Raw genomic sequence first — 144,179 nt, 5'->3', positions numbered from 1 at the left:
CTATTGAGAAAATGCTATTTCGGGGCTTTTATTTTGAAAGGACAAAGTGGTGCAGGAGACTCTTGGCGACCTTGTTCAAGAATCTAGACTTTATTTTGAATATTCCTTAAAATTTACAAAAATGTAATAACTTACTATAAATAACTGTAGACTTTTATTGTGAAAGTCTCACCATGTCAGAAACCATGGCTGACATGGAAAATGGCCTCACTTGGTACCTGAAGCTGTATGCCAATAGGTAACGTCCATTTTAATATTGAGTTGCTGTTTCAGGGCTATTCTGTTGAGAAAATGCTATTTCGGGGCTTTTATTTTGAAAGGACAAGGTGCTGGAGGAGACTCTTGGGACCTTGTACAAGAACCTAAACTTTATTTTGAATATTCCTTATAATTTACAAAAATGTAATATCTACGTTTTAATGACTAGACTTGTATTGTAGACTTGAGCTGTTGCTATGGTGTCCTAAACGCAGAGTGGGGGTGGGGGGGGGTCACCAAGTGTAACAGCAGTGGACATTTGGCAGCCCGTCATACTTAATTACCAACCACAGACAGCTTGCTATGCTTAAATTGCTTTGTGTTGAGCTGTTGCTATGGTGACCTATGCCCAGAGTGGGGGTGAAGGTGAGGGTGGGGGGGGGTGGTACTCAGTGGTCACCAAGTGTAACAGCAGTGGACATTTGGCAGCCAGTGATTCTTAATTACCAACTACAGACAGATGCTATGCTGCTATTGCATTGTATGTATTTGCTATGGTCACCTATGCCCAGAGTGGGGGTGAGGGTCGGGAGTGGCAGGGGGGTGGTACTGAGTGGTCACCAAGTGTAACAGCAGTGGACATTTGGCAGCCTTTCATTCTTAATTACCAACCACAGACAGATGCTATGCTGCTATTGCATTGTATGTATTTGTTATGGTCACCTATGCCCAGAGTGGGGGTGAGGGTGAGGGTGGGGGGGGGGGGGTGGGGGGGGTGGTATTGAGTTATCCCCATGTGTAACAGCAGTGGACAATATACAGCCAGTCATTCTTAATTACCAACCACAGACAGCTGCTATGTTGCTATTGCTTTTCCAGCTGTTGCTATGGTGACCTATGCCTAGAGTGGGGGTGGGGGTGGGGGTGGGGGGGGTGGTACAGAGTGGTCACCAAGTGAAACAGCAGTTGGCATTTGGCAGCCAGTCATTCTTAATTACTAACCACAGACAGATGCTATGCTGCTATTGCATTGTATGTATTTGCTATGGTCACCTATGCCCAGGGTGGGGGGGGGGGTGGTATTGAGTTATACACCATGTGTAAAAGCAGTGGACATTATACAGCCAGTCATTCTTAATTACCAATCAGGGACAGATGCTATGCTGCTATTGCTTTGTTTTGAGCTGTTGCTATGGTGACCTATGCCCAGAGTGGGGGTGAGGGTGGGGGGGGGGTGGTACTCAGTGGTCACCAAGTGTAACAGCAGTATAATAAAAATAATAATAAAGAGAAAAAACGAAGAACATATCTTGGGATTGCTGCTTTGCAAAGCAGCAATCCCAACAATAACTAGAAAATGCATTTCCTGCGGAAGATGCGTGTGAATGCTGAAAGCTGAATGAAGCTGCCCAACGATGCTGAAAATGGCTGAAACGCATTGCTGAACAAGCTGAAGGCTGAAATGCAATGCTGAAGAATCCTGGAAGCTGAAATGTAAAAGTGGAGTTGGAAGCTTAACCTGTTTAGCTAAAAAAACTTTTGAACATTGCTGAAAATGGCTGAAATGTATTGCTGAATAAGCTGAAGGCTGAAATGCAATGCTGAATAAGCTGAAGGCTGAAATGCAATGCTGAAGAATCCTGGAAGCTGAAATGTGAATGGATTTTGAAAATTAACTTGTTTAGCTAAAAAACTACTCAACATTGCTGAAAAGGCTGGAAAGAAAATCATATGATGTAGAAATTGCTAAAGAAAGAAGTTAAACTAACATGAAAGAAGACTGTAGTGAACGATGGAAGAACTAAAGGATTTGAATATAAGAGTTAAAAAAAGAAAATGAAACAGCAAAAAAGTGAACTTGTAGAAAGACTGTATAGACAGAAACAAATTATAGTTTAAAAACTAATAAATACTGCTGAAAAATAAGGAAGGTAAAGGCTGTGTAAGCGAATCACAAATATTTGAAGGACAGTTTTCTTAGAGAAAGAAGAGAAGATGGAAGGAAAGACTGAAAATGGGAAGATATGAAGCAATATGAAGTGGATAGTGTGGATAGTCTGGAAGTGTGCAGCGGAGGTGTGGGAGAGAGCATGGGAGAGCAGCTAGCCTTCAGAGGGAAGCTGTGGGCTCCAGAGGGTCCTGGAAGAGTAGAGTTGGGCCTGGGGCAGTGAGCTGCGGGCCTCCGGGGGGAAGCAGTGGGCCCTGGAGGGTCCTGGAAGTGTGCTCTGGGAGGTGTGGGAGAGAGCAGGGGAGAGGGGCAGGCATCCAGGGGGAAGCAGGGCTCTCTGGAGGGTCCTGGAAGTGTGCATGAGGGGGAGAGGGGCAGGGGAGAGGGGCAGGCATCCAGGGGGGAATGGTTCAGTTAACACTAGTTAACAGTGTGAGCATCCCTGGTTTGTGTGAAGATAACATACCAGAAGGGATTGGAATTATCATTTGTCATTAACAGATAAAAGAAAATTCAGTTTTATGTTTACATTAAAGATAGATTTTTTTTTTTTAAAGAAAACAACTAGGTTCAGGTGAGAAAGTGAGGTCAAAATGACACTACCTGACTGCATTACCCATAACAAGCCAGTTGTTTTCTTTTAAAAAAATAATGTATCTTTAATGTAAACATACAAACTGAATTTTCTTGTATCTGTTAATGACAAATGATAATTCCAATCCCTTCTGGTATGTTATCTTCACACAAACCAAAATAATAAGGTGCATATAGTCTAAATTTGTCCCTGCAGCAATCGCTAGCTCTCTCGCTCTCGGGCAGGAAGCAAGTGCTGCAAGCTAGCGCTGGCAATACGGGATGAGATTAAAGGAAATATAACGTTTCTTAATCGCCTAATGAAAATTCACAATACGCCAGTCAATGTGCTCCGATGTTCACGTCAAGTATCTGTGAACACACACACACACACACACACACACACACACACACACACGTAACGAGCTGCCAATGAAGCAATAAGAAGGGCTGTTCCTTGCTAGCAGATCGTCAACTATAACTTAACTGAAAACTGAGCAAAGCTCCTCACTTAACGTTACCATGATTGTTACACACATTTTGGTTAGTATTAAGGAATATACGTCATTTCATAGCCATGTGTATTCCAAATAAAATCAATACGAGTAATGTACGTCCACAGGTACGAAGCACAGACAGCCACTTTGTTTTGAGCTGTTACTATGGTGACCTAAGCCCAGAGTGGGAGGGGGACTGACGCAGCAGTTAGCACACGCTGAGTGAAGGAAAAGCTAACAAAACTTCACCTCACAAAACGGAGGAAGAAGTTAATCGCCGAAAAACGTACGGAAGAAGTCAGAATAATAATAAAGACACAGGATAACAATAGCATTCACACTAATAAAGAGAAAAAACGAAGAACATATCTTGGGATTGCTGCTTTGCACAGCAATCCCAACAATAAAAAAAAGAATAATAAAGAGAAAAAACGAAGAACATATCTTGGGATTGCTGCTTTGCACAGCAATCCCAACAATTATCCTCACATAACTTGCAGGTCCTTCCAGAGACAAAATGTGGTGAAGCATGTAGAGGACAGCATCATTAGAGGACAGCATCATTCACTTTTTTTTTTTTTTTTTGTAACAAAGCTTTCTCACTGAGGGTCACCTCAGAGGTAAGATTATATAGAAGTTTTACTTGCAAGGAGTAACAGTCACACAGCACCTTGATACAGCATGAGTCACTGGCTGATGCAGCCCAACACATTAGTTACTTTTAGTTTTAATGGTAACACAAAAGGGTCTTTCTGTGTCTTTCCCACAGAAAGACATCTGGGCCCTTATTAAATAGTCAAAGTTAGTGCAAACTGTTCTCAATGAGAGCAAAAATTATATTTCTACAATACACAATAAGCCCTATTCAGAAGTGTTTCAGTTATACTAAAGTAAGATGGATTAGGTTACTTGGGGGTAAACATTTTTAATTTCTCTAACAATCTGTAAGCAAACTGCAGAGGACCTACTGGGTCTTTAACCTTGAGTCTTAGTACGTGAAGAATCATCCTCTCCAGGACCTTCATAATATGGGATGTGAGAACCACCAGCCTGTAGTCATTTAGTTCAGCTGGACACTTTACTTTAGGTACTGGAACAATACAAGATGTTTTCCACAGAGCCGGGGCCCTTGCCAACTGTAGAATCCCTCTGTAGAGCTGTAGAGGCTCACACAGTTGGGCAACACAGTCCACACAGGCCACTTCTCTGATAGATGGTTTGAGAGAAGCATCAGACAAGCAATACATGTTCAATTAGAAAAACCCTCCCTTAACAGAGGTTGGGGGTTCAGACATAACTTATCTTCAATTTACCAGGCTGCCCTTTCATCTGTTACAAGGAACTTTTCCCAGGTCCTTCAGGGAGGACACATTCTACACCTAGATTGTGGACCAGAGGGGTCACAAGAGTCAACCATTAGATCCTAACAAGCCTCACTCCTGCTCTCTTCCATTGTTCAGCTAACAAACCTATTCAGGGTAGGGATGAAGTGAAACCAACCCAGAGGTGTTGGTCAAATGACTCTCACCCCATTTATATGCTCCATCTAACAAGCCTATTCAGGCTAAGGGTGGAGTGGAACCCACCCGGAGTTTCCTACCAGCTTTCCCTTAGACTAATGAAGTCACTTAGATTAGTGTTAAAATGTTTTGACCTAAAAACTAGAAGTCTCATTGCCATGGCTCAGCTTCTAGATAACTTCACCTGGACGACTGAAAATCTTCACTTGATGTCACTGGTGATCCAGGGTTTGTAATTAGGGAAACAGCACACAGTCTTTGTATGTATAATAGTGTCTCTACAGAAGTTAATGTAATCTGTGAAAGAGTCAACCTGTCTGTCAATGTTCCCTTCTGCTTCTAGCAATACGTTTCAGGTTGTGCATTCAAAGCAGTCCCTTAGAGAGTAAATTGTCTAAGGTGTCCATTTCCTGACTGTGATGGTGGTTGCAGGTTGCTTTAGTACACATGGTTTATAACAGGTGTGCAGTAAGATCAGGTTGTGATCTGACCTGCCGAGTGGTGGTAAGGCAGTAGAGGTATAGGCCTACTTGACGTTTACATACAACAGATCAAGTGTTTTACCTTCTCTGATAGGACGGTTGACAAACTGAAAAATCCAGTCAGGCGTGAGGTAACAGTCACATGGTTAAAATCTCCTGATATTATAATAAGGCTTCAGAATGTTGTGTTTGTATCCTGGCAACAGTCTCATGAATGACTTCACATGGAACATTAGCATTTGCTCTTGCTTGAACGTAAACAAGTATGTCAATGAGATGACTGAACGCCATCCATCTATCCATCCAATATCTATACTCGCTTATTCCTATTTAGGGCCAGAGGGATCTGCTGGAGCCTATCCCAGCTGTCTTCGGGCAAAAGGCATGGTACACCATGGACAGGTCGCCAGTGCATTGCAGGGGAAAATATATAGACAAACAACCACACATGTTTACACTCACTCCTGTGGCCAATTTAGAATCACCAATCAACCGGACATAGGGGGAGCTCTGTTGTTCCCTACGTACTTATTCCTAACCAGGGCCATGGGGATCTGCTACAGCCTATCCCAGCTTTCTTTGGGTGAAAGGCAGGGGTACACCCTGGAGAAGGTTACCAGTCTATTGCAGGGCCACACAAAGACGAACAACCACACACACTCACATTCACTCCTATGGGCAATTTAGATTCATCAGTCAACCTAACATGCATGTTTTTGGATGTGGGAGGCAACTGGAGTACCCGGAGTAAACCCACGCAAACACAAGGAGAATATGCAAACTCCACACAGAAAAGCCCTGATGGGTTGCGGGCCCTTCTTAATGTGAGGCAACAGTGCTAACCACTCATCCACCGTGCTGCCCCAACTAACCCCATAAAAATAACTAATATAGTAATGTTATAAACATAGCAGTAACACAGAATGAAAGGCAACAAAACAATCCCAGCAAACCTTGCTGATCCACTCTAGAGTTCTCAAATGATGGTTCAGTTGTGCTTCACTGCCACTAACCTAGGGCGAATGGACTGTCAATACCTTCTCTGTCTTTATTATTATTGGTGTTGGTGATGGTGATGGTAGTAGTAGTACTACTACTAGGAGTATTGTTCCATGAAGTTAAATATGCACTGTAGCAGTGAAGATGCAGAGCACAGTGCTGAAGTATGGTGTATGCATGCTGAATAAGCAGCAAACAGCTGGACCTGAAAAGCTTTTTGTCAGTAAGGGGAAACTGTACAAAGATGATATTTTTCAGTTTGAAACTTGCAGAAACAGTGAAGCTCATAAATAACATATATCATATATCATAAATCATGGCTTAATAAAATGTAAGTATGCCTGTGAGTAAATTGACCAAGTCATTTTATTAGCTCAGTCATTTAACTAACAATGAATTATAATGGGTACTTTGACTGATGGTTACATTGCCTATGAAAGACTGTTGTGCAAAGTATAATAAGTCTGTCCTGTCAACATACTCAGTGATTTATATAAAAAAAGACCACAAACTATCTTTATTTTTACACAGAGCTCTTGTTAATGATCCATTTGTACTTGCTGTGTTACAGAGTGAGGTTTGCTATATCAAAGCAGTCTTCCCACAAATCCTCGAACTTCTGAGCACACATTTCCGTTATGTCAGGAATTCAGACAACAGAAGATATGTCCACACCTTGGAAAAAGTTATCTTCCACCTCTATTCTCAAGGATGTGTAGCTGAAATAAATGAAGAGATTGAGGTGAGACACCTAATTCTGTCAAATTACACAATTTACACATTTTAGTTACAAAGAGTGGGGTCAACTTACGAAGGTACTTTGTTTTGACATAAAATGTATTATTTATTTTTCTTCATATTATTGTTGTTATTGCTGGTGCTGCCTATTTTTCATGTTCCAAAGCATATACAGTACTTTAAGGAAATATGTTGCTAATATTTACTGTCATGTTGTTTGTGTTGCAGGACAGCCCAGTAAGGTTCATAAGGATAGTAGAAAGCTCCCCAAAGGAGGCTTTGAAAAAGGTCAAAGGTGTGATGCAGAAATATATAGGCCTGATGACAGAGAGCACTGGTCCTGTGAACTGGAACTGTCAAGCAGACTATGCTCCTCAGGACAATTCAGAATATACAACTTCAACTGACAGCAGTACAGGTATAAATAGAAAGTGTTTACTAAACTGTTCAGATAAAAGTAGGAAATAATATACATTGGCTGGGATTTTAGCAAAAATGTTCATAATTACATTTATTTGACCTCAACTTTGCAGTTTGCAATGTTATGCTGACCGCAAGTCATGAAAGTGATATTTGCTGGACTTCTGCATAATAGATAGATACTTTATTCATCCCCCATTGGAGAAATTCAGATTGTCCTGTAGCTCTTAAAATAACTTTAACAGAGATTCCACTATAAAATATGAAATATAATTAACAGATAAAGGCACTCAAATCAGTAACATATAAATAGCATAAATAATATATCAATTACTAATAAGGGATCAATTACCACTAATAATTAATTACTATTAAACAGTCTAATGGCTGTGGGGACAAAGGATCTTCTCAACCTCTCAGTTCTGCAGCGCAGTGAGATGAGCCTCCTACTGCAGCTGCTACACTGTTTAGTCAGAATGTGGTGGAGGGGGTGTTTATTGTTCAATATAGAAAGCAGCTTCCTCCACATCTGCTGTTCCACCACAGTTCTGAGAGGGTCCAACCTCCTGCCTAGCACAGAACTGGCCTTTTTCACCAGTTTGTCCAGGCGCCTACAGTCTCTGTCCATAATGCCACACCCCCAACAGACAGCAGTATAGAACAGTGTACTTGCCATGACAGTGTGGTAGAACATGCATAGCATGTCACTGCAGACACTGTACGAACCAAGCCGTCTCAAGAAGAAGAGGCCCTGCCCTTTTCTGTACACTGCATAAAAAAAGGGCATGAAATAATGAATAACGTAAAGTAAAAAAAAAAAAAGAAACATTATGTGCCTGATATGTTTTCTTCTTTGCCATGAAAGTACCTTATACATTTATAAGTTATACATATACAAGTACCTTATATATTTAAATCCTGAGTTCAGTTTTTCCAATACAATTTTTTTTTTTTGCATATAGTGCAAAATCACAATAAAAACATCTCAAGGCACTTTATATAGAAATCCAACAAATCCCTTATGACCAAGCACTCGATGTCCAGCCGCTCGGATGGCCATCTGCCTCAACTATTTGGGTTGAGTGGATAGAGGAAAGAACAACAAAAACATTGTGCAGGTTGGTGGGGCCAGTAACTGCACATCAGGAATATACAGCTCCAGGACCAGGGATACCTGCATTAGGTACAGAGAGAGGAGCACAAACTACAGTAGAGAGAAGGCACAAAGTTAGTGACATTCAATCGTGGTATATACATGTGAGAGGAGAGCAGAGATCAGTGCACCGATTGGGAGTCCTCAGGCAGTCTAGGCCTATAGCAGCATAACTAAGGGATGTTCAGGGTCAAGCTATTACTTCTACTAGTACAACATGCGCTGCTATTAATTTAATATCATCTAAAAGATACAAACATAATTGTTACTAAAACACCAAATAACATGCATATGCAACTAAGGTCTGGGAGTCCAGTTAGTGTTGCTGTTGATCCATCAAATTATTGAGGCCATGAAATTCAGGAAGGGAAATGTAAATCCATTAGAACTGATCTGACAATTGGTATTTACTGTCAAGTGCTTCCTTTAATCATTGTTAGTCTTTGATTTGTAAAGTCTGGTTGGTTTTGCCAGAATTCCTCAGCTGTGTGTGATGTGTGTCGTGATTTGAGGGAAATGAGGACCAATAAATCAACACTGAAAACTCAAGTATAAAAAAAAAGTCTGATTTTATTCCTTCGTGACAGGAGGTTGAAAGCAATGAGTGAGTGACCAGTCAATGGGATGAAGCCGGGAAGTCTCTGGTAGAAAAAGTTACTGTTAAGGCCGGCACCTGGTAACACCGGGGTAGTCGTGACAGATGGGGGGGGCTTGTGGTCGGGAAGGTTTCCGCAGAGCAATATCTGGCAGTTTGGGTTTTCTTGGTCAGAGGATCCTGGATATCAGATTTGGCAATTCAGAGGAGACAGGGATTAGTAACAACAAAAAACTCTTCCACTAATAGCCAGTTACGTTAAGTGTCTTTGGAGGGAAACATGGTACAATCAGACCTTCTCACCCTGGCGTAATTGCAACTAGGGAAAACCCTAGCTGAGTGCTTAACCAAGGGTCTCAGGTCCTTAGCTGAATGTCAAACAAAATCCTTTTCTCTAATCATGAAACAAGAAACGAGGTACATAGCTTGGCATGGTATTCTTGGTCTCTTAACTTGGTGCTAACAAAAATTCTCTTGGACTAAACATTTCTCTTCGCCAATCATGAAACAAGAATCAGAGGTACAAAGCTTGGCATGGTATTCCTGGGCTCTTAACTTGGAACTAACAAAATCCTCTTAGGCAAAACAATTTTCCTCTTTCCAAAAACATAAGCAGGGAATGAGCAGACTGAACTTGACATGGATCCTCTGGTTGTCATGTGAGAGTCAAGACAGAAAGATCCTCTTGGGCAAAACATTCCTTCCATGAACAAATGGGTAATGTTACTTAGCTTAGCGAGGCAGAACAAGGCGAGGAGGTCTGTGATGAACCAGGTTGCGTGGAGCAGATCGATGCAGGCAAACCCAGTAAGTCATGGCCAAGATTAGTGAAGGTTTCACAGACAACCTGGCAGTTTGTCTGGTTGCTGACAGAGGGTATATCACTGTGAGCAGAGGAGCAAACACAGGTGAAATCAATTGCATAATCAGTTGAGAGTAAACCAGATCCTGTATGGTCCTTCAAAGTAAAAGCATGAGAACAGAAGTCAAGTTTCCAATCATCACAGTCTATCTTTTAGTGTTATGCAAAGCAGGAAGGAAGGATTTCACAATTTAATCTCAGGGTTTCCTTCAGGCACACTACCAACTTAGTTAAGGTTACATACACAAAGTACTTGGTTAGGTTTACAAAAAGATTGAGGTCCTTCCTCATTGCAATTTTTTTTCCTCTCGACTGTCGCCAAGTGTTTGCTCATAAGGGATTTGTTGGGTTTTTTCTTTTTTTTTAAGTGCCTTGAAATGACTGAATTGTGATTTAGTGCTATACAAATAAAGCTGAATTGAATTAAAACAATGAACATAAGCTTACAGTAGTGGAAAGTCATAGATAAAAAACATTTTCACACTAGAGTTGAACACTAGGTATGCTACTACAGTTACTAGATGTTCCCTAACTGCAATGTGAGTTACAATGTAAGTGTTGGTCATAATAACTTGCTGTCACATAAAACATACAGTATAGTAATTTCTCACAAGACAGTCTCATTAATACAGTTTAAAAATAAAGTATATTTATATTTTCCTTTTGTCATAGATTCTTCAACATTTGTTGCTGTTCCAAATTTATCTAGTCTTTTTGTTCACCCTGTGTCATTCTTTGCAGATTCTACAGACTGCCCCGAATGTAGCTGAGCTGGTGATTATTAGAGCTGCAGTCAAAACATCAACTGTCTTTTCTCATGCCTTCTTCTTCTAAGTCTGTCAGCAGTGTTTGATCCCTCTAAGAATATTTCACCCTTTTCATCCCTTGTGGAAGAGATAGATGTTTGTTTATAAATATATATTGTTTTTTTATATTGTATGATCTTGGATCATCACTACTTTGACAAACCATACCTTGGTTCTTATTTGTGCTTGTTTTTAATTTAATACTTTTTTTGTCTATGTCATTGGTTGTGTATTTTTTATTTTTAACATTAAGCACTTTTGGACCAAACAGTTCTAGGGACCCCACTGAGGAACAGACCTGAGAACTACAGAACATAGGGGCCTTTTTTCTATTTAGATTCCAGTAGGTATGGTATGGTAAGCCATGATGGTTGCTCTAGAGATGTCACTTTTGCACGACATTGAGCAACAACACTAGCAAATATTTTCCCGTTTTGTTTTGATCTCACAGAATTTTCTTCATTGTGTAGGCAGCCTAGACTTTGTGTGCATATGTTTTGTGCCAAAAACTGTTTACGCTACTAAAATTAACTTTTAAAAATGCCATTTGCTGGTGTTGCATTGTCTTAAATTAGTGTTTGATGAATCAACATAAACACGTCACTCATGGTTGTGATTGCAGATTGCAGAAAAGTACCTACTCTGATATAAAACCTAAAAAGTCTGAAAACATCATTCTAAGAACTATCATAGTTCATCCAGCATGGACAAAAAAAAGGGGAACTTCCTCCAAAGTCTCTAAGAACTACGAAAAGATTCCTCCAGTCCAAAAGTGCCTAATGTGAACAGAGAGAGCACTAGATCAGATCGCATATTTATGGTTGAAATGAACACACTCACTGTCTTATCTGAGTGAACCTACCCCAGATTCTCCAGACAAAGATAGTGGATATGCTGCTCAGCCGCTATGAACGATCTAATTTCCTGCAGCCATTGCTTTCTGTGGTATTGTCATCTGCTGAAAAAGCAGTAATGACATTTTGTTAAAATAACCTGTGTTTACATTTATATAGAAAGGTGTAGAGTCACAGTGTTATTCACATTATCAGGGTGTGTGTGACCCAAAATAGTTGTCTACAGCAGGCAATGTTACACTGTCAGCTGTGAGAGAATTAATGAAATGCAAAGGCTGTAGAGTCAAAATATACCCATAAAAATAATGACATCTAAATAATCACTCAATAAAAATGGAAAGTCATGGTTATGGTGATATGGTGAGCAGAATATTCATTTAGCATTATGTCTATTTTATTCTGATTGGTTCTCACTGATTTTAGGGAAAGGTAAATTAAAACATGTTTGCACAAGGTTAGTAATGTGATAGGTTAAAAAGTCTGTCTTTCCATTAAAGAGGGTGGCTACAATTTATCCAACGAACTAAATCTATGTTAATGACATGTTTTCTCTGGTGCATTGTTATACTGCTTCTTTATAGGTTTTACACAAGATGGCATGTAAAATATTTCTGGGTGGTTTAAATCCCAAATCCCACCACCTGGCTATGCCTCTGTCTCTGGAATGACATATTAATCTCCAGATTTTCAAATGGGCATGTTTCTCACATCTGAACCAGATGAAACCATGGGCCTCACACTCTCTAGTCTTCTACACACCTGTACTGACTGTCTCATTGTCCTGCCTCCTGGTTCATTGTCACTCAAGAAAACCTGGTCAGCTCTTGAGTTATATCTGGTAGGGCATCTGGTTGACATTACAGTAGGTCTTGTATACATTCAAATCTCTCTCAAATGTGTTTTTGCCTCTCAGCTTATCAACAAAAAAGTCTCACTACATCACCTTTAGCATGATTTTTCCATCACTGTTGTCACTCTGCAAAGTTATTCCAATTTTATGCCCTGTATTTGTACTCTCCTTGCACATGAATAAATAAAAAATATGTACATTATTTATTCAATTAATCAAAATGAAAGTAGTGTGTTTTACGACTGTCTGACATTTTTTTATGAATCTGCAGCAATAGCTACATACCCCTCAGCACGATAGTCTTACATGATAAATTAGGTGTAATGTAATTAATGTAATTAGGTGATAAATTATTCTTTCAGTCTAATTTTTCTGCAATTATTGAACTGAACTAACCACTAACTCTCACCCTTGTATTGATACATAGCAGTTTTCCTTTCAGATTTGTAGTAAAAATTAATTTAATATTGTTACACCATGTGAATTTTTAAACCCTTAAAAATCCTAACAATTACGAGTCTTAATAACTAAGCAGCATAACTGGTTATTATTTTGAATTAGTGAAGAAATTATATAAACTGCTAGAGTTAAACATAAAATCTTTAGTGGTTAGTGCTATGATATTCTATGATATTGCTAGAAGTGTTTGCTAGAAATTGTAACTGAGGTACAAGAAGATCCATGGTTTCCACATGGACAGTTAGATTAAATTTGTGTGTTTTATTCAAGTGTCTTAGTGCTTTTTCATTTCACAACTCAACATGATTTTTCTTCAGTTACACAAAAGTTACATGTCCCTGAAGAGTGTATTTTTAGTTTCTATTATGCAACATACTTAATTTACATTGTGTGCTTACCATCATGACCTCAAGTCCTCTGTTTTGACCACAAACCTCATTGCATGTCTATTATGGAAAGACCAAAGTACTAACTAAACCCTATCTACAGTAAGTGTACAGATGGGAATGAACATTGTGAAATTTCTGGAATCTGAAAGCTAAAAAGATGATGTGGATGAACAGGTAGGAAATAAGATGTTATAATTCAGTTTGTGTGCTGGTGTGTATATGGTACCGCACACCAACCAGTGACGATGACGCAGGAGGTGGTACCCTATAAAAGAAACCTCTGGCCTGGAAAGGTGGCAGGAGGTCTCAGTCAGCACTTGCCGTCAGCATACAGGTAAGGCCAAAACATCACATTTTATGCCTCATTTGTGTCTCTATTGTATCTCTATGTGTGTTTCTTTGATGATATGAGGAACTATTTACTGTTCTCTCACACTCCCAACATTATTATTTGTGTGTCTGTTCGAATCATAGAAAATCATTCTGTTAGTATTCTCATGCATATGACAAACAGTGATCACAACTACCTACCAAACAATAACAGTAACAACAATAATACAACAATAATACCAAACTTAGTGTCAATAGCACATTGTGGGATAGGAAGGATGAAAGCCATAATAGGAAATGCAACATTTGAAAACCACTGGAGTTTCATACAGCAGTACAATAGAGAGCTGCAACTGCATGCATGCGGACTGTGTCCAATAACATTTTCATCTGAAACTGATATTTGATGTTTGACCTGATATGATATTTTAGGGCACTCTATCCAGTGGACTGTGTAATGTGACTAAAACAGACCAAAGATTATACATTATGGGTAAACATTATTAAATAGTGTTAGGAAAGCTACTTTGAAACAGTGTTACTACAGTGAAGGGAAGTTAAGATAACTACTCATCAGAAGTAGCTCAGCTATTAAGTATCTTAGGTAAGGTAAATACCTTCAGGGATACAGTTACCCCCATAAACATGAATATAATGTTCTCTATTTTCCTAGGAACTGAATTCTTATAGTAAGTTGGTGGCAAATCAGTGTCCACTATTTCTCATACTGTCCTACGGTTTCCTGTGAATAACAGTAAACTTGTTGGTGCTAGTCAGTCAATCAATAAGAGTGTGCAGATAACAACAAGATAATAATAATAATTATTATTATTATCTTGGATCACAGATACACAGTCACACATGTACAGTACTTTGCAAACGTTTTAGACAGTTTAGTTTAGATGTTTTAGAGTCTTATCACACAACACAATCAGGTGTCTGATTGATCACAAATTCACAGTGGATCCAACTGTGCAGCACAACAAGCCCAGAAAGTACCCATTACAGTTCATGAAGAACTATTCTTAGAGGCAAGAAGAACAAGGAGTCCTACAGCAGATGGTCTGACCGCTACAGAACCTTAATCTGGGCAGTGTGGAGTTAGTCTGAGACCAAATGAAGAGACAGAAGACACTGGAACAGCCTGAATCTACAAAAAAACTGCAGCAGTTTCTCCAAGGTGCTGCAAAGTACCAGGAGAAACTGTGTGCAGGTCAAACCAGAGAACTGCTGCTGGTTTAAGGGGAGAGCTGCAAATACTGATTAGATTTAGGTTTAGTTCCCTTTACTGAACTTTGTATGAAAAACTATTTATGTCATTTATGTTAAAAGCATCATCTGTGTGTTTTTAGTGCTTAAAACTTTTGCACAGTGCTGTAGCTGTACATTCCATACATGAACTTGGTCATAAACTGAATTATTGATCAAAAAAATAGTGAACTTTTTCATCTCAGCAGGGTGTGTTGGAGCTGAGGTCAGAGTGACGCATTCTTCAGCAGCTGGAGCTCAGCTGGTTTCAATCAGCCTCTGTGTGAGGACTCTAGTGGTTCATTTGGGGAAAAAAAAGGAACAGGACATGGAGATGTGTCAATAATTAAATACTCACTGTTACTGGGCTCTGTTTTGTTGTTGATTAGTTGATTGTAACCATTAAAGGTCTGCTTTAAGTACTTTTTCATTAAGACTGTTTCCACAAAAACATTGCTGCAAAATATTTGAAAAAACTTGTTTGCATGTTTTCCTGACAACAATCTCTAGCAACTGGAAGGATCCAGGCAAATAACTGACGTGACAACCACATGAGCAAAATGACAGCCAAAGGCATTTGTAGGCTGACTTTTCAATGCCAGTCTGTCTACTTGTACTGTATATCTGCACATACTGTAAAGGCAGGTAAACTGTGAAGTGCATACAGCTGTCCTTTATAAATGAAGAAAATGTTTTTGATGCTTTTCTTGTTGGGAGGTGATCCACACAATTACAGACCTCTCAACACTGTTGTACTGTCTAATATTTGCTGATATACAATACCACACAAAGTAACAGTAAACAAAATACAGAGTGCTACATTTTCTTCTTTATGATTAATCACTCTTGTTACACCCTTTAGGCTACCAGAAATAAATGACATTTTATTCATTTGTGTGTGCCAACAGAGGAATTTCAGCAGCTCTAACATACTGACTGCCATGATGCCACTTGTAATTGTTGCTCTGATGATAGCTGCTTTGTCAGCAGAGGTCTGCACCACCAGCAGTTTCAAATCCACCTACCACAGTGAAGGTACAATCATAGATCTGGAGGCTTATGAAAGCATTCTATTAATACAGATCAGGGTATGACCTTGGAGGGTCTTGCATCAAACACCACAGTCAATGTACTGGCACATGTAGGTAGGAAAGTACAATAGATGTGAAGCCTAAAGAAAGAACCTGAAGATAGAGTTATGTGCATGAGGTCTGTGCTGTTACACAACTAGTGTAGACAACTCCTGTGGGTAAAACAGATTTGTTATACTGAAACAAGTATGTATGAAGTATACAGCGTTACTCTATAACGTGGCAATAGGTTTAAACAGGGGCATAAGGCACAAAATAAAAAGATTTTTTATTTTCCTATTTGTTAAATTTTTTATTACAATACAGAATTAAATTGTTAAATATTTTCTCAACTAAATGCCTTTTTTCAAAATAATAATTTAATATTTTTAATAATTTACATGAGTTATGTTATTTCATTGATATTTTATTTATTTTTTGTTTTTATTAGGTTTAGCTTATTAGCTTTACAACACTAATTAGCATTTATGAATAAATTGAAAGTGAAAAAATCTTTGTTTTGTGTGTCCCTCAGATCAGGCAATACTGAAAGCCATGAGAGATTTAAACCATGCATCAATACAGCCATCAGTGAAGAATTCTGGAAATCTACCTGCTGATAACGTCTTTTCAAATGATGTAAAGTTTCCCAGGACAGCATGGTGGATCCCAAAGGTGGTCCTCCCTCAGACTATTAAGAAACGTCAAGATGTATCCTCATACAACCTCAACTCCTTTGGTCTACGTTATGGAAAATGACACAAAGCAAGATGTCTGTTGTCATTTGGTATTACATCTGATATTTTCACTGATACTATCTTAATTAAATTTGTACATTCTGAGTGGAGAAAAAAAATAGCATTGTCACTGTCACTGCTTAATAAAAAATGGATGAATGAAGTTAATAATTAATAATTAATAAAAATATCTTTTGTTTGTGTGATTCTATCCAGAAAAAAATTGCAACTAAACTATATGCTCTACAAACACAATGAAAAAAATTTTTTTTTTAATAAGAAGAGCAATCTTTTAGTTTGTTCATTGACTGCAACATAGGCTTTCTTTGTCAGTCTACAGAGCACTGAGATAGCAAATAGTCAGGACCCCAAGAGACCTTACTAATGAATCTCAGACTTAAATGCAAAATAACTGACATCTCTTATACTAATGTAAATGAAAACATTTACTCCTCTACTAATCTTTACCCAAGCAATGAGCTTTTACTAACCTCATCCATGTATTTCTTGTGCCTAAACCCAGGAATTAGTTTTGTGCCACTAATAGATATTGTATCAAGTAGCTGTGGCGTTCCATGCTGACAAGAATGGGTTACACTGTTCTCCTTTCACCCGTTACAGATGTCAAAAAGTACTTAGGAAACAGTAGGAATCTGCTTATGATGCTCTGGGATGAGAATATCTTGCAATGGGAGTGTGGCAGTAGATCCTACAGAAAAGAAAGAGGGTGACCTTAACCTAAAAGTCTTTAATTCATTGTTTTTGTAAGTTATTTGTACAAGTTAAAGTGTAAGATAGGCCTATTGAAAATTTATATGATTCTGTTGATAAGGTCATCATATTAAAAACATTAACATCTGTTACTTATTTTGTCTTAAAAGGGAATATGTGCTGGTCCATGCTCTTCAGAACAACACATACACTACCAATCCCCATTGAATGTGAAATTGTGTCCAAACTCTTCAACCTATGAGTCAGTAAGTGTGTGACAACTCTTTCCACTCTGATGCCAGTGTGGTTAAGGGTTTGTTATGTTTAGACACTGGTCTTGTGTAATGGCATGATGTGGGTTTAATGAATCATTTCAGCAAAGGTTAGAAGTCTTTGATCAATTTTACATCATAATGCATTTCATGTATGTATTTTAATTTTCTTTGATCTTATGTACAAATCCACAACTTTACATTTAAGCAACAACATTCTATGGGTTTCCTGTAGTCTCTCACTGCTCAGCAAAGCCTGCTCTCCAAATGATGTAGAAAATACATGTGCAGTAAGTAGCAAAAATTGATCATCATTGTGAGTCTGGAGCTTGTGAGAGACAAAAATTAACACCTGTGTTTCAAAACTTTATTTCTGTTCCTCACAGTTGTAACAAATGCAGGCTGACTCAGAGGTAAGTGAAGTAACCCCAGCGTTTTATTGAGAACGGAAATGCAAAAGACTGGTACAAAAGGAACACGTAGAAAACAAAACTAGATGAAATGAAACTTAGCTTTAGCTCGCGGGAGTAAGGTCCACGTCGTGTTTACCAGATCGGACAATGCGGGGAATGAGGAGAGTGCTTATATCTGTGGCTGTGGTAATGAGGTGCAAGTGATCGCGATGAGGACTCAGGTGAAGCAGATTGAAGTAATTGTCTGAGGGGGGAGCCTTACTGAACCATGACAACAGTACATGGTAAGTCATTTAAAATCTTTACTTTTGATTAAAAGAAAGACATATGTGTAACTGTTGTTTTTATTAAGCTATCTGTGTAAAAAAAAAACATCCAATCTTATTCAGTTTGGTACACAAATGTGTGTATGCATTGTTTGGCTACTGTTTCCGGGTAAGTGAATCACTTCCTATTGCAAGCGTGTTGTGCTGTATAGTTCTACAGATTAGCAACAGACTAGCTTTAGTCTAACAAACCTAAAAACTAACTAAACTCTCTAAACTCACTAAACAACTCTCACTCTTGCTGTGTCACGGTGTGCCACATGTTTAGTTATTCTTCTGCATCCTTTAGTGATAATGATACCTGTGATAAGTGCAAGGTTCTGCTAGCTTTGGAGGCGAGGATCACTGATTTGGAAGTGCGGCTTCGCACCTTTGAACAAAAGCCAGCTAGCCTAGCCCCGTTAGCAGGTGTGGAGCCACCGAGCTCAGGCTCAGGGTCTGTTAGCGGTCCAAGGGCAGCTCCGGAGCAGCCCGGAGAATTAGCCTGGGTGACAGTCCGACGGAAACATATACTCCTAAGCAGAAGCCCATGGCTCATCACCTGTCTGTGCACGTTTCTCATAGATTTTCCCTGCTCAGCGACACACCCGCTGAGAAACGACTCTGATAATTGGCGATAGTCAGAAACGTGAAGCTAGAGACACCAGCGACCATAGTCCAATATATTCCTGGGGCCAGAGCGGGTGACATACAGTGGGTACGGAAAGTATTCAGACCTCTTTAAATTTTTCACTCTTTGTGTCATTGCAGCCATTTGCCAAAATCAAAAAAGTTCATTTTATTTCTCATTAATGTACACTCAGCACCCCATCTTGACAGAAAAAAACAGAAATGTAGAAATTTCTGCAAATTTATTAAAAAAGAAAAACTGAAATATCACATGGTCATAAGTATTCAGACCCTGTGCTCAGTATTGAGTAGAAGCACCCTTTTGAGCTAGTACAGCCATGAGTCTTCTTGGGAATGACGCAACAAGTTTTTCACACCTGGATTTGGGGATCCTCTGCCATTCTTCCTTGCAGATCCTCTCCAGTTCTGTCAGGTTGGATGGTGAACGCTGGTGGACAGCCATTTTCAGGTCTCTCCAGAGATGTTCAATTGGGTTAAGGTCAGGGCTCTGGCTGGGCCAGTCAAGAATGGTCACAGAGTTGTTCCGAAGCCACTCCTTTGTTATTTTAGCTGTGTGCTTAGGGTCATTGTCCTGTTGAAAGGTGAACCTTCGGCCCAGTCTGAGGTCCTGAGCACTCTGGAGGAGGTTTTCTTCCAGGATATCTCTGTACTTGCCCACAATCATCTTTCCTTCAATTGCAACCAGTCGTCCTGTCCCTGCAGCTGAAAAACACCCCCACAACATGATGCTCCCACCACCATGTTTCACTGTAGGGATTGTATTGGGCAGGCGATGAGCAGTGCCTGGTTTTCTCCACACATACCGCTTAGAATTAACGCCAAAAAGTTCAATCTTGGTCTCATCAGACCAGAGAATCTTATTTCTCATAGTCTAGGAGTCCTTCATGTGTTTTTTGGCAAACTTTATGTGGGCTTTCATGTGTCTTGCACTGAGGAGAGGCTTCCGTCGGGCCACTCTGCCATAAAGCCCCGACTGGTGGAGGGTTGCAGTGATAGTTGACTTTGTGGAACTTTCTCCCATCTCCCTACTGCATCTCTGGAGCTCAGCCACAGTGATCTTTGGGTTCTTCTTTACCTCTCTCACCAAGGCTCTTCTCCCATGATTGCTCAGTTTGGCTGGACGGCCAGGTCTAGGAAGAGTTCTGGTCGTCCCAAACTTTTTCCATTTGAGGATTATGGAGGCCACTGGGCTCTTAGGAACCTTGAGTGCTGCAGAAATTCTTTTGTAACCTTGGCCAGATCTGTGCCTTGCCACAATTCTGTCTCTGAGCTCCTTGGGCAGTTCCTTCGACCTCATGATTCTCATTTGCTCTGACATGCACTGTGAGCTGTAAGGTCTTATATAGACAGGTGTGTGCCTTTCCTAATCAAGTCCAATCAGTTTAATTAAACACAGCTGGACTTCAATGAAGGAGCAGAACCATCTCAAGGAGGATCAGAAGAAATGGACAGCATGTGAGTTAAATATGAGTGTCACTGCAAAGGGTCTGAACACTTATGACCATGTGATATTTCAGTTTTTTTTTTTTAATAAATTTGCAAAAATTTCTACATTTCTGTTTTTTTCTGTCAAGATGGGGTGCTGAGTGTACATTAATGAGAAATAAAATGAACTTTTTTGATTTTGGCAAATGGCTGCAATGACACAAAGAGTGAAAAATTTAAAGGGGTCTGAATACTTTCCGTACCCACTGTAGAGTCAAATCTGAAGTTGCTGGCTAAGGCCAATCGTAAATATGGAAAAATTGTTATTCACGTCGACAGCAATGACACCCGATTACGCCAATCACGAGTCAGTGTGTAACTTCGCCAAATTAATGTCGGACTAATTTTCTCTGGACCCCTCCCCAATCTTTCCATCGCTGGCTGTCTAGGTGGTGTCCAGCAAACGATGTGGGCTTCACAGACAACTGGGCCACTTTCTGGGGAAAACCTGGTCTGATAGTGAGGGACCACATTGAATGGTGCAAATTTGGCCCAGTTTATTAGCCAACCTAAAGTTTGACAATCCAGAAACTCAGAAACAGAAACTCTGACGGAGAAACTCAGTCTAAAACGCCTCTTTGCAGTTTCCTTAGTCTGATTGAATCAACCCCCCTCAGTCACAAAAATTATCATGTTCCTCAAAGCACAGGTCGAGGTGGAGGAGTAGCTGCAATCTTCCACTCAAACTTATTATTAAACTTTCATCCTCAGAACAGTTATAACTGATTTGAAAGCCTCACTCTTAGTCTCTCCCATCCAAACTGGAAAACACAAAAACCAGTCCACCTGTCCCTAACTCTGAGTTTTTAACTGAATTTCCAGACTTCCTGTCTGATTTAGTGCTTAGTACAGATAAAGTGTTGTTGTTAGTGGGTTATTTAACATTCATGTAGACATTGAAAATAATAGTCTCAGCACTGCATTTAATTCAATATTAGATTCAATTGGTTTCACTCAAAATGTTAATAAACCCACCGTTTCAATCACACCCTTGACCTTGTTCTGACATATGGCATCGAAATTGAACATTTAATAGTTTTTCCCCAAAATCCTATTTTGTCAGATCATTCTTTAATAACCTTTGAATTTAAGATAATGGATTATGCAGCATTTGGAAGAAAATTCTACTACAGCAAATGTTTTTCTGACAACGCTGTTAATAAATTTAAGAAAATGATTCCATCTTTATTTACATCTTTGCAATGTGCCAACACAGTGGAGGGCAGCTGCCTTAATCCCACTCCCTACCAAATTGATCATGTTGTTAATAGTGCTGTAGCCTCACTGCATGAAATGCTTGATACTGTGGCCTATCTGAAAAAGAAGTTAGTGAATCAGATGATTAGCCCCATGGTATAATTTACATATTCGTACGTTAAAGCAGGCATCATGAAGGATGGAAAGGAATTCCACAAATTTAGAGGAATTTTTTCTAGCCTGGCAAAACAGTCTATTAACATAAAAAAAAGCTCTCCATAAAGCCAGAATTGCATACTATTCATCACTAATAGAGGAAAATAAGAACAATCCCAGGTTTCTTTTCAGCACTGTAGCCTGCTGACAAAAAGTTACATCAACGTGTCTCTTAGACCCCATTCTGACTAGACTCCTTAAAGACACACTTCCATTAATTAATCTTCATTAGACTTAGTAAATTTATCTCTATTATTAGGCTACGTACCACAGCCCTTTAAGACTGCAGTAATCAAACCCCTACTCAAAAAGCCTAGTCTTGATCCAGGAGTCTTGGCTAATTATAGACCAATATCCAACCTACCATTTATTTCTAAAATTCTTGAAAAAGCTGTTGCTAAGCAGCTGTCAGACCACTTAAACAGGAATGAACTATTTGAAGATTTTCAATCAGGATTTAGAGCACATCATAGTACAGAAACAGCACTGTTAAAAGTCACCAATGATCTTCTCTTAGCCTCAGATAATGGACTTGTTTCTATACTTGTCCTCCTAGACCTTAGTGCTGCATGCGACACTATTGACTACAACATCTTATTACAGAGACTGGAGCATGTGACTGGTATCAGAAGAACAGCATTAAAATGGTTCCAATCCTATTTATCGGACAGATTCCAGTTTGTTCATGTTCATGATGAATCTTCCACACGCACAAAAGTTAGTTATGGAGTTCCACAAGGCTCTGTGCTAGGACTGGTTCTGTTCACCCTGTACATGCTTCCTTTAGGCAATGTTATTAGGAAGCACTCTATTAATTACCACTGCTATGCAGATGACACTCAGCTGTATCTATCTATGAAATCTGTTATCACAAACCATTTAACCAGACTTCAAGCCTGTCTAACTGACATAAAGGCCTGGATGACCAGTAACTTTCTACTTTTAAATTCAGAGAAAGCAGAAGTTAGTTTGTTTTGGCCTATATCCATCCATCTTCTACCGCTTATCCGGGGCCGGGTCGCGGGGGCAGTAGCCGAATCAGGGATACCCAGACTTCCTTCTCCCTGGACACTTCCTCCAGCTCTTCCGGGGGGACACCAAGGCGTTCCCAGGCCAGCCGGGAGACATAGTCCCTCCAGCGTGTTCTGGGTCTTCCCTGGGGCCTCCTCCCGGTGGGACATGCCCGGAACACCTCCCCAGGAAGGCGCCCAGGAGGCATCCGAAACAGATGCCCGAGCCACCTCAACTGACTCCTCTCAATGTGGAGGAGCAGCGGCTCTACTCCGAGCTCCTCCCGGGTGACCGAGCTCCTCACCCTATCTCTAAGGGAGCGCCCGGCCACCCTGCGGAGGAAGCTCATTTCAGCCGCTTGTATCCGCGATCTCGTTCTTTCGGTCATGACCCAGAGCTCATGACCATAGGTGAGAGTAGGAACGTAGATTGACCGGTAAATCGAGAGCTTCGTCTTCCAGCTCAGTCTCACGTTTCGTCCTTTCCTCACTCGTGAACAAGACCCCGAGATACTTAAACTCCTCCACTTGAGGCAGGGTCTCTCCTCTGGCCTGGAGATGGCAAACCACCTTTTTCCGGTTGAGTACCATGGCCTCGGACTTGGAGGTGCTAATTCTCATCCCAGCCGCTTCACACTCGGTTGCAAACCGCCCCAGCGCATGCTGGAGATCCTGGCTCGATGGAGCCAACAGGACAACATCATCTGCAAAAAGTAGAGATGAAATCCTGTGGTCCCCGAACTGGACTCCCTCCGGCCCCTGGCTGCGCCTAGAAATTCTGTCCATGAAAGTAATGAACAGAACCGGTGACAAAGGGCAGCCCTGCCGGAGTCCAACGTGTACTGGGAACAGGTCTGACTTACTACCGGCAATGCGAACCAAGCTCCTGCTCCATTTGTACAGAGACCGGATAGCCCCCAGCAAAGGGCCCCGGACCCCATCCTCCTGGAGCACCTCCAACAGGATGTCATGGGGGACCTGGTCGAATGCCTTCTCCAAGTCCACAAAACAATTCAATTCAATTCAATTCAATTTTATTTGTATAGCGCCAAATCACAATACAAATCATCTCAAGGCACTTTACAAAAACTAAAACTAAAAACCCAACAATTCCCTTATGAGCAAGCACTTGGCGACAGTGGAGAGGAAAAAACTCCCTTTAACGGAAGAAAAAAACCTCCAGCAGAACCGGGCTCAGTTTGGGCGGCCATCTGCCTCGACCGGTTGGGGTGAGTGGATAGAGCAGAGAGAAAAGAACAGCAACAATAAACAACAAATAGACACTGCAAGTTGGTGGGGCCAGTAACTGCACATCAGCGATAAACAGCTCCAATACCAGGGACACCTGCAGAAGGTACAGAGAGAGAGAGAGAGAGAGGGAGGGAGAGAGCACAAACTAGGGGAGAGAGAGAGCACAAGGTTAGTAACATTCAATTGTGGAATATACATGAGGTGGGAGAGAAGGGGGGGGGGGGGGGGGGGGAGGGTAGGGGAGCTCAGTGCACCGATGGTCCTCGGGCAGTCTAGGCCTATAGCAGCATAACTAACTAAGGGATGGTTCAGGGTTGCCTGAAGCCAGCCCTAACTATATGCTTTGTCAAAGAGGAAGGTTTTAAGTCTAGCCTTAAAAGTACAGAGAGTGTCTGCCTCCTGAACCCAGGCTGAGAGCTGGTTCCACAGGAGAGGAGCTTGATAGCTAAAGGCTCTGCCTCCCATTCTGCTTTTGAGAACTCTGGGAACCACAAGTAGGCCTGCACTCTGAGAGTGAAGTGGTCTATTGGGATAATATGGTACTATGAGGTCTTTAAGGTATGAAGGAGCTTGATTATGAAGGGATTTGTATGTGAGAAGAAGGATTTTAAATTCTATTCTATATTTTACAGGGAGCCAATGAAGAGAAGCCAATATAGGAGAAATATGATCTCTCTTGCTAGTTCCTGTCAGGACTCTGGCTGCGGCATTCTGGATTAATTGGAGGCTTTTTATTAAGATATTAGGACATCCAGATAGTAATGAGTTACAGTAATCTAGCCTTGAGGAAACAAACGCATGGACTAGTTTTTCTGCATCATTTTGAGACAGGATGTTCCTAATTTTGGAAATGTTGCGCAGGTGAAAGAATGCAGTTCTAGAAATTTGTTTTATGTGTGAGTTAAAGGACATGTCCTGGTCAAAAATAACTCCAAGGTTTTTTACAGTAGTGCTGGAGGCCAGGGCTATGCCATCTAGAGTAGCTATAATTTTAGAAAAGTTATTTCTGAGATTTTTTGGCCCAAATACACATGTGGACTGGTTGGGCAAACTCCCATGAAACCTCGAGCACCCTCGAGAGTGTGTAGAGCTGGTCCAGTGTTCCATGCCCAGGACGGAAACCGCATTGTTCCTCCTGGATCCGAGGTTCGACCACCGGCCAGATCCTCCTCTCCAGCACCCTGGCATAGACCTTTCCCGGGAGGCTGAGGAGTGTGATCCCTCTGTAGTTGGAACACACCCTCCGGTCCCCCTTCTTAAAAAGAGGAACCACCACCCCGGTCTGCCAATCCAGGGGTACTGTCCCCGAACGCCACGCGATGTTGCACAGGCGTGTCAGCCATGACAGCCCAACAACATCCAGAGACTTGAGGTACTCGGGACGGATCTCATCCACCCCCGGTGCTTTGCCACCGAGGAGCTGCCAAACTACCTCAGTGATTTCAGCTTGGGTGATGGATGGATCAGCCTCCGAATCCCCAGCCCCTGCTTCCCTTATGGAAGATGTGTTGACGGGATTGAGGAGATCCTCGAAGTATTCCTTCCACCGTCCGACAATATCCCTAGTCGAGGTCAGCAGCTCACCACTTCCACTGTAGACAGCGTTGGTAGAGCACTGCTTCCCCCTCCTGAGGTGCTGGACGGTTTGCCAGAATTTCTTCGGGGCCGACAGGTAGTCCTTCTCCATGGCCTCACCGAACTCCTCCCATACCTGAGTTTTTGCCTCCATCACCGCCTGGGCTGCAGCACGCTTGGCCCTGCGGTACCTGTCAGCTGCTTCGGAAGTCCCACAAGCCAACCAAACTCGGTAGGACTCCTTCTTCAGCTTGACGGCATCCCTTACCTCCGGTGTCCACCACCGGGTTCGGGGATTGCCGCCACGACAGGCACCCGAAGCCGCCGCGTCGACAATGGAGGTGGAAAACATGGTCCATTCGGACTCAATGTCCCCAGCCTCCCCCGGGATCTGGTAGAAGCTCTCTCGGAAGTGTGAGTTAAAGACCCCTCTGACAGTGGGTTCGGCCAAACATTCCCAACAGACCCTCACAATACGTTTGGGCCTGCCAAGTCTGTCCTGCTTCCTCCTCCGCCAGCGGATCCAACTCACTACCAGGTGGTGATCAGTTGACAGCTCTGCCCCTCTCTTCACTCGAGTGTCCAAGACGTACGGCCGAAGATAAGATGACACGACTACAAAGTGGATCATTGACCTCCGGCCTAGGGTGTCCTGGTGCCATGTGCACCGATGGACACCCTTATGCTTGAACATGGTGTTCGTTATGGACAAACTGTGACTAGCACAGATGTCCAACAACAGAACACCACTCGGGTTCGTATTGGGGAGGCCGTTCCTCCCAATCACGCCCCTCCAGGTTTCACTGTCGCTCCCCACGTGAGTGTTGAAGTCCCCCAACAGAATTATGGAGTCCCCGGTAGGAGCACCTTTCAGCACCCCCCCGAGAGACTCCAAAAAGGCCGGGTACTCTGCACTGTTGTTCGGCCCATAGGCTGAAACAACAGTGAGAGACCTATCCCCGACCCGAAGGCGCAGGGAAACGACCCTTTCACTCTGGGGGGAAAACTCCAACACATTGCGGCTGAGCTGGGGAGCTATGAGCAAGCCCACACCAGCTCGCCGCCGCTCACCGCGAGCAACTCCAGAGTAGAAGAGAGTCCAGCCCCTCTCAAGGAGCTGGGTTCCAGAGCCCAGGCTGTGCGTGGAGGTGAGCCCGACTATCTCTAGTCGGTACCGCTCGACCTCCCGCACAAGCTCAGGCTCCTTCCCCCCCAGTGAGGTGACATTCCATGTCCCTAGAGCCAGTTTCAGCATCCAGGGATCGGGTCGCCGAGGTCCCCGTCCTCGACCACTGCCCGATCTACTATGCACCGGCCCCTTATGGATCCTCCTGCGGGTGGTGGGTCCACAGAAGGGCAGCCCCATGTCGCTCTTTCGGGCTTTGCCCGACTGGGCCCCATGGGGGGAGACCCAGCCACCAGGCGCTCGCCTACGGGCCCGAACCCCAGGCCTGGCTCCAGGGTGGGGCCCCGGCCTCGCCAAGCCGGGCAACGTCACGGTCCTTGTTTGTCTTTCCATGAGAGGTCACTCTCAATTCACACTGATTTTTCTAAATCAAACAAAGGTCTGTGTAGTGGAACTGCAGGTTAAAGACACACCAATTTTTTTACAAATAAGTCCTGCACAGGTCACACCAAATCCAGGAGGGCACTTTGAGATAATTTCCCAGTATTCACAGGAATTGCAAGAATTTTCTAAATCATGGCTATGTGACACTTCAGAGTGTCCTGAGACGGTGCAGTGTATGGATATTAGATTTTAATCAGCCCTATTATTGAGTATGTGGCTTATGTATGTGTATGTATGTGTGAGTATGTGACCCTGCTCAAATATTATTCACCAGCCCATCAAAGGGCCACATAGAGACAAACAACTCTCACACTCACATTCAGTCCTTTGGGCAATTTAGAGTCACCAATTAGCCTAACATGCATGTTTTTGGGCTGTGGGAGTAAACCAGAGTAAACCAACGCAAGCACGGTGAGAACATGCAATTTCCACACAGAAAGGTACCTGACAAGTTGCGAACCCAGGACCTTCTTACTGTGAGGCAGTGCTAAACACTCAGCCCCTTCTGCCAGCAGTGGGGCAGAGATTATGTGCTCCACAGCATTGGAGTGATTCCACTCCACATGTATATGGCATATTTGCTGTAAATAAAGCTGAACTAACTATTGTTTTATGTTTTAAATCAAAGAGTCATGCACTATTACATTATCGTCATCAGACGCTCCCATTTGATAAACATATTCAAGATATAAATCATTTCTCTGTCTCACCACAATCAGTAATTTTCATATTTCCAAGGGACTGCATAATCACAAACTCTGAAATTCTCCTTTGCTATGTGGAGAAGCAAGCAGCTGTTTTACTGAACATTAGATGATGTCACTGTGCACAACCTGCTCAGTACCAAAACGCATATAGATGGATAGTTACTAGCTTGGTGAGCATAGTGCAGCATTTAGCACCAAAATAGGCAAATGTTGTTTTCAAGAGTTGGTGGAGACCAAATTAAAGCTAAAGGTAGAGAAAATATAGGACTTATCATATGCCATCAGGTGGATACACCGCTAGGATGATGATGTTTCACACTACACACAGATGTACTTTATTGACAATGTGGCTATATCTCAGCTATACAGCAACTTATTTGATCCTGAGATGTAAAATGCCATCTGTCTGTTTAGGTAATAATGCAGAGACCTCAAGTAGACGATGAGCAGTATAATAACACTGCTCATCCAAGCAGCTGCTGAGTTATTAGTAATATGTAACATAAAGTAGCAAAAAAGGCAGATAAACAGTCAGAAAAACCAACAAACAAAGCTGAACCAGGAATAGGCGCTGTAAACTGTGGTAACTCATTGCAATAGATAGTTTTGAGTAATTTTGTCTTTGCCTGGGGTTCTCAAGTAGCCTAACTGATTGGACCTATTTTTCATTTGCATTGGTGATGTGTTTTAAGATCACAGCAATTGCTATGATGACTACAAGAGATCAAGGTTAATTGTTTGTTGGACCTATGAAATAAAATAAATAATAAAAAAAATAAATGACAATTCCAACCAACAGAAGAACATATTCCTTTGTTCAGTATACATATTGTCATGAGTCCCCTTTTGGGACTTCTGGCCGGGGACCTTTAGACTGGAAAGACTTCCTGTTTCCGTCTGCATGGGTCCCTGGCAGCTTCACAGGGTAATGACTGAGAGTTTTCACCTGTGCCCAATTGCCTGTCACTTTCCCCCTATTTATACCACCTGTACCCGTTTGTGTTTGCCGAAGCATTAGTCTATTGTCAAGTGTCACCAGACCGTAGTCCGTATTACCGGAGCTAGTGTGTGTTTTTGTATGATGACCGTCCCACCCGGTCTTTCCTTGTTTTCTACCGTCTCATCTGGTACCTAGTGTTGTGTTTTGAGTTTGTCCTGGAGATCCCAGGTCTAATAAAGTCACTTTGTCCTGCATTTGGGTCCTGCTCCTCCTCCTTCCACCCAGCGTCTCAACGCAACTCCTGACACATATGTTCAATTATACTGTACTGTATTGGCAGTTCCATGACCTGTACATGTTTTTCCTGTTTAGTGATTCTGTGCTATGGCTATTTTTCACTTTATTCCCTACTTTCAGGAGTTTCCAATTTACCCAAGGGATGAGCTCCTCATTCTCATGATTATGGCAACAATTTGCTAAGGGGCATTGGAAGGTTTGGCCAAGGTGGGCTTGTGTCGTGTTTGAGCGAAGATGAGGATATAAATATATAAACGGGATATAAAGCAAAGAAACAAAGTGGTGACAAAACAGCATAAGCACTCTGCTCAGGGTAGCACAGGGTGCTGTACAACAAAGATGATGGTGATGATGATGACAACAATAATGATGATGATGCTGTCACCTACACTCATGTGATCATCAAATCCAAAAGCAGGTGATGATAATGAGCTAAGTGAATTATTCTTAGATTTTAATTTCAAGCTGTACACTTTTTATGGGTTTTGTTTCACCAAAAACTTAAGAGAACATCTGCGATATTTGAAAGATGGACTCAAGACATACATCCACCAGATTGCATTGTAATCATTTATTCAATGGCCTGTTAACACTTCTTATCAGAGAGGTCTCAAAATTCATTCAGACATTCTAATTTTATTCAACTCATGCATCTCACCTCTTCCATGTCAGCTTGTTTGAGGATGAGTGATGACATTCATATAAATATTTTTTTGAAACATTTTTATATTTCAATTTTTCATGCATCATCTGCCATTTTTTGTTTTTGTAAGAATAAATTTCATATGCTTCCGACAGGGCAGCACGGTGGATGAGTGGTTAGCAGTGTTGCCTCACAGCAAGAAGTTCCCGGGTTCACAAGTGTACAAGTCTGTCAGGTTAATTGGTAACTCTAAATTGCCCATAGGAGTGAATGTGAGAGTTGTTTGTCTCTATGTGGCTCTTTGATGGACTGGTGACCTGTCCAGGGTGTACCTCTGCCTTTCACCCAAAGAGAGCTGGGATAGGCACCAGCCTATCCCCCTGACCCTGGTTAGGAATAAGCGGGTATAGATAATGGATGGATGTTTCCAACAATTTTCTTTTCTGTTTGGTATATAAAAAGGTATGTTGACATTGCTGCAAAAAGGATTTTTGTGCATGACTCATCAATATTTCATATGTGGCGTACCAAGCATAGCAGGGGTGTTATTTCCAAATTTGTTGAACTTTGACCACTGCTTGTACAAACAAAAAACAAATCAGCTTGCGTTTCTGGATTTCCTGAATGAGTCACTCCATTTGCTCTGTGAAATATCAGCTATATATAACTACCAAGGCTGTTAAAAAACACAGTTTGATTTCCTGAGCAACAATAGCAATGTAATGATGTTGGCACCATTTAGTACAGCTCCCCCAGAGGTAAATATTCCAACTGAAACTAGGGCTGCTCAATCAATCAATCAAAAAAATTCATAATCACAATTATTTTAGACGATTACTGATTGACTTTGGAAATATGTTGCATTTATGAAACAAAACAATAAATTCTCCTTAAAACAAATAATATAAAATATATTCAAATGTATAAATAGCATAAAAAAGGCAAATAAGATCAACAGTGTAGTGTACTTCCACAATCTCTTAAAAACAAGTAATAAATAAAATACAAAAATATCAGCTGAAATATGTACCTTAACAAACTAATTGATGACTGTGTAATGAAGGATGTTGTGGGGGTTGTTCATTGTTCTTACCATTTCTTTTTTATTAGTTAGTCATATGTCGGTCTGTGTTTAAATTTTAGATGGTTAAAAAGATTTGTGGTGTTACCAAGCGGTGTGCACACCACCGCTTAGCATATCTTGCACATAGTATGTTGTAGCAGACCTAAAGCATCAGAATATGTTCACATTTCTGACTGAGGCAGGAGTGATATCCCTCTGACTATGAAACTCTTTGTGATGCACTAAGGTAAACAACCGGGGATGGTACAGGTACAACAAGTACTGCAATGTCAGGACTTCATTTGATAAAGAGCAGATCACTGGCTCTTCACAAAGAAACCCCTTTTTGGTGATTTACATCCTGCTGTAAATACCTTGAAATGACTCCCTTTTCAGGCAAAACCTGAAACCTATACAATGACTTATGAACTGGTCTTTATATCCTGTTCTTGTTATATTTGTGCTTTGGTTGATAAACATGTAACATTTGTGACCAGACCTCCAGAGCATCATTGTCAGAATACAGTGTGATATAGAGAAGGTGTACTATTGTTTATCTGTTATTCATGCTTATAGTTAATCCATATAACTATGGGAAATTTTATTGATTTTCTTTTATGTTGTTGATGAACTATTGACTCTGATTTGTTACTAAGTTTGTTATATGTTTAAACCTTGCTGAGTGGAAAAATAAATTATGACACACTTAAGGAATAAGGTAATCTCTTGATTCACAGAGATTAGTGAGATTGCCCATCACAGTCAGGGGACTGAGCCAAATATGGAGCACTTCCTGGACCAATCACATTGTGCCAAGCACAGTCATGGGACGAACCAGATGGATTCCCACACCCAGCACGGCGAGACACAAAAGAGTACACAGACTGGAAGCAGGTTTGAAAGAGGACTCTAAAGAATGAAGAGGACTTGAGAACACACCCTGAACCCTAAACTCTGAAAGAGAAGAACTCTCTGAAGAGAACTCTGAAAGAATGAACATTTGGAACTGAGCTCTGGGGAACTGAACACCCCGAAGAGAACAGAAATGGACAGAGTTCCAGACAGATTCAAAGAAAGTTAAGTGATTTCCAGACTCATTGAGACCCTCTCTCTCCCTGAGGAGAGGATGAGGTAAAGACTGTTTTACTGCCCAGCAGAGGAGAAATAAAGGCATTCTCCCTGTGTGTGGCTGTCCTCCAGCTGACCATGTCACATCAACCAACTCCATGATGACCCTGCAGCGTTCAGATGGAGAGCAAGAAAAGGCAACGAACAGACCCAGGCCCAACGCCCAAGACTCTGGGGAACGTCTACTCTCTCCTACTCGCGCCAGCAGACTGCAGTTGGACCAGCCCACAGACAAATGGACCGAGTCTCAGTAAACCTGAGGACAAGCAAGTAACCTGTGGCTGTGCTCGCTGTCTCACACAGTTGGTCTCCATAGTTACTAGAGCTTCCTCCTAAACTGTGTTTAGACCTCAGACTCAAACACAGAACATAAATTAATTTCAAGATTTCTTTTCCACCACTGCAAACAACCTACTGTTAGACTGTTACAGTGTTTTGTTAATTCAGCTCATTTTTCTGACCAATTCTACCTCCATTTACCCCTATATAAATAGCATGTAAATATATTGTAAATAGCTGAATAAATCTTAAAAAGACAACTGTGACTGGCATCATTAATGTTATTTCACACAGAATATACGTCACCGTATCGGGAGAACTCTCCCTAAGATTGTAGACTCATATCCTGTATTAACTCATTGACTGGTTGATCCGCCGTTTAAAGTATCTGGTGCCCCAAATTATTAAGATGGTTTATGATATTTACTTGTCAGCATGCCTCTGTTTGAGGTACTGCAGTAAATTGGTCGCACTGCTACCTTTGCTAGCAACAGACTTCAAAGACACTTTGCAGTGGGGTGTTGTTTGTTCCGTGTCTGACGCCACATAATTCCAAATACCAGATGACATTGTGCGTTTCTTGGGAACGAGTTCTTCCCTGCTCGCTGACATGTTCATGTATCGCTAATATGGAATATGTGCAAGGAGAGGGGTTGAGCTCAGTGGGGAACATTGGCGTATCTTAAAGAGAAACCCGATTTTCATTCAAACAAGTTGATGTAAACTACATATTCGAGTGAAATCGATAAAATCAGTTTGTCGCTCAGCCCTATTGTTGAGACCAGAAATCAAAATCACACAGCCCTAACTGAAACAGCAATTTTCTTCCTCACAGAAAATATAAAATCATTGCTAAATAAGGGTGGTGTTGATGCTATTTTAAAAAGGCTTTTGACACTGCAAATCCATTCATCCATCCATCCATCCATTACCTATACTCGCTAATTCCTATTTAGGGTCACAGGGATCTGCTGGAGCCTAGTCCAGCTCTCTTTGGGCGAACGTCAGGGGTAGCCTGGACAGGTCACCAGTCCATCGCTGGGCCACATGTAGACGAACCAGGAACCTTCTTACTGTGAGGCAACTGCCACCAAGCCACCAAACCACTATGCTGCCAACACTGTAAATAATTAATTAAGTATTATTAAACAAATTATAGTTTCGAATTTTCATCTGGTGTTTTAAAATGCTTTGAATCATACCTACAATTCGATTACAAATAATCCTCGAAACAAATTCTTTGCCTCGAGTATTCGTTTAATTACTATCACGTGTTATCGGACCTGCTCTGCCTAGGGACTGTAATCACTGTCGCACAATGCATTTCAGATTCAAAAGTTGGCGCTGTGGCAGAGAGTGAAACCGTTCGTTCAAAAATGCAAATGTTTGGGATCATTTCAAACTTAAAACGATGAATGCAATGCATGTATTGTAAAGTGGAACTGGCATAACACAACAGCGCTTCGTCAATGCTTCAACATCTGAACAGCCGCAGCCATACTATTGGGATAATATGGTACATAACATTCAAAAACAGCAAAAAAATATTAAGATATACAACAGCAAGATTTTTTTTTTTTAATTGTCAGGTTTTACATTTGAATAGCTTTTAAGCAGCATATTATTGACTGTTTTATTGTTTATTATAACATTGCATGGTAAAAAAAAATACAGTACAGAGAAAAAAAATAATTATTCCTACTGGTCATCGGCAAAATAAATGACAACAGCTCAATTATTACGAAGTTACTTCGGTTTCCCCATTTGCACACCCAGTATATGATTACCAGTCAAAGGGCATCCAGCATTCCATGACTACAACATATAACATGTTCTTCTGTTCAGACCATGGAGGAGCTGCTGGACAAAAACTGACAGAAAAACAAAAGCAATTTATTAAGAGAATTAATCTGCCTTGTAGTACATCTATGATGTATATCATGATGACTTTAAAAAAGAAGAGAGAGAACAAAACATACTGTATTGAGAAAAGGGATATTCACAGCTGACAGCACAAATCCCAAGGCCATGGGGAAGAAGGACCTAGTTGGAAACAAAACAGTGTGAGGTTTCATGTCTTACATTAATGTTGAAATGCTATAACTGATTTGTTATAATGTGATACAGAGAAAATCCCACAGCTGGGATTAAGTGTTGCATGGTGTTTGGGACCTTCTTTCAGTTAAATGGTGCACTGAATATTTTTTCAACCTTAGACTCATTGCCTTTTATTCACTATAAAGAACATACTAAAAACACATTTTGATTGAGTTGGTCATTCAATAATTGGTCATGGAGGTCAATCAGAGGTTGCTGATGAATGGAACAGCTGGAAATGGATATAAAACTGACAGAGGCCAAACACACTTGTTCCCGGGGCTGGTCATCCGATGGGAGATACAGATACACAATAAATTCATCTTCATAGGTGAGCAGAACAAAATGGAGAGTGATCCTGTTGAAGCAATTGTTGGCACTTTAAGCAGACATTCAAATTCTTCCTTGGCTGCAGTACCCAGAAAACTGCTCTCCTTATCACTGGATCGCCTCAATCTGCACCACTCATCTGCTGCCTTTACGAAAACATTCACCACCTCATAAATAATAATAAAACGCCTGAGAACAACAAACTCATTGAACCCTTTATCACTATTACCATGTCTCGGATTAAGCATATTAGTTCAGTTATCTTCATCCAACTAACAATAATATATCTTACCTCTTCAACTACAACTCCATTATGGCCAAGACACCATACAAATTAGAGTACCAGTACCTCCTTCGTCCAGTGCAGAAAATGTATTGCTGCTTCAGACTACAACTGCAAATTAAACACACCCTCATGATGAGGATGTTGAGGTGATGCATGGAGCAAACAATTCAATTCAATTCAATTTTATTTCTATAGCGCCAAATCACAATACAAATCATCTCAAGGCACTTTACAAAAACTAAAACTAAAAACCCAACAATTCCCTTATGAGCAAGCACTTGGCGACAGTGGAGAGGAAAAACTCCCTTTAACGGAAGAAAAAACCTCCAGCAGAACCGGGCTCAGTTTGGGCGGCCATCTGCCTCGACCGGTTGGGGTGTGTGGATAGAGCAGAGAGAAAAGAACAGCAACAATAAACAACAAATAGACACTGCAGGTTGGTGGGACCAGTAACTGCACATCAGCGATATACAGCTCCAGGACCAGGGACACCTGCAGAAGGTACAGAGAGAACAGAGAGAGAGGGAGAGAGCACAAACTAGGGGAGAGAGAGAGCACAAGGTTAGTAACATTCAATGGTGGAATATACATGAGGTGGGAGGAGAGAAGAGAGGGGAGGGGAGGGGGGGGGGTTAAGGTAGGGGAGCTCAGTGCACCGATGGTCCTCGGGCAGTCTAGGCCTATAGCAGCATAACTAAGGGATGGTTCAGGGTTGCCTGAAGCCAGCCCTAACTATATGCTTTGTCAAAGAGGAAGGTTTTAAGTCTAGCCTTAAAAGTACAGAGAGTGTCTGCCTCCTGAACCCAGGCTGGGAGCTGGTTCCATAGGAGAGGAGCTTGATAACTAAAGGCTCGGCCTCCCATTCTGCTTTTGGAAACTCTGGGAACCACAAGTAGACCTGCACTCTGAGAGCGAAGTGGTCTATTGGGATAATATGGTACTATGAGGTCTTTGAGGTATGAAGGAGCTTGATTATGAAGGGATTTGTATGTGAGAAGAAGGATTTTAAATTCTATTCTATATTTTACAGGGAGCCAATGAAGAGAAGCCAATATAGGAGAAATATGATCTCTCTTGCTAGTTCCTGTCAGGACTCTGGCTGCGGCATTCTGGATTAATTGGAGGCTTTTGCAAACAACAATAAACCCAAGCATAAAAACAAAATATACATACCCAGAGAATACAAACATAAGTTGAAAAAAAGGCAAAGAATGACAGCATCACAAAAAAGCCTGTCTATAAAAATAGGGTATGAGAAGAGATTAAAAAGTAGATACTGATTGGGCAAGTCTAATCTCCTACAAATGCACGGTCACCCCTAGATTGCAGCTTTAACTTTGGGAGAATCAAAAAAGTCCCACCTGAGGATTTGAGGCTGTGGGGTGGCTTATATGGGATTAGGAGAGCTAATAAATAACTGGGGGCCAGGCCAGATGGATCTTAAAACTAATCAATAAAATCTTAAAATCAAGGGATGGAGTTCCAATAGTCCAATCTAGAGAAGATAAAGGCATAAATAAACTTTTCCAAACTCTGTTTTTTAAGAAAAGGTGTGATTTGGGTTATTCCAAGTAATTAAAGAAAACGGGACTGGACACCTTTGGATATACAGTATTGTTCAAAATAATAGCAGTACAATGTGACTAACCAGAATAATCCAGGTTTTTAGTATATTTTTTATTGCTACATGGCAAACAAGTTACCAGTAGATGCAGTAGATTCTCAGAAAACAAACAAGACCCAGCATTCATGATATGCACGCTCTTAAGGCTGTGCAATTGGGCAATTAGTTGAAAGGGGTGTGTTAAAGAAAAATTGCAGTGTCTGCCGTTGACTGTACAAACTCAAAACGTTTTTGTTTCTAGGATTTAGCAATCCTGTGAATCACTGAACTAATATTTAGTTGTATGACCACAGTTTTTTATAACTGCTTCACATCTGTGTGGCATGGAGTCAACCAACTTGTGGCACCTTTCAGCTGTTATTCCACTCCATGATTCTTTAACAACATTGCACAATTCATTTACATTTCTTGGTTTTGCTTCAGAAACAGCATTTTTGATATCACCCCACAAGTTCACTGTTAATAAATTTAAGAAAATGATTCCATCTTTATTTACATCTATGTCAAGTATAAACATAGTGGAGGGCAGCTGCTTCAATCCCACTCCCTACCAAATTGATCATGTTGTTGACAGCGCTGTAACCTCACTGCGTGAAACGCTTGATTTTGTAGCCCCTCTGAAAAAGAAGTTAGTGAATCAGAGAAGACTAGCCCCATGGTATAATTTACATATTCATACCTTAAAGCAGGCATCACGAAGGCTGGAAAGGAAGTGGCGTTCCACAAACTTAGAGGAAATTTTTCTAGCCTGGAAAAACAGTCTACCAACATATAAAAAAAGCTCTCCGTAAAGCCAGAACTGCATACTATTCATCACTAATAGAGGAAAATAAGAACAATCCCAGGTTTCTTTTCAGCACTGTAGCCAGGCTGACAAAAAGTCACAGCTCTGTTGAGCCCAGTGTTCCCTTAGCTCTCAGCAAAGCAATGATGAATTTATGAGTTTCTTTACAAATAAAATCACAACTATTAGAGAGAAAATTCAGCAGATGCTTCCTATACCTGCAATAAATGAATCTTCTACTACAGTAGCTCTTGAATCATCTGTAGGACCTCAGTTATGTTTAGACTGCTTCTCTCCCATAGATCTCTCTGAATTTACATCAGTAGTTGCTTCATCAAAATCATCAACGTGTCTCTTTGACCCTATCCCGACTAGACTACTTAAAGGCACCCTGCCATTGATGAACTCATCTTTATTGGACTTGGTAAATTTATCTCTACTATCAGGCTATGTACCACAGGCCTTTAAGACTGCAGTAATCAAACCTTTACTCAAAAAGCCTAGTCTTGATCCAGGAGTCTTGGCTAATTATAGACCAATATCCATTAATAACCTGCCATTTATTTCTAAAATCCTAGAAAAAGCTGTTGCTAAGCAGCTATCAGACCACTTACACAGGAATGAACTATTTGAAGATTTTCAATCAGGATTTAGAGCACATCATAGTACAGAAACAGCACTGTTGAAAGTTACCAACGATCTTCTCTTAGCCTAAGATAATGGACTTGTTTCAATACTTGTCCTCCTAGACCTTAGTGCAGCATTCGACACCATTGACCACAACATCTTATTACAGAGACTGGAGCATGTGATTGGTATCAGAGGAACAGCGTTAAAATGGTTCCAATCCTATTTATCGGACAGATTCCAGTTTGTTCATGTCCATGATGAACCTTCCACACAAACAAAAGTTAGTTATGGAGTTCCACAAGGCTCCGTGCTAGGACCAATTCTGTTCACCCTGTACATGCTTCCTTTAGGATATGTCATTAGGAAGCACTCTATTAATTACCACTGCTATGCAGATGACACTATATCTATCTATTAAACCTGTTAACACAAACCAGTTAACCAGACTTCAAGCCTGTCTAACTGACATAAAGGCCTGGATGACCAGTAACTTTTTACTTTTAAACTCAGAGAAAACAGAAGTCATTATATTTGGGCCAAAAAATCTCAGAAATAACTTTTCTAAAATTATAGCTACTCTAGATGGCATAACCCTGGCCTCCAGCACTACTGTAAAAAACCTTGGAGTTATTTTTGACCAGGACATGTCCTTTAACTCACACATAAAACAAATCTCTAGAACTGCATTCTTTCACCTGCGCAACATTTCCAAAATTAGGAACATCCTGTCTCAAAATGATGCAGAAAAACTAGTCCATGCATTTGTTACCTCAAGGCTAGATTACTGTAACTCATTACTATCTGGATGTCCCATTATCTCCATAAAAAGCCTCCAATTAATCCAGAATGCCGCAGCCAGAGTCCTGAAAGGAACTAGGAAGAGAGATCATATTTCTCCTATATTGGCTTCTCTTCATTGGCTCCCTGTAAAATATAGAATAGAATTTAAAATCCTTCTTCTCACATACAAATCCCTTCATAATCAAGCTCCTTCATACCTTAACCCTCTGGGGTCGACGCACACGCCGGCGCGTTTTGACGCATCTTTTTCTGATAAGGCCGAAACAAACTTAAATTACTCCGTCAATTCTGATCGTACAGATAAAAGAAGTATATCATTCAAATCTGTAAAGGGTCTAGTATTAGTGGTATACCATCATAATAACAACAAAACGTTGTGCTTTTTTTAAATAAAGAAAGCCGACAGGGTGCGCTGTCGGCCTTTTCTGTCGCTGTCATTTCTCTTCACAGACGCGTAAATAAAACAACCAGAATCTCAGCGAATACCTGCCTCATGAAAATAAGAATTATATGGCTAGAAAGCTTGAAATGTTTTCTTTTGAGTGAAACAATTCAAGTCAAAAACAAATCATCACTTTTGATTTAATCCATATGAACGTAAGGACAAGTCCGTTTTCTCCTGTCTCATCTCATTACAGGTAATGCGGTCCCGCCTTGTCCTCTGTTCACTGTTCACATGTAAATAATCTCAGGTGAACCAGGTAAATATGTGCACACCCCCGAGAAATGACACAAAATATCAAACATCATAGAATTTACTCACTTTTTCGGCGCGTTTGGATGATGGCGCGTTACGCACGTGAAGCGGCGCTCCTTACATTCCTCACAGAGACAAATAGTTTAGCTTGTCCTCAGAGTAAAAACACTGACTTTAACTCAAATGATGATCGTTAGGCTCCTCATTGTGTTCATTCATCCTCAGACTTTAGACATTAATATGTTTAAAAAACACTGAAAAAAGCACAAATGTCAGGACATGTCAAAATTTGTCCAGGCCCCAAAAACCCCCTCAGATCCCAGAGGGTTAAAGACCTCATAGTACCATATTATCCCAATAGACCACTTCGCTCTCAGTGTGCAGGTCTACTTGTGGTTCCCAGAGTTTCCAAAAGCAGAATGGGAGGCAGAGCCTATAGTTATCAAGATCCTCTCCTATGGAACCAGCTCCCAGCCTGGGTTCAGGAGGCAGACACTCTCTATACTTTTAAGGCTAGACTTAAAACCTTCCTCTTTGACAAAGCATATAGTTAGGGCTGGCTTCAGGCAACCCTGAACCATCCCTTAGTTATGCTGCTATAGGCCTAGACTGCCCGAGGACCATCGGTGCACTGAGCTCCCCTACCTTAACCCCCCCCCTCTCTTCTCTCCTCCCACCTCATGTATATTCCACCATTGAATGTTACTAACCTTGTGCTCTCTCTCTCCCCTAGTTTGTGCTCTCTCCCTCTCTCTCTGTTCTCTCTGTACCTTCTGCATGTGTCCCTGGTCCTGGAGCTGTATATCGCTGATGTGCAGTTACTGGTCCCACCAACCTGCAGTGTCTATTTGTTGTTTATTGTTGCTGTTCTTTTCTCTCTGCTCTATCCACACACCCCAACCGGTCGAGGCAGATGGCCGCCCAAACTGAGCCCGGTTCTGCTGGAGGTTTTTTCTTCCGTTAAAGGGAGTTTTTCCTCTCCACTGTCGCCAAGTGCTTGCTCATAAGGGAATTGTTGGGTTTTTAGTTTTAGTTTTTGTAAAGTGCCTTGAGATGATTTGTATTGTGATTTGGCGCTATAGAAATAAAATTGAAATTGAAATTGAAGTTCTCGATTGGATTAAGGTCCGGGGATTGGGCTGGCCACTCCATAACATGAATTTTGTTGGTTTGAAACCAAGACTTTGCTTGTTTACTAGTGTGTTTGGGGTCATTGTCTTGTTGAAACGACCATTTCAAGGGCATGTCCTCTTCAGCATAAGGTAACATGACCTCTTCAAGTATTTTGACATATGCAAACTGATCCATGATCCCTGGTATGCGATAAATAGACGATAGTAGGAGAAACATGCCCATATTATGATGCTTGCACCACCATGTTTCACTGTCTTCACTGTGTACTGTGGCTTGAATTCAGAGTTTGGATGTCGTCTCACAAACTATCTATGGCCCTTAGACCCAAAAAGAACTATTTTACTCTCATCAGTCCACAAAATGTTCCTCCATTTCTCTTTAGGCCAGTTGATGTGTTCTTTGGCAAATTATAACCTCTTCTGCACATGCCTTTTTTTTAACAGAGGGACTTTGCGGGGGATTCTTGAAAATAGATTAGCTTCACACAGACGTCTTCTAACTGTCACTGTACTTACAGGTAACTCCAGACTGTCTTTGATCATCCTGGAGCTGATCATTGGCTGAACCTTTGCCATTCTGGTTATTCTTCGATCCATTTTGATGGTTGTCTTCTGTTTTCTTCCACGTCTCTCTGGTTTTGTCCTCCATTTTAAGGCAATGGAGATCATTTTAGCTGAACAGCCTATAATTTTTTGCACCTCTTTATAGGTTTTCCCCTCTCCAATCAACGTTTTAATCAAAGTACGCTGTTCTTCTGAACAACGTCTTGAACGACCCATTTTCCTCAGGCTTTCAAATGCATGTTCAACAGGTGCTGGCTTCATCCTTAAATAGGGGCCACCTGATTCACACCTGTTTTTTCACAAAATTGATGACCTCACTGATTGAATGCCACACTGCTTTTTGAACACACCCCTTGCAACTAATTGCCCAATTGCATAGCCTTAAGAGCGTGCATATTATGAATGCCGGGTCTTTTTTTTTTTCTGAGAATCTACTGCACCTACTGGTAACTTGTTTTCCATGTAGCAATAAAAAATATACTAAAAACCTGGATTATTCTGGTTAGTCACATTATACTGCTATTATTTTGAACAATACTGTATGGGGAATAGAAGTCAGATTAGCAGCAAAAATAAGACCTAGATTTTTGATAGGTGAAAAATTGACCAAGACAAAAGGGGTTATGAGGTGATGGAGCGGTGAAATCAAGTTTTTGAATCAAGTTGAAGAAAATTTTGAGCCATTCAGCAGATGATATCATTGACACTATCAACACCAGCACCTAGGATACTAGGATCAGCACCTTAAGGGTAGGTATATCTGTGTCATCAGCATAGAAGTGAAAAGAAATATGTTTGAGGATAATATGACGTAAATGTATAAAACAGACTGAAATTTCAAAACAAGTCTGTTTTTGATGCATAAAAGCTCAAAGCTGGATAAAAAACAATTATTCTACAACTTTGGATGAGAAGGGAAGTTTGGAGATTAGTTGTTAGTTGTTAAGAGCAGGAGAGTCAAAATTGAGTTTCTTTAACAGGGGAAAACCACCACTGTTTAATGAATTATTTATATAATAAATAATAAATTAACACAACCAACAGAGCCAAAGACCTCTCTCAGCAAATCAGCAGGCATGACATCAAAGCTTCATGTAGTGGGTTTCATGTTTACAAAAGTCTCAGCTAAAATGATAGATAGGGTTAAAATATTTAAGATGGTAGTGAAGAACCTTGCTGGTGCATGAAGGACAATTGCAGGCTACTATATGCTGAAACATGGTCCATTTTGTTTTCATACTAATCATTCATCTATTATCTATACCTGTTTATTCCTATTTAAGGTCACAAGGATCTGTTAGAGCCTATCCCAGCTCTCTTTGGATGAAAGGCAAGGGTCTACTGTCTTATATTCTGTACTTTTTTGGTAAAGAATTATAAAACTTTATCACAAAGCTCCTGAGGGGCCTCAGTAAAAGGACAAAGAGAAGGAGTACTTACAGAATCTATAAATATTAAATAAGACTCAGAGATTGGAACCATTAGTTGAAATCAATTTACAGAAAAATTAGGTTCTCATTTTCAAATTCTAGAATTCATAGAATAATATATCTTTACCTCCTTTATATCATTTACGCTCCATTTTTCAACAGTCCCTTCCTAGGCCATGCAAAAACCTTTTGAGGGGAAAATAAAAAAAGGGGCATGTGGAACAAGATTTTTAAACACTGTGCACAGCATAACGTAACAATACAGTCCATCATAACAACAGAATTTACAGGTCATTTTCTATATTTACAATTAGCCTTAGCCAGCAACGTTTTTGACTATGGAATTGCCAATTATCAGAGTCAGTTTCTCAGCATGTGTGCCGCTGAGCGGGGAACGTGAACAGGTTCAAAGGTGCGGAGTCACGCTTCCAAATCATGGAGAAGCCATGTTACTAGCTAGTTAAGCTAACTGATAGGCTAAAAAGCGCTAAGTCAGGAAATACCAGTAAAAATAGAAAGGTACTTAACTAGTACCGGAATGTAGCGATTAATGAATTGTTTAGAGAGTTTTGTTAGTTTTTAAGTGTGTTAGACTAAAGCTAGTCTGTTGCTAATCTGTAGACGAACTATACAGCACACACAGCACGACACGCTTGCAATAGGAAGTGATTCACTTACCCGGAAACTGCCACTGGAAGAGACAGGTCAAATGTAAAGACATGACATTGAATGCAGCTAATGCTGCAGTTGTGACTCACAATTCTTTGTTAGAGGTGGTAAAGTCATTTGTTGCTGAACAGAGATCAGACAGCCACATTACAGCTGTTTCTCAGACCATCAAGTGTGATAAAAAGAAGTGTCATCTGATACATGACAGTTGTGAAGAACCTCAGGGTTATGTACAACAAGCACAGGGTATTGTCTGACTACACAATGCTGCCTTATTGATATTAAATTAGATCAAGAGTTTGACAGTCGGCATCCATTCAGTATGGTTGTTAGCAGACCCTCACACAGCAGCAAGATGTTTTTTTGTCAAAAGTATTATTGAAAATGCATCAAGGATTATTTCACACAGATTTGATAATGTTGTTTACATATACTCCTATTGGCAGCTCCTGTATAACCAGCTCCTAAGGATTAGAGAGAAATTTTGTCACCCCACTGCCAGAGTCTTTGTATGATGATACTCTGTTGCCAGCAGACAAGAACAATTAGTTGATCATAGATGATTTAATAAACTTTGCTAGTAATAATTTAGAAGTCCAAAATGTATTCACCAAGTATGTTCACCATAGGAAGTTGACCTGTATCTATTTAGTTCAGAATGTGTATATATGAGATAAGTTCATTCATACTACTAGTTTAAGTACAAACTATTTGGTTTTGTTTAATAACCCCAGAGATAAACATGAAATTACACTTTTAGCCAGACCAATGTTTCCAGGTAACACCTAATATTTTTATAAGCATTTAATGAAAAAAACAGTTTCCCATATGGGTACCTTCTTATTGATTATAAAGCCAAAACTCCTGATTATTTAACCTATTACCCACCATTTTTTTTGTATGTGTTTTTGACTAGAAATCTATAAATGCTAAAAGCTAAAATTGAACTTTATGCATTTATTTTTGTAAGACTATGTTTAGCCACACCTTGTTTGGAGACTCCAAAAATGTCCAAAAATATAACCAAATGACTTTCTGGATGTTTAGAAGTGTAACACACCATATTATATTTTATACAAATCAACAAAACTTGATAAACTCATAAAAAATAATTTTTATTCTCAAAATTAACAAAAATTTAAAAAAAACACCTAATGCAGGTGTATTATAGGATATAAATCTAAAACTTTAAAATTTCAAACAAAAGCATTCTTTTTTTCTAAACACAAAACTATTTACAATGTTACAAATAGGCACTGTTTACTAGTCCTTTTCTCACTGTGCCACTTGTTGAAACAGTCTATTTGGCACAAAGCAGAAAGCCACTTGACAGGAGACAGAAATCACAGGAGTCTTTTGTTGACAGCTTTTGTTAGGCCTTGGCAATGTTGACAGTGCAGGATGTATGAATTCACAATGGCAATGTCCATTATTAATGTACATGTCCAATTATAAAAAAGTTTTTTTTTCCTTGTTCTATGGATGGGATTGTAGTAGCTGATGAGCTTTCCTTGGTACTGTGTTTACCAGAGTACTTAGAAAACCAATCCTGTTGGGATTAATTGTGCTACATGCCAAGATCTTTCTTTGGCAGAGGTCCTTGAAGAGTGTGGGGTTGGTGTAAAAACAAATTGTCCACAAAGTTTGTAGCCAGTCCCCAACACCTTCAGCTCCAGCAGCTTCATCACTGACTTATAACTGAGTGTCACGATTTGTGGGTTTTATTTTAAAAGACCAAAAATACGCTCACTCTGGTACTCAGTGCAAGGATGGTTTTATTAACAGGAAACCAAAAACTCAGGGAACAAAGGCTCGGGTCAGAGGAGAACAAAAGTTGTGGTCACTCACACTCTCGGGGACACAGACTCACATGGGGAACACAGACTCGCACGGGGAATACAGAGACGGTCTGGTCACACACGCTCATGGGGACACAGACTCGCACGGGGAATACAGAGACGGTCTGGTCACACACGCTCACGGGGACACAGACTCACACGGGAAACACAGAGACGAACACAAGTAGTAATATACTGGTCCCTTTTGCTGATAAGATCTATAATTTGATATAAAGTTAATAATTAAGGGCCCCTCCCATGATAAAGGGTGTTTCCCTATTAAAAATATAGCCTACGCCCAATAAAAAGGCGTTACCCCTAATAAAAGTTGCCTCCCTTAATAAATAAATAAATAAAAGTAGCCTCCCATATTAATAAAGGGTGTAGTTTAAAATGAGTGTATTTAATACCCTATTAAATATAGCCTACGCCCAATAAAGGGTTTCAACCCTAATAAATGATGCTCCCTTAATAAATAAATAAATAAAAGTTGCCTCCCATAATAATAAAGGGTGTAGTTTAAAATGAGTGTATTTAATACCCTATTAAATATAGCCTACGCCCAATAAAGGGTATCAACCCTAATAATAAATAAATAAATAAAAGTAGCCTCCCATGATAATAATGGGTGTAGTTTTTATTTTAAAATAAAAAATATGAGGGAGGGCTGAAGGGTGTTACCTATAACGATGCAGTAATGCTAGTGTTTTTTAAAGATAAGTAAAAGTTCGTTTTGCTGTTGGGTGTGTATGTGTGTGACGTATAGGGCGTAAGGGGAGTGACCTGGGTCAGTACATAAGGGATATTGATGCTCTGGTCATAGTGTGAATCTCACTAGACGTGTCAACATCGACGACGATGGATGTGACAAGAGATACCTACAGCTACGATACGCCGAGGTCCGGGGATAGCGGTCCCACTAGCCCCAGCAGCAGCAGTACCAGCAGCAGCAGCAGTGGCGTGGGTAGCGGTTCGGGGGGTTATTCTTCCAGCTCAGGAGACAGCAGTGCCAGCGAGTTCACATTGTACTGCCGCGGTTCGGGTCGTGGAGGGAAGTTAGGTATGTCTTATGAAGGCCAGACGCCTCCAGCTCCGGCTGCATACAACGTTGAACATAGACGTGTGGTGGGGGAGCAAGCGCCCCCGTGTGAGCGTCTATACGAAGGGGGTGGGGGGTACAACTATAAGGTAAAATATAGTGGGGGGGTGGTGCAGATGTGGGCGATAGAGGTTGCAAGTGAGGAGGAATGGGGTCTCGGGCGTTCTCACAAGATGGGGGTTAGAGATTGGTGGCTGTTCCGTGATGTGGTGTGCAGGGACCTGAATTGTAAAGTGGCGGACGACTGTGTTTATGTGATGCAATGGTCGAGCATTGACGGTCCTGGCCTGTATAGGGTGTTAGCAGACCGATATGAGGCTCCACCTGATGAGTTTATATTTTTAAGAGTCTGCAGTGACCGTACACGCATCTCCGCTGAAGACCTGAACTCAGAACGTCCAGACCACCCGTACCCCGTGACTCACATCGCCTGTTCTCGGTATTTCACAGAGTGGATGTTCATTCAGTGGTGCGATTGGGTGGGCATGCAGGGGGTGTTTAGGGAGATTGACGATGCGATCATGCAGGACAATGTCGGTAGGGAATTTGAAGGTGTTAGAAGGCGTTTATCTTTTAATGATTCTGAAACTGGTGACAACAACAACATGGCTCCGAATCAAGCAGCAGCGGAACAGACGCTGTAATGCTCTACGGTATGTGACGATGTGTTTGTTTGCTTGTATGCATGCATGTATGTACGTATCTGGTATTTTTTTTTTTCAATCACCATTCTATGACTTGACAGAGTGTATTTTTGTCAAAAAACCAGAAATCGACGGACCGCTGACAGCATCAGAACGACTACAACTGTACAAAGCCACCTATGGTCAACCCGGAAGTACTGATGAAGACATGCCCACTCACCCCGGAAACACAACACCAGAAAAAATGGCCGATGAACCCGGAAACCCAGACGATGCCTTTGTGGAGCTGCTCCAAACTGCCATTCAACATCTGGCATCTCGAGCGCTTGGGCTGTGCTGGGAAGACCGTGAAGAATGGTGCTACGCGTGCGAGATTGATGCCCCGTCTCAGGATGGCCACGACTGTTTGTGGGAATTCCCCACGGGGTTCCTGGTGAGACGCTTCGGCCTACTGCTGAGGAGATTGTGGACGGAGCGCTTTATTCCTGCTCTTTCTGCATTCCTCAAGTCTGGTGGCATCGAGGCTGACGATGCTAGAATTCGAGGAGCAGCTGAAGTCATCTTGCACACCTTAAAATCTGAGAAAAACCGTGGCGCCATAGAGCCAATATGGATGGTCGACAAAACTAACCGGCAGAAACAGCTGGCTGTACTTGTCGATACATGGAGGCCCGGTCATGAGTGAGTGAGTGAGTGAGTGATAATACAGCATTCTTTGTCTGTTTTTAAAAAACACCATTATGACCATCATCATGATTAATTCATTCATTCTGTATCAATGATTGACCCACTTCAACAACAAGCTGCATGTTTTCATCATTCTGTATCAAGAGTTTTATAAACTTCAACAACAAGCTGCATGTTTTCATCATTCTGTATCAAGAGTTTTATAAACTTCATCAAACCTGTATGTTTTTTCATCATCATCATCATCATTAAATCATTCCGTATTAAAACTTCAACAAGTTGTATGTTTTCATTCTATATCAAGAATTTTATAAACAAGCTGAATGTTTTCGTCATTAAATCATTCTGAGTTTTTCCATATTCATATCATTGCACGACAGTATACCTAGTGTTTATATGAATAAAAATCAAGTACTGAGAAGAAAAGCATTATTGTTTTATCGACACCCACCATGGAACGATTGATGGATAAAATATATTATGATCCGGCCAATCCTGGAAGCTTAGCCGGTATTAACAAGCTTCGTGAAGCCGTGAAGGAGCAAACAGGAGTAAGTCCTGCATTATCTGATGTTAAAAAATTTCTAATTTCCCAAGACGCGTATACTCTACATGCCCCTGCATTTAAGAATTTTAGCAGAAGAAGAGTGTTGGTCCCCGGTATTGATAAACAGTTTCAAGCAGACATCGTCGACATGAGCGAATACTCATCTGCAAATGATAACATTAGATACCTTTTAACGTGTATCGACGTGTTTTCAAAGTATGCATGGGTCAGATGCCTTAAGACAAAATCGGGCCTTGCTGTCACCAAGGCATTCAGGGACATATTATCTGAAGGACGTGTACCTGTAAAGCTACAAACGGACTACGGGGGAGAATTTTATAATAAACACTTTAAGACGCTTGTGAAAGAATACAACATTAAACATTTCTCTACCATGAATGAGACTAAAGCCAGTGTGGTCGAACGTTTTAACCGCACGCTGAAGAGCAAAATGTGGCGTTATTTGACAGCCGTCAATTCACAGAGATACATTGACTGTATTGATGATATGGTCCTAGCATATAATAATTCATATCACAGGTCAATAAAAAGAACACCCGCTAGTGTGGATAAAAACAATGAGAGGCTGGTGCGTAAAACGCTGTACCAGCCACAGGTTGAAACAACCCGTGCTAGATTCAACGTGGGCGACACAGTTAGAATTTCAAAGCACAGAGGATTGTTTAGCAAAGGCTATAAGCAAACTTTCACGGATGAATATTTCACCATCAAAGAGCGACTGTCCACGGTGCCTACTGTATACAAATTGTGTGACCTGGCTGGGGAGGTTGTGAGAGGATCATTTTATCATAAAGAGTTGCAGCCTGTAATCATAAATAAAAACAAACCCTATAAAATAGAGAAAATATTAGCCAAACGTGGGAAAAAAATGCTGGTTAAATGGGTGGGCTGGCCTGAAAAATTTAATACATGGGTAGCTGCAAAAGACGTCGTGGATATATAATATAGTGAGAAAAGAGGGATTCAAAAAGCAGGGAGAAAGAGTTAAACTCTCAAAAGAGACATAACTAACTAAGGGTGAAGACGAGAGAGAGAGAGAGAATGAATAAGAGAAATAGTGGTTTTTATATAACGCTCCCCAGCAACGCATCGTCCCACATCTATCCAAACAATAAAATATGGAACTATAGAACAAAACTGGCCAAGACCATACATTTAGATGGACCTTACGAGGTAGGGATCAGCGAGGTGCAATATCCGGCTACATGGCTCCGCTTTCTCCAAGACGATGCAGAAGTATGGATAAAAGAGAGACAGAGTACCGAACATGTTAAAATATCAATACCTATGGCTCACTATGAGACCATAGATGCACTCGTCCATGAATTCAATACTGCATGTAGGACACAATTATCGCATGCGGTGGGCCTAAAAATGTGGTATAATAACCATACTGACAGAATTTCCGTAACAGGCACAGCGGGGACTGTTGTGAGATTTAAAGGACGCCTCGCTGAAATACTAGGATTTGAGGCGGACAAACAAGTGACTATTCCTAATAATAATAAGTCATTTATAGCCCCATACGCAGCAGACATACATATTATATGTACGTCCAGATACATTCCATCGTACGTGAGAGCAAGAGTATTGTAAGGCAGGAACAGCGTCTTAAACACACCCATACAGCTTGATGCCAGTGTAGTGAAAGCAAAAGGGTCTACCTGGGTGCACTGCATGTGGAAGAGCCCTCTAGGCGGCAAGACAGTACATTTAACAAGACCAAAATAATTCTCAATACTGTCGAAATTGCCCACAATCACCTCAGGGTGGCCTATTGGATAATCTTTCTTGGATTGAACGGTAGGATAAAGACTTGTGAAATCGTAGTAGTGGACTTTTTCCTCAGCTGCACAGTCTGTCACATGCAGGAGCTTCATAGCATTTGTCCTACCTCCAAAAAGGGCGTCCCTAGGATTCAGCCGTTCAGGTTTCTTGTAATTGGCTAGAAAGGCCTGAACAGCTGGATCTGATTGTATCAACTGCTTCCACTCACACTCCCACATCACAACCACACATAGACCGTGTCGCTTCCTCAGAGCATCCACCTTGTTGATAAACTGTGCATAAACACCAGTATTATCGGCAGAGGCCTGTGGATAGCACTTTATACATCTATGATAGTAACACCCTGCAAATTCAAAACACGTGTTTGAAGCCTCATCAAACCCATCCACACAGTAACTTCCTACCTTATGCTCACCGCCTCTGAGTGCGTGTCTAATGACTCGCTTTTCAGAATAAGCCACAAATTCCAGCCACTGGATAGATACATCTGAAAATGCTTTATTGCACTCCAGATACATTCCATCGTACGTGAGAGCAAGAGTATTGTAAGGCAGGAACAGCGTCTTAAACACACCCATACAGCTTGATGCCAGTGTAGTGAAAGCAAAAGGGTCTACCTGGGTGCACTGCATGAATGCATCGCGATAGATCTCGCAGGCCTTACGCAGCACATTAACATCATTGCGACAGTAACGAGCCATCTCAGCCTGCATGTCAAAGCGTGTGTCTTTAACAATATCGTACCAGCTCATGAATTTCACCTGTTCACTCTGGGACATTTGCTCATAACCATAGAATTTGGGCTCAGGGTAAGATCCTACATAAAACTCATTCTCTACAGTGTTGAATTTGTGTGGGAAGTAGCCCTTCCCTATTTCATTCTCAAAACCAAGAGCTGCAGGTGTTTTAGACAGACTCATAGGCAGGAAGCTGAAGGAATCAATCCACCGTTGACTATAGTCATTGTCATACATCAGAATTACTCTGCTCCCTTTCATAATCACAAATGGAGTTATGTGCTGCCGTACAAAATATTCAAGCACTAGATAGTTGTCAAAACCCGAGGCATTGTGTGCAATAAATGTATAACCTTTATATCTTTTACGGCGATAAGATCTGACAAACCCTTCCACACAATCAACACCTCTGAAACAAGACGGAAACGGATCCACCTCATCCATCACAGTGGCACATGCCATAACGGCTTCATGTTTACCATCCCTGTATCTAGTTTCAAAGTCGTACAGAATATATTTAGGAGGGAATGTCTCATCATCATCTTCTTTAGGCGGTGTAGGTTGTATGAAACACATGTGTACCCCGTCTCCTATGAGGGCTCTACAGTGATCACATCGAGGCTTTATACATTTGTGCTTTTCGGCTTTTTGACGGTTGCGTCTGTATATCATACCACACTCATCACAGTAACGCATAGTGTCACAAGGTATGATACCGTGAACTGGGTCTTGTAATTTGTGGTTATCAAAACACTGCTGGGATTTACAGATTCGTTTACAGTCATCACATTTAACAGTAGGGCCTGGATGCTGTATGCATAGTGTAAAGCAAACATTACACAGGTGTTTACAACAATGTTTTAGCGGGGTTTCATATGTCTTATAACAATACTCACAAACATACGATGCTCCAAAAAAACCCCTAGGATTTGTTATCAAATGATAATGCTCATTATAAAGATACAACCATATAGTCTCTGGATGATGCGCAATGTGTGTCTGAAAACAGTCTGGTTGTTTTCTACCCCCACTATGATGGAAAATTATAATTTTCACCCCTAATTCTCTCTCAAATTTAGCAACATGGCTAAACGATACCTGCTGTGTGTGGTGAAGCCCTACTGATTCGTGTAGTTCTTTAGCATTGTGTAAGATTTCAGCATCTACCATAGAGGGATTTTTTGAAAGAATAACACACATGCTGAAACATAAATTATTGTCTACGCCGTCATTATTTGGTGTGTACAAATGACTACCCTTTCTTGCCAAAATTTCATCATAGGGAACACTACCGAGCTTCAACCTAGTGCCGCCGCTACGTTGCTGCGCCACACTCACAACAAACTCGAGGCCATCATCAGTCAGCGACTCATCATTACTCTGTATCACCTGACTTACCTCATCTGTAAAATGGTCAATGTCATAACCATTTTCTGACCTCAAAATAACTTGCACATCGTTAATCAATGATGGACCCCTCAATACAATGTTTAAGACACTGCCCTCTCGCGATACATCAATAGCTCTATTTATCACTTCAACCAACCTCTCCCTGATTAAAGCTGGCACACCCTGTGGATTGTCGTCTATGTCAATATCGCTGAAATTAATCGGTTGTCTTAGCTCCAAGGCATCATACATAGGAATGTTCCTAACACTAATGGATCCTGCTCCACACTGTGAACTATCGACTGCTGACCCAGCACAACAACAACAACCACTAGATGAAGGGAGCTGTGAGCTTGCTGTACCGACCAAACCAACACAACCATCAGAGCTGCTGCTGCTGCTCTGATCAAGCACATCCACACTCTGTTCACTAGCTAATGATGCTGAGGCTAATGTTGTGACATCCACAGGTGTAGCTGTGGAAGCTGATGTTGTGGCTAATGTTGTGACATCCACAGGTGTAGCTGTGGAAGCTGATGTTGTGGCTAATGTTGTGACATCCACAGGTGTAGCTGTGGAAGCTGATGTTGTGGCTAATGTTGTGGCATCCACAGGTGGAGCTGTGGAAGCTGCTAAGACCCCCCGTTTAGCCAGAGAAGCCTGATGGTATTGTTTGATTTTTCTTTTGAGTTGCTCTGTTTTCATACGTGTATTTTCAGACCAATTGAGGAATTCAGATGGTGATAGTACAATGTTACGATATTCAGAGTGTGGTGGTGATGGTGGGATGTTCAATAGTTGTCTGAAATAAGCATCTTTCTCACGAATCTCTGCAGCCCTGTGTTGGAATCTAGCATGTAATATGGGCCAGTTAGGGTATTCACTATCTGCAGACATTTTCAAATTAGGGTGTTCACTATGTGCAGACATGGTGTTGTCGTTCTGATTGATGGCCCTGTCCATTTTAAGAAATTATTGTGTTTTGTCTAAAAAAGTAGTCATTACTTTATGTGTATTGTTCATGTATGATAGGCATAGTTCTGCACTGTTTACAAAATATAAGCCTAACTGTGCACCCTCTGAGCGAGTCTGCACTATCTCTCTATGTATACAATCAAGCTTTTTACCATTCTCTCTGAGAGTATCCCTGATGTCTGACAGCAGGTCTATACAGGGCTGGGCCAGAAAGAAAGTGTGTTCACCGGCACTAGTCTGTGATGCTATGTCTGTGTAAACACAAGCAGTATTTGTCTCAGATGAAGTAGAAGATTCTGTGATGGCAGCCCCACTGGTTGTAGCTGTATTTCGTAAGGAGGACAAATAATCATCTAGAATATCAAATAACTCTATACCAACTCCAAAACCACCACCATCGGCCGAGTCCTGAGTGTCTGCTGCTGCTGCTGTATGTACAAAGTTATGTCCTGACCCACTGTATAACAGACTTGAGGATATCAAATCCACATCACCTTGAGTTGCTCCTGATGATGATGATGAATAGATGTCCTGCAGTTCGTGAGCTTGTGCAGCGTTCAGATTCTCCAGGAGCTGTGTTGCTTGAAAGGTCTCAGAAGCAGGCTGTTTGTGCTCATCTGCGCCGGGTGTTGTAGAGTATCTCAGTCTTTTATAGCCCAGCAAATCTTCAAACACACACACACATATATATTTAAAAATACAGCATATAAATATATATACACATTGTATTTAGATAGCATTGAAATACATTATTTCATCCTACCTCCATCATCATTATGCTGGACACCTATGGATGTTGCACTGTTCCTGGGTACCTGTGGCTCCCTCTGCCGGCCACCCCTAGTTGTTGTACGGTTCCTGGGTACCTGTGGCTCCCTCTGCTGGACACCCTTGGATGGTGCACTGTTCCTGGGTACCTGTGGCTCCCTCTGCTGGATACCTATGGGTATAGCACTGTTCCTGGGTACCTGTGGCCTCCTCTGCTGGACACCCCTGGATGTTGCACGGTTCCTGGGTACCTTCAGCTCCCTCTGCTGACCTGGCGGTGCATGCGCTCCCTGTCGTGAGCTGACCGTTACAGCTGGGACGTGTCTTGTATGAACTCCACCCTCCTCTGTAGATTAACCCTCAAACGTTAAAAAACCAGTTAAACATCGAATGTTCTATATTAGCATTTTACCTACCTGCTAGCAGCTCTCTGGGTCTTTTTTTTAGACTTTTTCTGGGCCGCTGCCTCGTCGGTACATTTTCTGTAAAAATAAACACGTCATTAGGCGCCATTTTTAAAAGGACGATCTTGTATTTTGGCCTAAATGCCTCGTATAACATCACATACAACGTCTATATTCACCTTAAAACGTCCCCGTTTTTACAACACTCTAGACTCACGACTACATAAAAGAAACATTTACAAAAATAATCTCTCACCTTTATTAACGTCATCAACCACATGCTCATTTACCAAACCCGTCACTGCATTTTCATCACCTGGCGAAAACACGTATTTCGGTTTTTTCATTATCACTACATGTATTAATGTTAAGAACATTGCTAATGATTGAAAAGTAAAGAAAACTACACACCAGGTTTAGACAATGACTTGCTCTCGCACAGGCTGGTTGGTTCGTCACCTGTCAGATGTTACGCTTTTTTCCAATTATGCCAACATTAATTTTCGTTCAATAGAAAAGATACCACTCTCTCTCTATAATGCTAAAATGGTATATAGACAAGACTTACCTCTGTGAAAGATGAACATGATTCTCCGCTGTTTTACGCGATTCAGTGTAGCACAAACGGTGTGGACGACTCTGCGGTCTGAATGCTAATGCATTGCTAACGGTAGCGAGGCACGCTCATACCTACCGACGTCACTATGACGTGCACTAAAATGGCGTCTACGAGATTTTAAAAAAGGAGTAGCAGAAATTATTTTAATGGTTTTTAATGTAAATTAGTAGGAGAAATTAGTAGGAGAAATTATTTAATGGTCTATAATTCCAACGGCAAGGTCACTCCCCTTACGCCCTATACGTCACACACATACACACCCAACAGCAAAACGAACTTTTACTTATCTTTAAAAAACACTAGCATTACTGCATCGTTATAGGTAACACCCTTCAGCCCTCCCTCATATTTTTTATTTTAAAATAAAAACTACACCCATTATTATCATGGGAGGCTACTTTTATTTATTTATTTATTATTAGGGTTGATACCCTTTATTGGGCGTAGGCTATATTTAATAGGGTATTAAATACACTCATTTTAAACTACACCCTTTATTATTATGGGAGGCAACTTTTATTTATTTATTTATTAAGGGAGCATCATTTATTAGGGTTGAAACCCTTTATTGGGCGTAGGCTATATTTAATAGGGTATTAAATACACTCATTTTAAACTACACCCTTTATTAATATGGGAGGCTACTTTTATTTATTTATTTATTAAGGGAGGCAACTTTTATTAGGGGTAACGCCTTTTTATTGGGCGTAGGCTATATTTTTAATAGGGAAACACCCTTTATCATGGGAGGGGCCCTTAATTATTAACTTTATATCAAATTATAGATCTTATCAGCAAAAGGGACCAGTATATTACTACTAACACAGACTCGGAGGGAAAACTCAAAGAGACACGAAAAGGTTACTTAACACACAAGGGGTCCACAGACAAAAATCCAGACGGGAAAAAAAAGGCAGGGCTGGAAACAAGGCTGGGTGTTGTCTAAACGAATTATGAATTCCACAAATAACAATCGACAAACAACCTGGCAAAAACTGAGGGAGACAAAGGGGTATTTAACTAAGAGGGAGAAATGACACAGGTGAAAACAATCACTAATTAGATCAAAGTAAAATGGAACAAAAACAAACAAAACTAGATCCGGTCATGACCCGCAAAAATAAAAGTCCGACAGGAAGTCCCAAATGCGGATCATGACACTGAGTCCTTTTCCATGTTCCACCACTGCCTTCCCATGGTAAAAAAAGACGTTCCAGGTGTAGCCAGATGAAGAATCAAAGGCAAAGGCAAATTTATTTGTATAGAACCTTTCATACACTACGCAATATAAAAGTGCTTTACAAGGGATATAATTACATTAGAAGCATTGCAAAGAGCATTTAAAAATTAAGACATTTAACATAAAATAAATTTAAATCAAATAAAGTAAACTAAAATAAGACATAAAAGCACATTAAGAAAACAAGAATCAACAATTATTCGAAGGCAGCAGTAAACAACAGTGTTTTCAGTCCTGATTTGAATGAGCTGACAGTTTGAGCAGACCTCAGGTGTTCAGGAAGTTTGTTCCACAAGTGAGGAGCATAGTGACTGAATGCTGCTTCACTTTGTTTGGTTCTGGTTCTGGGAACACACAGTAGACCTGTCCCAGATGACCTGAGGGGTCTGGAAACCTCATAGGGAACTAATATATCTTGGATATATTTTGGTCCACAACCATTTAGTGCTTTATAAGCTAGCAATAAGATTTTAAAATCTATCCTTTGACTAATGGGAAGCCAGTGTAGTGATCTAAGAACTGGTGTGATATGGTCCAGTTTCTTGGTGTTTGTAAGAACTCTGGCAGCAGCATTCTGGATTAGCTGCAGCTGCCTGATTGACTTTTTGCTAAGACCTGTGAACAAGCCATTACAATAATCTAAGCTACTGAAAATAAATGCGTGAACAAGTTTTTCTGCATCTTGTTTAGACAGAAAACCTTTTATTCTAGCAATGTTTTTCAGGTGGTAATAGGAAGATTTAGTGATGGATTTTATGTGGTTGTTAAAATTCAGGTCTGAGTCAATGATTACACCGAGGTTTCTGGCTTGATTTGTAGCTTTCAATGGCATGGAGTCAAGGTGAACAATGACCTTTGACCTTTCATTTTTAGGGCCAAAAACAATCACTTCTGTCATGTCTGTATTGAGCTGGAGAAAATTCTGGCGCATCCATTCTTTGACTTGATTAATACACTCACATAATGAAATTAGAGGACTATAATCATGAGATGATACTGATATATAAAGTTGGGTGTCATCTGCATAAGTATGGTAGTCAATGTTGTAGTATTCCATAAACTGAGCAAGGGGCAGCATGTAGATATTGAATAAGAGAGGACCAAGAATAGACCCCTGAGGAACCCCACATTTCATTTTTGTTCGCTCAGACTCACCAGACTGAAGAGAACTAGACTTACCAAGTGAGACAAAATAGTCCCTATCTTGTAAGTAAGATTTTAGCCAATTTAACACTGAGCCAGTAACTCCCACCCACGCTTCTAGTCTATCAAGCAGCACATCATGATCAACTGTGTCAAATGCAGCACTGAGATCCAGTAGTACTAAAACAGAGGTTTTGGATTCATCATTATTTAAACGTAAATCATTTAAATTTAATTTAATTAAAGTGCAGTCTCAGTGCTGTGGTGTGCGCGAAATCCAGACTGAAGTGCATTAAAAAGATTGTTTTGCACCATAAATCTGTGAATTTGTTGAGAAACTTTTTCAATTACTTTTCCCAAAAATGGAAGATTTGATATTGGCCTGTAGTTACTTACTGCTGAAGCATCTAGATTAGGCTTTTTAAGAAGAGGTTTTATAACAGCAGTTTTTAAGGCCTGGGAAACTGCCCTGACTGAAGAGAACTATTAACAATCTGCAATACATCTGGAGCTAAGCTGTTAAAAACATTTTTTTAAAAATTTGTTGGTAAAATATCAAGGCAGCATGATGTAGATTTTAATTGCAGAAGCATTTCTGCCAGAGCTCTGTGATCAAGGAGATGCAAATATTCTAGACAAGGAGGCACAGGTGATTTTGTCATGTTCCTTGGACTGCAGCTAGATATAGTTTGTCTTATGTTTGATATTTTGTCTTTGAAAAAAGCTGCAAAATCATGGCATGACTTTTTGGACAGCAGTTCAGAAGGAAGAGAGGGTGCTGGGTTTGTGAGTCTGTCTACAACAGAAAACAATGTGCGAGCATTATTGCTGTTTCTATTGATAACCTCTGAGAAAAATGATTGCCTCACATTTTTTAGTTTTTGGTTATAGTTGTGAAGACTCTCTTTGTACAAGTCGAAATGAACCTGGAGTTTGGTTTTTCGCCACTTGCGTTCTGCTTGTCTGCATATTCTTTTCTGATTTTTAACCACTGTGGCTTTTCTCCAAGGTGACTTTGACTTTTTTCTTGCTGACAATACCTTGGTCCTAATTGGGGCAATGGAATCAATAACAGTCATAACTTTGGAACTGAAACTGCTTACAAGATCATCAACAGGGGCTGATGGCATGGTTGGTGATGGTGCAAAAACCTGAATAAATAATGCACAGCTCTTCTCATTAATATTCCGCTTTTTGACTACCTCTGTTTCACCTGTGTTCAAAACAGCAGGGGTGGTTGTTTTAAAAAAAACACAGTAATGATCAGAAAGGGCAACATCGGTCACCACCACCTCAGAAATATTAAGACCTTTAGAGATTATTAGATCCAGTATGTGTCCTTTGATGTGTGTTGGATCTGTTACATGCTGAGAAAGCCCAAAGTTGTCCAGGATGTTCATGTAAGAACCCGGGCTCTGTGACTTCCGGGAAAGCCCTTATTTTGGTGAAGCCAACAGGATCTCCCCGCCCCTCACATGCATCAGCTTTGTGTCATTCATTAATTGTTTTCACCTGTTCTGTGCCTACCTTCCAGATAAATACCATGCACCTGCCCAGAGACAATCGCCAGATTGTCTGCCGTCTCTCATGACCTCCAGACGTTCCGTTCCAGTCTAAACCTGCTTATTCTCAGTTTCCTTGGAAATCTTGAGCCCTGGCCTGCCCGCTGTTCCTTTTTGCCTCCTGGACACACGGCTCTCGGAGAACCACCTTTTTTCGTTCTGAGGACAAGGTACCCAGCGACTTTTGTTTTTTTTTTCCTGATGATTACTCCGCTACAAACAATGCCGGAGGGGAGTTATTGTTTTCCCCTTTTTTTTTGTTGGATCGCCTGAGTTTCTGAACCAAGAGGTTATTTCTGTTCTTTTTTTCAAAAGACTGATTTACTGAAACTGCCGAGGGAATTTTTGTTGTGCCTCTTTCTCTGACCCGGCAGAGAGTTTTTGTAGTTGTTCCCTGTTTTCCTCTACGCGCCCCCGAACTGGAGTTCCGGTACCACACCTCCGGCGTCCTCACCTCAGAAGAGTCACTCCAACCAACTCTGGATCCCTTGACCAGGGATAAACCATCTTCCGTCAGATTCTGCTCTGCGGGCCCCACTCAGCAAACCCCGCTCCACCAACCACGGCCGACACGGTGGAACCGTGTCCCGGCCTGGCGACGAACCTTTCTTTGGCCAAGAAGATCATTACCTGGTTCCCAGCTCCATCTACTGGTCACCACACCCACTCACCTGTTTCGAATAAAATAAGCAATCCTTTTGACTCTGTACTCTGTGTGTGTCTCAGTGTGCTCCTGACCCGTTACCTAAAGCATGACAGAACAATCTGGCCAGAAGACGGATCACACTGCGACCCCATCCGCATCATGGTGCTCAGGCATTGAGTCCGCCGTCCAACACCACGAGGACAAGTTAACCAAAGTCTCTCAGTGCATCGACCAGATGTCTGCCCAGCTCACTCAACTTATCCGAGCAGTGTCGACAGCGAACCCCGCCTTGGTCCCCTTACTAGCGTCTTCCCCACCTCCTGTGAAGATGGGACCTACGGAGCCCCGTCTCAAGCCCTCCGCTTGTTAACATGGGGAAGCAGGGTTCAGCCGCACTTTTCTTTCTCAGTGCGAGCTAAACTTTTCTCTACAACCGTCCTGTTTTCCCTCGGAGGAGTCACGAGTGGCCTACGCCCTTACCCGTCTGGGGGGGGACGCGGCAGTATGGGGAACGGCCGCCTGGAGAAGACGAGCAGGGTTTTGCCAGTCTTTCCAGAGTTTTGGAGAACAATTATCCAAGATCTTCGATCCTGTGCGTCCGGAGGTGCAGTCTTCGATGCACCTGGCTAAGCTAAAACAGGGAGACTGACCTCTTACCGAGTACATCATCCGGTTCCAGGCCCTAGCAGAGGATTGTACCTGGGGCTCATCGGCACTTTATGACCATTTTTATCTGGGTCGAAGTAGCCGATTAAAGGACGATCTAGCCCACCAACCAAGACCAAGAGACCTTGACACACTGATGGAAGTAGCGACCCGCCTGGACCAGCGTTTCTGGGAAAGATAGGCAGAACTGACAGGGACCCGGTCTCGAGCGGCCTCCCAGACATCTAAGCTCCCCTCTGCAGAGCGGGAGACACTGGCTTCAGAGTCCGAACCTAGCAGCTGGGGAGGAGGCGTATTACAGCCGCAGAGAAAGAACGGCGGAGGACGCACGGCCTCTGCTTTTACTGTGGGTCACCAGACCACCAGCTGGTTACCTGTCCGCTAAAAGAAAGGGCTCAGCGGGAGAAGAGGGCGTCCTGCTGAGCCACTCACGAACCGGCAACATCACACGATCCCTCACCATCACCACTCTGGGCTGCTCACCTAAACAACGGCAGGTTCCCTCCCTCATCAATTCGGGATCCGATGCCAACTTCATGTCCCGCTCCCTGATGCATCAGGTCGGCCTGGAAATGATTCCTCTGCCTCGACCCCTGCAGGTGAGGGCCCTCTGCAACACACTCCTGCACATAGTATCACACAGAACCAAACCTGTACCAATGTCCATAGGAAACCATCACGAAACCCTGTCTTTCCATGTCGTTGACACTCCCCAGCCGTCCCTAGTACTCGGCATTACCTGGTTGCAGGCGCATAATCCCCACATCAATTGGTTGTCCGGTAAAATATTGGGCTGGGGATCGTCCTGCCTCTCTACATATCTGACGTCTGCTTTAACCCCTGTGTCTTCGTCCGTCCAGACCACCATTACGCCTGATTACGCCTGCCATACCGGCAGTCTATCACGACCTCCATGAGGTTTTCAATAATATGCGGGCCACCCCTCTTCCCCCTCACAGACCCTATGATTGTGCCATCGACCTCCATCCTGGGGTGACCCCCCCCAGGGGTCGGCTGTTCTCGCTAACCGAACCTGAAAGGAAAGCCATGGATCACTACATTCAGGAATCCCTCGCCACAGGCATCATCCAGCCATCAAAGTCACCAGCAGGGGCAAAGGATGGAAAAAAAGGATGGCGGTCTACGCCCCTGCATCGACTACAGAGGCTTAAATGACTTAACTATTAAAAATCGCTACCCGCTTCCTCTATTAACATCAGCCTTTGAACTCTTGCAGCACGCCCACATCTTCACCAGATTGGATCTGAGAAATGCCTACCACCTCGTCCGGATTCGAGAGGGCGATGAATGGAAGACGGCGTTTAATACTCCCTCCGGCCACTATGAGTACCTGGTGATGCCTTTTGGGCTAACCAATGCCCCAGCCGTCTTCCAGAACTTGGTCAATGATGTGCTTGGAGACATGATCAATAAATTCGTCTTTGTTTACCTAGACGACATATTGATTTACTCCCGGACTGAGACCGAGCATGTGCAACACGTCCGTGCGGTTCTGCAATGTCTGCTGCAGAACTGCCTGTTTGTTAAGCTGGAGAAGTGTGAGTTTCACACCCAGGAAACCGCCTTCCTCGGATTCATAATCAGACCTGGGGAGATTGCCATGGACCCGGGAAAGGTTCAAGCTGTCCGCGACTGGCCGGTTCCTACCACACGGAAAAGACTCCAGAGTTTCTTAGGATTCGCTAATTTCTACAGACGTTTTATCCGGAATTACAGCAGTGTAGCAGCCCCTCTACACAGACTCACGTCCCCTAAAGAGGTGTTTACCTGGTCCCCGGAGGCACAGCGCTCTTTTTCCACACTGAAGACGCTATTCACGTCAGCCCCCATTCTACGATCCCCTGTCTCAGAGTTACCCTTCGTGGTGGAGGTGAATGCCTCAGACACCGGAGTAGGGGCCGTCCTGTCTCAGCGAGACCCCAAGTCCTCTAAACTACACCCCTGTGCTTTTTTTTCAAAGAAATTATCACCGGCGGAGAAAAACTACGATGTGGGGAATAAGGAACTCCTGGCAGTGAAATTAGCACTCGAGGAATGGCGTCATTGGCTAGAGGGGGCCAAGCACCCTTTCTCTGTTATTACCGACCACAAGAACCTTGAATATCTTCGCTCTGCCAAAAGACTGAATTCCCGACAGGCCCGCTGGGCCATATTTTTTTAAAGATTCTTATTTTCCCTGTCCTTCCGCCCTGGATCTCAGAACAGCAAGGCCGACGCTCTTTCCCAGCTTCACGCCGCCCCCGATGCCACAGACGAGCCCAAATACATCCTCCCCAGCACTGCCCGACTGGGCGCGGCATGCCTCGGACTGGAAGGAGAAATAGCTCACTATAACTCTGGGACCGCCACACCGTCATCCTGCCCACCTAAATGCCTGTTTGTTCCGAGTCAATTCCGATCCAAAGTGCTTCACCTCTGTCATGACTCCCGCCTGCACGTCCACCCGTGTCCCGGACACTCAAAGTCCTGCTGCAGCGATTTTGGTGGCCCACAATGAGAAAAGACGTTTCGCAATACATTGCAGCATGTCAGGTCTGTGCCCGGGCAAAGGTTCCCCATGCCGCTTTGAGGGGCTTCTGGGGGTGAAAATGACACTGGGGGAGGAGGTCAGTTTGGGCCCAGTAGTGATGTGCTTCATCAGGTTGGCGAGGTTCTTGGTGATGGGCAATGGGATGCCCTGGGAAGATGGTGAACTAGGTAGGGTTTGCGGGGTTGTGGGAAGTGAATCCTCACAGGCAGTGTCTGCTAGTGGAGGGGGTGTAGCCGCTCCATGTGCTAGGTTGCTGGAGCATAGGTATCGCTTCTCATTCGGCCCACTGTTTATCTTCTGTAGAGACGCGCATGGAGAAGCCGGGTTACCAGAAGTGTGTACTTTTTTTTGTTTTATTCGAACAGGTATGTGAGCTCCTTCGTTCTTTGGTTTACATTTGTTTTGCAATAATTACATTATTTATGCTGTAGTTCATTGTATGTGTTCAACATAAAACTGCCACCAGTGGGTAACCTTTCATTTTTAATGTGGAATTGTATTTATACAGACAATACTGTTTTATTTTAATTTATCAAAATTTGATTATATGGCACTCAATATAGCAGTTGGCCGTGGACTTTGCTGAGGAGAGATACGTGCATGGAGAAGCCGGGTTACCAGAAGTCTGTGTACTTTTTTTTGTTTTATTCGAACAGAAATAAATCCCTCCTGGTTGGCAGAACAGCAGCGGTCCTCTCTTTATTCCCCTTTGACTGAAACACAACGCAGAATTCCAGCTGGTTTGCCAGTAGTAGGACTGACCGGCTACATATACTTAATTTTGTTTTTGAGAAAACAGCATTTATGCATGGTTAGTGAAAAACTAAAATTTTTAAGTCACTGAAATAAGGCCACAAAACACATACAATAAATTGGTTCACAAGACTTTTGAGAACTGGATCTTGTAGCCTAGAGTGTTTGCTTCAAAATGATAGTGAAACGCCAGTGAAAATCATCTTGTTCACTCATTCACAAAAAACAATATACTGATTTAAATTTTCTAAGACACTTTTTGTTTAGAAAGGGAATATGCAAGAAGGCGTGCCTGATCATGAATAATCAGTCAGGAATGTGGCTGAGACGGAATTACAGCAATGCAGATACAAATGTTTGATATCTGAGTTGCTTTATTAGTAAACATCTTGAATACTAAGGTATTATTGTTAGCTATTGTTAAAAGAATTATTAAGGGCACAAATTTTCTGGGGGTTCGCAAAACTAAAAATAACTAACATAGACCCTTTATATTTACCAGATTAACACTGGTTGGGCATTTATTTCACTATCTCTTTGACAGTTTGGGAAATCTCCTAGACTATGTCAGATTTCCGCCTGTGATATTAAAATCTCTTGTGAAAAATTGTAACCATGTATTTTATTCTGGGAGGCGGGTTCAAAGTGAACTAACTACAACATGTGGACAACACTGTGTATGTAATGACCAGATCTTGTCTGAAGTGATGCCATGTCATTTTATTAATAACATTCTACCTATAATTGTATGTCATGAATATGACTTTACATGTGTACATGTACCTTGGATGCTCTGCCGTATGCATATCACCACTGAACCATAGCTCCCTTGTCGGAGATGAAACAGAACTGTCTCAACATCATAATGCTCACTAAACATCAGCTGTGAATCTTGATGGTTTTGTGTACAACTCGCATAAAGGCATGTTACTTATTACTCATACTGAACCTACCCCACAAGGAGTTAGGAGTAATTTATTACAACTTCAGTCTTGTTAACTTTGATCTTGTCAGGATCTAGTCTGATTCTTTCATGCACGTGATAATCATCAATGTATTTTTGCTGGTCTTCAGTTGTTTTCACATGATTGGAATAATTGGATGCCTCTTGTTTGTATTTCAGAAATGTCTTGACTTATTCCTTAGACAGTATCAGTCTTGTTTAAAAAATGCCACACTTCATCGATGCGGACAATCCTATATTCCCTCTCAATCGCCTTTTCAAGCTCAAAGGACACCCATGTGCCTGACAGTCTGTCATGGTCATCGTGTATGCAATCGCTGCTCTGATTCAACCTTTCAGGTCATGTGCAACACAGCAGAAATATGAGTTTAGAGTGACACCTGTGTGGCAATACAGGGTAGTACAGACCTCTATGGTGCTAGGTGGTAGCACTGTGCATTTGACAAGACCAATATAATTTTCAGTACTGTTAAAATCACTGTGAATGACTTGTGGATGACGTATTGCATAGCCTTTCTTGAATTGTACTGTTGGATAAAGAGTGGTAAATTCATACTACTGTATTTTTTTCCACCACCTTTTCATAGCATTTCTACATCAGCCAAAGAGGGTGTCTCTGGGGTTAACACACTCTGGTTTTCTGTAATCAGTGAGAAATAATTTGACAGCAGGGTCTGACTGTTTCCACGACTTCCACACACAGTCCCACATCGCCCCAACATTAACACCGTGCTGTGTCCTTAAGTCATACATTCTATTATTAAACTTCGGATAAAGCTCACTGTAGGGGACCTTTAAAGCCCTATTCTCAGCACTTTCTGCATGAAACACACGAAGCCACTTGACATACCCATGATAAAAACACCCAGCAAATTCATAGAATGTGTTTGTGTCTAGGTTGTAGCCGTCCCACCTTATGCTGAGCGCATAAAGTGCCTGCTTTATTACACATTTTTCAGTGTGCCACATATTCTAAACACTGAACAGAAACATCTGAACACACTTTATTTTGTTCGATGTAAGCACCACTGTATGTAATAGCCAGGGTGTCTCTAGGCAGAAACAATGTCTTAAACAGACCCATACAAATGGATGCCAGAGTGGTGTGGAGCCAAACGAATTCAACTATGTGCACTGCATGAGTGTAGAGTGGTATATTGTGCATGCTTTACACAGTACCTCCACATCGTTTATGCAGTAGCGTGCCATTTCTTTCTGAAAATGAAACACATCATCTTTCACTATGTCATATCATGCCATAAATTTAGCCTTCTCACTGTCATTCATAGACTCAATTCCATATTGTTCTGGTGCCGCATATTTACCGACATAATATTCATTTAGCACAGTGTTGAACTTGTGTGGGAAATGACCCTTTTCTAGGTCCTCAACACCTAAACAGTAGGTGCTCTGGACAAATGCGTAGTGATAATCATACATCAGTATGACACGACTACCTCTCATGGTATGATCTGCTGCTTGACAGTAGTACTCCAGTGTGTTTAATAGTTTTCAGATAACAATATAGGTCTACAGTCTAATATTCTTAAGAATGCTAGTGCCCCATCTGGCACAATTACTAATTCTAGAAGTAGGTTTTTGATGTTGCTGCATGTTCTGGGTTTCTCTCCAGTCTCATCCTGCTATAATACATGAGTGAGATGATTTTAAAATTCCTGAAACATTATCATCATTCTAGGTTGCAGAGCAGACAGTAGGAACAAGAAAAAGCACTCTGAGCTGCATGAACCCAACAAAGACACAAGAAGGCTGGCACCACTGGCACCATACTACAATTACTACATTTCCACAATGAATGAATGATTTCTTTGGAAATGTGAATGTACCTGAATAAAAGCACAAAACCATAACTCTCCGCCAGCATTCCAATGATTGGCCATCGGCACAGCACCAGAGAAACACCTCCCAGAAAAAAGAAAGAACCTCGAATCTTATGCCTTTGGAAGAAGAACTGGGCTGTCCTCTTGAAGCCGATGATAAACGTCAGACCAGTGAGAAACAAGATCTGCAAGGATGACCATCAAACAAAAAAAGAGAGGAGACATTAAAGAGATGAAATTTATTTTAGTGTTAATGAGTCTATTATAAATATTAATACCTTGTAAGACTTATTTCAATGACTGTAGGGACATGATAAACAATTATTCCTATTAAAGAAGTGGACAGAATTCTGATTCAGTGACTGTTATTAAGGGAGACATTAAAACTCACAAGTTCTGTACATTTTGGTTAGGATTATTTACACTATTTACAATAAGAAAAGGAAAGGGTAAAATGACTAAATTCAATGTAATGGGCTGATGGAGGTTAACATCAATCACAGTCAGTCACTCTGATATTGGAAAAGATGTGTAACTCATGTTATATTGATAACTTGAAGAGGAAAAGATTACTTAAATTTGGGAATTATGAGCTCTAAATGAGATTAAGACATCAATCAGCTAATGCCACAAGTGGAATACTTAACTCTCAACCATTACAGAATTCTGGAAGGAAGTTGTGTTTGAGGAGTTGAAGGAGGTCTGTTGGTCTATAAAGTTGGGTACAGAGTAGAGAACTTAACAGTCAGTTACCAGCACTTCTTTGGCTTCAGGATATAGTAACATCATTTGTCATCCAGCTGGTTTTCTCTCCTTTTGGTTCAATCCTTTCTGTCTATGACCATAGGTCTGGTTTGGCCTGAAGCACCTAGTTCAGTTTACATGGTTTGTCTGATGTTGTAGATGTCATCTATCTCCATCTCCATCTTCTTCCGCTTATCCGGGGCTGGGTCGCGGGGGCAGTAGCCTAAGCAGGGAGACCCAGACTTCCTTTTCCCTGGACACTCGTCCAGCTCTTCCGGGGGGACACCGAGGCGTTCCCAGGCCAGACGAGAGATATAGTCCCTCAGCGTGTCCTGGGTCTTCCCCGGAGCCTCCTCCCAGTGGGACATGCCCGGAACACCTCCCCAGGGAGACGCCCAGGAGGCATCCGGAACAGATGCTCGAGCCACCTCAGCCGACTCCTCTCAATGTGGAGGAGCAGCGGCTCTACTCCCGAGCTCCCTCCGGGTGACTGAGCTCCTCACCCTATCTCTAAGGGAGCGCCCGGCCACCCTGCGGAGGAAGCTCATTTCAGCCGCTTGTATCCGAGACCGTCCTTTCAGTCATGACCCAAAGCTCATGATCATAGATGAGAGTAGGAACGTAGATTGACCGGTAAATCGAGAGCTTCGCCTTTCGGCTCAGCTCCTTCTTCACCACGACAGACTGGTACACCGACCTCATTACTGCCCCGATCCGTCTTGCAATCTCGTGTTCCTTTCCTTCCCTCACTCATGAACAAGATCCCAAGATATTTAAACTCTGCGGGATCCTGAGGCAGGATCTCTCCCTTGGCCTGGAGATGGCAAGCCACCATTTTCCAGTTGAGAACCATGGCCTCGGACTTGGAGGTGCTGATTTTCACCCCAGCAAACCGCCCCAATGCACGCTGGAGGTCCTGGCTCGATGGAGCCAACAGGACATCATCATATGCAAAAAGCAGAGATGAGATCCTGTGGTCCCTGAACTGGATTCCCTCTAGCCCTTGGCTGCACCTAGAAATTCTGTCCATAAAAATAATGAACAGAACCGGTGACAAAGGGCAGCCCTGCCGGAGTCCAACATGCACTGGGAACAGGTCTGACTTACTGCCGGCAATGCGAAACACCGAGCACCCTCGAGAGGGTATAGAGCTGGTCCAGTGTCCCACGACCGGGACGAAAACCGCATTGTTCCTCCTGGATCGAGGTTCGACCACCGGCCGGATCCTCCTCTCCAGCACCCTGGCATAGACCTTCCCAGGGAGGCTGAGGATTGTGATCCCTCTGTAGTTGGAACACACTCTTTTTAAGAAGAGGGACCACTACCCCGGTTTGCCAATCCAGGGGTACTGTCACTGATTACCATGCGATGTTGCACAGGCGTGTCAGCCATGACAGCCCAACAACATCCAGAGACTTGAGGTACTCGGGGCGGATCTCATTCACCCCCAGTGCTTTGCCACCGAGGAGCTTCCAAACTACCTCAGCAACCTTGGCTTGGGTGATGGATGGATCAGCCTCCGAATCCCCAGCCCCTGCTTCCTTTATGGAAGATGTGTCAGCAGGGTTAAGGAGATCCTCGAAGTATTCCTCCCACCGTCTAGATCTCATCTAGTTTAATAAAATGTCACTATGTTGTTTTAATGACATTAATAAAATTTGAAATAGATATTATAAATTTGAAATAAAACATACTGCAGACTTTTCTACAAAACATTTGTTCCTTAGTTACACAACTTCTGGCTTGGAATTTGACGCACTTTCGATAGGCATACTGCTAGTTTAGTCACTGTCAAAAATAAAAAACTAAGAAAAACATCTTATAATTCTACAAGCATAAGTTAAAATACAAAATGCAAAAAAAATGATGATGAGATGAAAACACAACATATTTAGGAATCAATTCTCTCTTAGAAAGTGTAATGCAATGAATTCTCACGTCTTTTGTATACTTTATGACTTGAATGTGGTGGTTTGTCTGACCGGTTGAAGCTTTGCCAGCTGTGGTGCCTGATTAGTCAAGGCTTGGCAGGCTCTGAATGGGGATTCTGATTGACTTCCGAATTCATGTATAAAGGGAAAAAAATAGAATTTATTGCTATTCATAAAAGGCTATAGAGGGGTATTTATTTGGCATGCAAACAAAGAGAATAGATCAAATGTCCCATTTTTTCTCAGTCATTTCAAAGAAGGCTTGATCCTTAAGAGACAAGGTGTTTAAGTTTAGGTGATGCTAATCTTACCTCTAGGTTGAAGTGGTTGTGTGAACGTGCTAAACATAAAACAGTTTTTCCTGCCCTGTTTGAGAGATCCCTATGAGTTCTCCTTTCTCTACTTTGAAAATCAGAGTCAGTCATTAGTTATTAAATGCAAATGGAGATTGCAGTGATTTAAAACAGCCAATTTCACTTCCTTAAGAAGAGGTTGGTCATTAACTATGATTAAAAGTCCTGAAACATAGAAAGTCCAATCAAATAAATGTAAACACCAATGCCGCTTGGTCTTTTGTTGTTGAATGTCAGCATGATGATCTTCTGTTAACTAGATGTGTGTAGCATGAAAGATTACTCACATTCCCAAATCCCAGCAAGACAGAGTCAAAATACAGCAGCATGCCAAAGACCAGGAAAAATAAGCTGAATCCCATCAGACCAATACCAATCTCTGGAAGACAAATATTCACAAGGTAACTGACTGGTCAGTTCATGTGGTTAACATGACAAATGCGGACAACTCATAACAGTCATAAGCAAAAAAAAAAAAAACAATATGAACAATGCAGTTATTGTAAAGTAGTTAATTTGAGTATACAACATTTTGAGTATTCAAAATCAGTCCTCAGTGGGGAAAAATGTTGTAACTGTTTTTAATCTACAGCAACACATCCTGTTTTCCGCAAAGTCGTCTTAACCCAGACAAATCAATACAGTGTAGAACTGTGAGTTAAATGACTGGCATACCTCTGTGTTTTAGTTTTGTTGAGGGTGCGAGCCTCACACTTTAGACACTGTCACAAAACAACTGGACACTGCACAACCACACACCAGAATTTTATTTATGGATTTCCTTCTCTGCTTTTAATGATGTACATATAGACACCCTGCTGCAACACCTCTATGACCTACAGGTCCATCTCACACTGGTTTTATGGATAAAGAATTTCTTATGGGACAAACCACAACAGGTGTTTGCTTTTTTGCTGAATGCTTTTAAATCTAGCATACTGGTTTTAAATACAGGACTTCCTCAGGGCTGTGTACTGTCTCACATACTCTTCTCTGTCACTACTAATGACATCTCTTAAAGCACGGCAGGAATGAAACTCTTGAAGTATGCAGATGACATGGCCCTGGTGGCTCATGGGGCTGATACCGATGCTCTGTCCCAAAACCAGCAGGCCAGATCAATTTTCCCCTTTCAAATAATGCTCCCAGTAGAATTTCACTGCATATTTTACCACAATTCACTCCATCTGAACTGTAAGAATATCGGGAGCATATTTTGATACTCAATAAAATATTCAATTCTTAATAATGTCATGATCCGCATCTTGTGACTTCCTGTTGGTCTTTTACTTTGGTGGGTCATGACCAGAACTGGTTTTTGTTTTATTCTGTTCTCTTTACTTTGCCCCAATTAGTTAGTTGTTTTCACCTGTGTCTTGTTTTGTTCCTTTGGTTTATTAACTCCCTGCTTAGCCACAGTCTTTGCCGGGTTGTCTGCCCACAATTGCGCAGAACTGTCAAGAATTGTGCATCCATGATTAGTGGTTTCAGTTAAGTTAAGTAGTCCTGCTTGTTTCATGTCTCCTGTAGTCCTGTTTTGTTCATGTCTCCTGCAGTCCTGCTTTGTTCCTGTTCCCTGAAGTCCTGTTTTGCTCATGTTCCCTGTAGTCCTGTCCTGTTCATGTTCCCTGTGTGGTCTGGTGCGTCTCCCTGAGTGTGTGTGACCCAGACCCTCATGCCCTGTTAACCCTATATTCCTGTTCATGTTCCCTGTGTGGTCTGGTGAGTCTCTAGTGTGTGTGACCCAGACCCTCATGCCCTGTTCACCCTGTATTTCCATGTTCATGTTTCCCTGTGAGTCTGGTGCGTCTCCCTGAGTGTGTGTGACCCAGACCTTCCTGCCTTGTCCCCTGAGTTCATGTCCTGTCTCCCCTGTGTTCATGTTTATGTCCTGTCCCTGTATTTCATGTGCTTTGTTTAGATATTCGTGTCCTGATGTTCCCCAGTTTCCTGTGTTCCTGTTTTCTGCTTTTGAGTTTTGAATAAAGTCCCCGTTTTCACCTGAGTACCAGAGTGGGCGTATCATTGGTCCTGATTTAATTACAACCCCGACACATGACAGTACAACCCGGCCAGATAAACAGACGGACCACGCCCTAATTTTTTCACCGTCCTGGTACTCTACCCTGCCCAGTAGGTTTTGTTTTTTACCACGCCCAGATATACCCAGGAATTTTTTTTCTTGGCCACCATGCCTTCCCCACGCCACAGACAAGTCCCAGCAATAGACTGCCTGAGAGTGGGAACCTTTATCACGAACCCCATTTCCTCCTCTCCATGCACACCACAGCACCACGTTCCTGCCTCTGACAAAGTGGATATCCTTACCTGGTTCACCAACCAAGTCCGGAAGCACGACCCACGGTACTCCATGGGGTCTTTTTTTAGACGACCCACTCGACAGCGAGTACTCATCTGATGACTCCATGGATGACCCTGCTACATATGTTCCAATAATGCACTTTGGGGGTCACCTACTACAGCCCACATCACGCCCCAGGCGCCGAAATCGTCGCCGTTCCAGTCCCACAGTCTTCAGTCCCGGTCCCTATGACCTCGCCTGTTTCCCGGTACACCGTCGTGTCCGAACCCGCCTCCAGTGGTTTGGATTGGGAGACCCTCGATGAGGAATAAGACGAGGGGTCCTTCGACGAGGAAGACAGCCTCATCCGGAACCCACATCTAGGTCCTTACTGGGGAACCCGCCTGGCTATAAAACCGGTAGACCCTCGCTATGACATCCAGTCCCGCAGCAGTCTGGTCCACCGCAGCCAGTGAACCCAGTCCCGCAGCAGTCTGGTCCACCGCAGCCAGTGCGCCCAGTCCCGCAGCAGTCTGGTCCACCGCAGCCAGTGCGCCCAGTCCCACTGCAGGTGTAATTTGTCTTTTGAAACCTTGTGGCCGTTTTCTGCCAGAAAACTTAGTAGAGACACTGTGTCTGTTTGGCATGCTAGCTTTGTTGGGGAACATATTAACAAGTCATCAACATACTGAACTAGTGTGCTACCACATGGACTCTCCCAATGCGAGAGGTTTTCAGCCACTGCCACTGTAAACAGAGTCGGACTTGAAGAAAAACCTTGGGGCATGCGAGTCCGTGTAGCGTTTACCATTGAAAGTGAATGCAAACCAGAACTGTGAGTCAGGATGAACAGGAATTCTAAAATATGCATTTGCTAAATCAATAACAGAATACCAACGAGCATCCCCTGGAATTTGAGACACTAGTGTTATTACATTTGGAACTGTAGGAGCCACTTGGTGAACAGCTGCATTCACAACTCTGAGGTCCTGAACCGGCCTCCAGCTGCCATTTGGTTTTTTCACAGGCAAGATTGGGGTGTTGCAGGGTGACTGAGGACATTCCACAATAGCACCTTTATCTAATAGTGACTGAATGACAGGAGCAATGCCTTCAACAGCTTCATGACTTAGTGTATACTGTTTTTTACAAGGCCTAAAATTAGACTTTGGCTGTACAACAACAGGAGTTGCACCTTTTATTTCCCCAAAATCAAATTTACTTGTAGCCCACAATTTGCTAGGCACTGTTGAAAGTAATGCTCCCTCATCAGCCGTCAGAGGCATAAGGAGTAAGGTTTCTTTATGCTGTGAATACAACCTATCGTACAACGATTGTATAACTGGTACTCGGATATGTAAGGAGCAGGATGTAATGTTCAATGATCTGCAATATAATCTACCATCAGACTCTGTAACCTCTAGAGCTGTTTTAACCCACGAACCTATATCTTCCCAGGACTGATATGGTTGCTTTGTTAATGCAGTGTGGAACAAAACCCCTTTCTGTAAACACAGATAACTGTGACTTAAAGAGGCTCACTACAGCTGCTGCACAGTTGTGTCCAATTAATACTGAGGTTATTTCCAGTTTGTCTTTGTCAGTTGTAGTCCAAGCTTCTTCATATGTGATATCTCTGTGTTCTGCCGAAACATGAGAAATACATTGTAGGATTGCAGGTGCCTGTGTTATCTGTGGCATCATTGAATACAATTTATCTATGTCAGGGAACTGTATGAGATCCCATGAGTAATAACAGGCAGTTTGTAAGGGATATAGACCGGCTGTTGCACAAGTTATGTTAATGCCCGTGGGCTCACATTTAACATCAACCCTTAGTGCACACATGAGGTTTCGGCCCATTAAATTTACAGGACATACATCTGACAAAAGGAACACATGGTCACCTCTGTAATCACCAAAACACACTGTCAGTGGCTCTGATAGTGGTTCAAGACCAGGAATGCCTGATGCTCCTATTGAATGACAGAAATCTCTGCCCCTGAATCTACTAAGAATGTTACATTTATTCCTTGTATCTTAAGAGTTAATCTAGGTGGTGTTTTTGAGTCTGATGTGAGTTGTATGTATTGATGGTATGTAACAGCTGGTCTATTAGTGTGTGGCTGTAGAACTGTATGTGTGTCTCTGTGTAGTGCGATGTTCTGACCTGCCTCCCCTGTCTCCTATGCTTGAGGAACCTGGAACCCTGGTGAATGCACACCAAGTCCCTGGGGCGGAGCATGTAGCCAGGGTTTCTCTTGCACTTGTGTCTCCTGTGAAGTCCTCCTCCTGTTTGTAGGTCAGTTACGGGATATGTGTCCATATCCGTCACAAGTGTAACACCGTACTTCTGTGTTTGGCTGTCCTTTTTGACGCTGATCCTGCAGAAATCTTCGGTCTTTTGCAGTGTGTTGTCGTGACCTCAGGCCCCTTCTGAGGGTTTGCGTTCCCTGTTGGTAATACATCAACTGAGCAATTTGGAGAGTCTTTACCTGGTTCATGTTAGCCTCCACTCGGTTTCTCTCTGCGTGTAAGACATGTGTCCATACATTTGGCAAAGTCTCTGTTTCCCAGTTTACACATGATGTCATCACGCAGCTCCTTAAGCCAGGATAAAGACCATTTACTAATGCAGTTTTCAACAGGTGGGTGTATGCCGCATTACCTGGGTTGATCCCTGAGTGCGCAGCGAATACCATTTCCATGCGGGTGCGATAATCAGCTGCTGACTCCCCCTCTTTTTGTCTGGTATTGTGAATCTCAGGCCAGCAGACTCTCAAAGGAAACGCAGCTCGCACAGCGTCATACAGGGTGTCCATCATGGTGGTGAACTGTTGGGACCCCACTGTTGCCGTGGTTGACCATGTTGTGGGTCTGATGTTTGCCCACTGGAGTTTGAAGAACCTGTGGCACACAGCTTCTACTTCCTGTAACGTAGGGTTATACATACTGAGTAATTGCCAGTTTTTTGGGGGTCCGGTAGTTCATCCACAACCTCCTTCAGTTCATCTGGCTGCCATGGTCTGTAGACAAGCACTTCTGGATTCCAGTTGGCCTGTGCCTGTGCGTCTTGTGGCATCGACTGCGGATTAGGGAACGTCATCATGGGCATCTGGTGTATTTCCCCTTTGTTGGTCTGGCTCTTCAGCCAGTAGTCAAACGTAGCTGCTAGCAGAATCTGCTTCCTGCTTCTGTAGAGTGTAGACGCACTTCTGCTTGCTCCTGCCAGTTTTACTTTGCTTTTATTCCTTTTTACTTCATGCATTCTTACCCAATGATTTTATAATACACTTTTTAACATTATTTTACCCCTTTTTTACTGCATTTGGAATTTTAGTGAGGATTTTATTTTTACTTTTATTTTTGATCAACCTCCAATGACCATGCCTCCCTTCCCTGAGGACGATCACAGCAAACCCCTACAGAAAATCACTATGCTGGAAACTAAAGTGCAGAGATGAGACGTTGTACGTGATGTACGTGGAGATAAATGGACTATCTGGGAAAGAGGACACTACTCTACCACTCTACCATAGTAGCAGACAAGAGCATGCTAGTATACAGATAACTAGCACTAACAAGACCGAGCAATAGGAGGGTTGTGTCCGGGTAAATAAAACTACTGGTATCGGTCCTCCCTGGAACGCTCTCTGAGCAAAGCCAAAGACTAAATCAGGACAAGCAACAGGCAGAACTCAGCGCCCAGAAATCTATGATGTGACAGGCTGGCCAGCGTTACCATCCTCCTCAACTCCTATGCAGAGGAAAGCACAGCCATGGATAACAGCTAAAGGGAAAAGGAGCAACAAAACTCCTAAGAAACTAACTGTACAGCTACAAAATAGATTCTCTCCACTACTGCAGAACCCTGGATCTTCATCTGATCACTTGGACAATCCTCCACATCCACAGAGAGGGGTAAGGTCTGAAAACTCAACAGAAGACAGAAAACTAAGAGGAAAGCTAACAGGGCCTCAGACTCTGATTGTGGGCGACTTGGCCATAAAAGATGTGAGACAGATGTGCAGTAACAACACAAAAGTGCTGTATTTCCCAAAAGATATGGTCTCTGACACTACTGACAAAATCCTGAGCATTGTTGCAGAAAACCCAACTGTGAAAAACCTCGTACTACACACAGGGGCAAATGATATTGTGAAGCAGCAGTCCAAAATCATCAAAAAGGACTTTAATAATCTGCTAAACACAGCAAGGTCGCTAAATGCAGAAGTTTTTATCAGTGGACCTCTACCACCAGTCAGAGGAGGAACTGAGAAATTCAGCAGGTTACTAGCACTGAACACATGGCTTTCAACTGCATGTGATGTCCACTCAGTACATTTTATTGATAATTTTAACCATTTCTGGGATCACAGACATCTTTTTAAGGGAGATGGATTGTCTCTAAATAAATCAGGAGTAAAAGCTTTCACCTCCAACCTATTTTTCTTCCTGCACCACAATCTTCCCTCTGCCAAGGACAAGATACGACGGGAATCTGCCAAGGACAAGATACGACGGGAATATAAACAAAATGAAGAAACATCAAAACATCCAAAGCCAACACTCCCCCCCGAATGCTCTAACATGGAGAGAAGTCAGAGCAAAGATGAGGAGGCCACACCCCCTCCACTAGCAGACACTGCCTGTGAGGATTCACTTCCCACAACCCCGCAAACCCTACCTAGTTCACCATCTTCCCGGGGCATCCCATTCCCCATCACCATCAATATGCAAATAGCTGTTTCAATCCCAGTTTTGATAGGTAACAGAAAAAGTTTGGTAAATCTACAGAGAAATAAGACTTACCCAACGCACTCTGCAAATTTATGTATCCCTTGCCAACCAGAGTATGTCCCAGAACATGGGAAAAACAATGTTTTCCCCATGTTCACACACTAAATTTAGCTCTTTTAAATGTCAGGTCTTTGGTAGGCAAATCATTTTTAATCAATGATTTTATTATTAAGCACAAGCTTGATTTTATGTTTTTAACCGAAACATGGTTAGGACAAGATAATAATGCTACAGTTCTTATTGAATCAACCCCTCCAAATTTCAGTTTCATGAGTGAAACAAGAATACACAAGAAAGGAGGTGGAGTTGCTATTTTATTTAGTGATAGCCTCAAATGCAAAAACATATCATATGGAAAGTTTGACTCCTTTGAATATGTTGCTCTTCATACCAAATCCTCCTGTCGAGCAATATTTGTAACTATTTATAGACCCCCAAAGTACAATGCACATTTTTTTGACGAGTTTGCTAAATTACTATCTATTGTATGCATTGATTTTGATTGTATTGTTTTAGTGGGTGACTTTAACATTCATGTTGATAATCTCAACGATGCAAGTGCAAAAGAGCTCTTGAACATCCTGGACAACTTTGGGCTTTCTCAGCATGTAACATATCCAACACACATCAAGGGACACACACTGGATCTAATAATCTCTAAAGGTCTTAATATTTCTGAGGTGGTGGTGACCAATGTTGCTCTTTCTGATCATTACTGTGTTTTTTTTAAAACAACCACCCCTGCTGTTTTGAACACAGGTGAAACAGAGGTAGTCAAAAAGCGGAATATTAATGAGAAGAGCTGTGCATTATTTATTCGGGTTTTTGCACCATCACCAACCATGCCATCAGCCCCTGTTGATGATCTTGTAAGCAGTTTCAGTTCCAAAGTTATGACTGTTATTGATTCCATTGCCCCAATTAGGACCAAGGTATTGTCAGCAAGAAAAAAGTCAAAGTCACCTTGGAGAAAAGCCACAGTGGTTAAAAATCAGAAAAGAATATGCAGACAAGCAGAACGCAAGTGGCGAAAAACCAAACTCCAGGTTCATTTCGACTTGTACAAAGAGAGTCTTCACAACTATAACCAAAAACTAAAAAATGCAAGGCAATCATTTTTCTCAGAGGTTATCAATAGAAACAGCAATAATGCCCGCACATTATTTTCTGTTGTAGACAGACTCACAAACCCAGCACCCTCTCTTCCTTCTGAACTGCTGTCCAAAAAGTCATGCAATGATTTTGCAGCCTTTTTCAAAGACAAAATATCAAACATAAGACAAACTATCTCTAGCTGCAGTCCTAGGAACATGACAATATCACCTGTGCCTCCTTGTTCTCCAGTGAATCTAGAACATTTTGATCTCCTTGATCACAGAGCTCTGGCAGAAACGCTTCTACAATTAAAATCTACATCATGCTGCCTTGATATTTTACCAACAAATTTTTTTAAAAATGTTTTTAACAGCTTAGCTCCAGATGTATTGCAGATTGTCCATAGTTCTCTTCAGTCAGGGCAGTTTCCCCAGGCCTTAAAAACTGCTGTTATAAAACCTCTTCTTAAAAAGCCTAATCTAGATGCTTCAGCAGTAAGTAACTACAGGCCAATATCAAATCTTCCATTTTTGGGAAAAATAATTGAAAAAGTAGTTTCTCAACAAATTCACAGATTTATGGTGCAAAACAATCTTTTTAATGCACTTCACACTTGATTTCGCGCACACCACAGCACCGAGACTGCACTTATTAAAAATTTAAATGATTTACATTTAAATAATGATGAATCCAAAACCTCTGTTTTAGTACTACTGGATCTCAGTGCTGCATTTGACACAGTTGATCATGATGTGCTGCTTGATAGACTAGAAGCGTGGGTGGGAGTTACTGGCTCAGTGTTAAATTGGCTAAAATCTTACTTACAAGATAGAGACTATTTTGTTTCACTTGGTAACTATGAGTCTGAGTGAACAAAAATGAAATGTGGGGTTCCTCAGGGGTCTATTCTTGGTCCTCTCTTATTCAATATCTACATGCTGCCCCTTGCTCAGATTATGGAATACTACAACATTGACTACCATACCTATGCAGATGACACCCAACTTTATATATCAGTATCATCTCATGATTATAGTCCTCTAATTTCATTATGTGAGTGTATTAATCAAGTCAAAGAATGGATGCGCCAGAATTTTCTCCAGCTCAATACAGACAAGACAGAAGTGATTGTTTTTGGCCCTAAAAATGAAAGGTCAAAGGTCATTGCTCACCTTGACTCCATGTCATTGAAAGCTACAAATCAAGCCAGAAACCTTGGTGTAATCATTGACTCAGACCTGAATTTTAACAACCACATAAAATCCATCACTAAATCTTCCTATTACCACCTGAAAAACATTGCTAGAATAAAAGGTTTTCTGTCTAAACAAGATGCAGAAAAACTTGTTCATGCATTTATTTTCAGTAGGTTAGATTATTGTAGTCTGAATGAATCAACCCCCCTCAGTCATAAAAATTATCATGTTCCTGTTAGCGGTCCAAGGGCAGCTCCGGAGCAGCCCGGAGAATTAGCCTGGGCGACGGTCCGACGGAAACGTACTCCTAAGCAGAAGCCCACGGCTCATCACCTGCCGACTCTGATAATTGGCGATTCCATAGTCAGGAACGTGAAAATAGAGACACCAGCGACCATAGTCAAATGTATTCCTGGGGCCAGAGCGGGCAACATCGAGTCAAATCTGAAGCTGCTGGCTAAGGCTAATCGTAAATATGGGAAAATTATTATTCACGTCGGCAGCAATGACACCCGATTACGCCAATCGGAGGTCACTAAAATTAATGTTGAGTCGGTGTGTAACTTTGCTAAATTAATGTCAGACTCCGTAGTTTTCTCTGGACCCCTCCCCAATCTGACCAGCGATGACATGTTTAGCCGCATGTCGTCGTTCCGTCGCTGGCTGTCTAGGTGGTGTCCAGCAAACGATGTGGGCTTCATAGACAATTGGGCCACTTTCTGGGGAAAACCCGGTCTGGTAGCGAGAGACGGCATCCATCCCACTTTGAATGGTGCAGCTCTCATCTCTAGAAATTTGGCCGAGTTTATTAGCCGACCTAAAGCCTGACAATCCAGGGTGGGGACCGGGATGCAGAGACTCAGTCTAAAACGCCTCTCTGCAGTTTCCTTAGAGCCGCCGCCCCCCTTAAACCACATAGAGACTGTGTCTGCCCCTTGAACATATAAATCAAATAAATCAGAAGTTTACAGAAGAGGAGTTATTCATAAAAACTTAATAAAAATTAAGACCACTCGTCTTATTGAACAGGAAAACAGAACTGTCAAATGTGGATTATTAAATATCGGGTCTCTTTCATCTAAATCTTTGTTAGTAAATGATTTGATAACTGATCACCAAATTGACCTACTTTATCTTACTGAAACCTGGTTACAGCAGGATGAATATGTCAGTCTGAATGAATCAACCCCCCTCAGTCATAAAAATTATCATGTTCCTCGAAGCACAGGTCGAGGTGGAGGAGTAGCTGCAATCTTCCACTCAAACTTATTAAACTTTCATCCTCAGAACAGTTATAACTCATTTGAGAGCCTCACTCTTAGTCTCTCACATCCAAACTGGAAAACAGAAAAACCAGTTCTACTTGTCACTGTGTACCGTCCACCTGTCCCTTACTCAGAGTTTGTAACTGAATTCCCTGACTTCCTGTCTGATTTAGTGCTTAGATCAGATAAAGTTATTATAGTGGGAGATTTTAACATTCATGTAAATGTTGAAAATAACGGCCTCAGCATTGCATTTAATTCTATATTAGATTCAATTGGTTTCATTCAAAATGTTAATAAACCCACCCACTGTTTCAATCACACCCTTGATCTTGTTCTGACCTATGGCATCGAAATTGAACATCTAATAGTTTTTCCCCCAAATCCTGTTTTGTCAGATCATTCTTTAATAACTTTTGAATTTAAAATGATGGATCATGCAGCGTTTGGAAGAAAATTCCACTACAGCAGATGTTTATCCGACAACGCTGTTAATAAATTTAAGAAAATGATTCCATCTTTATTTACTTCTATGCCAAGTATAAACATAGTGGAGGGCAGCTGCTTCAATCCCACTCCCTACCAAATTGATCATGTTGTTGACAGCGCTGTAACCTCACTGCGTGAAATGCTTGATTCTGTAGCCCCTCTGAAAAAAAGTTAGTGAATCAGAGAAGACTAGCCCCATGGTATAATTTACATATTCGTACCTTAAAGCAGGCATCACGAAGGCTGGAAAGGAAGTGGCGTTCCACAAACTTAGAGGAAATTTTTCTAGCCTGGAAAAACAGTCTACTAACATATAAAAAAGCTCTCCGTAAAGCCAGAACTGCATACTATTCATCACTAATAGAGGAAAATAAGAACAATCCCAGGTTTCTTTTCAGCACTGTAGCCAGGCTGACAAAAAGTCACAGCTCTGTTGAGCCCAGTGTTCCCTTAGCTCTCAGCAGTCATGAATTTATGAGTTTCTTTACAAATAAAATCACAACTATTAGAGATAAAATTCAGCAGATGCTTCCTATACCTGCAATAAATGAATCTTCTACTACAGTAGCTCTTGAATCATCTGTAGGACCTCAGTTATGTTTAGACTGCTTCTCTCCCATAGATCCCTCTGAATTTACATCAGTAGTTGCTTCATCGCAATCATCAACGTGTCTCTTAGACCCCATCCCGACTAGACTGCTTAAAGGCACCCTGCCATTAATGAACTCATCTTTATTGGACTTGGTAAATTTATCTCTAGTATCGGGCTACGTACCACAGGCCTTTAAGACTGCAGTAATCAAACCTTTACTCAAAAAGCCTAGTCTTGATCCAGGAGTCTTGGCTAATTGTAGACCAATATCCAACCTGCCATTTATTTCTAAAATCCTAGAAAAAGCTGTTGCTAAGCAGCTATCAGACCACTTACACAGGAATGAACTATTTGAAGATTTTCAGAGCACATCATAGTACAGAAACAGCACTGTTGAAAGTTACCAACGATCTTCTCTTAGCCTCAGGTAATGGACTTGTTTCAATACTTGTCCTCCTAGACCTTAGTGCAGCATTCGACACCATTGACCACAACATCTTATTACAGAGACTGGAGCATGTGATTGGTATCAGAGGAACAGCGTTAAAGTGGTTCCAATCCTATTTATCGGACAGATTCCAGTTTGTTCATGTCCATGATGAACCTTCCACACGAACAAAAGTTAGTTAAGGAGTTCCACAAGGCTCCGTGCTAGGACCGATTCTGTTCACCCTGTACATGCTTCCTTTAGGATATGTCATTAGGAAGCACTGTATTAATTACCACTGCTATGCAGATGACACTCAGTTACATCTATCTATTAAACCTGTTACCACAAACCAGTTAACCAGACTTCAAGCCTGTCTAACTGACATCAAGGCCTGGATGACCAGTAACTTTTTACTTTTAAACTCGGAGAAAACAGAAGTCATTATATTTGGGCAGAAAAAATCTCAGAAATAACTTTTCTAAAATTATAGCTACTCTAGATGGCATAACCCTGGCCTCCAGCACTACTGTAAAAAACCTTGGAGTTATTTTTGACCAGGACATGTCCTTTAACTCACACATAAAACAAATCTCTAGAACTGCATTCTTTCACCTGCACAACATTTCCAAAATTAGGAACATCCTGTCTCAAAATGATGCAGAAAAACTAGTCCATGCATTTGTTACCTCAAGGCTAGATTACTGTAACTCATTACTATCTGGATGTCCCAATATCTCCATAAAAAGCCTCCAATTAATCCAGAATGCCGCAGCCAGAGTCCTGACAGGAACTAGCAAGAGAGATCATATTTCTCCTATATTGGCTTCTCTTCATTGGCTCCCTGTAAAATAGAATAGAATTTAAAATCCTTCTTCTCACATAAAAATCCCTTCATAATCAAGCTCCTTCATACCTTAAAGACCTCATAGTACCATATTATCCCAATAGACCACTTCGCTCTCAGAGTGCAGGTCTACTTGTGGTTCCCAGAGTTTCCAAAAGCAGAATGGGAGGCAGAGCCTTTAGTTATCAAGCTCCTCTCCTATGGAACCAGCTCCCAGCCTGGGTTCAGGAGGCAGACACTCTCTATACTTTTAAGGCTAGACTTAAAACCTTCCTCTTTGACAAAGCATATAGTTAGGGCTGGCTTCAGGCAACCCTGAACCATCCCTTAGTTATGCTGCTATAGGCCTAGACTGCCCGAGGACCATCGGTGCACTGAGCTCCCCTACCCTAACCCCCCCCCCCTTTCCCTTCCCCTCCCCTCTCTTCTCTCCTCCCACCTCATGTATATTCCACCATTGAATCTTACTAACGTTGTGTTCTCTCTCTCCCCTAGTTTGTGCTCTCTCCCTCTCTCTCTATTCTCTCTGTACCTTCTGCAGGTGTCCCTGGTCCTGGAGCTGTATATCGCTGATGTGCAGTTACTGGTCCCACCAACCTGCAGTGTCTATTTGTTGTTTATTGTTGCTGTTCTTTTCTCTCTGCTCTATCCACACACCCCAACCGGTCGAGGCAGATGGCCGCCCAAACTGAGCCCGGTTCTGCTGGAGGTTTTTTCTTCCGTTAAAGGGAGTTTTTCCTCTCCACTGTCGCCAAGTGCTTGCTCATAAGGGAATTTTGGGGTTTTTAGTTTTAGTTTTTGTAAAGTGCCTTGAGATGATTTGTATTGTGATTTGGCACTATACAAATAAAATTGAATTGAATTGAATTAATGGCTTGTTCACAGGTCTTAGCAAAAAGTCAATCAGGCAGCTGCAGCTAATCCAGAATGCTGCTGCCAGAGTCCTTACAAACACCAAGAAACTGGACCATATCACACCAGTTCTTAGATCACTACACTGGCTTCCCGTTAGTCAAAGGATAGATTTTAAAATCTTATTGGTAGTTTATAAAGCACTAAATGGTTGTGAACCAAAATATATCCAAGATATATTGGTTCCCTATGAGGTTTCCAGACCCCTCAGGTCATCTGGGACAGGTCTACTGTGTGTTCCCAGAACCAGAACCAAACAAAGTGAAGCAGCATTCAGTCACTATGCTCCTCACTTGTGGAACAAACTTCCTGAACACCTGAGGTCTGCTCAAACTGTCAGCTCATTCAAATCAGGACTGAAAACTCTGTTGTTTACTGCTGCCTTTGAATAATTGTTCATCCTTGTTTTCTTAATGTGCTTTTTTGTTTTATTTTAATTTACTTGATTTAAATTTCTTTTATGGTAAATGTCTTTATTTTTAAATGCTCTTTTCAATGCTTTTAATGTAATTATATGCCATGTAAAGCACTTTGAATTGCGTAGTGTATGAAAGGTGCTATACAAATAAATTTGCCTTTGCCTTTGCCTTGTTCTGCTCAAAGGATCAGGTGAATTTTGAGTTTTTTTCTCAGTCTGGGTTTTCGCTGATTTAGGGGTTATGTAAAGAGAAGACAGGTCAGGATAGAGTTGCTCAGATTCACTTTCTTGTTCTTCGTTTGAACTTCCCCATGACTGGGCACTTGCTGCTGCAGCAACATGGGCTCTGATAGGCTGCGCTGCTGCTGAACCCCCCATGGGCATAGAGACAGCATATGGAGGAGGCAGGTTACCATTCCTTACCCTACGTTTCTCATCGTCAGACTTTGCTATTTTACCATCAACCCTGCAGTTGATTTCTTTTCTTTCATCTCTGCCTTCCTTTCCCATTTCTGGAAAGAGTGCCAATTTATTTTCTTCCCTTTTCTTTTCTTTGTCACTTCCGCTTCTCTTTCTTCCAACAATATTCTACAATGCTTCAAACAGTCTGTGCTAAGTGTGTCTTGCAATGGAAACACCCCTTCAGTGATGGCGTGCCATAGTGGCATCTCCTTAACATTTAACCCCTTTTCTCTGCCATTATTTTAGCAGGGCCTGTCAGAGGGTCAGATTTCTAATTTCCCCGGATTATTCCCCATGTTCCTGGACTCACTGGGTCTGGTGCTTACACTTTCACTGGGCTTATAACATACACACACAAGTTCTCATCCTTCTCATCTCATCTTCCCATTTCATCGTATGGTCAGATCTTATCAGACAAACACTAACTTTAGGTAACTTTCTTCAGCCAGGTAGTTTGTATGCCACATTCGTTCCAAGCAACGTACCCTTATTGTATACACATTGTGCATACAAGACACTGAAGGAGTCAACACAAAGCTTATGAAATTATCATCACATTCCCACGCCCAATTTATTTTGTGGGATGATTTCTAAGACCAATCTAATAAACAATAATATCCTCACTCCTCATAATCAATAACAGCTTACTTCTCATTACTTACTTCTCATTAACAACATTAACAATAACAACTTACATCTCATAAACAACAATATCGAACTTCTCATTAACAATCAGAGCTTACTTCTTCAGTACTGTCTTAATTTTTTCATGTTTTCCATGTACGGGTCGTTTCCTTAATACCATAACCATATAGCTTCCCGAAAGAAGACTTACGTTTGTAATCCTCAGCCAGTGGAGTTTTCTCGTTGTTTCTTTTTTTTTCTTCTTTTTTGATTTTTGTTTTTTAGGATTATTTTTTCATCATCTGGTGTCTGTCCCTCAGACTCACTGGTCTCATTACCTGGAGGGATTACAAAGATCACGTGATTACCAAATACACACACCTAGGGTTTTTTCTTTTTTCGGGATCCATCGACGCCGCCCGCCAACCCTTTTGTTGATTCATTAATAAACTCTTGGTATCTGCATGTGGGTTCTCTGTGTTGCTTCAGAAACACACAAGCCATGACAGAACGAACTGGCCAAGGAATGGACCCAGCGGACGCCAAGCCAGAGTCGTCCCCTTCGGCCCCGGACCTGCAACAGGCACTCCTATGCCAGGGCTTGCTCCTCGGCGAACATGACCGGATACTACGAGCAGTCATGGAGACTGTTACAACCCTTTTTGTCTAGGGGATATTTTTAGGGAAGAACACAGTGACCAGGTGGTAAAAGGTCGGCTGATATTTATTTACAAACTAAAGCAAGGCCAAGGAACTTAAGTACAACAACGAAAAAACAGATTCTGGTATGGGCACAGCTAAGTACTTAAAAAAAAACGTTTAACAAAAACACTCAGGCTCAAAGGCTTTCTAAAAGTCACAACACCGAGGTGAACTGACCATGGGCAAGGCACAGCTCACCCCGAGTGACGGAAATCCTGGGCCTTAAATACATGAATTGTTGAGGTGTACTCAGCTGATTCTGATTGGAGGGAGGCTGGTGAAGGGGAGCCAACCAGGCGAGGATGCGCGGTCCATGGAGGTGTTTTGCAGCTGCTTTCCAGCATTTTCCTCTACGGTTAGTCACCCGTCTACAGCTCCACCCAGCGGACAGAGATTAGAAGGTGTGGATGAGGATATCCCAGGCATCCTTTCACTGGAGTTCTCAGTCAAACAGTGTCACAATAACACACATGGGGGGGAGGGCGAAAAGCCCAAACGGCCCATGGCCGTAACAGAGACCAATCACCAACTCCTTCAACAGGTAGCACAACTAACGGAAGAGATGCGTGTCTTCACCGCTCATCTGACCCCTCCAGCCCCCCAGCCAGAACCCTGCACCTCGGTTCCCAGCCAAGCCAGGGCCGCCGCCTCACCGGCACCCCCCCGAGACACGCCAGTTCCGGAACCCTCACCGCTCTCTGGAGAACCAGATAAGTGCCATAATTTTATTTTCCAGTGCACCAATGTTTTTAAGGCCCGTCCCACCAGTTTCACCACAGACCTGTCTAATCTACTTTTTTTTTATGGACCATTGAGGGATGAGGCACTTACGTGGGCCAAGGCTGAATTTGCAGTTCGCCCCATAGAGACTAAGACTTTTGATCAGTTTTTAACTTCCTTTTGCCACGTTTTTGACTATGCTGATCACGCAGGCACAGCGGTAAAAAGGCTGCTTGCTCTCCGCCAGGGGAACAGGCGGGTAGTTAAGTACGCCATAGAATTTAACACCCTGGCTATGGCCGTGAACTGGGAAAATAGGGAGCTGATGGGGATTTATATTCAAGGACTGAATAGTGATATTAAAGACCTGTTGGTGGGACGAAGTGAGGAGTCGTCCGTCAGTTCTCTTGTGTCACTCACAGTTTCCTTGGACAACCAGCTGCGGGAGCGACAGAGAGAAAAAGAGGCGGAGCTGGGGGAGAGACGTGGACGTGCCGTCGTGCGCAGCACCGAGGTCACAGCAGCAACCAGCCCATGCAGCTGGGTTGCGCCAGGTTGAGCCACGTCGAGCGACAGCGGTGCTTCCGTCAGGGTTGCTGCCTTTACTGTGGCATAGAGGGTCACTTCATCGCTGCCTGCCCTAGTCGCCCGAGCTCCCCAAAAGCTCAGGCTCGCCAGTAAGTGTGGGGATATTTGTGAGCCCGCTTAAGACCCACATTCAAAGCCTCCGTTTACTGTTACCAGCGGTTATCACAATTGGAACCCAGACTCACTCCCTCTCTCTGACTGACTCCGGGGCCGATGACAATTTTCTAGACACGGACCTAGCAAACCAATTCGGTATAACACCGCAGCCCCTCTCGGTCTCTATCCGGGAAGAGGCGCTGGATGGGCGACAATTGGCACAAATAACACACTCCACCACGCCCCTCTCCCTGCTCCTCTCTGGAAACCACCGGGAGGAGATTAGTTTTAAGTTTATTTCCTCCCCAGCCTCCCCGCTAGTTTTAGGCCACCCCTGGTTAATACAGCATATCCCCCACATTGATTGGAAACAAAATAAAGTTATGGGGTGGAGTACCTTTTGTCACGCCTTTTGCCTCTGTTCCGCGCAGTCCCCGGCCAAACCCACAGGAATCATTCCTGAGTCTCCCCCGAACCTCGCCAGGTTACCCAAGTGTTATTATGACCTGGCAGAGGTCTTTAGCAAAGATCGGGCCGTTCCCGTCCCCCTCATTGGCCATATGATTGCGCCATTGACTTCCTCCCGGGGTCTCCCCTGCCATCGAGCAGACTATACAGTCTGTCTCGCCCCGAGAGGGAGTCAATGGAGAAATATATCCGAGACTCCCTAGCGGCCGGGCTTATCCGACCGTCCTCCTCCCCACTCGGCTCAGGATTCTTCTTCGTTGAGAGGAAGGATAAAACTCTCCGTCCTTGCATTGATTTCCGCAAGGTGAATGAACTCACCATAAAGAACCGTTATCCCTTACTGCTGCTCACCTCTGCCTTCCAGATCCTGCAGGAGGCAGTGGTATTCTCTAAGCTAGATTTGCGGAACGCCTATCACCTGATCCGAGAACGGGAGGGGGACGAGTGGAAAATGGCCTTCAAGACACCACTCGGTCATTTCGAGTACCTGGTAATGCCCTTTCGTCTAACCAATGCCCCCGCCGTTTTCCAGTCATTCATCAATGAAGTGCTCAGAGATTACCTACACCAGTTCATTTTTGTTTATTTAGATGACATTCTTATTTTTTCTCGTTCCCTGACTGAACATCGTTGCCACGTTAGTCTTGTCCTCCAGCGCCTCCTGGAAAACTGGCTCTGTTAAAGCCGAGAAATGTCAGTTTCACTGCTCAAAGGTCACTTTTCTCGGCTTCATCATAGAGGCCAGAAAGCTCCGCCCAGACCCCAGTAAGATCAAGGCAGTGATAGACTGGCCGCAACCCAGGAGCCAGCAGGACCTCCAACGTTTCCTAGGGTTTGCCAACTTTTACCGCCAGTTTATCAGGAACTACAGTACCCTACAGTACAGTGCCCTCACTCTCCTCACCTCCATTAAAATCCCTTTCGACTGGACCCCGCAAGCAGACGAGGCGTTTCAAGCCCTTAAACTACACTTTACGGCAGCCCCAATCTTAATTCAGCTGGACCCCCCGGCGTCAATTCTTCATCCTCTCTCAACGGTCTGAGGAGGATCACAAGCTGCATCCCTGCGTCCAAACGCTTGTCGCCAGCTGAACAAAATTACGACGTGGGAAACTGAGAGCTGCTGGCGATAAAGCTAGCACTGGAGGAATAGAGGCACTGGCTATTCCTGGTCTGGACTGACCATAAGAACTTAGAATATCTTCAATCTACTAAGAGACTTAACTCCCGCCAAGCTCGTTGGGCTCTAGTGTTTAGTCGTTTTAACTTTTCGGTTCCTTACCGGCCTGGCTCCCGCAATCAGAAGCCTGACACCCTCTCGCGTCAGTTTCCCTAGTCCCCTAAAGAGGCCACAGCCGAGACCATCCTACCGACTCAGAGAGTCATCGCCGCCTTAACCTGGAACGTGGAAGCCCAGGTTAGGGAGGCACAAGGCCAGGAGCCAGACCCGGGAGGGGACCACCAAACTGTCTTTTTGTCCCTGCTGCTGTCCATCCACAGGTGTTGCAATGAGCCCACGCATCAAAGATTGCCTGTCATCCAGGAGTAACTCGGACCCGCAATATTCTGTGACGGTCGTTCTAGTGGCCAGCTATGGACGCCGACGTTCGAGGATTTGTGACGGCCTGTTCGACTTGCGCCGGGGTAAGACTTCCAACAAGAAGGTGGCGGGTCTGCTGCACCCGCTACCAGTTCCTTCTCGGCCCTGGTCCCACATCGCCTTGGACTTCATCACCGGCCTCCCTCCTTCGGAAGGTAACACCTCTATACTCACAATCATTGACCAATTCTCTAAAGCTGTGCACTTTATTGCTCTAACCAAGGTTCCCACGGCGCTAGAGACTGCACGGCTCCTGACTGATCATGTTTTCCGCCTACACAGAATTCCTCAAGACATTGTCTCCGACCGAGGTCCCCAATTCACCTCCAAGGTCTGGGCAGCCTTCGGTAAGGCACTGGGAGCGTCAGTAAGTCTGTCCTCAGGCTTTCATCCCCAAACTAACGCAGTAGTATCGCACCATTGTGGCTCTATATTCCAGACAAACTTTGACTAACCTCGCTACTCCGTCTACAGGTCACCAGTCTCACCTAGCCACCCGTTGACGTCGCTTCTCCGACCGGCACCCTAGTCGGTGATCCATTCCAGTCCCCGGTCCAGCTTTCTTCCTGCTGCAGGGATCCATCGATGCCGCCCGCCAACCCTTCTGTTGATTCATTAATAAACTCTGTATGCTTGGTATCTGCATGTGGGTTTTCTGTGTTGCTTCAGAAACACACAAGAGTGAAAGAGTGAAAAAAATACACCTCGTCCCATTTTAAATAAATTGGTAGGTAATATCCGCTTACTATTTTTAATTGGTATGTCTGTGTTTACATCTAGATGATTTCCTGCTAAGAGACTGAGAGTTACCGCATCATACAGGTCTCCAACAAGTGCAAGGAAGAAGAAAGAGGAGGAGGAGCAAAAGAATATCACAGTTGGTGCTGAAGCGACACCTAGGGTTGACGAGGAGCATGCCCTGTGGGCCGCAGAGACCGCCACAGCAACAAGCTTCCTGAAGCAGCTGAATTTACCACAGCAGCAGCCTCCGTGTTATCAGGAGGAGGAGGATTCCACTGCCGCTGTTTCGACACAAGGTGCTCAGGAGGATTCGGCTACCGCTGTTTCAACTCAAGGTGACGTAGCTGCATTATTCCCTACCATAAACTTTGGCGATATGGTGTACAGTCAATCTGGTACAACTGAGGGGGCCGCACTGCCGGCTGAGGTAGTGTGTGAGAGGTCACTTCTGCATACACCCTGTGTTACTCCTCCTGTTGATCTGATCTGGAAGGGTGGCAAACACTTCTCTGTGCATAAATCATCAGCTAGTGGCACAGACACAAGCGAGTCAGAGGCTTCTTCATCAGAGTCAGACAGTGACTCAGACAGTGATGAGTCTGCTTCTGAGTCAAACAGTGATGATGCTGTGACTGTAGCTTCAGAGATTAGTGTTGTGACAGCCAGAGATGTTGCTTCAGACTAGTGGTGATAACACATTCTTTGTAAATCAGAACGCTGCTGAACAAACATCTGTGTCACTGTGAGAGAGCTGAGCAGTAGGGTGAAACAGATTCTTACATCACACACACATCTAAAAGCGTATGTTTCACACACAGCTGTGGAGTTTACTGGGTACATAGCAGAAACACAAAATCTGCTTTCCACCATTTTAGTCAAAAATGGCAGGGTCTGCTGATAATGGTATATTCAGGAATGCAATGTCACACGCTGAATTCTCACGGTGGCCTGTCAAGTCCACATGAGCAGGGTCAGCAGGCCCCGCAGGTCATGGAGCAGGGTCAGTAGGCGAGGATCCAGATGATCAGTGCATGCTATGTGATGTTGTTGTTGGTGATGCTGATTCAGTGATTTCAGACCCTCCTCTGGCTACTGGCTTTACAGATAACCCCCCCAGCACCGGTGCTGTCCAGCAGGTTGCAGGTTTAATTACTGTCAGGGATATTCCCGCATTTGATGGCATAGAGCTGAGACAGCCTGTTCATTTCAGAGATGTCAACATTGATACCAACCCTGAACAGTTTCCTATGATCGTTAGGGAGCGGCTGACCGAGGTTATAAATAGAGCTATAGCGGTGTCATGTCCAGGGAGAGTGTTGAATGTTGTCTTGAGAGGGCCCTCTTCGGTTAGCGATGTGAAAGTGGTTTTAACCCTCTGGGGTCGACGCACGCGCTGGCGCGTTTTGACGCATCTTTTTCTGATAACACCGAAACAAACTTAAATTACTCCGTAAATTCTGATCGTACAGATAAAAGTATATCATTCAAATCTGTAAAGGGTCTAGTTTTAGTGGTATACCATCATAATAACAACAAAATGTTGTGCTTTTTTAAATACAAAAAGCCGACAGGGTGCGCTCTCAGCCTTTTCTGTCTCTGCCATTTCTCTTCACAGACGCGTAAATAAAACAACCAGAATCTCAGCGAATACTTGCCTCATAAAAATAAGAATTATATGGCTAGAAAGCTTGAAATGTTTTCTTTTGAGTGAAACATTTCAAGTCGAAAACAAATCATCACTTTTTATTTAATCCGTATGAACGTAAGGAGAAGTCCGTTTTTTCCTGTCTCACCTCATTACAGGTAATGCGGTCCCGCCTTGTACACTGTCCACTGTTCACATGTAAATAATCTCAGGTGAACCAGGTAAATATGTGCACACCCCCGAGAAATGCCATAAAACGTCAAACTTCATCATAGAATTTACTCACTTTTTCTGCGTGTTTGGATGATGGCAAGTCACAGACGTGAAGAAGCGCTTCTTATATTCCACACAGAGACAAATAGTTTAGCTTGTCCTCAGAGTAAAAACACTGATTTTAACTCAAATGGGGATCGTTTGGCTCCTTATTTTGTATTGTGCTGCACTAATCCGTCCCATCTACATTGACTGAAAGGCTCATTATGCGCATCTTTGTCTGGTCGTTCAGTGCGTCTTTTGTGTTCTCAGGTAAATCACATGACTATTCATCCTCAGACACATCCTCTTGCATATGGCCTTTCTGGACAAAAAGTGTCTTAGAAAATTTAAATCAGTGTATTGTTTACTGTGAATGTGTGAACAAGATGACATGACAGCACTCTGAAGTAAACACTTTAGCCTACAACATGCAGGTCTCCAAAGTCTTGTGAACCAATGTTCTGTTTGTGTTTTATGGTCTTATTTCAGTGAGTAAAAAATTGTAGTTTTGCACTAACCATGCATAAACACTTTTTTCTCAAAAACACAATCATGTATAAACTTGCTGCTCACATATTATTGTAGCCAATTTTGTGCTGAATACAGTGTTATCAGACTTTAGACATTAATATGTTTAAAAGACACTGAAAAAAGCACAAATGTCAGGACATGTCAAAATTTGTCCAAGCCCCAAAAACCCCCTCAGACCCCAGAGGGTTAAGGTCAAATAATGGGTATGATGTGGATGCCTTCATGGATGAAGCATCCCAAGTGATCCAGAGTAATGATGAGTCGCTGTCGGATGGAGACCTTGAGTTTTGTGTTAGTGTTGCCCAAGAGGGCAAGGGTGGTGGTACACGGCTGAAGCTTGGCCGTGTACCTTATTGTGAAATTTTGTCTAGAAAGGGTAAGCATTTGTACGATCCGGATCAGGATCAGGATGCTGCTCGCACATGGTGAAGCAGACATTACACCTGTGTTTACAATTATGTATCAGGGGTGTTTCGTAGGTGTTGTAACAAAGTTCACAGACATACGACCAACCAAAAAACCCCTTAGGGTTCACTATCTGGTAATAGTGGGCATCATGTAGATAGAGCCAGATGGTGCGGAGGTGAGGGGATTTGTGTGTTTGGAAGCAGAGCGGCCGTTTTGTACCACCACCACCACCACGATGAAAAATTATAATTGTTGCCCCTAATTCCCTCTCAAATCTGGTGACATCACTAAAACCCACCTGCTGTGTGGGGCAAAGCCCTACAGACTGATGTAGCTCTTAAGCCCTGTGTAATATTTCCAGAGCCCCCAGTGAGGGGTTTTCTGACCTGATAACGCATATGCTGAAACATAAATTATTGTCTGAGAGGTGGTGAACACAAGGTGGGCTCCTACTGTGTTGATGGGTTTGATGCTGCCTCAAACACATGTTTTGAATTTTCAGGCTTCTACTATCACTGCTGTATCAAGTGTTACCCAGAATTCACTACTAGTAACGTAGGGCTTTACGCTCAGTTTTGAAGCTCTATGGCTCCGTCACGCCACCCCGGAATAATTGTAAGCAATTTTGACACCATTGAAAATTATTTTGGGCTTGTTAAATGCACTGTTTTGCCCCCTAGAGGTCTGTACCATCCTGTTTTGTCATACAGGTGTTGTCAAAACCGTGGTGTCTTAATTTTAAAGGACCAAAATGCTCAGACTGGTACTCAGTGCAGGAATGACTTTATTTATTAGAAACCAAGATACAGGAAACAAAGACTGAGGACTCGGGGCAAACAGAAGCAATAACTAGACAAGACAAAACACAGAACTCGGAAATGCTGATACACGAACACTGAACTCGGAGGTGCAGACGCATGAACACAGAACTCGGAACAGGTCATCCAAACTAGGTCACACACTCACTTGGGGACACGGCAGGGTACGCTAACTCGCAAACACGGAACTCAGAGGAAACTAGGATACGGTCTGGGTCACACACACTCTCGGCAACACAGACTCAAGAACACAGACTCAGAGGAAAGACAAGGACAGAACACGGGGCATCCAACCTGGGTCACGCACACACTCGGGGGACTCAACAGGGGACGCTAACAACAACACAGAACTCAGAGGAAACTACCTGGGTCACGCACACACTTGGGGACCCTGCATGCAGACAACATTCAAACACAGAACTCGGAACAAAGCCTGGGTCACACACACACTCGGGGACCCTGCAGGCAGACAGAACATACAAACACAGAACTTGGAACAAAGCCTGGGTCACACACACACTCGGGGACCCTGCAGGCAGACAGAACATACAAACACAGAACTCGGAACAAAGCCTCAGACAATACAGACACAGACTCAGAGAGACACAACTCAAGACGCGGAGAGGAAAACTCAAAGGGACACATAAAGAAAAGGCTACTTAACAAACAGAAGGTCGAAAGACAAAATCGAAACAGGGAAAAATTCAGGCAGGGCTGGAACAAAACAAGGTGGGTATGTCTGGCAATCTCAGATAACTCTGACTGGGACGACAAACAACCTGGCAAGGAACTGAGGGAAAAGGAGAGGTATTTAACTAAGAGGGAGAAAATGAGACACAGGTGAAAACAATCAAAATTAAAACAAGGTGAAACGAACAGACAAACTCGATCCTATCTAACCCTTCAAAATAAAACGTCCATGACAGGAAGTTGGCCGCTGCATCATGACAGGTGTCACCATAAGGAGCTGCAACAAGCTACTTCTGAACTCCCTGTGGGGGAGGTTTAGCATGAGGACCAATATGGGTATGAGAGATTCACAGAGCTGATGTTTAGTGACCATTTTTACGTCAGACAGTTCTGCTTCATCTCCGATGAAATAGCGATGGTTCAGTGGCAACATAGTGATGACCGAGACGGTAGGGCAGGTGATGTGAATGTGTTTATTGGAGCAGTGACAACAGCTCATGCCAGGCTCATGTTGTACGAGCTGCTGGACAGGCTGCAGGAGAGATTACTGTACTGTGATACTGATTCTGTCATCTTCACGTCTAGACCCGCTGAGTGGATCCCCCCTCGATGCCCATACTCTGGGGACTTGACAGATGAGTTGTGTGATGAGGGCGGGGAGGATGATTTCATGATTTAATTTCTGTCCTGAGGCAGGAAGAGCTTCTTAAAAACACCCATACAACTTGGTGCTAGAGTTGTGAAAGCAAAAGGGTCAGTCTCAGTACACTGCATGAACGCTGAGCGATAAATCCTGCATGCCTCTCGCAATACTTCCACATCATTGCGACAATAATGAGCCATCTCAGCCTGCATTTTAAATGGCTTGTCTTTAACCTCATTATACCACAGCATGAATTTCACCTGCTCACTCTGGGGCATCTTGTCATACCCGTACTAGTCTGTGGAGGGCTAGGGTCCCACATAAAATTTGTTTTTAAACGTTGTTGAATTTATGGGGAAAGTACCCTTTGGTCATACCATCAAAGCCTAAGGTGGCTGGTGTTTTAGCCAGGCTTATAGGCAGAAAGCCGTACGAATCAATCCAGTGCTGGCTGTAGTCGCCGTACATCAGAATTACACGACTTCCCTTCGTGATAACAAGGGGCGTGATACATTGTCTCACAAAGTACTCAAGTATAATATAACTATCAAAACCGGAAGCATTATGAGCAATGAATGTGTAGCCCCGATACTTTTTACGTCTAAACCGTCTGACAAACGCTGCCACACAATCGATTCCAGTGTAACAAAATGGGTAGGGGTCCTCCGTCACAGATGTTTGATAATAATTCAGCTGCGTTCTGATTTACAAAGTGTGTTATCACCACTAGTCTGTGTAGCAACATCTACTGAAGCAACATCTCACACAACACTGTCACAACACCGTAGGACCTGAAGGAAAGATCAGCATGTTTTCCTCCGTTTTTTACTAATAATCACACGGTAAAAAAAGGCAGACTTTATGATTGTTGCAGGTATTTAAATCCCACGGACCGGATACCACATGATACATACATATGTAACGATCTTCACGCCATCAGTCCACATCCCACAACCACAACACATCCAATAGGAAATAGAGCCGTCCGGTGGGAGGAGAACGTAACGTCGTTTTTATGGTTTTATTATTATATTAGTTCATTAGTTTATGACCATCATAAAACCGCCATATTTGACCCCCCCCCCCCGCTTGTGCCCACCGCCACCCAAACCATCTTATACTACTATGGATGGTTTTGCTCTCTGCCAAATTTTGATTCTGAAATGTGTTGAGCGACAGTGACAGTCTGTGTGGAACAATGATCCCTAGGCGGAACAGGTGCAATAACGCAAGTGATAGTAATTAAATGAATACTCAACGTGAAGAATTTGTCTTGATGATTTTTTGTAATCGAGTTTCTTGATTTACTCGAGTAATCTTTGGAGCCCTAGTGGGCAACGTGCAACACTAAGGAGTGCACTGCAGTGAGTACTGAAGAATCCCAGTAAAAGTTACTTTTGTCTTTCTTATGCTAAGCTTTGTAGTCAGTCCTTTTATTCATTCAGTAAAGATTAGGGCAATTCTTAAGGCAATATTTTAAATGTTTTATTTATATTGGCACAGGTCATCTGTAATGCTCGCAGTAAAGGGCCCAAACTGAAGGAGAACAGTGAATAGTAAGCACTTCAAAAACTCTACTCTTATTGTCCTGTAACCTTTCACCCTGAATAAAACATATCCACAAGCACATCTTGATTCTCTGAATTGAGGACACTGCCCTGCTCTCCCTGAGTCAAAAGAAAACAGCTTGACCCTAACACTTCAGAAGAGAAGAATTATGGGAACACTTACTCTGGAACTCCGTGATGGCCACCATGGTATTGTCTAATGTGTTCTTTCCTCTTTTACTCACTAGCTTTGTTCTGCTTACTCTGCCTGTAAGGAACAAATGAGTCCTTTCTATTTCTTAACTCTGACCTTTGTGCGTTAATGTTGTAAAGAGTACGAGCTGAACATTAACCAGAACGGGAATATACTAAGCCCTGTAATGAACACAGGATTCTCAGATAAAGTGTCAGCTACCTGACTAAAGTCATCAGGCATTTATTAATGACTGATGACAGATTCATCCCTTCAACGGATGACATTCATTTATATTATGTTCTTTTAAATTCAGTATGTTATCCAGAGGTGGATTATAAACATACCTTTGCTCCAGTTCTGTATATAGCTTTGAGATTCTGCCTGGTAGTTAAATATGGGACATATTTAGACTACTTCTTCTACTTCACAAGTAGTCTTTTGCAGAAGAAAATCATTTATTTTTATCACTTATTTATTTTATTTTTTTTATCTTTTTCATATTTCAAGGTAGTCTTATTGATTTCTAGACCATTAGTGACATTACCTACCAAGGTTTTGTGACACTACTTACCAAGGTTTTGATGTGGAGACTGACAAGTTGTATCATATTTGGTTCTGCTGATGATTTGACAGTATTCAACAAATGACAGTTGGTGGCAGGTAGCATTCCAATGTACTTGTAAAAGGCCAGAAGAAGAAAACTTCTAGCTGGCACTGATAAACACAATAAATGTTTAAAACAATTTTTAAAATGAGCTTTGAAAATGTTTATAGCAGAAGCAGCAATATGTGTACCTATACATGTATTTTTAATGATTGGTTCCTTTCCATTTCCTCCCATGTGTCATTTTATCTTGCTTATTCCTTTTATTAACTTTGTCCTCTTAAAGAAAAAGGTTACTTGTCTGCCTTTTGTAAAATCGTGGGATCATGGTAATGAGACTACAGATCTCACAAACATAAATTTAATGAAATGATTGGATCCACAAAATAATTTCAATATTTATTAATTTCACGATCCAGCCTATATCTAAAAAAATCTCCAGATTTTGTGGAAGCATACAGTGGGTACGGAAAGTATTCAGACCCCTTTAAATTTTTCACTCTTTCTGTCATTGCAGCCATTTGCCAAAATCAAAAAAGTTCATTTTATTTCTCATTAATGTACACTCAGCACCCCATCTTGACAGAAAAAAACAGAAATGTAGAAATATTTGCAAATTTATTAAAAAAGAAAAACTGAAATATCACATGGTCATAAGTATTCAGACCCTGTGCTCAGTATTGAGTAGAAGCACCCTTTTGAGCTAGTACAGCCATGAGTCTTCTTGGGAATGATGCAACAAGTTTTTCACACCTGGATTTGGGGATCCTCTGCCATTCTTCCTTGCAGATCCTCTCCAGTTCTGTCAGGTTGGATGGTGAACGTTGGTGGACAGCCATTTTCAGGTCTCTCCAGAGATGCTCAACTGGGTTTAGGTCAGGGCTCTGGCTGGGCCAGTCAAGGACGGTCACAGAGTTGTTCCGAAGCCACTCCTTTGTTATTTTAGCTGTGTGCTTAGGGTCATTGTCCTGTTGAAAGGTGAACCTTCGGCCCAGTCTGAGGTCCTGAGCACTCTGGAAGAGGTTTTCTTCCAGGATATCTCTGTACTTGGCCGCATTCATCTTTCCTTCAATTGCAACCAGTCGTCCTGTCCCTGCAGCTGAAAAACACCCCCACAACATGATGCTCCCACCACCGTGTTTCACTGTAGGGATTGTATTGGACAGGGGATGAGCAGTGCCTGGTTTTCTCCACACATACCGCTTAGAATTAATGCCAAAAAGTTCAATGTTGGTCTCATCAGACCAGAGAATCTTATTTCTCATAGTCTGGGAGTCCTTCATGTGGTTTTTGGCAAACTCTATGCGGGCTTTCATGTGTCTTGCACTGAGGAGAGGTTTCCGTCGGGCCACTCTGCCATAAAGCCCCGACTTGTGGAGGGCTGCAGTGATAGTTGACTTTGTGGAACTTTCTCCCATCTCCCTACTGCATCTCTGGAGCTCAGCCACAGTGATCTTTGGGTTCTTCTTTACCTCTCTCACCAAGGCTCTTCTCCCACGATTGCTCAGTTTGGCTGGACGGCCAGGTCTAGGAAGAGTTCTGGTCATCCCAAACTTTTTCCATTTGAGGACTATGGAGGCCACTGTGCTCTTAGGAACCTTGAGTGCTGCAGAAATTCTTTTGTAACCTTGGCCAGATCTGTGCCTTGCCACAATTCTGTCTCTGAGCTCCTTGGGCAGTTCCTTCGACCTCATGATTCTCATTTGCTCTGACATGCACTGTGAGCTGTAAGGTCTTATATAGACAGGTGTGTGCCTTTCCTAATCAAGTCCAATCAGTTTAATTAAACACAGCTGGACTCCAATGAAGGAGCACAACCATCTCAAGGAGGATCAGAAGAAATGGACAGCATGTGAGTTAAATATGAGTGTCACTGCAAAGGGTCTGAATACTTATGACCATGTGATATTTCAGTTTTTCTTTTTTAATAAATTTGCAAAAATTTCTACATTTCTGTTTTTTTTCTGTCAAGATAGGGTGCTGAGTGTACATTAATGAGAAATAAAATGAACTTTTTTGATTTTGGCAAATGGCTGCAATGACAGAAAGGAGTGAAAAATTTAAAGGGGTCTGAATACTTTCCGTACCCACTGTATATCTCCTACAGTTGAGTGAGTAGGAAACGTTAGTAGGAGTATTGGATGGAGGCCTACATGGAAAAAAGAAATGAGTGGGACTCAAATCAGATCTCCAGATCTCCATTGGCTCAGTTAGCACAGCTACACCTCATCTCTGTTCTGAAACAGGATTTATGTGGTAGTATAGTTTTATACAGTTTGATTTAAATTCAGTATTAGGCTATATCTCACACTTTGGGAAAGCATGACCTGTTTAAGTACTATTTCTAATTGTGTACATGCAATGTTTTCAAGTGTATTAAAGCAGGAAAAAAGCATACAGCAAAACTTACTGTTTGTTTTAAGTGTTTACATATAATTTGATTTTGTCTTTGTTTTACGTTGTATTAATATCTCAGTCTGGCAATGCAAGACATGCCATGTAATTGTCTATTAGTGTATTTATTCTATCTTGAAAAGTTGCATAGCTAAAAAAAGAAAAAAAACATCTGTGCTTTTTGTTGTTTCTGAAATGTAAGAGGATGGTTGTAACAAAAACAGGAAGGAGAGGTAGAATATTTATGTTAGTATAAATATTGTTATTTGGTGATATATTGGACAGGTTTGAAGCAGGACACGCTTGATTTGATGAATGAGTAAAAACGGTTTCGGATGACCTGGAGTGTGACGATGTAGTGTGGGATGTTATAGAAGTTCCAGAGGAGATGGTCTTCAAGTAAGGGCCTGATGATGATGTTCCATCGAGATGTTTCTGATGGTGTTTGGGCTGAAGGATGATGATGAGCACAGGTGGGGAGCTCCTTCTGTGAGCAAGACCTTGCAGTAGCAGAAGGAGGGGAGATGGTGGTTCGTCTGGGCGTAATATCGTTTAGCCGCCCAAGACAAAGGGAAGGGGCTTTGCTACTCTGTTGAAGCTGCTGTTTAGAGTGGGGCCATTTATCCAGAACTGGCGAGTGATAGAAGGTTTTGTCAGTGGTTTTACCAGCAGAAGGTGCAGTATCCACAATGGGTGGAGGGAGAGAAAGACTAGCTCCTATAGTATGTTTTTCCAGAGTGGGAGGAGGTCAGTTTGTTGTGTAATATCCTTGGAAACTCAAAGCCATGTATAGGCAGAACATGTATCCTGTGTATATCTTTGAGTAAACATTTCCATATAAAGGGAAGCATGAAATGAGAAGCCTGAGCACAGAAGTGTATCAAAAGATCTTAGGAAGACAGGTGTGCTTAATGTTCTGCATTCAAGACCATGTATGGAGAAAGAAGGGACTTCCCAGATAAACCATAGTGACTGACATTGTATATGATGGTGAGTGTTTGTTATCGCTGTATACATGTAAGAAGTAATCACACCAAGGCCCAGAGGAAGAGTTGGGCGGGGTGTGGTTCCCCCAGCATCTCTTAAAACAATTAGGAGAAGGCAATACCCCAATATTTCCAAAAAATATAATTTAATGGTGGCAAATAGGCATAACTTGGAGATGAAAAGAAGTGGGTCAGAGAGTGTAAATCAACCCCTAGACCAAATGTATAAAAGCAGGGAGCTTGAGGAACATTGTCAGTTTACTCTAGGGTAACTCACCTAGTCTGTACTGTGTTTTGTGAATAAAACACCTGTGTACTTGGATTCAAGGCTCTCTCCTGTTTGTGATCCTAATGAAGAGGATAGCCAGCTACACTTAGTGAATTTAATGCAGTTAGTGTAGTCAGATTGCTAACCACCCAATAGTAATAAGGACAACCAGACCCAGGTGGGAATCCGAGAGGGCCAAAAAGTGATTAGTAAGAGGAAAACTGGGCATTTAACTGATTATTTAGTATGTCACACAATTAAATGTAACTAATTCAGACTAGGAGGAGTGATGGCAGCCAATGCAACCACAGGGGGGGCACAATCCAGTGTATTCATGTGCCGATCCGGGTAAATGCAGAGGGTTGTATCAGGAAGGGCATCCGACGTAAAATTTAAGCTAAATCAAACATGCAAATCACAAATATGACTTCCATACCAGATCAGTCATGGCCCAGGTTAACAACGACCCCCACTGGTGCTGTTGACTTACAGGGTGCCAGTGGAAATTGGACTACTGTTGGTCGAAGAAGGAGAGGAGGAAGGCATGCTCGTGGCAAAGAGAGAAGAGGAAGAGCAGGAGTGTAGGACTTAGAGTAGGGATTTTGAACGTAGGGACTTTGTCATGGAAAACTAGAGAGTTGGCTGATATGATGGAGAGAAGAAAGGTGGATATCTTGTGTGTTCAGGAGACCAGGTGGAAAGGTAGCAAGGCCTATAGATTAGGAGAAGGGGTTCAAGCTGTTTTGGTTTGAGGAATACTTACTTCTGGCGTTCAGGGGTGGATGGCTGCATTCACCGTCTGTAAATCTTGCACAAAGCACCATTCAGTTGATTGACTTTAGTCTCTTATCTTCTAAACTGGAAAAATGGGAGTGCGCACTGGAGAATTCTCACATGGAATTATTATGCCAGCTTTTAACAAAGAATTGAACACAGGCTTTATACCATCAATGGCTTCCTGTTTTAAAGGGTACTTCTTTTTACAAGGCCTGCATCATATTTATGGGCTGCCCAGAGAGATTTTGGAATTTGCTCGGGCTCTGGTGGTAAACCAGTTTCTGTGATGGTAAAGGCTGCAGCATTAGCGGTGTTATGGCTATTAATGAGCTCAACTGACAAACTTGTACAACTGATGTAAAGTGTGTACGATGTACATCACCCTTCTTGCTATACTCTGTCCTAGGATCTGATGCTGTTGGTTGAAAGTCCTCGAGGACCAGCAAGCTCTGCAACCAGCTGCTCAGTCTTTCCAACTCCAGTCAATAGGTTTTTTTGGCAGTGGGATCTGTGGAGTGTTTCCCATAAAAAGTTGTTTCTGGGTAGGGGAGAGCAGAATAGAGGCAACAGCAGCAGTCTTTGTCCAATAGACGTGTCAAATCTATCACTTCCACTTCCTTATTTTCTACCTTCCACAGTCTTTCATATTCAACGAACTGCTGTCCTTCCCATTTCAACTTACTCTGTCCGTCATATTTCAACTTTAACTCTTTCCTTCTTTTTAAGCTTATCTTTTAAACAAAGCTAATTGTCGACTACTCAGACTAAACTCCACAGGAAACCCCAGCTCCCACCAGTTGCTTACAACTTCCGTTGTACTTTTTTCTAATTTCTTCATTTAACAGTGACAAATAAGTTGGTAGACCGGACCCTGGCCAGGCATTTGTTTCCCTTTTAGTACCCAGTACTATTCTCTAGTAGCCATTCTCTCTTGTTATCGTTCCTTGTGGAACCCAGTCCCTTTACTGTGCTGCATACAACAGTAATTAATAACACAAAGCTCTCTACTAAGATGACATCTTGTCAACTACTCAACCACGTAGTGAGTCTGTGCTTTACCGTAATGTTACTGGTCTGTCTGTGTCTCTGCTGCTTTGCCGTTGGTTCGTACTTTTGTTTCTTGTGTTGGTGGCCAGGCTCCTTAGGATGAAAGCTTCTCGACCCACAGAGAGGAATCGCTATTTAGTGTGCACTGTTACTTTCTGTCCATCACACTTCTGACACAGCATTAATTTACACATCAGTCACTCGCTGGTAAGGCAAGGCAAGGCAAATTTATTTGTATAGCACCATTCATACACTAAGCAATTCAAAGTGCTTTACAAGGCATGTAATTACATTAAAAGTATGGAAAAGAGCATCTAAAAACAAAGACATTTACCATAAAATAAATTTAAATCAAGTAAAGTAAATTAAAATAAAACATAAAAGCACATTAAGAAAACAAAGATGAACAATTATTCGAAGGCAGCAGTAAACAACAGAGTTTTCAGTCCTGATTTGAATGAGCTGACAGTTTGAGCAGACCTCAGGTGTTCAGGTAGTTTGTTCCACAAGTGAGGAGCATAGTAACTGAATGCTGCTTCACTTTGATTGGTTCTGGTTCTGGGAACACACAGTAGACCTGTCCCAGATGACATGAGGGGTATGGAAACCTCTTAGGGAACTAATACATCTTGAATATATTTTGGTCCACAACCATTTAGTGCTTTATAAACTAGCAATAAGATTTTAAAATCTATCCTTTGATTAATGGGAAGCCAGTGTAGTGATCTAAGAACTGGTGTGATATGGTCCAGTTTCCTGGTGTTTGTGGCAGCCACATTCTGGATTAGCTGCAGCTGCCTGATAGACGTTTTGCTAAGACCTGTAAACAAGCCATTACAATAATCTAACCTACTGAAAATAAATGCATGAACAAGTTTTTCTGCATCTTGTTTAGACAGAAAACCTTTTATTCTAGCAATGTTTTTCAGGTGGTAATAGGAAGATTTAGTGATGGATTTTATGTGGTTGTTAAAATTCACGTCTGAGTCAATGATTACACCAAGGTTTCTGGCTTGATTTGTAGCTTTCAATGACATGGAGTCAAGGTGAACAATGACCTTTGACCTTTCATTTTTGGGGCCAAAAAATCACTTCTGTCTTGTCTGTATTGAGCTGGAGAAAATTCTGGCACATCCATTCTTTGACTTGATTAATACACTCACATAATGAAATTAGAGGACTATAATCATGAGATGATACTGATATATAAAGTTGGGTGTCATCTGCATAGGTATGGTAGTCAATGTTGTAGTATTTATCTGAGCAAGGGGCAGCATGTAGATATTGAATAAGAGAGGACCAAGAATAGACCCCGGAGGAACCCTACATTTCATTTTTGTTCGCTCAGATTCAGTAATTGCCAAGTGAGACAAAATAGTCTCTATCTTGTAAGTAAGATTTTAGCCAATTTAACACTGTGCCAGTAACTCCCATCCACGTTTCTAGTCTATCAAGCAGCACATCATGATCAACTGTGTCAAATGCAGCACTGAGATCCAGTAGTACTAAAACAGAGGTTTTGGATTCATCATTATTCAAATGTAAATCATTTAAATTTAATTTAATTAAAGTGCAGTCTCAGTGCTGTGGTGTGACTCCACACAAATCCAGACTGAAGTGCATTAAAAAGATTGTTTTGCACCATAAAACTGTGAATTTGTTGAAAATCTACTTTTCCAATTATTTTTCCCAAAAATGGAAGATTTGATATTGGCCTGTAGTTACTTACTGCTGAAGCATCTAGATTAGGCTTTTTAAGAAGAGGTTTTATAACAGCAGTTTTTAAGGCCTGGGAAACTGCCCTGACTGAAGAGAACTATTAACAATCTGCAATACATCTGGAGATAACCTGTTAAAACATTTTTTTAAAATTTGTTGGTAAAATATCAAGGCAGCATGATGTAGATTTTAATTGCAGAAGCGTTTCTGCCAGAGCTCTGTGATCAAGGAGATGAAAATGTTCTAGATTCACTGGAGGACAAGGAGGCACAGGTGATTTTGTCATGTTCCTAGGACTGCAGCTAGATATAGTTTGTCTTATGTTTGATATTTTGTCTTTAAAAAAAGCTGAAAAATCATGGCATGACTTTTTGGACAGCAGTACAGAAGGAACAGAGGGTGCTGGCTTTGCGGGTCTGTCTACAACAGAAAACAATGTGCGGACATTATTGCTGTTTCTATTGATAACCTCTGAGAAAAATGATTGCCTTACATTTTTTAATTTTTGGTTACAGTTGTGAAGACTCTCTTTGTACAAGTCAAAATGAAACTGGAGTTTGGTTTTTCGCTACTTGCGTTCTGCCTGTCTCCATATTCTTTTCTGAATTTTAAACACTGTGGCATTTCTCCCAGGTGACTTTTTTCTTGCTGACAATACCTTGGTCTTAATTGGGGCAATGGAATCAATAACAGTCATAACTTTGGAGCTGAAACTGCTTACAAGATCATCAACAGGGGCTGATGGCATGGTTGGTGATGGTGCAAAAGCCTGAATGAATAATGCACAGCTCTTCTCGTTAATATTCCGCTTTTTGACTACCTGTTTCACCTGTGTTCAAAACAGCTGGGGTGGTTGTTTTAAAAAAAGCACAGCAATGATCAGAAAGAGCAACATCGGTCACCACCACCTCAGAAATATTAAGACCTTTAGAGATTATTAGATCCAGTGTTTGTCCCTTGATATGAGAAAAATAAGAACAATCCCAGGTTTCTTTTCAGCACTGTAGCCAGGCTGACAAAAAGTCACAGCTCTGTTGAGCCCAGTGTTCCCTTAGCTCTCAGCAGTCATGAATTTATGAGTTTCTTTACAAATAAAATCACAACTATTAGAGATAAAATTCAGTAGATGCTTCCTATACCTGCAGTAAATTAATCTTCTACTACAGTAGCTCTTGAATCATCTGTAGGACCTCAGTTATGTTTAGACTGCTTCTCTCCCATAGATCTCTCTGAATTTACATCAGTAGTTGCTTCATCGAAATCATCAACGTGTCTCTTAGACCCCATCCCGACTAGACTGCTTAAAGACACCCTGCCATTAATGAACTCATCTTTATTAGACTTGGTAAATTTATCTCTAGTATCGGGCTACGTACCACAGGCCTTTAAGACTGCAGTAATCAAACCTTTACTCAGAAAGCCTAGTCTTGATCCAGGAGTCTTGGCTAATTATAGACCAATATCCAACCTGCCATTTATTTCTAAAATCCGAGAAAAAGCTGTTGCTAAGCAGCTATCAGACCACTTACACAGGAATGAACTATTTGAAGATTTTCAATCAGGATTTAGAGCACATCATAGTACAGAAACAGCACTGTTGAAAGTCACCAACGATCTTCTCTTAGCCTCAGATAATGGACTTGTTTCAATACTTGTCCTCCTAGACCTTAGTGCTGCATTCGACACCTTTGACCACAACATCTTATTACAGAGACTGGAGCATGTGATTGGTATCAGAGGAACAGCGTTAAAATGGTTCCAATCCTATTTATCGGACAGATTCCAGTTTGTTCATGTCCATGATGAACCTTCCACACAAACAAAAGTTAGTTATGGAGTTCCACAAGGCTCCCTGCTAGGACCGATTCTGTTCACCCTGTACATGCTTCCTTTAGGATATGTCATTAGGAAGCACTCTATTACTTACCACTGCTATGCAGATGACACTCAGTTATATCTGTCTATTAAACCTGTTAACACAAACCAGTTAACCAGACTTCAAGCCTGTCTAACTGACATCAAGGCCTGGATGACCAGTAACTTTTTACTTTTAAACTCAGAGAAAACAGAAGTCATTATATTTGGGCCAAAAAATCTCAGAAATAACTTTTCTAAAATTATAGCTACTCTAGATGGCATAACCCTGGCCTCCAGCACTACTGTAAAAAACCTTGGAGTTATTTTTGACCTGGACATGTCCTTTAACTCACACATAAAACAAATCTCTAGAACTGCATTCTTTCACCTGCGCAACATTTCCAAAATTAGGAACATCCTGTCTCAAAATGATGCAGAAAAACTAGTCCATGCATTTGTTACCTCAAGGCTAGATTACTGTAACTCATTACTATCTGGATGTCCCAATATCTCCATAAAAAGCCTCCAATTAATCCAGAATGCTACAGCCAGACACCTGACAGGAACTAGCAAGAGAGATCATATTTCTCCTATACTGGCTTCTCTTCATTGGCTCCCTGTAAAATATAGAATAGAATTTAAAATCCTTCTTCTCACATACAAATTCCTTCATAATCAAGCTCCTTCATACCTTAAAGACCTCATAGTACCATATTATCCCAATAGACCACTTCACTCTCAGAGTGCAGGTCTACTTGTGGTTCCCAGAGTTTCCAAAAGCAGACTGGGAGGCAGAGCCTTTAGTTATCAAGCTCCTCTCCTGTGGAACCAGCTCCCAGCCTGGGTTCAGGAGGCAGACACTCTCTGTACTTTTAAGGCTAGACTTAAAACCTTCCTCTTTGACAAAGCATATAGTTAGGGCTGCCTTCAGGCAACCCTGAACCATCCCTTAGTAATGCTGCTATAGGCCTAGACTGCCCGAGGACCATCGGTGCACTGAGCTCCCCTACCCTAACCCCCCCTGCCCTTCCCTTCCCCTCCCTTCTCCCTTCTTCTCCTCCCCCCTCACATGTATATTCCACCATTGAATGTCACTAACCTTGTGCTCTCTCTCTCCCCTAGTTTGTACTCTCTCCCTCTCTCTCTGTTCTCTCTCTCTGTACCTTCTGCAGGTGTCCCTGGTCCTGGAGCTGTATATTGCTGATGTGCAGTTACTGGCCCCACCAACCTGCAGTGTCTATTTGTTGTTTATTGTTGCTGTTCTTTTCTCTCTGCTCTATCCACTCACCCCAACCTGTCGAGGCAGATGGCCTCCCAAACTGAGCCCGGTTCTGCTGGAGGTTTTTTCTTCCGTTAAAGGGAGTTTTTCCTCTCCACTGTCGCCAAGTGCTTGCTCATAAGGGAATTGTTGGGTTTTTAGTTTTAGTTTTTGTAAAGTGCCTTGAGATGATTTGTATTGTGATTTGGCGCTATACAAATAAAATTGAATTGAATTGAATTGAATTGAATTGAATTGAATTGAATATGTGTTGGATCTGTAACATGCTGAGAAAGCCCAAAGTTGTCTAGGATGTTCAAGAGTTCTTTTGCACTTGCATCATTGAGATTATCAATGAAATCAATGTTATGTTAAAGTCACCCACTGAAACAATGCAATCAAAATCAATGCATACAATAGATGGTAATTTAGCAAACTCGTCAAAAAAATGTGCATTGTACTTTGGGGTCTATAAATAGTTACAAATGTTGCTCGACAGGAGGATTTGGTATGAAGAGCAACATATTCAAAGGAGTCAAACTTTCCATATGATATGTTTTTGCATTTGAGGCTATCATTAAATAAAATGGCAACTCCACCTCCTTTCTTATGTATTCTTGTTTCACTCTTGAAACTGAAATTTGGAGGGGTTGATTCAATAAGAACTGCAGCATTATTATCTTGTCCTAACCATGTTTCAGTTAAAAACATAAAATCAAGCTTGTGCTTAATAGCTTAATTTTCCCCATGTTTTGGGACATACTGTGGTTGGCAAGGGATACATAAATTTGCAGAAAATATGGGTAAATCTTGTTTCTCTGTAGATTTACCAAACTTTTTCTGTTACCTATCAAAACTGGGATTGAAACAGTTATTTGCATACTGGGCCCCGGCTTTTCCTGGAGAGCCATGACTAACAGTACTGCAGCCTGGACCCAGCACATATCAGTTAGAGCTTACTGTTATTGGGCTGTGGAGACAAAGAATGATTTCGGTGACGGCGTGGAGAAGGGGGTGCTGGATGCTGCAGTTGTGATGATTGCAGTAGAGCTTGCTGAGGAATTGGAGTCTTTTTGAGGGGCTTCTGGGTGTGAAATGACAGTGGGGGAGGAGGTCAGTTTGGGCCCAGTAGTGATGTGCTTCATCAGGTTGGTGAGGTTCTTGGTGATAGGGAATAGGATGCCCCCGGAAGATGGTGAACTAGGTAGGGTTTGCGGGGTTGTGGGAAGTGAATCCTCACAGTCTGCTGGTGGAAGAGGTGTGGCCTTCTCATCTTTGCTCTGACTTCTCTCCATGTTAGAGCATTCGGGGGAGAGTGTTGGCTCTGGATGTTTTGGCGTAAATCATGCCGTCAGGATGGCATACTTAATATAATTAGAGTCTCTATGACATTCTGTCTGCTTCCTTGTGAATACAAAGCAGTGTCAAAAGTCTTTGTTGAATTAACACAGGACACAGATATTGTCTGTCAAGATATTAATTTCCCTCACATATAACTATTCACCCCCTTAGTTTTAATACTTTGTAGAGCCACCTTTTGCAGCAATTACAGCTGCAAGTCTCTTTGGGTATGTCTCTATGAGCTTAGCACTTCTAACCACTGGGATTTTTCCAGGCAAAACTGCTCCAGCTCTGTCAAGTTGGATGGGTTCCGCTAGTGTACAACAGTCTTTAAGTCAGACCACAGATTGTCTATTGGATTGAGGTCTGGGCTTTGACTGGGCCATCCCAACACATTTAAATGTTTCTCCCTAAACCAATTGATACTGCTTAGGGAAAAACAAACAAAACAAACTGAACAAACATAACAGTGTAGCACTTCAGGCAGAGAACGATCCAAAATGCATGACCAGAGACAGGACTGAAAAAAGGACAGGACTATAGAAATTTTTTTTAGATCTTTACTCTTTTGTTTATCAATTTTGACATAGACATTTACCCTTCTACTAACATGCATTGTACCTGGATTTTTTCCAACAGCACATTGTTTTTGTATATTTTAAAAAAATATTAGAAAAGCACTACTCACATATGTTCAAATGCATGTAACCTTTATAGCAATATCTGAAAACTACACAAGTAAATTAGTGGCTAGTAGAACACAATTTGAGTCTAAAATTATGATCTCAAATATAGCTTGTCTTCAACATATGACTGGTTGGCCAGCTCTTTGACTACGTTTTCGATGTGGAAGAATCCAGACTGTCTTTGTTTTTGCACTTTATTCATTCAGACATACAGACTGATAAAACAAAGACTGTAGAATATTATTGAATGTGATCACAGAGCTTATTGGTAACAAGCAAACCAGACAGTTAACCTCAGTAGTCTTCTTGGCAGTGAACTTCATTATCAACAAGTGGATTAAAATATCAGTAAATATATTATCATTCCAGACAGCGAGGCATGTTTTATCATACAAAAAACTGTCATGAATTCAGAAGCATCTAGAGAAACACATTATTTATACATTCATTTTATTGCAAGGTTTTCTGAAAGCAAGCATATTATTTATCTTTTTTTTTATCATTTGCATAGTTTAAGCACTTTCCCCCAAAGTAGCAATGATTACATATGATATTAGGGTATATTATGACTGAAATTTAAAATATTATATACACTGACCATTGTATCCTATATAATGTATGTATTCTTTATGGTCATCATCCACAGATGCTACATCTAGTATCAAATATTGGACACCACTTTTTTGGCTGTCATTCTTCAGCACATCAAACTCCAATTAATCCAAAAATATCTATAATCTGCTTCAAGCAATTCTCAAGCACATTAAAATAAAAACAAAGTCTTGTTTGTGAAAAATGCTAAGTATTGCATTACTGAGTGTAAAAACTGAAGCTGTCCCCTTGTCATTGAATATCCATGCACCTAAAAAAATATGTACTGCCTCTTTGAATGTATTCTCTTTCTTAAAAAAAATTAAAACAAGAAAAAATAGAAGTATTCTCTTAAAACCGTGGTTTGTTTTTGCGTAGTGAGAGCCATTCACTGCTTTCAGAATAAAATTCCCTTTTCTTCATTTCCTGTAGCATATTGTCTCTGAATCTAAGTATAGACATACTATGAATACACTTGAACATTGATGTGTAAGGGCAAAACAAACAAAACACTGAACATACATATAACAAAGGGGATATGTATGTGTGTGTGTGTGTGTGTGTGTGTGTGTGTGTGTGGTTACAGAGATCAAATCTGGAATGATGCCTCATCTTTGCAAATGGGGAACAAGACCTATCCCACATGATGGTTCTCTTATTACTTTGGACCAAGTCTCAAACACATTCTGAATTTCTAGTGGTTTTTTAATAATACAGATTGTGGTGATTTTCTAAGTAACATTTGCAAATGGCACTCACAAGTCCACACTCACAAGCATCCACATATCCAAAATCACTTAAAATACATAAAGCATAAAAATAAGTTCCAATGTGCCAACTATGGAGTCAAAACAAATAAAATGTACTATAATGAAATAACACTGAATGCCACCAAAAGTCTTGCTATGAAGCAAGTAAAAGTAGTTGTATTTTAATTTCCTTTTTTATTATTTCACAATTTTGATTTATGTAGTTAAGTTAAATAATTAAATGTGTATGCAAACATGAAACATTATTTAATCATGTGTGCTCTACAAAATCTGGTGTTTAATGATCATTTTAGAGCTTGACTTGCTGCAAATATGTGGAGAAATTTTTGAAAATTTCAAACCTTGGTACTGTTAATCATTGCATTTAAGCAAGATTCACTTGAACTTTTCTCTAAGTAATGTCAATAAGTCATGTTGTATATATGTCTATTCATCACGACATGTAAAATGCAGACAGGTTTCAAACATATGGCACTGTATGATTTGATGAAATATTGCATGACAGTATATTCCAGAATAGAGTTCCTTCTCAAATGACTGTCACTATATAACTCTTTACTTAGACAAATGTTTTTCTAAGGTCACTTCTATTTTCACTTTCCACATACAGCATACCATTTATAGATGGATATCCAACATACTTTACCTATACATGTGTAGACAGTCACTGGGGTAATTTCTTGAGCACTGTGACATGAAGTTCACTGATTTTAATGCTAAATGCAAATGGACATAACCAATTGCAGGAGCTGCACAGTGGTTAGTGGTGCAGTGATCATATCCCTTCAGGATTCAGTTTTGTCTCAGGTTAATTACATTCATATGCAACGCTTCTGGATTAGACAGTTATGTTCCATGTCACATTCTGAATGCCCAATGCAATGTACTGTGCCAAAACTGTTATTTAGAAATTTGAGGTTAGTGTAGAGCAGTGTACAGCGATGGTGTGGAGGTGAAGGTGGTAATGGCTGGAAAGGGGTTTTCCCCCCCAAGTGAAATGTCCCAGATTCTTGTCCTGCTTCCTGTTACAGTAGTCAGTGCTACCATTTTTATTGACCACCATCTTAGTTTGAAAGTTAGAGAGGTCAGAAAAACACTTTGAAGAAACCTAAACATGCTAGGAGCACATGTAGAACCGATACTCAACTGAAAAAGGTAAAGTCTACCAGGAAAAGGCTCCTAGAGTCTTATCATTGACTATTTCTCTCTCTCTTTGAAGGCTTTGTTTTCTCTGACAGATGCTTCCTGACATTTAGAACATGGGACTGTGTCATTGGCTACTGCTACTAATCTCTAGAGTGTATGCAAAAAGATTGAATTGAAATCCCTTGTTTTTGTTGCAGACCCCTGCTTTTGAAGATTTGCCCCAAAGTGAAACATAACCTTGTGGCATTATGTTGAATGTTAATGGTTGCATATGAATATAACTGACAGTAGATAAGGATGATAGAATCGAAATAGTGTAGGAAATGGAGGTCTTTGTGAATCAGGCATCACAGTGAGTTCAGGAGGAGAGTCCTCAGCATTTTACAAAGAATGAGCGATCTCTTTTTTCAGTCAGCTGTTCAAGTGTCAGAATCTTTCAGTATATACCCACAATCTGTCACTGAGCCCCACTCCTCACTCAGCTACAAGCCATTGGTGGTTTTTGAAGATTGATATCAAGAATAGATGACAATTGACACCCTCCTTTTAATGTCCAGAAATATGTTAATTTCCTCTCTGTTGTGAGATTCTTGTCTACCACTCAACCTCTGTGATGTTCATCTATGTCATCCCAAACTCCTTCTCTTGATTTATCTCTGCAGCTTTTTTCCTTGTTCATTGTCAGTGTGGGCCTCTCATATGCAGTGTTCTAATGTGAACTAAACAACATCAAACCTCAGTTCACTCACAGTTTTTCAATATGTGTCAAACTTTTCATCATCAGTGTAGTTCATCAGTAATGTCTACTTTGTAGAATATATCCTGAGCTAAATTATATAGAAATATTACACAAGTTGAAGCTGGTAAGAGATCTGAAGCCTTTCTTTGTGCCCCAGGACACTCATAGTGGGAGGCTGTGAGCTGAATGAGTTGGAGTTTAGTGGGGTGAGCTTAGAAGTATATATAGTTTCCACTTTGTTGTTAAATTTGGTTTTTTCTTAGAAACCTCCTTTGACAGCTTTCCGTGCTTTCGTTGTATCAGTTTAGGTGCTAAAAAAATAAAAGTAATTTGCTTGGGGCTATCTTCATTAATCCAATCCAGTGAATTATTAGAAAGATGCTCCATCAAACTTGACAGCAGCCAAGGCTTGAGCTATAGACAAAAATGTGCAAAGAAAGACAGGGTAAGACAGATACCAATACCATTTCAGATTACATGTGTGTCACTGGGTACTGAATATTGCTTACTACTGGTAAACAAATGACATTCCAACTTTCCAAAATTCTGTTGTAACTACTGCAAGAAAAGGTTTTGTGGAAAAATTCTGTCAAATATGAACATTTTACAAATGTTACAAGGATGAGGGTGAAATGGAGCACCTGGCCCAAATGCTGGGTCATCAACAGCTTCAACTTATAAATATGAGGACTCATTGATCACACATAATGTATGACATCATAAATCTCAGTTGAAATCAAAAGAGTTATGTGCTTGAGCAGTTCTAGACAGTGTCATGAACAGGGGGTCTAAACAACATGGGGGAACAAGGACGTGGACGTGGTGAACGGAGACTCACCTCATAAGACTCACACCTTCATGATGTGGGCAGAGTTGGGGAAGTCAGCAGAGGAAGGGGGAGGGGCCAGGCTGGTCGGGGAGGTGGGGAGGCTGGGAGCGCACGCAGCTGGAATGGAGGAATGGAGGAAGGTGGGAGGAGTGAAAAGAGGAAAACGGAAAGCAAAACAAGGAGTGAGCCAATCAAAGGGAGAAGTATGTTGAGCTAAGTGAAAAGGAAAGGAGTCCTAGCAGATATCTGTGGACTTTTAGGGTAAAGAAAACTGTTAAATGTGGTCCCCCTGCACAGCAAAATTGCCAGTGTTAAGTCAGCTTGAGTGTTAATTTATAATTTAAATTAAATTAAATTATGGGTAATAGATTGAAAATAAAGCTGCAATGCTGTGAGTGATGGCAAGTCATATCAACTTGTATTGCAAGCCTTGTGAGGCTGAGACACATAACAGTTGATGAACAGCACATAACTCAAAGAACAGCTAAGGCTGCAGGGGATGTCATGGGTTTTGTAGGTATTTGGTATAAGGCAAATTTAGACCTGCTTATGGTGCCAGGTGAAAAGTCAGGCCTCAAAAAAGCCATTAGGTTTCACTGCGGACTATAAATATTTATTTAAAGTAAATCACAAAAGTCACAGGAATTCATTCTCTGGGGATATTAAATGCCAATTCTAAATTTCGTGGCAGGCATTTGCCAAACTATTTCAGTGTGTGTCAGTCATTTTATATGTAACCTAACCTTATTCTTGTAACCTTTAGCTCTCTGTCTAAGGACTGCTGAGGACTTGGAATGGACACTTTCAGGGAGTAGTTTTGTTCACTTTGCTTAGTCCACAAGTTTAATACATTTAAATATCACCACCGGTCACATCTACCTCCTACATTGATTATATATTTGTTACAGAATTGTTGTTGCTTATGACATATACAGCATAGTGTGTACTTTTTTGCAAAACACAAAGGCATGTGAGAGCAAAACAAAAAAAATACAGTGGTTTAGCTGAGCATGGAGTCATGCATTAAAATGGATGACATTATGACTTCAAGATGTATGAAGTAAAATATAGAGAATATATAACTGCTCTGATGTAGATACATCATAATATATGTTATATAAAGTTGTTTTTGTTGCAGAGTATGAAAGCAACTTTTTTAAAATGTGGGAGGAAGAAAATCAATACCATATTAAAGCTATACAGCTATAAAGCTGTTTTCTTCTTCTTGACTTTTATTTTTATAGTTTTGGCCAACATTTCTCTGCTACACCACTGTTGTCCAGTGCAGTGATGTAGCGAACTGGTGTGTTTTATAAGTTTTTGAACAGGAATTTTTGGTCTACGGCACACACGAATAAAGTAAACCAGGTTCTGCTGCTCTAACACATTCTAAGTTTATGTGGCCAGAGACTAGTGGCAAACTTTTTGACTTTAATGTTCGGATTCTTGTTTATTTTGCAATATCAGTGAATACTGGTGGCAAAAAAAAGCGTAGTTTAACCCTTGCGCACTGTTCGAAAACACTACCCTTTCGTTATGTTCGGGATGAAAACATCCATTAAAATAAACTTTTTTTGCATAAATCTGTTAATCAACTTCAGTTCTGATCAAAACTACTGTCAAAACCAGGAGGTTTTAATTTTAAAGGACTAAAACGCTCACAGAACTGGTACTCAGTGCAGGCAGGGTTTTATTAAAGAAACAAACACAGGACACTTAAACTGAGGACTCGGGAAAACAGGAACACTAACCAGACAAGATAAACGCAGGACTCGGAAACTGACACATGAACACAGAACTCGAAGGAACAGAAAGCACCAGCACACAGAACTCAGACTACACAGAGCTCGGCGGTGCCGCAGCACGCACAGAGCTCGGCGGTGTTGAAGCACGCACACAGACTTGGGGGTGCTGAAGCACCTACACGGAATACAGTCTGGTCACTCACACTCTGGGGAAAACAGACTCAGGACACAGAATACGGTCTGGGCACATACTCACGGGGCACAGACTCAGGAACACAGAACACAGGGAACTAGGAACACGGTCTGGTCACACACAGACTCAGGAACACAGAACACAGGGAACTAGGAATACAGTCTGGTCACTCACTCTCTCGGGGACTCAGACTCAGACGGGGAACACAGAAACGGTCTGGTCACGCATGCTCACAGGGACACAGACTCACATGGGGAACACAGAAACGGTCTGTGTTCGAAGCTTCGAACGTCATCACTGTTTCACTTCGTGCTTCATTGCTTCAAAATGTTTCAAAGCTTTTCATTGGCTCATAGTCTTTCAGTGTGTGTCATTGGCTCATGGCGTTTCAATGCATTCTGAGGCAATGACAGCTTGACAGGTTTGACAGATTTGAGTGGTTTGGTGCCATACCAGCTATGTAAGATGCATCATTCTGCTTCAGGATTTGGAGAGTGAGAGTATTTTGGCAAGTTTCACAGCGAGTCCCACCAATAAGCGACGTTCTAAAGTTTGGGATCATTTTAATTTCAAGAGGTCTGAACTTTTATTGCTGTCATGGGATTGAAACAGTGCCAGTGCTTCAGTCGTGCTCTTTAGAGGTTGCTATTGCTTCAGTTGTCCACCAGATGTCACCGTCACTGAAGTCTTGAAGCTTTGAATCTTTTTCGGCACAATTGTCAGGAAAGCCTCAGTGCTTCATGAGGCTTCATTTGCCCATCACTAGACTGGTCACACACTCACGGGGACACAGACTCACACGGGGAACACAGAACTACACACTCAGAACTGCCTGGGTCACACACGCACTGGGGACACAGCAGGCAGACAGGATATACAGACACAAACTCAGGGGGAGACAAACAAAGGAGAGAACTTTGGCAGGGTTGTAACAAAGGCTCGGTAGCTAACTAACTGAAAACGATGAACGACAGACAACCTGGCGAGGAACAAAGGGAAAAGGAGGGGTATATAACTAAGGGAAAAAACAAGACACAGGTGAAAACAATCAAAATTAAACCAAGGTAAAACAAACAGACAGCATGGATCCTGCACAGTCTTACAAAATAAAAGTCCATGGCAGGATCCTGACAACTACTAAATGTTTAAAAAAAAATTTCCAGGATTTTAAAATCCTGGGAATTTTTCTTTTTTTTTATATTTTGTAGCTTCAATCAGAACTGAAGTTGATTAACAAATTTAAGCAAAAAAAGTTGAAAAAATATTTATCCGATAAATTTTTTACAGCAGTTTATTTAGTGGATGTTTTCATCCCAAACATAACAAAAGGGTAGTGAATTTTCCCACAGTGTATTATTGACCTATGGAAAATTTCTAAATCATATTTCCAAAATGTATATCAGATTAAGGTTTGTCACCAAAAATAATTCCATTTGCTTAAAAACAGTGAAGTTATGGCCAAATTAAGAGTGAAAAATGACCCTTGGTGGATGAAAACATCCCAAACACTACATGAGGTATTATACCACTAGTTACTTTGTCAGGAATACAATAGAAGAGCAATCGTTAGTATAACCAAACACTTTGTTATAATGTCAGCCATTCTTTTCCTGCAAATGTATCCTGGCAGGTTTATCTGCATCAAATATGCATCTTTTAAATGATATGAGAATCTACACAGACTTTCACTTGTGAACTGTGTGACTCGTATGTATGTGCACAAATGTGCATGTGATAACATTGGGCATAAATACTGTAGCTTGTCCTTGTGCAATTATGTTGAGCAGTTACTTTAAAAGTATTAGTGACACTGGAATAGTTTTCGTAGAAGCCATGTAGACAGAGCTCTCACCGGAGAGAATGCGGCTGCGACGAGAGGCCTCAGCGGCCAGAGCACAGGAGATCTCAATACGCTTCTCCTGCTCCTGCAACTGCTGCTGGGAACTGACTGGAGCTCCACCCTCCACTGGGCCATCCAGAAGAGGAACCATGTTCTGCAAACTGACAAGTAGATGGGTAGATGAAAGAAGATGCAAAGATGATGAAAAAAAAGTACAGTGGTTGTTTTGTTAGTCTGTTTATGCTATATTTTACAAATATAATACATCATGGATATATATGAAAATGTTGCAATCTATACATTATTGTTATTATTATTGTTGTTCATACTGTAACTGAACCAAAAGGCATGGGTTTATAATGTGTATAAACCCACTTTGATTTGGCAATGAGGGTCTTAATCCGCTCCAGTTTCTTCTGCTTCTCCCTCTGCTCCTCAGGGCTCAGAGGATTGTTATCCTCCACATCCACATAGCGCTCTGGGATCAAAACCTTGTCAGGAGCCATCAGCTAGAAGAAACATGTGGAATACAAATGATCATAGATCTATACGCATTCAGTATATCTATACACACTTAGTATAGAATGTACACAAATACGTGAATAAACAAATATATTGAGATATGCCTTTCAAAAGCAATAGACAGAAAACCAGAATGGCTTATTATTATTGTTATTATGAAGATAATTGCTTTATGTGTGCTTTTATGAATGGACACATAAAGCAATTTGTTTAGTTTTTGTCATTGATTCATTTGCATTATTTTTGTAACTGTAGCACATATACATTGAAAGCGACAAAAGGAATGAGAGACTGATGGATCAGCTGACTGAGCTCACCTCTTTGCTGATGTCTAGGTCATAGGGCTCTGGTTCAACCTGTAACTGCCTCAGCCGAGCAATTTCTTCCCGTGGTGACTCTTGCCCCTGACCCCGAACTGCTGCCTCTAAGTCTTTAATGTCTATCTCGTGAGCTGTCAGCCGCCTGCGAACCTGTCCACACACACACACAAATACACATATAAATACAAGTACACAGAAATCATCCACCATTTCAAGGATGGCAGATTTTTAAAAACCTTTGGTAGGCTCTGTTTCTACACTCCATTTAAACTGTTCAACTCTCCTGCACTGCAGTTCTTGTTACTGATAGGTCTACTGCTGATCTGTTCCCTTAAGCTGTCACTAGCTGCAGTTTTTCCACTTTTATGTTGTACAATGTGGGAGGTTAATACTAGACATATAACACAAGATATTATCTAAATTTCCATCAATTATTTTCCCAAAAATATCTGTATTACTGTCATTAGACTTTCATCAGAGGTTTTGGTGAATTATACTTTAAATCACTTATACTGTAATTTATTGTTTTTATATACACAAACAAATCCATGCACAATCTACCTCACGGTTGTATCCTTTACAGCACAACTAGTAAAAAGTGGTGATCTAACCTACCCACCTGCAGATACTAGTTTAAAGAAGTATATAGTGTGCCTGACTGAAAACAGTTTACTTGTCCACAATCAGACCATTTAAATGATGAAGCTTCCCAATAGCTATCATCGTAAAGATGATTAGCTGGATGTATAAATACATGATTAGGTTCTATTTTACTGGCCCACTGTGTGAAAGTGACAAGGATCATCACATAGCTGATCATACCACTTTGTAGTTGGCTGGAGACTGGCCACCTGAGAGATTTAGACTCCGCCTCTTGTCCCTCACAGAGCTGCTCTGGTTGCGGCGGATTCGCTCATTTTGCTCCTCCACGGTCATTTTGGATTTCACCTCTGCAGCAAACACAGCACTTTTTGGGCGTTCCTGCAACAGTGATGTGGCAAAGAACCATATACTTTAGTGCTAGCCTATTGGAAACTTAGTGGTACTAGTTCACTGTTTAGCTACAAAGACAGAAAGATGGACTGAAAGGCGAGGCGCTTCACACCCTATCTTAATGACAGATGCAATTTTGTGTAACATGGCAGCTTTGCATCCAAGCAAATCAACATCCTGTGGAGTTTCCCAAGGTTCACTCCCTTGGCTTTTATGTAGTCATCAGGTATTGTAATTCTACTCAGAATTGTACAATTTTCTATATATTATAGAGCACAAGTCCTTGCTAGATCACAGGGTTCCTGGTTAAATAGATTGATGTTGACACCGTGATTTCTTCGAATGCTTCATATCTGTGTATTCTGTTTACAGAGACATTTGGCTATTATTTACACATAATTTAAGTTGACTTACCCTCGAGATTCCATTAGAAAGTCTGCCATTATGCCGGGACACTCCAACAGAGTTGATATGTGATTCATCAGCAGGGGACTTGGTTCTAGGAGGTACAATGCCAACTGGCAAGGGATAAGTTCAGATAAAAGAGATTAGAGATAAATTTAGAACCATGCAAAGGGATCTGAATTTTTAAAATGGGCTCTATTTTCCTGAAATAGGGCACACACAAATGTAAGCAAAATCCCCAGGTGTAAACAGATCAGCTCCATTGTTAGTGGGAGGAAGACAGAAACAGTGGATGGAGTCAAGGTGGGCTTCAGTAGTGACCAATCACATCAGCTCCTCTTGTCCCCTTTAGAAATCTGCAACGAAGGATGGGAGGCTAAGCCTCCCATGCCTTGGGTTAACAGTGACAGTTAACCTTTTGGCGCTGAAAACAAGAAGAACACTTTGGCACTGAAAAAACTTACATCAACAAAAACTTGAGGTTATGGCTATAACCCCGGTTCTCTGATTAGCATGCGTGAGTGTCTCACTATGGGAACGCTTCCAGCGTGACCTCATCAGAAGCTTCATTACCACTATGCCAGCCTAGGGGCTGGCACTAGTGATGTCAGGAGGGGTGGGGACCCTCCCCCTATATAATAGGCTGACATAACGTCAGTCGTCATTCAAACAAGCTCACCTCTTCCTCGCTTCCATCGCAAGGAGGGTGGTCTGGTGAGACACTCACGCATGCTAATCAGAGAACCGGGGTTATAGCCATAACCTCAAGTTCTCTTTCATAGCATTTGTGTCTTTGTGCCTGTAAGAAAGACAACTGTCCCTAGTGGTACATCACATGGAGGGGGCTGCACTCTGTGAAGAGAGTGTGCTAGGGTAGGAGCTGTAACATCCAATTTATAAAACCATGCAAAGGTGTGGGGCGAAGCCCAACATGCAGCACACAGTTCCTGAATAGAGACTCCTTTAAAAAGAGCCCAGGAGGTCGCCAGACCCCTGGTGGAGTGAGCCCGTAGACCAGGGGGAGGCTGGAGACCTTTGCTAGTGTAAGCTAGAGCTATAGCACCCACAATCCAGTAGGAAAGACAGGCTTCCCCACATGTGGCTTTGCCCAGGACACAAACAACTGATCACTTCGCCTGAAACCCAGAGTCCTGTCCATATAGATCCGCAGGGCACGGACTGGACACAGAGAATGCAGACGCTGGTGCTCCTCCGAGGAGAAAGGCGGTGGATGGAAGGCCACCAAATCTATTGGAGAGCATGACCCCACAACCTTAGGGACAAAGCCTGGGTTAGGTCGCATGCTGGATACACTCCTGATGCACAGACAACGCGTGAATTTCACTCACGCGCTTGGCTGAAACCAGAGCCAATAGCAGGGCTGTCTTTAAAGACAGCACCTTTAGTTCCACCTGACCCAAGGGTTCAAAAGGTGGACATGAAAGAGCCTCTAATACCGTGGGAAGGTCCCAAAGCGGGGTTAGAGGCCTAGACACTGGCAACTTATGACATGCACCCCTCATGAACTGGCACACTAGAGGATGTTCGCCTACTGTCTTACCAGCAAACCCAACATGGCAGGCAGAAATTATGGCCAGGTACACCTTAATGGTTGAGAAGGATTTTCCTTTCTCAATCAGATTCTGCAGAAATGATAGGACAATTGCCACAGAACACTGAAAGGGACTGGCCCGTGATTCCGAGCACCAGCTCTCAAACACCTGCCACTTAAGCCCGTACAACGTCCTAGTTGAAGAGGCTCTAGCACACTGCATAGTTTCAATTACGCTGCTAGGGAGTCCCACCGTGTCCAGGTTGAGCCGCTCACAGGCCAGGCCAATAGAGCTAGCCTTCCTGGGTGGGGGTGAAACACTTCCCCCTGCGCCTGGGATAAAAGGTCCCTGCATAATGGCAGTAGCGAAGGAGGGCCCACCAGCAGCTGAAAAATCTCTGCCATCCAGTGTTTCCCTGGCCAATACGGTGCCACAAGGATCATGGATAGACCCTTCTCCCTTACTCTGGCCAGAGTTGGGGGGATGAGAGCTAAAGGGGGAAATACATAGAGGAGTGTGAACGGCCACTCGTGAGCCAGAGCATCCACTCCCAGTGGGGCCCTCTGATCATGCTGGGAGAAGAACAGAGGACACTGGGCATTCTCCCTTGACGCACAGACATCCACTGTTGCCCGTCTGAACTGCTGCCAAATCTGCTCCACCACTCCTGGATGGAGCTTCCAGTCTGCATAGAGTGGGTTTCCCCTGGACAGCAGGTCTGCCCCGTAGTTCAGTACAACTGGCACACGAGTAGGTCTCAGTGACTTTAAGTGTACACTGCTCCAGACTATCAGTCTGTGTGCTAGTGTGTGCAACCTTGGGGATCTCAGCCCCCCTTGTCTGTTGAAATAGGCCACCACAGTGGAGTTGTCCGTTCTCACTAAAATGTGATGACTTCGCAGCCAGGAAAGAAAATGTCTCAGAGCTAGGTGGACAGCCATCAGCTCCAGACAGTTTATGTGGATTTGGCTCATATGAGGGCCCCACCTCCCATTCACTGTCCTCCCTTCGTGCGTGGCACCCCAGCCTACAAGAGAGGCATCTGTAGAGATCACCTTCCTGGTTAAGATGGAACCCATGGATACGCCCTGGGTCAGAAAACCCTGGCGCCCTCCATTGACGCAGAGCTAGTGAGCAGTCTGCCGAAACTCTCACCCGGTGGTGACCCTCGTGGAGGGGATCCAGACCCAGGGAGGCCAGCCAGTGTTGGGCGCCCCTCATGTACAGGCGACCCAGTGGTATTACTACCACCGAGGATGCCATCAAGCCCAACAGCATTTGGCACTGTCTGCGTGTGACCATGTTGCCCCTGCGAAACAGTGCCAGGCTGGCATACATGGCCTCTACTCTTTCCGATGACAGGAAAACTCTGGCTTGAAGGGAATCCAACGTTAGCCCTATGAAGGTGATGCGCTGAGCAGGTGACATCACACTCTTTTCTATATTCAGCTTGAAACCCAGGCTCACTAGATGTTTTACAAGAACATCTGTGTGACGGGCCACTTCTTTGCAGGTGCGGGCCGCGACTAGCCAGTCGTCGATGTACGTGGCTACTCAAATACCCCTCTCCCTGAGCGGGGCTACTGCTGCCTCGGTGCATTTCACAAATACCCTCGGGCTCAGAGACAGCCCAAAAGGCAGCACCACGAACCCGTACGCTGTCCCTTGGAAAGCGAACCGAAGATATTTCCAGTGTGGGGTATACACCGGAATGTGGAAGTAGGCATATTTCAAATCTATTGAAGTGAACCAGTCGCCTGCTCGAAGAAATCGTAGCAGAGAGGCATGAGTCAGCATCCTGAAACTGTATTTCCTTAGATGGTGGTTCAGGACACGGAGGTCCAGAATGGCTCTCATTCCTTTCCCCCCTTTTTTTGGAACCAGGAAATACCTCGAGTATAAACCGCTGCGGGTCTGCTCGGGAGGAACCACTCTTATAGCCCCTTTCTGTCTCAAAGAGGAAATTTCCTCCAAAAGAATGTTTGCGGACTCACCCTGAGCATTGTCGTATTTTATGAAGAATATTTCTGTACTCATGAGTTCTCTGAACACAAAACGCTTTTATTATTCTCCAGCCCCCATTCAACACACACCGTGTCACACCCTAATGTACCCCTCACTTCTCATTGGTTCCTCCTTACACTTAGTCATATATATGTTCCATTATACACGACACCACATCTCCCCCTTTTAGAGAACAAAGGGTAGACTACCTTTGTCTCACCAGACCTTAGAGGATTATTCTGCCTCTTTTGACGAAGGCCTGTTCCTATCTAAATCCTGTAGGAAAGAAAACGTTATAACAATTAACTGTTATTACTCAAATACACTTAAACTATGTCTGAACTATTCTGTACCTCATTCAAGTTTCTTAATGTGCAAAACATCACCATCAACTCGTTCCTATTCACATACATAAAGCAATATCAGACCATCTTTATGTTAGAGCTCCTCTTTCCATTTTTCTCAGTTCACAGATTCAGTCTATCTGGTTTGACTATCGCTCTCCCAGACCTGGTCCTCGGAGTAGCTGTCACACCAGATGCCTTTGAAGCTATTTTCTCAGGTGATACAGAAACTTGTTCAGTGATTGTCTTTGGCCGTTCCTGTTGCTCCAAAGCTGCTCCTTCACTTGTATGAGTGTGTAGAGGTATCAGATGCTGACGATTGCGACGATTGTGGTACGAAGACGTCGCCCCATAAGCAGCTGAGCCGGACTGAAACCACTCTGGAGAGGGGTAGCTCTGTAGGCGAGCAGAGCCAGATAAGGATCGCTAGCCTTTCACTGTCTGTACTGCACGTTCAGCTTCTCCGTTACTTTGTGGAAACTTTGGACTACTGGTAATGTGATTGAACCCATAAGTGGATGCAAAATGAGTGAAATCTTGACCAGAAAACTGTGGTCCATTATCTGACATCAGAACCTCTGGAATCCCATGCCGAGCAAAGATCGACTTCAGATGAACAATGACATCAGTTGACTTAGTAGCTGATAGCTGTGCAATCTCAACATATCTGGAAAAATAGTCAACCACAACCAAGTACATTTTCCCTCCAAGTACAAACATGTCAGTCCCTAATTTTTGCCATGGTCTTTCAGGGCACTCAGATGTCATGAGTGGCTCTTTAGGATTGTGACGCTCTTGAATACATGACCTGCATTTGAGCACCATTTCACTGACCTGCTGACTGAGTCCTGGCCACCACACAGACTGACGAGCACGTTCTTTGCATTTCACCACACCTTGGTGTCCTTCATGCAGCTTCGCCAACACCTCATTCCTCATAGTGGATGGAATCACAAGCCTAGTATCCTTTAGTAGCAATCCATCTTGCACCGTGAGTGTAGCTCGTTCCGGCCAGTAGCCTCTCAGTGCAGGTTCCTGTTTTGCATACACCGGCCATCCATCAGCACACAGTTTCATGACACGAGAGCAGATACTATCAGCCTTCAACTGCTCTTTAATGATTTCCATATATGTATGGCTAACAGGTAAGGTTTCTACCACACAGTCCACATATATGTTAGTGCTTTCCATCAACTCCAGTTCAGCTTTGGACATGTGAGAGTCCACAGGCGAACGTGACAATGTGTCAGCTGTCCAAAGTGACTTTCCTGGTACATGCACAATGTAGTAAGAGTACCGCATGAGTCTCATCCTGAACCGCTGAATTCTCAGAGGTAGAAGATCTAATGCTTGGTCTCCAAACAAGCTGACAAGTGGTTTATGGTCAGTCTCCAAGCAGAAATGTTTTCCTAGGAGGAAATCTCGAAATCTTTCACATGCCCAGTTTAGAGCCAGTCCTTCTTTTTCCACCCTTGCGTAGCGTTGTTCAGTTGGAGTAAGTGAACGTGATGCATAGGCCACAGGCTTCCATTTATCTCCCCACTGTTGCAGAAGAACGGCGCCCAAGCCATATGACGATGCATCCGCAGACACTTTTGTCTGTTTGTTCGGGTCATACATGGCCAGCACCGGAGGAGAAGACAGAGCTCCTTTCAGCGACTTAAACGACCTGGCCTGATCCACATCCCAAACCCAACAGTTTTTCTTAGAGAGGAGATCACGAAGTGGCTTGTCTTTTTCCGCCAACTGAGGGATGAACTTCCCCAGCTGATTCACCATGCCAAGAAAACTCCTCAGTTCACTTACATTAGTGGGCTCTTTTATGGCTTTGATGGCCTCTGTCTTTCTTGGGTCAGGTCGTATGCCTGAGTCAGAAATGATGTGACCCAAAAGGACCACCTCACTCTTGGAAAGTTCACACTTATCCACATTTAGGGTGATTCCCGCTTTTTCCAGTCTTTGCAGCACTGCATGGAGTCGAGTGTCATGTTCTAATTGATCCTGCCCCCACACCAGTACATCATCTATGTGGCAAACCACGCCTTCCAGCCCTTCTGTAACTTCCGCCATCATGCATTGAAAGTGTTCCGGCGCTGAGGCAATGCCAAACGGAAGACGGTTGAAGTGGAACCGCCCAAAGGGGGTAATGAATGTGGTAAACTTTGCTGAATCCTCGGTGAGGGGTATCTGCCAAAACCCCATGTTGGCGTCCAGTTTACTGAACATTTTAGCACCAGCAAGTGTTCCAAGACTCTGTTCTACTGATGGCAGAATGTATTTTTCACGGCACACATACTTGTTCAAGCCAGTTAGGTCCACACACAAACGTACTTTTTTGCTGTCCTTCTTGGGCACCACTACCATGCCTGCGCACCAGTCAGTAGGCTCTTCCACACGAGTGATTACACCCAAGCTTTCCATGCGCTGAAGCTCCTCTTTGACTTTCCCCATCAATGGTAGGGGAATCCTCCTCGGGGTCTTCAACGAGAAGGGCACAGCATTAGGTTTAAGCTTAATACAATAAGGTTGTCGAACCTCACCTAGGCTGCTACATAGTTTGGGGTAGCTTGACATTAGAGTCTCCATGTCGATAGTGTCAACACGAGCTAACAGACCAAGAGCTACAATAGCTGGCAGTCCGAGCAAAGGCATAGTCAGGTTTTTGACCACATACACCTTCTCTGTAATCTGTTTTTCTCCTTTTCTCAGCTGAAGTCTAACAAACCCTGTCACTTCCAGTGGAATTCTCCCTGGACCCAATAGAGGTCTCTCTGCCTTCTGAAGCACCGGCGACTGCGCATTGTGAAAAATGTTGGCAAACTCCTTCTGTGAAACTACAGTGACATCTGCTCCAGTGTCCAGCTTGAATGTGATATTTTTATCCATCATTCTGATTTCCACAGTCCATGGATCAGTATGCAATGTCACAGAACCAAGGAAGAAACTTCCCTCCTCTTCCTCAATGCCATGCACAGCCTTGCTTGCAAAACAGACACGTTGGTAGTGGCCTTTTTTCCCACAGGTACGGCATTTAGCATCCTTAGCAGGGCACTCCTGTCTAGGGTGAGGCATGCCACCACATTTGTGACACTGCGGTTCTTCAATGTTTTTGTTCCGACTGCTTTGAGGCTTTGCTCCGTCGTATTTCGATCTGCTGAACTTTTGCTTTGCTTTCTGATGTCTGCCTTTAAACAGTCTACATCTATCAGTTTTACAGCACTAGCATCACTCCTCAATGTAGTTTGCTGTTTTTTAATCTCCTCTGACTGTCTTGCCATATTAATAGCTTTATCCAGGTCTAGGTCTTTTTCCATTTGCATGCGTTCTGATAGCCGCGTGTCGACCAAGCCTACTACAATCCTGTCTCTAATTAGCTCGTCATGTAGTGCTCCATAGTTACAATGTTCTGCTAATGCATACAGCGCTGTGACAAATGCATCAACTGTCTCATTTGCTCCTTGCTTGCGCATACTAAATCTTGCACGCTCGTACACAATGTTCTTTTTCACTACGAAGAATGACTGAAAGCCGTCTCTTACTTTAGCGTACTGACGCTGATCAGCTTCACTGAGTTTCAGGCCGCGCAGAACGTCATCTGCTTCATCTCCCATACAATAAATCAAAGTGTTTACTTGATTTTCCTCAGAGCTGACTGCGAGATTACTTGCTTGCCGAAATCTCTCGAATCGACGTATCCATTTTGTCCACTCAGTTGGTTTGGAAAAATCAAAGGGCTCCGGTGGTTGGATGCTAAAAGTAGCGCTGGGAGTGCTAGCCGGTCTGCTAACTCCTTCCTCATTCTGTTCATCCCCACTGCCGCTCATTTTTCCGCTTATTCACCTCTCGTCCCGTTTCAGGTAGACCTCGTCGTTCGACCCACGTTACTGTTGCAGAACTTCTGACACCATGTCGTATTTTATGAAGAATACTTCTGTACTCGTGAGTTCTCTGAACACAAAACGCTTTTATTATTCTCCAGCCCCCATTCAACACACCCCGTGTCACACCCTAATGTACCCCTCACTTCTCATTGGTTCCTCCTTACACTTAGTCATATATATGTTCCATTATACACGACACCACAAGCATGGGAGTAGATTATGCCTTTGAAACGAGGCGGAACGACTTTGAACTGCAGTCTGTAGCCCTTTTCTATCGTTCTTAGCACCCGTTTCGCATTTGCAGGGATAGCGGACTGACCGGCCACCCTGTCAGCATCAGTGTGACGGCGCCCTCCGGTTGAGGTGCGCTGTGCACACCGCCTATGCACCTTGGCATCTCCGGCACATGGCGCGGAGACACACGGGCTGTCTGTGCCACAGCCGCAGGGATAGTGACCGCCGCGGGCTGTGTTATAGCAGAAAGGATAGATTTGTCGTTCAACATATCTTTTTTTGCATGTTTTTTAACAGCGCCCTCGGCATTCTGCCTGGAAGCGCATGTGGGGGCCATTTTATTATAGAGTGCATGACATGAAAAGTGTTTGTGCAACACTGAGAACATTGTCTGAGTGTCCCTCTGGGGGGGCTGACTGGGTTCGCCCGGTGGAGAAGCTGTCATGTCTGCCACTTCTTCCTCCTCACCATCGCGGTGGAGGTGGGAGGCGGTGGATGTTGAGCCTGGCAGCTGCACGTTTGCACGTCCTGCATGTCAAGATCCAGAGGAGATGATGCCCGCGGGATATCTCCCATTATGGCGGCGGCCAACTCGGTCCCGGGGCGTGTGCGGGACCCTCCACCTCGGACATGACCCACTCGCCTCTCGGCGGGGCCCTCCACCTCGGACATGACCCACTCGCCTCTCGGCGGGGCTATCTCCGATAGCATAGGATCGCCGCCACCCAGGCTAGCCGATGGCGGAGCAGCTTGCGTGGGACGGCAGCGCAATGGATACATCCGTCGGTGGAGGATAAAGCGGCCTGAGCATGGGGTAAGCCCAGACATGCCGCACACACCAGGTGAGTGTCCCAGCTAGATATCTTATTGCCGCAGGGGCAGAGCTTCGGGCCGTGGCCATGACTTAGCAGAGGGGACGCTAGCAGCTCCGTGAGTTAGCTGAGCAGCTTGTGCAGCTGTCGGGGCCAGAGAAAATGCTTTTCTCTCGGCTAGTGTGGGGAAAGTAGAGCCTTAGGTATTACTTACCTTGTGTGGGGTGTTGTTGCTACCAGCAGATACTGCTAACGCCACCGGTGGTGGTCGAAGTATTTCTACTTCAACTATTCTTGAAGTATCGCTACTTCAAGTGGTGGAAGTATTGCTACTGTCACCGGTTAGCTGTCGAATAGTATCGCTACTGCTCGTCAGCTACAGAACAACCATACCGTAGAGCACAAAGCGCCCGGTGACCGAGTTTTAACTCGAATCTGTGGACAGTTTAGCTTTAGCACCGATAGCACAGTTGTCTGCAGGCTTCTGTGAGAAGCGAGAAGAGGTTTTTGAATGCCGACTGACGCAATGTCAGCCTATTATATAGGGGGAGGGTCCCCACCCCTCCTGACATAGTTGTCACTAGTGCCAGCCCCCAGGCTGGCGTAGTGGTATTGAAGCTTCTGATGAGGTCATGCTGGAGGCGTTCCCATAGTGAGACACGAAACGAATGCTATGAAAGGGAACTGAGATATTGTATTTTTCTAGTTTAATTGTTACCGTATTTTCCGGACTATAAGTCACACTTTTTTTACTCCATTTAGCTGGCCAATGAGGGCAAGGTTCTGCGCAGGTCACTTTAAAACAGCTGGCCAATGAGGACATGGTCCTGCCAGGACTGAAAACTGAAAAAACAAGAACTGAAAAAAATCAAACTGAAAAAAATGAGACTTGAAACGGAAAACATATTTACTTTGTTTCAGTGTCCTCAGTTCTGTTCGATTCTTATTGTCTCATATCTCATTCCATATATGGTTAACTTTCTCCCGCGAGTGCCAGCTGTGCCGTCTGTAGGATTACTTCACAGACCACACGAACGTAGCAAATCTGAGAGCTACGCGAACAAACTCTAGATAAAGAACACATAACTTGTGCCTTTTGTACACTAACTTTAACACTTGCTCCAGCAGACCTCTGCCAAACCAGTGCAGTATTACGCTAACCTAGTTAGCTAAAAACTAACTTCAAGCCAGCTCAATTCTGTGTGTAAAAAACACAACAGGACAGAGACAGACATACCTGTGGTTTTTTTGGGATGTCCCGAGCCAATCGCAGAGATTGAGATTGGCTATTTTTTACTCCAAAAAACCTAATCGGGACATCCCTAGTGGTTTGGGAGGTACACCTGACATCATGGAAGCTATTTGCAGGTATACATGACAGAGCCATTGAACTGGAAAGAGGTATGAACCCAGATATCTTCGCCTTTTCTGTTACCATTCTATAAAATATTGGCGCCAGCACTGTCCATAGTTCCTTATGAAATTCCCTGGCACTGGAGTTTTTTTGTTTGGCATTTGTTGACGAACTCCTTGGAGTTTAGCCACTATGAATCCAGAGCCATGATCTGTTCATCATTTAGTTTTGGTAAAACAGATAGAAGCAGTAGAGGCAGCCTCTAACATTTCATTTTTTGCTTCAATTCTATTTCTATTCTATTTCTCTCTTTGCATTTCACCTGTGATGAGTAGGAGATTATTTTGCCTCTCATAACTGTCTTTGCTGTATCCCAGAGAACGCATGCCAAGGTTTCTGGCAGGTCATTAGCTTCCAGAAATATTGCCCACCGCCTTTGGAGATAATTCCTAAAATCTTGGTCTCTTAAATCTCCAAGATCTATTTAGTGGTGTGTCTCTTTTTCTGGCTACTGATAGGGTAGCCAGAAAAAACACAACAGGACAGAGACAGACATACCTGTGGTGATAGGGTGAATCAGAGTGTCTGCGATATCCACCACTAATAAATTACTAACTAAGAATTAATCTAGATGGGAATATAAGTGATGAACTGGTGAGAAGGTGTATTATCAAACATTCAGGCGATGAGAATGTCAAGCATAGCAGAGACCAAAATCACTCATATAAAGTTTTAGAATGTCTACAGACTGCCACATATGGTGATTTCCTGCTATACTGAGCCTGTCAACCTGTGGGTTACATACCATGTTGAAGTCACTTCCTATTATAAGTGTTGTTTGAGAGTGAGCAGAGAGTGAGGTAAAAAAGTCATGAAAGAAGGAGGGGTCATTAACATTTGGTCCATATATGCTGGCAATGCTCAAGTCTTTGTTTTGTATTGATATGTTAACAATTACAAATCTGCCCTCCGAATATGCGGAGGTGCTATGATGGGTGTAGTTTAATGTTTATCGTAATGGCGACTACTCTTTGTTTGGAGTTATAACAGGCTGGATACAGGTGAGGAAAACTGGTGAAATGAGTGTTTTGCTGTCTTTGCTAAATGACTCTCCTGTAGCAATACTTGTCTGCTTGTAGGTTTCAAATTTTTAATCAATCCCATGTACATTTCACGTAACAAACTATAGTGTGCTCATGTCTAGCTGGTTAAATGTAGACTACAAATGACTGGTTTGGTTTGTGTATGTGTGCATTTGTGTGTCCATATGTGTGTGTGTGTACATGCGTGTGTATGTGTGCACATATGTGCCTTCTCTGTGTGTATGCTGGGTTCCTGACTCTGCCTAGTGGTTTGTGTGCACGGGTGTGTCTCTTGATATGAGTCTATGTGGGTGTGCAGATTGTTGCTGAATACAGTAATCATTCTTTTCTTAGCCCCTCCTCTCAGAGCCCTCCAAGCCAAAACAGTGACAGAAATCTAAAACTGAAAAAAAACTGTTGAAAAAAAAACTGAAAATCAGAAGATTTGGCATTGAAAAAACAACTTACATCAACAAAAACAAGACAACTTTTTTCATAATTCATAATTATTCATATAATTCATATTTTTTTCAGTACAAATACTTTGCCAATGTTTTATTTTCACTTTTGCTTTAGTTTTCAGTGCCAAGTGTTAGTTTTCAGTGCAAAAGTTTAACTGTAAATTTTCTGGCTACATAAAGGTTGAAGTCACTGAGGTCCCATACATTTGAAAGTGAAATGTTCGCATGGACTGTAAGACTTACAGTGACAGCAAAGATCTGGTAAGTGTGCTGCTGTTAAGTGTTTTCTAAGAACACAGTTGTTTAAATTGGAGGGCTTGTGACGTTTCTTACACTAATGTGGATTATATTCTTTGTAATCTTTCTCAGTTGAATTAAAAATGTATTTTGGTTCAAAGATCCATTGGCAGATTAAAAAAATGTAGAAAGAACACCTGATATACAGTGGCAAGAAAAAGTATGTGAACATTTTGGTATTTCATGGTTTTCTGCATTACTTTGTCATAAAATGTGATCTGATCTTCATCTAAGTCAAGAGTATTGACACCCCCTCCTCTCTTGGCGGAAATAACCTCAACCAGGCTCTTCCTGTAGCTATGGACCAGACCTATACATCAGGAGGAATTTTAGCCCATTCTTCACGGAAGCACTGCTTCAGCTTTGTTATATTCTTTAGACATCTCATGTGTACGGCTCTCTTCAAGTCATTTCATAGCATCGCCATTGGGTTGAGGTCTGGGTTCTGACTTGGGGAGTCCAAAAGGCAGATTTTGTTTTTCTGAAGCCATTCTGTTGTGGACTTTTTCCGGTGCATCACCTAACCTCTACAGAGTTTCAGCTAATATACAGATATTCTCACATTATCTGAAGAATTTTTTGATACACTTGGGAATTCATCTTCCCCTCAATGACTGCAAGCTGGCTAGGCCCTGATGCAGCAAAGCAGGTCCAAATCATGATGTTACTTTATGGTTGGGATGATGTTTTTATGATGTGCCTTTTTACACTAGATGTAGTGCTGCATGTTCTTTCCACATAGTTAAATCTTAGTTTCATCAGTCTGCATTTTGCCAATTCCACTGTGGAGAGTCAACATGCTCTTTCGCAAACTTCAGGCGTGCAGCAATGTGCTTTTTAGTAATCAGCAGCTTCCTTTGAGGTGTCCTGCCATGGACACCCTGCTTGCTCAATGTTTTACATACTGTTGACTCATGAACACAGATGTTAGCCACCTCCAATGATGCCTTCAAATCTTTGGCTAGGTTCACATACTTTTTCTCAGTTTTCCCTAATACTCGTATTGTGCCTGCAGGAAAATAGAGCCCTAAATTCTCATTTTGTCTTGTTTTATGTATTTCAATTGTAGTTAAAACAAATGTCATTAGATGGGATTTTATGTAATCCCATGCTCTCTGGGGTTCTGTGTAGCAAGACTAGAGTTAAATGTTTGATTATCAGCTTACAAAAAAATCAAAGCATTATCACATGAACCTTGAGCTTAGATTTTTGTACCTTTATTCATGGTGGATTGTCTGTCCAGTACCGGGTCCTGCACATCACTGATATTGTTCTGTTCTCCAAACTTGGTCTGCAATATGAAGTACTGATATTATTAAATCTGAGGGTGACTAAACATTATATTACTTTTTCAAAGCTGCTTATTAGACAGAATGCATTATGCATTATTGTACATAGCAAGGGCAGCATTGTGTTAAAAATGCCTGGTATACCTGAAATGGCAGAAGTGACACATTACTAGCAAGACAGTAATAACCTGATCACACCAGCATGTATGACAGTGAAACATCTGACCATAATAACCTAATTTCAGTGACTGCAGTGATTCACTCACTGAGCTGTTACTTTGACAACTTTTGACAAATTGCAAACCATCTTGACAGCACTGAGCCCATAACTTCTAGAGTATAAACTGCTCCAGAAAAGAAATTCAACAGGGTTTGTACTGAGTAAAGTGTTTGATAAAAATATGTCCCATTGATTTTATTATGTTCATTCATGGTGCACACTGAAATTGAAAGTGGTCACTACAATACTTCCAGAATGATCTAAATCAAGAAAATGTGCAAATGACTTCACTGACTTCCTGGTGTGGCCATGTATTAATTAACATGCCAAAATCATTGCAGAGACACTGCAAAACTAGCCATAAAGAGTTTGACAGATGATTTGCAGCTGTAGAGAATCTCACACCAGGTACTCAGATAAAGTGCAAAGGGCTGCCCACCCTGTCAAGAGATACCCTTCATTCTAAAACACCTGAAGTGCATGCTGAACTATACTGTGTTCAGTTAAAAACATTCTATTATAGCATGCAGCTGACACAGACTTTAGTGGTAGTGGAATTAAAAAAGCAAAGGGAGAGTAGCCACACATGCCTTGGGATTGAAAAATGCAGGTTTGAGAAGAAGATGAACGTGGAATTTAGAGGTATGGATGGCCTGTGATGGCTTAAAATGTTAAGCATGATGTTTTTAAAAGATGACATTGGACAACCATTATGACTTGGTAAATGGTGAGCTGGACAGGGGCAGTGACACTCAAATACCTTTCTGAAGTGAGAATCTTCACCATCAAGGTAACCATCATCCATGCCCAAGCTGTGTAGCCAGGTGGTGCTGTCATTGGGCAAGGGGGGGGTGGAGGGAGGGAAGGTAGTGGAGGACTCCAAAGGGTAATAAGACTTAGGGAGGGGAGGCCTTGGGGGAACACGTTCCTAGAAGGGTAGGAGGGAGGAAGGAAGAAATGAAGGAAAGTATAGGAAAAAGAGAAAGTGCTGCGCATTAGGAGTGATAATAAGCCAGGCAAAGTGCAGAGCAGAGAGGTCTCATGGGGATGATTCTGTGGATCGAGGCCTTGATCCCATGTTAAGGAGTTAGATGTGAAAGTCCTGAGGTGGCCAACGAAATACCTAACCTGACAGCTTTTGTACATTTCTATATCCACAGTCCATGATATTTTAGTCAAATAGATCATCAGCTTTATAAGCTATTGTTTAATGGGAAGCTCTCATCATGCAATTTATGAAGGTCAACAGGTGACCATCATTGTCCCTACCAAGGGTTTATATCAAACCCTACGACCAGTGAGAGAACATGCCTATAGCACAAATGAACCTTTAACTTGCTGTACTTTTGGTCACATGTCCTGGCTTCACTCTCAAGATTCTTGACATGAATTGGACCAGAGCAAATATGGGCCAAAGTGTTGTAGGTGCATAGGGTTTTCTGCAAATTGTTCTATGGGGCCATGTAGAGCAGTCAAAGAATGAGCACTGACAGCTCAAACATTAGATTATGATATTACAAATGACAATGAAATATTGTTTTTTCATAGATTCGAGCAATGCCAGCATAAAGTGTTTACGAGTTAGGGGTAAATATTGAACCTGTATTTTTGTTGTATTTACAAATCAGAACAAAAGAATGGGAATAAATCGGAGTCTTAGGATGTCAAAGTTAACTATTAAGTAGTTGATATCATTTTCTTTAAAGATGGGTCTGCCTGAACATTTTACCTGTAGGATTACTGAGTGAACCCGACCAGGTTATTGCATTAATCACTGGATCAAAGTCAAGTTCCCCTTGATTATTGGGGTAAGTAAGAGGCCTTGCATCTGTACTGGCAAGACACAAAGACCGAAAAGGTAGCTGGTAATGGTGTTGGTTTTCAGGGCTTCCACAAGGGACTGTGCATGTTTCAGGCTCTGGGCTGTAACGTAATGATAAAACATCAGTCTGACAGTCCTGGAAAAGCAGGATCTGGGGTTCAGGCATAGAAAGGCGCCTATTGGAGGACAGATTTTTGAGGCCATTATGATATCTTTCTGAGAAGTAAGTTGGATGAGAGTCTGGAAAGACATCTTTTCTTAGGCCAATCATGACTTCTTGGATGCAACCATTTGATGATAAACAACTAACATTCTGAAGGTCAGATTGGGTGTGGATTGTGTCTGATTGCTGACTGGTATATTTGGTGTCCTGGCATTGTACTTGGAGAAAACTGACCTGTTCCTCTGCTTTGGCTGTATTTAACACTCTGTCAGAGTTAGAATTAATTCTGCAGTTCATGCTTTGGTCTGTTTCCTCTATCACAGGGTCTAATCCACCCATCAACTCTCTAAAGTTTTGGAAAACTACATTGGGTTTAGGAAAGGCATTTTCATGGGTCTCAGAACCATAAAAATTTATAAGTTCTGTATGTAGGCTGGGATCAGGCTCCCTGTAACTTTTGGGTCTAAATTTTGTCTTAAAGTCAGTTTTGAAATGAGACACGACACATGATTTAGGTCGATGTTTAGGGCTTGATCTCCTACGCACTACAGGGTTGGTTCTAGAGTCTGAGCATGGGCCCTTGCCAGGTTTTGGATAAGGGGTGGTCCCCAGCTGGTTGTGTCCGGTGCTTACCTCCGGGCCCAGCTGTTTAGTGGGGGAGGCCTGGGAGCCGGGCACTGGGGAGAAAGGGCTGAGTGGGCTGGTGAGGCTTACTGAGCTCAGGGGACTGGCTGGACTATTGGTGCTAAAGGAGCCAGATGCACCGCTGGCCACTGTGTAAGAGAAAGAGAAGGTGGTGAGGCTGGCAGGGGTAGAATTGTTATATACAAATTACACAAATTATTTTCAATAAATAAAAGTAATTGTTTTCTAACTCTGGTGTGTTACCTCTGTGCTTGGCTGTGTCAGTACCTCTGGATGAGTTGTTCTTGTGCAGTCCCTCTAATACATCTTGGACTCTCCAGAACTCTTTTTGGATATGTCTACGAACAAGTTCACTCTGCAAAAAGCCAGAGCAGACAGTATATTAATGGAAAGAGGTTTCTATAAAAGAAGCTGCCCCTGAAAGTTCCATGAGTTCCAGTTCCTATATTGAGACACAGAGACACTGTTTCCGAAAGGAGATCTTGCTGTTAAACTGCATGGGCTGTGAGAAACACAAACTGGATTACATTCATTTCAGATATGATAGAAGCAAAACCTTCATTAACAGATTACCCACACGAATAAAACTGAAATTACACAGCATCCTGAAATATTTGTCAGTGAAAACCTTTGGGTTTTTATTTGTATTGACTATTAAGTCATAAAATATTAGTAATGATGGACCGTTGATAGGTCCAACATAGTCAAAAAGTACTACTTGCTTCGGTGCTAAATCTTTAAGGTTGCACACAGTACATAATAATTCTTACATAAATTCTTACATTCTGTAAAGAGGAAACAAAATTGCTCTGGAAATACATGAATGAATACCTGAATACATTCTTATATATGTATATATTCTCAAAAAATAATAAATGGCTGTTATCAGGCAAAAGGATCATTCAAACTCTCACTGTTATATGATAAATGTCTCATAGCTTGCTCTTGCTGTTAAACAAGCTTTCCATTTTTTACTGGTGGGCTTTAAAGACAAGCACTGATGATCACGGTGTTACTTTTTACCTGCCCTCCAGCATTAAGCTGCTCCCATAGATCTCCATGGATGGCATTGGCCTCATCCTCTAATGCTTCAAACTCCATACGAGTAGTGGTCAAAGCCTGTGAGAGGTTCAAATAAATGCAGAAACATTCAGGGAATGATTCTAACGTCTGTTCTTATTACACGTCTGTGTGAATATAGATGAAAACAGGTTTTTATATGAAAGTTAGGTTTTTCATTGCAATATGGTTATTTTATTTGGGCTGTAATTCTTGTTGGTTGTCATGTCATTTTTATCACCCAACTTAGTGCTGAAATATGGAACTAAATGTATATTCTACTGTCCACTGCTCTATGTGCATGATCAACATAAGGTAATACAGCTAAAAAATCTCTAAACAAGATTTGGATCAAAATAAAGTATACTACAATACAATGACAAATCTCTTCTTGACATAAGTAGGGTTACATCAGTATCTAAAAAATACACCAATAAATACGTCAAAACTTATTGAACAGCTTTCAGCAGGGCAATATTCCTAAATATATGGCTAAAACAACCATAAAGCTCTTCAGGGAGAAGAGGTGGAAAATTCTGGAGTGGCTCAGTCAGTCAGGTTTTACAATTCTCAATAACAAGCAAGAGCTCAAAGTTGCAGCAGCGAAGGCCTGTGAGAACATTATCAGGGAAGACACAAAGCATTTGCTGGTGTTTTTTTGTCTAATATTTCAGGCAGTCACTGACTGATTTTTCTACAAAATATAAATATGATGATTTTATTTGTTATGTGTATCTGTCTTTTACGTTTAAACTGCAGAACTGTGGGTACCGACCTACCCAAATTAATGCTGAGACATGGCACGTGAAGTATCCATTATTTTATTTCAAATGGGATGTGCGCAACACAGAAACCTAAGAGCAAATGTGTAACTGTCCCAATATTTATAGTGCTGCATGTAAATGAGGAGAATAATGGGTAAAGTAAACCACCCGTAAAAACACAAACGTTATATTCTTCTAAAATATAAAGACAAGTCTTATTTGCAAAGAGCAGCAGCTAGGTATGTTCTTCAGATCACATATGGGATCGTGAATATGTGATGCACTGTCTTACACTGGAGGCCTGGGAGAGCTCCCCCCTGATGTTGATGAGCTGGTTCTGCAGCATTTCCTTTTTGTATTGCAGCTTTTCTATGGCCAGAGACTGGTTTTGGTAGAGCTCCATCTCCTGATGCATTCCCACAAGAGCTTCCTCTAGGCTGTCCTGGAAATAGTATTGCAGAGCTGTTATATTAGACTGTATTAAACTTTCTATTTTCTTGGTCAATAAGCATATATCATATATACCTCCACTGTAGTAGTAGTAAGAATTTTAAAAAGTATAAGTAACATTTTTGGTTAGAACAGAATTTAAATTATAAATTAATATATAAATGATTTCTTTAACACACAGTATATTATTTAAAGGAAAATGCTGTACCTTGTCCATTCTCAGTCTGTGGACAACAGCCTCATGGTCTTTTAAAATTCGGTTCTGCTCACATAGTCGACCCAATAGCTTCTGTGTCAAACAAGACAGTAGGGGTTTACGACAAGTATTTTGTAGAAACCAGAGAGAAAATATAAAACACAGCAAAAGAGCACAAAAATGTGTCTGCATCAATTAAGTGCTAAACCCATAGAATCATGAATATGAACACTGGAACATTACATCTATATACAATAAGCGAACATGTCATTTTTAATCACTCCTGTCATGGTCTGTGTGGTTTCAACACTGGTATAATGGCCCTGGCAATAATTCTTGGCTCATTCCAATTAATCCCAGAAGTGCTGGATGGGGTTGAGGTGTTTCTCAATGCAATTTCTTCCCCATTGAACTGAGGAAAACTTTCCTTTCATGCACAAGCTTTGCACCACACTTAAAAATATGCAGACACAATTCACATAATTTTGTCCATAAAATGTATTTAAGGCTGGGGACACACAAATAAGATTAAGAACTTACTTTACTCATCCCAGACTGGGAAATTCCTCTCCGCATTTAACCCAGCCAAGGTCATAGTTGAAGTAAGCAATAATCAAATTAAGATGGAGCTTTCGTATTTAGGTTGCATTATGAAACATATGTAAACGTGAACATTCTGTGAGTTTTCACTGCACGACAGGAAACATACACACATGGCACATGCGAAAATTTTCTTTCCATTCAGCGTCATCAAATTCCATTAGAATTGCCACAGCAACAATAGTGACTTATTGGTGCTGATTTTTCAATGGAAGTCAATGGGTGCCAGGGCTTGTTAGACCCTATAGCTACTTCCTATTTGGCTACAAACACAGAAGTGGGCTTGCTATGTCCGTGTGATTCCAGGTCAAGGATTCTCTGGTGCAGAGCGGTAAAGAAAACAGATTTTCTCTACTGCCCTGCTCTGGTGGAATGCCCACAATAGGAATAGGAAAACGTCACCAACTGGGTGTTGTGTACTTCACAGACATGGTATCAAAACAAAACCCATGCCAAAAGGCCTCACGGCATGAGTTTTGTTTTGATACCCTATACTCCAGTGTATTGATAAAGAAGTCACACTTGTTGAATTGTCCCAACAACACAGGTGTCTTTTGAATATATTGTGCAAGACATAACGTTATCACAATACGGCCGACAATGAAAAAGCATGCGTTATGAAGTCACGTTTGATCACGTGAGTTTCTGTGAAATCTCGTGTCTGTGGAATCGCCAGCATGAAATCGTTACTACAAATGGCAGATGTGTGGTCTCTCGATCTTGTTAAATTATCTAATGTGTGCGTTCAGAGGATTAAATTATTAAAAATCAGTTGAAATTGTCCTTATGTATGTGGTCTCCCATGTTTTTAAAATCTTTGAAGATTTTACAATCGTATAGTATGTCCCCAGCCTAAGTAAAATATAAATAAATCCTGTGGGTGTGAGACTTTGTGAGTTTATAATGTATATGCAGTGTTAACTCTCTTACACTGGTTTCAATCTCATTGAGTTTCAGGGTGGGATGTAATTCTCTGCTGTAGGCATCATGGAAAGGAGGCACCTGGAAAAACAAAGATTGAACAAATGATCAGCATCAATCAAACATACACACTAACTCCAATATGAGGAAAGCAAAAGTTTAGTTTTATTGTCTGTTCTTTATTCTGAGGAAGGACAAGCTTCATTTTTTCAAAAAAGTCATCTACATCAGTATTTTTTTTTTTTATTTGACTCTAAAAAGATGGATATTATTGTTATTGACTGTAGAGTCTTTGCCACTTTAGCAGCAGATGGCAAGCAAATACATTTCTACAAAAATGCAACATGTAACACCTGTCAGCAGTCAGATGGGGATAAATCCATGGGTCATTCTTTAGCCTGTTACAGACAACATGTTAGTATACTGATACATGGAAATATCCCAGAAGCTCTCTGCTTCATGTCTCAGAATGAAGAACTAAGTTGAAATATCTCACGATATATCCTGGTAGTGTGATTATAAATAAGTGAAATTTGTTTCCACCATACCTTGACCATAATTTTTATATTCATACATTTTACAATGTGCCCTTATAAAATCTACCATTAAATGAGAACATGATGAAGGACTTGACATATTATGACTGAAAACAGTGATGCTGAAACCAGTCACTACAAATGCTCCATGTAAAGTAGAAAAGTAAAGATGAATGGGGAAATTATGGCTATAACAAATTAGCTTAAGGACTCCTGACACTGAGATGTTCCAAATTGACTGGAAATACTGTGTAAAATCTATGTTGTAAGTTTATAGCTGATGACAAGACTGGAAAAGAAAGGCTTGGGGATTTATTTAGTGGTGGGTGATCTAGAGAAATGAAGGCATTTGAAGGCATCTTTCAGACAATGTGCTAATTGCTAGCAGAAAAAACTAAAATGGCCAGATTTCTTTTGAATTCTTTACACACACTGAATTCTTTATACACATTCTGTCACTTAATATGTGTACCACAGAGTGCAGCACCGTGAATGCCTTTGAGTAGAGACTGTCCAAAATGTGCACCACTATACCTGTGTGTATTCCCAGGGACTCACCGTTATAAAACTAAGACACAAAAATGAGAGAGGGATGCAGGTAGGAGGAGGTGGCTTTTCATCCTCACTTTGTATTAATGATGCCTTGTATGGTATAGTGAATGAATGCAATTAACTCCAACACTATCAAATGTAGTTTTCACTGATCCCAACAATTTATGTGTAAAGAGAACTGTGTTTTAATGATGTAGCTTTTTAAAAATTTTATGATTGTACGTTGTCATAAAAATACCACTGCCTAATTTTCAATGTCTACTGTATTATCTTTTAAATTAATGTAGATATACATTACAGAGAAAAGTACTTTTTTTGTTATTTTTATAGCCCTGAGTGTCATGTGAAGCTAATAATTTGTCCATGTCTGCGACGGTCTATATGTCACATCTGCAAATACACCCACATTCCAACTAAAATATTTGCACAGACCTATATATGTACAAGAATTTCAGAGCCTTAAGTGGCATGAAATTTTCAGTGTCTGCAATGATGAACAGGTTCAAACATGTAGGGCTGATGCATGTTTTCTGTGAATACAGTTCACCCGCTTGGCTGGCCATTGACAAAAATGTTCACTCACTTGCTCCCAGATATATACAGACGATAAATTTATGGTACACAAACCGTCACAGGCTCTTACAGCCAAGTGGAAGTTGGAAATATGATGTGAGCCTAAGAAGGAATGACGGAGAAGAACGAAACTGCAAGAAACTGTGATATAGTACTGACGACATGCAGACAAGACAACGACAGAAGAAAGAGAGGCAGGCTTGGATAGGTGAAAATATGTGGTCTATTAGTGGTCTATTCAGGCCTGTGTCCAGACCTGGAATGAGTACTAAATCGGAATAGAGAGGCTTAAAAACTCTCTTAGATGAGAGCACAACTGGGAAATTAAGTCTTTAATCCATGAAAAGAGCTGCTAGCTGAAGCCTGCCTCCCTGTGGTGCTCTCTCCTCTCTTACTTGCACACAGAACTTTGCTGATGAGGATGAACGCTCCACCATTCGGGTGACCGTGCCAATTAGGTGGCTTCCCTCGAGCACCTGAAGATTCAGCTCAGATTACAGAAACCTGACAGCCAGCTTGTATAACATAATGACTGGAACAATACTGTGCTAGGGCAAGCTAATAATAATTTTACAAAGCTAATTTATAGGCAGTCATCCTTAGGAAGGAAAGAGGAAACACAGGAAATGACCAGTAACAGATAATAAAGGAGATGAGGGACCTTAGGAATTGATCATGTCAGCACTGGGAAACGTGTGAAACATATAATGGAAAATTATATGGGTATGCCCCTACCTGTTGGTCTAGGTAATCCAGGTTGCGCTGGAGCTGAAGGTCTAACATGTCCTCCTGACCCAAGCAGCAAAAACAGCAGTGCACATGGAAATTAAACTGACATATGCTGTACAGACAGTAGGCTTTCAGGTCAAAAAGCAGCAAAGCAAAGCACCACGGCCAACTGGCCAGTGACCCTGGAGGTCTAAAATACCTGGACATATTCATATCTGGGCAGTGTTGGACTAAACTGTTATTTGAAGACCAAGTACACAAGGTAATAAAATCAATTTTTGAATAAGAAGAGAAGTTGTCTCTACTCAAAATAATATCTTCCTTGACCTGCCTATTTTGTTTTACCCTCTTTTATCTTTTTCACTGACAATGTGCTGTGCTGTGTGTAGTAGGTTCTTTCACACAACATCACCAGTATGTTTTAAGTTAATAGCTAGTGTTGAAGTTGTACACTGTGATCTTTATGTTCCTATGTTTTTAAAAACCACCTACTAATGAAGCCCATAAGAGGAGTTGTGGAATTTCCTGATTTAATATTATTCTGTTAACCTGGTCAGTAATTCCAAAAAGCATGCTTGATCACATTAGTCACATGTTGAAAATGCTGGAAAAAAAAGTCTGGGTATGTTTTTTTGTTTGTTTGTTTTTATGAAAAATTAAACATCAACATTATATATATATATATATATATATATATATATATAAATAAAGATAAGTTGGGGACAGAACAGCAAAGAAGATTAAGTGACAGAAAAGTAAGAACAAATGGTTGAGACAGCAAGTGGTGTCTAACAGGGATAGGACAGATGGAAGACAGATGCGCATAAGAAACACCACAGCTGGCTGCAGTTGCAAAGCAAAGCACTGTAATTAATGTATACTGTGCCTATCACCATAGCACTGTGAATGTGACTGTGTGAGTTATTCAGTAGCTGGGTACATTTACAGGACATTAGTGGCACATACCATTTTATTGTGGATAGAAGGGGATACAGGGTAGTTGTGGTGGTATAATCCTTGGCTTAAGGACCTCCTGTCACCAGGGTAGTCATACTGAAGGAAGGAAGGTAATAAGGAAAAAAAGGAAGGGAAGAATGGATGCAAGAATGAATGAAAGTTGTTAAAGTGGAGTATGATGACTATGGTTGGAGCATATGTAAATACAATCTCTCATTCTTTCTTTCATCCTATCTGACTTTTTCAAAATCCTGTTTTACTAAAGGTCATTCACAAGTCTTTATTTTCTGAAAATCTTGTAGGCATTTAAAGTTATGTGAATTTTTAAAGTAAATTTATGATTTTGAACATGAATTATAATATTTGATAACACATTTCATTGAATTACCATTCCTACAATAAAAACATACAGTACATTCATTCTGATGGTCAAGAAAATTATGGGCAAAAGCTTATCCCCATTTAATTTTCATCTTTTCCTTAGTTAACTATCACAGGTTGCCTGTTGCTGCAAAGAAATTATCAAGTTAAGGTTGTGATTATCTTTTAGGTACACACACACACACACACACACGCACGCACGCACACATACTCATTTCACCTTTGGTGAGCTCAGGGATCTCCTTAGGCTGTAGACGGATGGATCAGCATAGATGACATCATCCCTCATCCTCCCAGGGAAACGGTCAAAGCGTGTAGATGGTGATCGAGCTGGCGAGGCAAAGTTGGGTGGGACTGGTGAGTAAGGCCCCCCTGATGATGAGGATGGTGACCGGGGCACAGACCGTGAACGTGGCTGGATGGATAGGCGCCTCATTGATGTTTCCATTCCACTATAATACTGTGGCCCCCAGGAGTCCCTGGGTATTGGATGTCCATACAGCTGATGAGGTCCATCTCTCATAGAGCACCGCTTCTCCTCAACAGTCCAGCGCCGGTCATATCCGCCCACAGCAGAGACTGAGCAGATGCTGTCAGGTCGGATGCCAGGTGGGTACAAAGGGTACTCATCCACGTACTGGGAGCCACCAGGGTAGGCATAGTAATCAGCTGAGACCCCTCGGTTCACAGGATAATAACGAGATGGACTGAAATGACAGAAAAATATGGGCGTTATTTATAAAACATTTGAACTGTAGTCCCAGCTTTATTTAGTATTTATCAAGTTAAGCCTCTTT

At 42.0% G+C, this 144,179-nt stretch overlaps 2 protein-coding genes across 14 annotated transcripts in view; both read right to left on the bottom strand.

The window, feature by feature from the left end:
* Positions 1–34,102: 34,102 nt before the first annotated feature.
* On the bottom strand, positions 34,103–96,550 carry golt1a (golgi transport 1A). The gene is made up of 5 exons (XM_026307225.1): positions 96,462–96,550; positions 69,684–69,775; positions 66,375–66,553; positions 34,421–34,484; positions 34,103–34,312 (listed from the first exon to the last, which is right to left on the bottom strand). The coding sequence occupies exons 1-5, from the start codon at positions 96,484–96,486 to the stop codon at positions 34,283–34,285; spliced, it is 390 nt and encodes a 129-aa protein (XP_026163010.1). The 5' UTR covers positions 96,487–96,550; the 3' UTR covers positions 34,103–34,282.
* A 12,814-nt stretch (positions 96,551–109,364) lies between these two features.
* plekha6 (pleckstrin homology domain containing, family A member 6) overlaps positions 109,365–144,179 on the bottom strand; it is a 103,129-nt gene continuing 68,314 nt past the window's right edge. For 5 of the 13 annotated variants that reach the window (XM_026306056.1, XM_026306057.1, XM_026306063.1 and 2 more), the window contains 18 exons: positions 143,603–144,089; positions 143,011–143,097; positions 142,051–142,104; positions 139,664–139,735; positions 138,146–138,226; positions 137,780–137,929; positions 136,688–136,783; positions 135,908–136,019; positions 135,653–135,792; positions 133,795–133,962; positions 132,741–132,816; positions 119,513–119,616; positions 118,928–119,086; positions 118,103–118,255; positions 117,639–117,772; positions 117,276–117,424; positions 113,495–113,602; positions 109,365–113,070 (listed from right to left, as the gene is read on the bottom strand). In XM_026306056.1, coding sequence (XP_026161841.1) covers positions 113,505–113,602; positions 117,276–117,424; positions 117,639–117,772; positions 118,103–118,255; positions 118,928–119,086; positions 119,513–119,616; positions 132,741–132,816; positions 133,795–133,962; positions 135,653–135,792; positions 135,908–136,019; positions 136,688–136,783; positions 137,780–137,929; positions 138,146–138,226; positions 139,664–139,735; positions 142,051–142,104; positions 143,011–143,097; positions 143,603–144,089 — 2,320 coding nt within the window. In that variant the 3' untranslated portion in view covers positions 109,365–113,070; positions 113,495–113,504. The remainder of the gene's footprint in view (positions 113,071–113,494; positions 113,603–117,275; positions 117,425–117,638; positions 117,773–118,102; positions 118,256–118,927; positions 119,087–119,512; positions 119,617–132,740; positions 132,817–133,794; positions 133,963–135,652; positions 135,793–135,907; positions 136,020–136,687; positions 136,784–137,779; positions 137,930–138,145; positions 138,227–139,663; positions 139,736–142,050; positions 142,105–143,010; positions 143,098–143,602; positions 144,090–144,179) is intronic. The other 8 variants (XM_026306060.1, XM_026306058.1, XM_026306059.1 and 5 more) reach the window with 8 other exon arrangements.

The sequence above is a fragment of the Mastacembelus armatus genome, chromosome 5 (genome assembly GCF_900324485.2).
Source record: "Mastacembelus armatus chromosome 5, fMasArm1.2, whole genome shotgun sequence".
In the NCBI taxonomy this organism is placed as follows: domain Eukaryota; kingdom Metazoa; phylum Chordata; class Actinopteri; order Synbranchiformes; family Mastacembelidae; genus Mastacembelus; species Mastacembelus armatus.
Note: the sequence above shows the minus strand (reverse complement) of the source record. Positions and strands in the feature narration are given on the sequence as shown.

Bases quoted from the DNA above. Each gene is read 5' to 3' on its own strand.
- golt1a (XM_026307225.1), bottom strand. From the start codon at position 96,486: ATGGTGGCCATCACGGAGTTCCAGA. The intron at 66,554-69,683 runs GTGAGTAATCTT...TCATCCTTGCAG, and splicing joins TCTTGCTGGGATTTGGGAAT to ATCTTGTTTCTCACTGGTCT. The intron at 34,485-66,374 runs GTACATTCACAT...GTTTCCAACTAG, and splicing joins GGTTTTGTGCTTTTATTCAG to GTCCTTCTTCCCCATGGCCT.